Below are 129,465 nucleotides of genomic sequence, written 5' to 3'. Positions count from 1 at the left end.
ATCATGTGAAATGGGAATAAAGTATTTCCGAGAAAACGTATATCTAATCATGCGTGTCTCGAAGATGAAAATAAGCATACACAAAAGAACTGAAAGAAATGTTACCTAAGAATAGGTAGGTTATGAGTGTCATGCCTAATAGGTGTCTAAGTTCTGATGGGCAAACACATGCATGCTACAGCTAAAGGTATAAGTCTGTACAGGAAAGGAAATCTAAAATTAACAGTTAATCATGAATAGTAAATGAAATAAGGAATAAACAAAATGCCAGGCAAATAACAGAATAATGAAATAAAAACCTATGGCGTGCACATAGCGCCTATCTACAATGGGTCGAATACATAGCGCTTAATATAAAATCCTAACACGTCTCATCTAGAAAACAGTAAATGACAGATAGCAATTGTAATAATAAAAGCCTATGGCGTGCACATAGCACCTATCTACAATGGGGCGAATACATAGCGCCTAATCTAAAACAGTAAGTAACAGTAAGTAAAATCTTAACACATCTCATCTAGAAAACAGTAAGTAACAGATAGCAATTACAGTAAAAGCAATAAAGCGTTATAGTTAAGAAGGTAAATCTGCGCAATGAGCAAACATCAGTAGATGATAGTAAAGGATAATAATCAGTAACCTAATAAAGATAGAGAATTACAGCTAAGCATGTGAGAACTACAGCTAAGCAGGTAAGAGCTACAACTAAGCAAGTAGGTAAGCAAGGAAATGAACACACGCTATCATGATCCTATGCGAAAATCATCATCAATATGCAACACACAAACCCTAAAATACTATCAACAAAACCTAAGACTCTAATGCTTCAGCCCGAGTCTTTAGATGATCTGATATTTATCCAAAGAAGCCTACGTATCCCCGCCTCTACGAGAATCAAGGCAACATAGTTCTTCGTGCATATTCTAAGCTATGATGCTTAAGACATCTAGACCTCTATCCTAGACTCGACATAAAAGACCGGATTAGTTATTAAAATTTATTGTACGATTATTTAAATTCCAGTGGATTGTGGATTTTAGGACACCCTATATGCCCTAGCTAAATGCGGGTTAGCCCTAAGCTAATGTAGGTGGTTCCTACAACCTATGTGTAACTAGGTTGTGCGTCCTAAGGAAAACAATGGGATCACTAACACATCTTAGACCTAGTCATCAGTCGGCGATGTGAATCGCCAACTGACCGGACGGAGGCGTGGCAGACTCCTAACTCTAACACGAACACAAACAAAACACACAACAAATCAAAGATAAACTCATAACTCTAAAAAAATTTATCTAGGACAAACTCCAAACTCTAGAGGAAGATCTTTTTGAAAACAAGTTGTTTGAATAATTTTTGAAAGATTTACAAAGTCTATTTACAAAGTTTGGCTAGACTTGGGATAAAGATCCCAAGCTGCACTACGTACCTCGTGAAATAGGATCAAGCCAACATAGTTCGAAACGAACTCTCCTAATACTCTATAAAACTCAACACTTTAGATTTTTTTTTTAAAGGTTTTTGATATTTTCAAATGCTTTTGATGTGTTTTTATATTTTTGGTGATTAAAAGTGTGTTAACACCCTTTCGGCTAAAGGGGTTCCGATAGAAGAGCCTCTATACCCACCATATCACGGTAGGGTATTAAAGAGGAAAACAAGATCCTTAAAGCCTTGGGGGAAAGAAGACAAACGAGGGAACTAAAATTCCGATACGAGAAAAAGAATCTCAAAGAGATGACCAAAAGCTGACGAGGCTTAGCCAGTATCCAAAAGAGACGAGTTTTAACCTGCGAGGAAAAACCCTAAATGAACGAGAGATGAAAAACTTCTAACCCAAAGGGTAAACTTCTAAACAAAAGGGGACAGATAAAAACTCTACAAAAAAATCTACTAAACGATCAGTCACTTAGGAACGGTCCTAACTGGCTAAACACGCTAAGAGGAGAGAATCCCTTAACCTGCGAAAACTCTAAGGCAGGAAGGGAAGAGATTGGCTCAAGAAATGCTCCATCGTCGCCTTAAACCGACGATGCGCTCCCAAGATTGATGAAAATCTCAAAACTTGAAAAGGATCCCGAGGAACGTGCGAAGAATAACTCCGAAAGAGAAGAGAGGAATAAACCCCAAACCCTGTAGAAAATGATGAGATAGGAAAATGGACACGAAGGGCAAAGGGGTGGCTCAAGAAACATTCCGTCATCGCCAAACCCGACAAGATGTGCTCCCAAGATTGATGGAATCTTAAACTTCGAAAGTGATCCCGAGGGACATGCGAAGAATGATCCGAGAAAGGGAGAACCCCTAAACACTATAAGCAGAAATGACCCTGAAGAAGATGGAATCTCTGAACCTTCTAGAAAAAGGAGGAATCTCTAAACCTCATGAGAAATTCTAGTACGAGAAGGACGAGAAGGGTAAGGGGGTGCCAAGTAGTCCTTGCCCATCCCTAAAATTTCTCGCAAGCCGAAAAAGTGTAGTCGAATAAAACATGACTATGGTAATATCACTTCCCAAAGAAACAGACAAAAGGGATTCTCCTTATCATCTATGGGATTTAGGAATTTGGATTAGGGGCATAACCAGTCCCTTGAATTCCCAGACTTAATTGACATCCAGTTGTGCTGAGAAATTGAAGCAATAAATGGCAAAGCAATATAAAACCAGAGACTAGCAAGATGGGCATGATTTTCATTAAACTCATAATTTCATAAATGGTAGAGAAGGGTAGACGATTACTTGAGCTGAACTTGAACCAAGGTTAGGCGCAGTAGAAGGCCCAGCCAATCAGCCAGCAACATCTTCACCAACACATATGTATGAGTAGTGATAGGCACTTCCGGCTGATGGGCAACGACTCGTAAGCTTCGCATAGCAAAATGCTGAAAGGGCAGTTGCTACTCCAGCTATTAGGAAGGAAATGGTCAGAGCTGGTCCTGAATGCTCTCGAGCGACTGTTCCAACAAGCACATAAATTCCAGATCCAATACTCGTTCCAACACCAATTACAATAAGCTGAAGAACAGATAATTTCCTTGCCAATTGCTGAACCTCCTGCTTCCCTTGAACAGAATCAACTTGTTTTCTCCTTATCAAACTTCCAAAACTCCATGAAAGTCCACCACCCCTTCGAAGATCAACTACTTCCATAAACACAAATTCAGAGAATGAGTGAAGAAGAAAACCCAAAACTTCAAAAATCTTCCTACTTGCAAGCAAGCTACTCTGATCCCTTGACAGTAACAAAAATTAGACGAGGAAAAGATGCCAGGAATGAAACAGTGCCATCATGGTGTGCGTGATTTGCAGAGGAGGTGGCCGATGGGGGTTAAACGGGAGAGAGGAAAAGAGGGTTTAAGGTTTAGAGAAATTAAGGAAGGTCGGATGGTGGTTGATTGGTGGTGGTGGTGGAGGTTTTTCGAAATGGGTTTCAACGATCAAAATAAATTTAGAGAGGGGTTTTTGGAAATGGGTTTGTAGTGAAGGTGGTGGTTGTGATGAAAAAGGTGGTGGCTGCGACGGGAATGGGTTTTGGAGGTGGGTGTGGGAAGAAATGTGGGGTTGTAGAGATGAAAATGAAGATGGGTTTAAGAGGTTGGGATGGTCGGAGGTGGAAAGGGGGCAAAAACAGGGGATAGGGTTTGAGGGTTACAGATGGAATGTGTTTGTGATTTTAAATAACCGCAAGTTCACGGATCGTGTAAATAAGGGTCGAACTCAGGGAAGAGAAATCTAGTTGTCAATCCTATTCTTGTACCGATTAGAATACTAGCTATGATATAATGTTGCCTGGCAAAATCTCAGGATTTTCGTGGACTTGACCTCGGAGCCAACACTATATATAAGCGTATATTCTATTCAATCTAAGAATCAAATTCAACTAAGATATTTTTGATTTAAAATCCTAATTTAGGCAAAGTGTACCAAATTTTAATGATCTCTATTGACTACTTATCTAATTTAATTAGAAAATCAAATTCTAAGGGCTTAAGTAAATTGGAAAATTGCAAAAGTAATTTGGAATATTGTAAAAACCTTAATTCAATATAAAAGAGTACTTAGGGTTAGAATCCACCATGGGTTTGGATAAAATTGATTAATTAAAACAACTCTTGAATTGGGTTGAAAATTCGATTAACTAGTCAATAAGGAATAAGATCAAAATGATGTCATTCCTTATAAGTAATTAATCAAATCCAGTCTCCAATTTACATTAATTATATAGAACTTTATATTTGTTAATCAACAATCATTCATACGAAAGGGGAAAGCCAATGGCATAAATGATTGGGATTTTTCAAACACAAAATCCTACACAATTTTTCAATTGAGTAGATTGATTTAATTATAAATATTTCTCCTTCCCCATGGCTTCAACTAAACCCTAAGTAATTAGGATTTAGTTATTCATGAAGAAGGGAAGAAAAATAAAAATAAAAGAGATAGATGGGAGAAAGAGTGCCATATATAATTACTTGAAAATAAAACTAAAAGAAAAATAAACTCTCCACTAATTTGAATTGAAACAAAAATACATCAACTTGAACTTGAAAATAAATAACAAAAATAAAAAGAACTTATTCTTTTTCTCCTCCAATTTTTGGTTGAATCTTCCTCCTTCAAGCTTTAGTGTCACCTTGGATTGAACCGTGGATGATTGATCCTTGGTTGAGAGTAGAAAAGAAAAAGAACTTGAAAAAGAGCAAGAGACAACAAAAACAAACTCAGAGAGAGAGAGAGAGCTTGAGAGTGGTAAAGAGAATGTGTAGAGAATAATAGAGAACAAGCAAAAGCATAAAGAGAGCAAAAGTGTGTGGAGAAGAAAAAGAGAGAGCCTTCTTCACTCCAATATGTAGCTTTCTTCACCTTCTATTTTCATCTCCAAGGAAAGACACAATCTTGGCATCTTTTTGTATTTTTAGCAACCCCACCTGTCTTTGGTAATTTGGGAACTTCCACTATTTGTTTGTAATTCCACCAACTTCTTCTTTTCTTCTTTAAAATTTCACCAACTTTGACCTTTCTTTGGTAACTTTTTCACCACTTTTATTGACTTTTTCTCCTTCCTTATGTAGAAATGGGTGGGCTTTTGGCAACTTTCTTTTCTTCTTCATAGTGGGTCCCACTTATATTATATAGAATAGCAATACAAGCTAATTAGAAACTACTGTTTTTTTTCTTCAACCCAAAACGTGGAAGAATAAACATTCCAAATGCGGTAGTTTATTTTCCATAGCAGTTTTCTTCAAATCCCATGTGGGTCCCACTTTTGTTTTATATATATATATATATATATATATATATATATATAAAACACAAAGAAAGGGAGGCCAAATTCGGTGGTTTTAGCAAGATGCCAAAATATCAGTGAAGTTCTTGCTTTCTTCCTCTACTTTCGTGGGTCCCACTTTTGCATGTATGTATATGCATTATATATAAAATCAGAACATGCTATTTTCTAACAAAAGGGAAACGTGGCTGCTGTGACTCGCTTTTAAAGACTTTCCATCAAGAAAGCAATAATACTCATGACCTGCTAACCTTTCTAACATTTGATCAATAAAAGGCAAAGGAAAGTGATCCTTCCAAGTAGCGGCATTAAGCTTTCGGTAGTCAATACAAACCCGCCATCCCGTTTGAATGCGAGTTGGAATAAGCTCATTGGTGGCGGATTGTATAACCGTGACTCCTGACTTCTTAGGCACTACTTGGACGGGACTCACCCATTGGCTATCCGAGATGGGATAAATGATCCCATTATCTAACTATTTTAAAATCTCTTTTTGGATGGCTTCCTTCATCACAGGATTAGGCCTTCTTTGATGCTCCCTCGAAGGTTTGGCACCCTCAATGAGATGGATGTGATGTTGCACAATCGAAGGGCTAATTCCTTTGATGTCGGCCATTGTCCAACCTATGGCTTCCTTGTTATCTTTTAGCAATTTAATGAGTTCCTCCTCTTGAGGGGAGGTTAGGTCTGCAGCAATTATTACGGGCAAAGTACAATTATCACCCAAAAATACATAATGTAAATGAGAAGGCAAGAGCTTCAACTCCAACTGTGAGGCTTCTTCGATTGATGTCTTTGGAAGAGATGTTGCAAGTGGTCCAACGGGCTCCACGTTTTGAATGGCAAAAGCTTTAGAAAAGAAGTCATCTCCTCCATCATCTCCTAGTGCATCCAAGCATTCTTGGAATCCTGCATCAAAATCCATTTTAAAATTAGAAACAATATCGTCAGGAAAGGAATTCAGCATATTGATTTCTTCATGAAAATTTGGTTGCTTACCCTATCTAAAGACATTAAAATCAACCGATGTGTTTCCAAAAGATAATTTCATTAATCCATTTCTACAATTAATTAGAGCGTTGCTAGTGGCAAGGAACGGCCTACCAAGGATGATAGGAATTTGATCCTTGATATTAGCAACAGGCTCGGTATCTAACACAACAAAATCTACGGGAAATAAAAAATCACCTACTTTAACTAACACATCCTCAACCATCTATTTGGGTGTTTTAATTGATCTATCCGCCAATTGAAGAGTAATGGTGGTTGGTTTGAGGTCTCCTAATCCTAGTTGCTTAAATACAAAGAAAGACAAGAGATTTACACTTGCACCCAAATCTAAAAGAGCATGTTCAATATTTATGTTACCAATAGTGCAAGAAATAGTAGGACATCCTGGGTCCTTATACTTAGCCACCATTTGTTAAAATAAGATGGAACTTATATTTGCGGCCAAGAAAGCTTTCTTGGGCACATTAGTTGTGCGCTTTTGTGTGCACAAATCTTTCAACACTTTGGCATAAGTAGGAACCTGAGAAATCGCATCTAATAAAGGAATGTTAATTTGCACTTGTTTAAACACATTTAAAATTTTATCCATGGAATCCACCTTCTTATTATTAACAAGTCTCCTTGGAAAAGGAGCTTTAGGCACATACTCATTTTCAGGTGGAGAAACAGCATGCTCTTCACTTACCTGTTTGGGTTCTGCAATCGAGCATGGTGGAGGGGAGTCTTTTCTTACCTCTTTGGATGTATCTTGTATATCTATAGAAGGTTCAGATCTGACCTCCTCCTTGTGGTAATCTCTACCACTCCTTAAAGCATATACGGCATTACATTTATTGGAGGGCTCTTGCGGCGACAAAATTGGTAGAATGACATTCAATTGATTTGGCGGTACCTGTTGATTCACATTCATATTCACGTTCCTTGGATTAGGAACGGGTTGACTTGGCATCTTCCCCTTTTCCCTCTCATGCAATGCCATGGCAAGTTGGGAGATTTGCTTCTCCATGTTGTGTTGGCTTGTCATGAAAGTGCTAGTGAGAAGTTCTATGCTTTTTTCTAAGGAAGCTATGCGTGCCGACTCTCATTGTTTTTAAAAATCCGGCGGTTGCTAATTTGAAACATTATTAATCATGGGATTTTAAAAAGTAGGAGGGGAAGGGGATGGCCGAACAAAAGTGGGAGGGAAGGTGGGCCTAGGTTGGCTGAATTGGCCTTGGCCTTGGAAATTAGATGGCTCACTTTGACTCCATGAAAAGTTGGGATGATTTCTCCATCCGTGATTATAAGTGCTAGAATAAGGATTATTAGCATAAAGAGCACTCACATTCTCATTAGAATTACCAAATTTAGCAAGAGTTGGACACTCTTCCATGACATGGTCTGTGGCTTGACACCAATTACACATGGAAACACTATGTGCAATTTGATTGACTTGTGAAGGTCCTTTAACAACTATTGCTTCTAGCCTTTTGATTAAGCTATCAAGATGGGCCTCTTTTGCCACGGCACCCTCTATTAGAAATCCCTTACTTGAAGTGGCTCTCTCACCGTCTTGAGTGGATTCCCACTCTCTTGTTTTTTCTGCCAAATCAAGTAAGAAGTTCTATGCCGCGGCCTCATCCGTGAAAGATGTAAAACCGTTAGGACACATGGATTCAAGAAGTTGCTTTGTTTGGTAATATATGCCCTCATAAACAATTTGGCATAAGTGCCACAAATTAATTCCATGGTGAGGACACTCTTGGAGTAGGTCTTTGAACCTCTCCATAAACTTAGAAAATGACTCTAATGACTTTTGTTTGAATTGTAAAATATCGTTCCTAAGCTTATTAGTTTTATGTAATGGAAAAAACTTTTTTAGGAAAGCGACGGCGAACTCCTCCCAAGTGGTGTGGAGTTCGTTGGTAAGCCATAGAGCCACTTTTTGGCTCCATCCTTAAGTGAAAAAGTAATAAACCGCAACTTTACCGCATCATCGGTAAGTTGTTGCAACTTAATCAAAGCACATACATCTTCAAACTCATGCAAAAATAAATAAGCATCCTCCGAAAGGAGGCCATGAAAATGAGGAAGCAAAGAGATAAATTGCGATTTTAGCCCAAAATTATTGCCCTGTGCAATCAGCAATCTAATGCAAGAAGGTTGCGCGGTTCGGGCCGGATAGAAGCGATCGCGCAAACTCTTGGGCGGCTCTTGTTCTTCTGTCATGACTACGTGATTTGGATTTGGTGCAATGTCTTTCGCCGTCTCTAACCGGTTTGCTCTTTCTAGTTGATTGGCCGAGTTCCGCACCCAACCTGCACTCATAAACACAAGAAAACCAAGTAAGAGAGATGGATAGGCAAGAAACCAAAATTATAACTAAACTAAAAATAACTACTAATCTAACACTTCGAATAATTAAGATTCTAATACAACTCTCTTCCCCGGCAACGGCGCCAAAAACTTGTTTGTGATTTTAAATAACCGCAAGTGCACGGATCGTGTAAATACGGGTCGAACTCAGGGAAGAGAAATCTAGTTGTCAATCATATTCTTGTATCGATTAGAATATTAGCTATGATATAATGTTGCCTGGCAAAATCTCAGGATTTCCGTGGACTTGACCTTTTAGCCAACACTATATATAAGCGTATATTCTATTCAATCTAAGAATCAAATTCAACTAAGATCTTTTTTATTTAAAATCCTAATTTAGGCAAAGTGTACCAAATTTTAATGATCTCTATTGACTACTTATCTAATTTAATTAGAAAATCAAATTCTAAGGGCTTAAGTAAATTGGAAAATTGCAAAAGTAATTTGGAATATTGTAAAAACCTTAATTCAATATAAAAGAGTACTTAGGGTTAGAATCCACCATGGGTTTGGATAAAATTGATTAATTAAAACAACTCTTGAATTGGGTTGAAAATTCGATTAACTAGTCAATAAGGAATAAGATCAAAATGATGTCATTCCTTATAAGTAATTAATCAAATCCAGTCTCCAATTTACATTAATTATATAGAACTTTATATTTGTTAATCAACAATCATTCATACGAAAGGGAAAAGCCAATGGCATAAATGATTGGGATTTTTCAAACACAAAATCCTACACAATTTTTCAATTGAGTAGATTGATTTAATTATAAATATTTCTCCTTCCCCATGGCTTCAACTAAACCCTAAGTAATTAGGATTTAGTTATTCATGAAGAAGGGAAGAAAAATAAAAATAAAAGAGATAGATGGGAGAAAGAGTGCCATATATAATTACTTGAAAATAAAACTAAAAGAAAAATAAACTCTCCACTAATTTGAATTGAAACAAAAATACATTAACTTGAACTTGAAAATAAATAACAAAAATAAAAAGAACTTATTCTTTTTCTCCTCCAATCTTTGGTTGAATCTTCCTCCTTCAAGCTTTAGTGTCACCTTGGATTGAACGGTGGATGATTGATCATTGGTTGAGAGTAGAAAAGAAAAAGAACTTGAAAAAGAGCAAGAGAGAACAAAAACAAACTCAGAGAGAGAGAGAGAGAGAGCTTGAGAGTGGTAGAGAGAATGTGTAGAGAATAATAGAGAACAAGCAAAAGCATAAAGAGAGCAAAAGTGTGTGGAGAAGAAAAAGATAGAGCCTTCTTCACTCCAATATGTAGTTTTCTTCACCTTCTATTTTCATCTCCAAGGAAAGACACAATCTTGGCATCTTTTTGTATTTTTGGCAACCCCACTTGTCTTTGGTAATTTGGGAACTTCCACTATTTGTTTGTAATTCCACCAACTTCTTCTTTTCTTCTTTAAAATTTCACCAACTTTGACTTTTCTTTGGTAACTTTTTCACCACTTTTATTGACTTTTTCTCCTTCCTTATGTAGAAATGGGTGGGCTTTTGGGAACTTTCTTTTCTTCTTCATAGTGGGTCCCACTTATATTATATAGAATATCAATACAAGCTAATTAGAAACTACTGTTTTTTTTCTTCAACCCAAAACGTGGAAGAATAAATTTTCCAAATGCGGTAGTTTATTTTCCATAGCAGTTTTCTTCAAATCCCATGTGGGTCCCACTTTTGTTTAATATATATATAAAACACAAAGAAAGGTAGGCCAAATTCGGTGGTTTTAGCAAGATGCCAAAATATCAGTGAAGTTCTTGCTTTCTTCCTCTACTTTCGTGGGTCCCACTTTTGCATGTATGTATATGCATTATATATAAAATCAGAAAATGCTATTTTCTAACAAAAGGGAAACGTGGCTGCTGTGACTCGCTTTTGAAGACTTTTCCAAAATCCAAATGGGACCCACTTTTTTTTTATGAATTTAATTCCCAACCACCTGTAGATACCCCATTTTAACCGAACCCCAATTAGCCATGTTTGGTTGAAAATCCTATCAAATGAATGAGTTGAGACCCCAAATTTTATCCCATGGTACGTCAGGGTCCCACTAGGGTCCCTTTAAAATTTCATTAAAATTCGTTAATGTTTGCCTAGCGAACGAGTGTAGTAGGTAGCATAATGTAAAATAGTGTAGGAATAAGGGGAGTGTTTTATCTTGTTCAGGGGGTGATTCGGTCAATATATTTTACAGTAGATAGGTGTTCCCGGGTAACTAAAGGGGCGGGAATTTGAATTTATGGACCACCACATCTATCTGAGTCAAGGTCAAATATATATAAAGGGAGTTGTCCAAGCAAGTAAAGGGGGGTAAAAATTAAATGATTTTTCTATAAATAGGAGGTTTGGGTCTCATTTACAGGATTCTAATTTTTCGAGAGAGCTTTTAGAGAGAGAAGTTGTGAGAATCCTAGAGAGAGAAAACGGATCTTGCGATGAAACCCTAGCTGTTTTTCCTTTTTCTTCTCCGACTAGTTTTTTTGGCAAACTTGCCAGAGCTCTGGCCTCGCTCCTCTTGCTTTGTTTCACTTCAAATTTGTCTTCTTTTGATTTCTTCTCATTCTTTTTCATTAATCATAGCCTCAAGACCCTAACCCTAGCTTTCCATTTTTCTTATTATTCTTCATCTTCTCCGGCTATTTTCCGGTCGATTCTTGTTCTCCGGCGAGTGAAAAACTTCGGCCAATCCTTTTCTTCACTTGCTTTCTTTGCTATAATTTTGCAAGAAGCTTCGGATCTGTTGTTTCTTCACCTTGAACCCTAAATTTGAATTCTAGATCTTCTAGTCATCTTCTCATAACCTTGGATCTGGATTCTTTTTGTGATTGAAGCTTTGATTTCAGTTCTTTGATTCTTTAAAGAATAGCAAGTCAGATTCAAGCATTTCCGATCTGATTTGGTGATCGTTGGAAAGCTTTAGCAGTTTTTCATCCATCAGATTCTCTGTTAATCACTCAGATCTGTTTTGTTCAGAGTTGAGGAGAAGATTTTGCAGATCGAAGTAGAAGGAAGAGCAGAGGAGTCATTAGAGCAGATCAAATAGAGAAGAAGTGGAGCTAGAGATTATCTTTCAGGTAAGTGAACTAATTACTGAAAAATAATCTTATGCTTGTGAACATAATTATCTTGGTTGATTTAGATGAATTTCTGTTTATTATTTAACTTCCTTATGTCATTGCTATATGATCTACCTTGAGGTTCTCGTAGTAAATTAAATTCAGATTTTATTTTTTATTTCTTATTTTTTTAGATCTGATTTATTCTATAGTTAAATTTGTATGAGATTTTGGAGACAAAGCATAAGAATTTTTAAAATTTAGATCTGAATATCCTGTATTTTTAGTAAGTTTTAACATTTTTTAATTTAGATCTAGATTTAGCTTTTGAATTGATACTTAATGTTACTGCATTACTGCGAATGTTATGGTTTTTGGATGAGAACTTTAATGTTTTGGATGTTGAGACTAGGATCCAAATCTTGTTGAAGATCACTTCAATTTGTAGCTCATATTTCAGTGTAAGAGATTTAGATTAGATTTAATGCTCTGTTTGGCTCATCAATATGTATAGTTGACTTTATAAAAATTGAGATTTGAATATGAATGATGTTCAGTTTTTAAAAAAAAATATACTCTATCCTGTGAAAGATGAAAATGATTTTCAAGTAGATATGTCTGCTTTTTTTCTTGACTCTCTTGTTCGAATGTGTGGAATATGTCACTTGATTTTTGTGATCAGGTAAGTAATTACTTGTTTGTTGAATCCATGATCCTTCTTAAGAGTATTGAAATACATGAAAGAAAATGGGTAAATGCATTAATTATGCTTGATTGATTCGCATAATTCATCAAATATATGTAATTTCGAGTGTAAGTATTTTTCCTTGTTAGTTTCCTGTGTTTTAAAATATATATATATATACTTGACATTTCTTTGTGGTCATTATATGGTTTGGAGCTATATTTTTGAGTATATTGGTTAAAGAGGAATAATGAAGAATTGAACATTTTAAATATTTTAAACTTTGTCCAGCTCATGACCTGTTTATGCAAAGGTGTATTTTTTTTAGAGTATCCAAAACTCTCTGCATTTTCTTTTCTAAAAAAGTATCAATACATGTAAACTTGTATGTGCATATATATGAAAAGGGATAGAGGAAGAGGTTTAAGGTAGGATTATGTGCAACTTTAATGTAGATATCTGCTATCATAGTCCTCTTATAGCTTCAATTTTGGCATTATTCTTTTCACCGTGATATTGGCAACCCATATACCTTGATAATTTCAGCCTTTTCACCACCTTGATTTTGGCAGCCATTACCTTGATATTTGTATTTTTTTTGCTTTGTCATGTGTAGCAGCCCTCATTTTCCTTTTATATGTGTAGCTCTTATTTTGCTTTGCTTACGTGTCAGCTGAATTTTTTAACAAGGTGGTGGAATTATGCTCGAAATATTAGCTTTTTGCTATTAATGCTAGCATACTTCAATGGATACCATAGTCACTACTCATGTACTAGTCAAACAGTTGGGTCATTTTGAATTTTTAGGAGCTTGATCAATAGTGTCAGCATAAAAGCTTTTGAATGTATCAGCTGTTGGAAAGGAGCTTAAATAAATGAATAACTTTTTTATATTTCTAAAGTTGAATAGAATCTGTTTTATCCATTAGACCTTAGTGTCTGAAAAGTTATTGATAGGAGACATTATGTGCTAATGATAATTCTTCCTCCATATTAGCTCTTAATATCTTGAGAAGCTATTCTTCTCTTCAAAGAATCACTTTGAACAAAAGAATCCTTGCTTGATCTTGTATAAATAGTAGTAATAGTGAGATTTTTTCTCTGCCGACTAGAAACACTTTTCTAGTCCGTCGGCCCAAAAAACAGTAGGGGCCCACCTTGTTTGGGTGATGCAAACCATTCATTTGATTGGCCCTGACATAGATAGGGTGTGCATAAAAAATCAGCTCCATAGGACCATCCCAACCCTACAATTTGTGGAGCTTAAAATGGACGGCTCTAAACCTGCACAAATCTGTCCATTTTTTAGCTCCAAAAATAGAATGGTTAGGATTATCCAATGAAGATGATTTTTTAGGTACCCCCTATGTTGGGGATTCTCAAATGAATGCTTTGGATCATCCAAACAATGTGGGCACATGTGTTTTTAGCCGACGGACTAGAAAATGTTTTCTAGTCGGCCGACTAGAAACACTACGCCTATATATATATATATATATATATATATATATATATATATATATATATATATATATATCATTTGTTCAATGAAGTATCAAGGTTTCACGGTGTTTATATCATTGCTCATCATATGGCTGAGTCTATGGGTTCCATGTCAGTAGTTGGCTATGAATTGTATGCATCTTATATGATAAGCTATATGTGGATAACTGTGAGGTCTTGAGTCATTTGGAGCATATCTTTGATTTAGACTCTCAAGTTATATCAGGGGATTTTTAGAAAAGTATTTCTTCTTAGTTCACAGGGACTGAAATCAGCACAAACGTGCTTGGTGATTACACAAGCCCACCTTGTCGTTTGGTTCCTTAATTGATTTAGAGAAGCTTTGATTTATAATTCATAGCAGGTAACATGTTATCGTTTTTTTAATTTTATTTTACCTGATATGTAACAGAGTAATGTTTGGTGATTGCATTAATTGAATTAGCTCCGATCCTTAGAGATTTTTCATGGTCAATCTTTTGGTTGTGTTAACCATTGTAGAAACGAGATGAATTTTTGCTTAACTGTCCAATAGGATTGTGTCCTTGCTAATTTTTTTTTATGTCAGCACTACCATGTTAAAATACCTATCTTGAACCAACCCAGCTTACTTGTTGATTTCTCTATATCTGTTTTTATAATTTGAATAGAGTAAGCTTGGACTTATGGGCTGATTGATCATTTTCTGTGGTCTATCATGGTTAAGGAACCAGATGGGAATTTTTATTCATTTCGATCATTCAAATCAATGGTTGGAAATGCTTTGTGTAGCTAGAGATTTTATCATATGCTGTAAACTTTGTAAGGTTTTGTTCTTTCTGGTGTGGCATATACTATCTCTCTCTTGGACCTTTATCTTATCTTATGAGCATAAATCCAACCCATGATTTGGCACTTGTTATGGACATAAATCCAGCCCATAGCTTGGCACTGTTTTGGCATAAATCCAGCCCATGATTTGGCACCTGTTTTGACATAAATCCAGCCCATGGCTTGGCACTGTTTTGACATAAATCCAGCCCATGATTTGGCACCTGTTTTGACATAAATCCAGCCCATGGCTTGGCACTGTTTTGACATAAATCCAGCCCATGGCTTGGCACTGTTTTGGCATAAATCCAGCCCATGATTTGGCATTTGTTATGGACATAAATCCAGCCCATAGCTTGGCACTGTTTTGGCATAAATCCAGCCCATGATTTGGCACCTGTTTTGACATAAAATCTGTCCATGTTAAGTGAAACAGTTTTGTTACAGGTGTCATTGAACGGTACATTTTGTTTTGATTTGAGAAGCTTGGTGGCTTGTGTTTTTGTAGAAGATTTTTACTGTTTGGTTGTGGTTTGGAATTGTTCTCACATCTTTCCAAATATGTAAGCCCAATTGAAAAGAAAGAGACTCATTTATATTCCTACAATTGCATGTGCTGAAAATCAGTCGTTAAGAGTTAAAATTATTTGAATGGAAGTTTTCTTATTAGCCATAATGAGTAGTTAGGATATTCTTTGTATTTGGCTTGCTGAAAATAATCTACTTTGCCAAATATTATAAACATACATATTATGGGGTATTCTTCTATATGAAAACCAATTATTAAATTATAACAGTTCCATGTAAGAAAAGTATGGTTGATTATTTGTTCATAGATTTGGTCTTTCAGAGCATGTTCTTTGGAGATAATGCTGATAATATTGTAGCTTACCATATGAAATTGATTAACTTCGCTCCTGTGTAATTACTTGTAAATAATAACGGGTCATTCATGTTCGATATCATCAAATAGTCACTATAACAAGATGAAATTAAGTATTGGCATACATGGAGGTAGTGTTATTAAGATGAAGAGTTTAGTTTGCTTCATCTTTGATTTTGCAGATGTAGAGATATAAAATTTTCTTATAAATATTCTTCACAGATTGTAATTATGGTTGTCAAGGCTTTAAGTTAATGTTTGTATTTCATTAGGTCCTCCATTCATTGGGGCGATGAAGGCGTTAGCCCAAGCCCATCCTTAGGGGACTTGCTCAGTCCAAGTAGCATACCCCTCCTTTGTATATAGGAAACTTGCCCAGTCTCATCAGAACCCTTGTTTACGTCATTTGTGTCTCAGAGACAAGCCTTGTCTCATATAGAGAGTTTTTCCTTTAGGAGGCTTACCTAGCCTCATGTTAGAGTGGCCACCTCTTTTAGAGCGAGTCTTTGACTTGGTACTCCCTCCCTAGTGTTATTAGTTATGAGTTTTTCCATTAGAGACTAACTCAGTCATATAGAGCCTTCCCTGCTTGGGATCTTAGATTGTTTTCTCTGTTCTTGGGGCACTAACTTTCTTGTTGTGGATTGTCTCTTTGAGACGCTAGTTGCTTGTTCGGGGTTTCCCCTTTAGCTTTTGGGCTTTGCCCTAGTTTGTGGTTGTACTTGCGTGTTCCCTTTAAGAGTGAAAACATTGAAAGGTCCGAAACATTGGAAAAGCTTTAAAATCCAAAAACATTAGAAATTTGAAACTCAAAAACATTTGAAAACTTTAAAAAATATCAAAAATATTAAAACCGTTAAATCATTTGAAGTGTTAGGTTTTAGTTAGGAGAGTTCGTTTCGAACTACGTTGGCTTGATCCTCTTCCACGAGGTACGTAGTGCAGCTTGGGATACATATCCCAAGTCCAGCCAAACTTTGTAAATAAATCATTTAACCCTTTTAAAAATACCAAAAATCTTCCAAAACATTGTTTTCGAAAAAATCTTCCTCTAGAGTTAGGACTTTGTCTTAGAGAGAGAGTTTCAGAGTTAGGATTTTGTCTTTGATTTGTTGTCTGTTTGTTGTTTGCTTGGTTTAGAGTTAGGGGTTTGTCCTAGAGTTATAGGAGCGCCTCCGTCCGGTCAGTTGGCGATCCATATCGCTGATTGATGACTAGAATATGATACGTTAGTCCACCCTTTGTTTTCCTTAGAAAACACAGCCTAGTTACACATAGGTTGTAGGAACCACCTGCATTAGCTTAGGGCTAATCTGCATTTAGTTAGGGCATATAGGGTGTCCTAAAATCTATAATTCACTGAAATCTAAACGATCGTTCAAGAAACTTTAAGAACTAGTCCGGTCTTTTAGGTCGAGTATAGGATAGAGGTTTAGGTGTCTTAGGCATCCTAGCTTAGAATAAGCGTGAAGAACTACGTTGCTCTGATTCTCGTGGAGGCGGGGATACGTAGGCTTCTTTGGATGAATATCAGACCATCCGAGGACTCGGGCTAAATCGTTTAGAGTCTTAGGATTTGTTGTTTTGTTATGTTGTGTGTTTTGTTATGTTTTCTTACTTTCATGCGCAAACCTTATACCTTTAGCTGTAGCATGCATGTGTTTGCCCACCAGAACTTAGACACCAGTTAGGTATGTCACTCATAACTTAGATATTCTCAGGCGACACTTCTTTCATTTATTTTGTGCGTGATTACTATTTTATCTCCGATACATGCATGATTAGATAGACGTCTTCTCGGAGATATATGTTCCCATTTCACATGATTTTGTCTAAAGTTCTTTGAAATTAATAAAAATGGCATAAGAGACCAAGTGTTCGCACTCGGACGAATTGGGGGTGCTCTTCGGACCTTCTCCATTTGTAATCAGGCACGAACTCATTCAATTCTGGTTATCCATGGTATACAGAGCATATTTGTTTAAGGATCCATGGTCGTATACCATGGATGGCGACTCTGAGTTTGTTTAGGTACGTTTCGAATCCGGCCTTGTTACCGAATCGAGAGGTATCTCTTTTATATCGCCACTCGTGCTATGCTATGAGGGTGGCACTTGTTTCCAGAGTTCCTTGGTAGAGCTCTCCTTCACGCGTGGATGATCGAAGAGGCCGTTGGGGGCTCGTCCCCCACCTCTCTCCCGGATCGGGGTCCACACCACCTCTTCTAAAATTAGAGTTAGAATAAAAATCATAGCTCCTGCAATTCCTAATCCAAGTCTCAATGGGTCCCACTTGAGTGAATTCATTAATAAGGTTACTTAGATTTCCAACAGTTGGGGTTTATTTCCTATCCATGTTGGCCAAATGTCCCTTTTGAATGAAATTCCCAAAATTTTAAAACCTTAAACAATTGGTGGGCCCCACTAATGATATAGACCACCCTTCATGGATTTTACTACCTCCCTCTTCTCTTTCCAGAGTGATAAAAGCTCCTATTAGCCGACTCCCTCTAAATCGCTTCTATAGGTTGATCTAAACCATCCAATTGATGGGCCAAGAAATAAATGGGCGTGTCCTCCAAATCCTTTCCCTAAGATGATCCAGATCATCCAAGTGATGGGTTCTAATGTGAATAATTCGTGCTCCTCAAATTATCTCCGTAGGGTGATCTAAACCGCTCAATTGATGGGCCATGAATTAACGACGCTCCTAAATCATTCTCGTAGGATAATCCGAACTGTTCATATTATAGGTCACAATCTAAATGGACCATACCTTGTAAATTAATTCCATAGCTAATTTGAGCCATCCAAATTAATAGTCCATCATGTAACTTGATTGCAGCCCTTGAATTGTTTAAATTTTTAAAAGAGAATATACAGAGGCACAATAATCATCTTGTATAGAATTCGGCCACCATTGGAGATTGGTTATTTCTTTCAGTATTTGATCTCTTTGGCTTCAAATTTATCCATCTTCTCAATATAACCCTGAAACACAAAAAATACACAAAATACCTTAGTAGCACCGCTTTAATTATCAAATATGCATGCTTTAGTACCTACAATTCACACATAAATGTGCTCATCAGGGTGGTGGCTGATGTGGGTTTTGGGTTAGAAATGGTGGAAATGGAGAAGGGTTTAATGGAGATTGATTTTGGTGGGAGTGGTAGCTCGGTGGTGGTGGGGAGTGGAAATAGAAGATGATAATGGTCGTGGTGGGTCGGAGGCTAGCAAGGTCTTGCGGGAATCCATGGAGGCTTACCGGAGAAAATGGGTTTTGGCTGTGGATTTGATGGAGATGGTGGTTGCTAGGCGTGGAGAAGAAAATGGTGGCTAGCCACCAAAACCCTAATCCCTCCCTCTCCCTCTCTCTCTCTCTTTCTTTCTGTTTTGTAAAAAAAATGCCACCCCTCCCAAAACCCTAACCGATCGGGTTTATAAAAAAAAAGGAGTGATATTCGACCCCTTTTCTCCCCCGGACAGCCCCCTCCAATGCATTTCTCGCTGTTCTTTTTATACTAATAGGGGAGTCTAAGTAGAGGACAGGGCGAAAATTTTCTTTTCCTATATTCCTAGCTCACTGATTAGATCCAATGGCCACCAAAGATTGCTTGTGAATGAAGCAACATAAAATTGCCAAGAGTGCCCTCTTTTACGTGGGAAATGACGTATTTCACCCTCCCTTTCCGAACTTGCACCACGACACTGTCTTAGCTCGTTTGCTAGGCAAATGTGCACGGATCTTGACAAAATTTTACAGGGACTTTGGTGGGACCCTAAGCTAGCCTAGGGTGTAATTTGGGGTCCTAACACACTAATTTGAAAAAGTTGTGCACAAAAATATGGAGGTGCAGGGCACGGTCAAAATGGGGTGTCTACAGGCACATAGGGGTAGTTTTACCATTATAAAGAAGCAGAAAGCCGAAAAAAAAAACAAGGAAAATAATGTTAAAGTCAGAAAAGATTATTTGTTCGGTTCCACTCTCAAGGTTACCATATCCTTATTCTATAGGAATGATAGATGCAAGGGTGCCCTTGCATAAAGAGCCAGAAAAGGGTTCTTGATTGGATCCACGTCATTAAGTACAACCGATTTAAAAAGGTTACCGAAAATGATGCGGATCCATCTTTTCTGTCTCTTTATGCAAGGATGCCCTTGCATGTATCATTCCTCATTCTACCATATATATCATCGGTGGTAACAGTAGTCTTGCAGTTTTGCATAGTGTAGATAGATTTACAAACCGTTAATTTGACTATGGTGATTCTTGGGGGTAATATCTGTCAACCAATAAGAAGATGAAATGTGGCACTTGAAATCTCAAAAGCATTTAAGACAACTCTGGTTGTTTCATTGTGCTTTCGGAAGCCCTGGAAACAATAATGCTCTGCTTGGTTGCTCATTTTGGGGGGGATTGTAGGAGTTTCAAATGCTTGAGATCTTCCAAAGATCTCCCCGAAGCATGTTTGGTTGTCATTTAGACCTTTGATCGCTAGACAACTTCTAGACATTATTATTGCATTTTATCCTAGATGGTGCCTACGTGGCGGAGATGTTCCCCCCATAATTTTCTCCCATTTTTTCACCAAAATGGAGAAATTTGTGTGGGGAATTAGGAGAAGATTCTTGTCTTATTCTTTTTCTCTCTTTCTGTCTCTTCCCTTTCTGTCTCTTCCGTGATAACGACACTATACATCTTCTGCTATTTTTCTCGCACAATCAAACACTACTCACAAATCTTCCTCCTAATCTTCTCCCCATCTTCCATGCTTGTCTTTTTCTCTTTGACTTCTTCTTCTACTAATCTCCCATCCATCTACAAGCAACCAAACAGAGCATAAGGGCACGTTTGGCTACCATGAATTATTTTTTCATGATAAATGGGGGTCTCCAAATGGAGACGAGGGTGAAGTAGCTAAAATTCTAGAAACAAAAACCGGTAATTAGTCTCTTCGGCAATGAGAAGCGGCAAAAAATCAGGAGTTTTTTTTCCTGATTTTTAGCCCTTCTGACCACTTGAGACGCTAGTTTCCTATATTTTTGTTTCTTGACTATTAGCCACTTCTCCCACCCAATCCCTCTCTCACCACTTGGAGGTACCAATTTACCATTAAAAAAATTCCATGGTAGCCAAATGTGCCCTGAAAGTCATGAGCCACCTCAGGAGGATAAACTTGGAAAGTGTCATTCCATGAAACTCGCCCAAGTAGGCAAAACTCCGTAAAAGTAAAATGCTTGGGACTCTGGTCTGTAAAAGGTGGACAAACTTAGAGACGTGCTCCTTTTGACTCTCTCATATTCTAAAGCTCGTCCTCCTTTTTAGCTCTTGTCTTATCATAGCGCTCAACTCATATTTTTGCCATGTCTGAGTCAGGCATCAGATAGCTCTTCGGTGTCCAACTCTAGTCCTCTTTCGATTATCTTCTGTTCTGTGTTCATAGATCGCCTTTCCATAAGCCAACTCAGTGCGAGTCCTTGTGCCGAGAACCGGTCTAGATTTCAGCGCAACAATGATCCTTGGATAACTCTGTTTTTAGCCATGCTTTCTCTCCACAACCGGCGCTACCATACGAAGGATCCGTATAACATTAATGTCGTGTGGGTAGGGTTAGAAATCACATTATTGCCATGTGGGTAGGTTGGACAGGCTAACTCCCTGCTGGAGTCATGTCCCTATCTATTTATAGGCTTTGAATTTTGATAGCGACACAATTTTTGTAAATCCTTCATTTTTCATTTTTATAATTTAGTGACCTCTCTATGTTAATAGAAAATGACGTATCCTCTTTTAAGAATTCTTCCCTCAATGAGTTAATAACTTGTCTATATTAATACAAGTGTACTCAGCAAGGCTTCTCATTCTTAGGGTAGAAACATGGGAAAAGAGAGACCAAGAGTCTTCCTATACTCATTCCTACCCTCTCAAGTCACATGGCCTAATATATGTAGGTGAAGTGTTAAACATCATTCAATTATGAATTTTTTTTCCACAAAGCATATAAATGAATTAATGGTTTCTTTTATTAATGAACAAGTGGCATCCTAATGGAACCGAAGGACAGAAGAAAAGAATCGCAGTATCTGAGTTTTTACAAAACATCACCTAAGATGGATCCAATTAATTAATGTTTCATAAAATCTCCAATAATAATCACGTTCATATTTTTCCTTTTATAAATCTACAAGAGTTCCTTCAACAAAAGAATCCTAACTACTAAATAACTCCTAAAGATATTCTAAAAGCTAAAGGAAAAATTGCCAATGGGGGATATCAAAATACGAGAATTGCCAACGGGACACACTTTTGAAAAATTGTTAAAGAGGGTTGATAACCCTCTTTTGAGAGTTTGAGAACCCCGTTTAGAGGGTTGATAACCCCCTTTCAGAGACTTGATAACCACCATTTCGTCACTCTCTAAAAATTTTCCAAAAGTGTGTCCCCTGTTGGCAATTCTCGTATTTTGGCAATTTTTCCAAAGCTAAAAACTGATTGGTTGTGAGGGATAAAGACAAGATTTACAAAACAAAATCTTTGAAATGACTAAGTTCGGTGATACATCTTCTTGGCTAAATTAATGGCAGAGGAGTCTTGGATATAGGTGTAGATATAAAATGCGTCTGCATCACATCCACCTATAATATTGTCTCCCTATGGAGAAGATTTCTTGAGCACACCCAATTTAAGCAAGCACCCACCAAATGAAAGCTTTAGATGATCCAACTATGTGGGCCCTACTGCATTTGTTTAAAAATACCATCATGTACGTGCGGTCCCCAAATAATGAGAATTTATATGGTGGATGGCGTGCCGCCCCAAAAAACAGTGGGGCCCACTTTATTTGGGTGACCTAAACCGTTCATTTGTTGGGACATGACGTGTATAAGGCGTGCACAGAAAATCTTCTCCATAACCCTTTTCTCTGTGAAGGATTTTATACTGTGCCGCCCATTTTAAACCTCCACAAATCGGAGGGTTAGGATCATTCTATGGAGAAAATTTTCTAGGCACACTCCACATCTATATCCCGGCCCAACAAATGAATGGTTTGGATCGCCCAAAAAATGCGGGCCCACTGTTTTATTTGGCTGCCCGTGTATGCACGTCGGTCCTCCCTATAATATATTCCCCGTTGTTTCCCGACTAAGGCTAAAATCGTAAGTCAGACATAGAAATTCAAATAACATGAACAACATGAATAAAGGTCCCTTTCTATAAACACTAACAGTAACCAACCGTTTTTTAAAAATCTGTCAATCCTAGACTCTCCTTCGCAGGTAGATTTGTATTCCCTTCTCTCTTCCTCTCTACATTTCTTGAAAGTGTTTGTTTTCTTATCCTGAAACCCTAGATCTGTCTTGAGAATCTATTAATAATCGTTGAATTTGTAACCACATTTGCATTTTAACAGCTAAAAATCGCTTCTTCTATTAAATTCGTCCTCATTGACTCTTTTTTTTTTTTTTTTCCGCAACTTGCATTTAAATATTTGTAGAATGAGAATGCAATGAATATAGTTGAGTAGGAAACCTCGGATGTAGCTGTGGGAGCGTTGCCCAGTTTTCTTGTACGGTTATGTTTCTCTCTTTTTCTTTTTAGGGATAATTACATTTACACCCCCTCTAGTTTCTGACACATTCACTTCAACGCTATAGTTTAAAAAGTGACAAAGACATCCTCTCTAGTTTCGTTTTGTTTAAGGTTTGCCCCCTCAGCTGAAGGTTCGTCCATAGATTGAAGGGTTAGGAAGATCCGATAGAGCTGATTTTTTGGGCACACCCTATCTATGTCAGGACCCATCGAATGAACGCTTTGGATCATCCAAATAATGTGGGCCCATACCCGAATCCAAAGCGTTTGGTAGTGTTTGGATTCGGGTATGGGCCCACATTATTTGGATGGTCCAAAGCGTATTTGTGTTTTTCTAGTAATTGGGTTGTTTTCTTTCAAAAAAAAATAAAAATTGATTCATTCTTGATAACTGTCAATTTCTGTTGTTGAGACTTTGAGAGGCTAGATTTTTTTTTTCTTTTTTGTTCATTGTGTTTTGAATTACAACACTGGATAAGGAACTTTTACTTGGTCTTTGGAGGACAGGATGCGGCACAGCACTTGAACTTTAATCCATTCCTAGAGACCATTAACTGATGTAACTTTGATTTCTAAAGGCTATTGATTGGGATGCTATGCGGTAGATAGGATTCTTTTTTATTAATGTTAATAATGGAAAGAGACCATTATATTGCCATTCATGTTTTTTCAGATATTTGGGTTATTTTACTTCGTTTCATACCAAATTTTCCTCCTAATAGACTCCTTTGGTGGTATCAGGAAAAGTGCAAAGTAGGATTATAAAGGGGCTTCGTCATGGCTCCCGAGAAGGATACTTTTGACCTTTCAGGACCCACAGATCTTACCCATATTGATTGGTACGACATTTATTTCCATTTTTTATTAAATCAAATAACAAGCACATCCTTATTCTGGGAAATATACAATTCACAGATTATGCCAACTGCTATCTTCTTTATTTAGTCGGGGTTATCCTGTTTATTGCTGCGAGGAGAAGTTAGACACACACCCCCCCTCCCCCCCCTCTCTCCTCCTCCTCCTCCCTCTCTCTCTCTCTCTCTCTCTCTCTCAACCTATGTTTCTTGTTTAATGAAACTGCAATACACAGGATTTTTAGATATGATGAAACTTCATGGACATCAACAATCCACCATGCTCAGTTTCAACTTATTTTATGCAAGTTGAAAGTGAAATTATTGACAAGTTTGCAGGAAGTGTTTAAACTAAAGTTGATACAGAAATTAGTGATGATATAATGGGAACAGTTCCAGGGATTTTTGTGATATCATAAAGCTTCATCAGATTAGGGTAGAGGCTTATGCGCCGCTTTACCCTGGAAGGAAAATGAGCTTTGCTCCCCCTATTAGTAAGGGCGCTAGGCGCTCCCGTGACCTGAAAACTGCAGGTTCGAATCCTGTCCCCGCCCAATCACAGTCTAAAGTTTGCCGCTCTTCGAGTAAAGAAAGAGATTGAGAAGCACGTCTAAGAAAGTTGGCCTATCTTAACTTATGATATATACTAATTAATTACACCCTGGGGGAGGATCTCATAAGGATCCGCGGAGAGCCTTTCTGACGATTCGATCTTTCTTCTTCTATGATTCAAAATCCCCCTGAACAACCGAGTTCTCGGTCCGGGGAAAGAAAAGGCCCTATTAGTAAGGCAAAATGCTGGCTGGCACGGCAAGACTGAAGGAGGGGTTCTTTAGCCAACCACCCCCTAAATCCCCCTGCGAGGGGGACTTAATCCACTGCTTGAGGGGTGGTCTCCATAGATCACTTTAGTCCATCATATCTCGTCTTTCGTATTGGCGAAGCACGGATATCAGTTACTCAATTAGTGCGGTTAGTGCGTTTTTAGCGTATTAGTGCTGTTATAGTGGTACTGTTACTATAGCTCAATTAGTGCTATTATAGCGTTTCAACTTATTTAAGCAAGTTGAACATGTTAGATATCATTTACTAAAGCTTGTGTGGAGTGTTCAAAGTTGATACAGAAATAACTGAGACATAATTTCCTTTGGAATGTTTCTGTAATTGTTTCCTAGGAAAAAGAGTGCTTTCTTGTGTGGTCCATGTACCTTAAATGTCATCTCGATAGGTCTGATGTAATCTAGGGCTTTAATGATGAATCCTTGCAAGACCAACAGGATTCAAGCCAGTACTTCTATAAACCCTTCTATACGACACGGATCTCTCAAATCTCAGAGTGGCAAATCTGAAGCTACATGGTGATTTTCAATTTTCATACATCAAAAGCACACGACTAAAATAAAACAGAACGTATGTTGCAATGCTACTTGCTAGAGCATGATGCAACTTACTGGAGCTGCAAGATTAAAAACCCAAAACCTTTTTATTTTTAAAGGAGAAAGCTATTTTTTCTAAATAGTTTTCAAATGCGGTGGGAAAAACTCTATCTTCTTCTCCTCATATCACCTTTTTTATGTATGGAGTTCCATGACCAAAATCAATGCGCTCTAGTGTCTTCATTTCGTTAAACACACGCAGGATGAAAGATATTTAGAACTTTTAATGATTTTCAAGAAACATTGGGATCTTCTCTGAATATAGGACTTTCTCCTTTTCTGATTTTTTTAATGACTTCATTTCATTAAAAACATAGACCTAGGAAAAAACATTGGGATATTGGGCTTCTCATTTTCTGATGGTTGACTTTAATTCTCGAACGAAACAGCACAATAGTGGAAGCTCCTTTTCCAAGTGTAAGTTGATTTCAAACCGGTTGTAGATAATCCTGCTTGAGGTTGGCAGCTTGCATCAAGCAGAGGTCCTTTCTGTCCTCACATACACTCCAGGGCAAATACAGTTCCAATTTATCCAGAAATTTTTTAGATGTGAAAAACCACTTGAGAGGATACTGAATCATTCCCGCAACCCAACTATTCTCCTAGAAAAATAATAATCTTCTATTCATGTTTAACAGGAATATCCCAGCTCACCGGAGATCAGTTGCCGCTAGCTTGGTCCAGGGTGTGTACGTCTTAGAGCGTGATCGCCAAAAAAATCGCCTAGAGCATGAAGCTCTTGCACCTGCTTGGTGGGAATTTTTCCATTTCCAATTACTCCGTAAGCTTGTTGATGATGCCGATTTGTCCATCTTTGGTGCAATTTATGAATTAAAATCTCCAACTTCGGATCAAAATCACTCAGCAGCCCAAGCTCCACGATTTGTCATCGCTTTTCGTGGCACCATCATTAAGCTGGATTCCTTTTTACGGGACCTTAAACTGGACCTTCTTTTCATCCTGAACGCCTTTCATAAGACCTCCCGTTCTAAAATTGCAATGCAAGCAGTCAGAAACTTGGTTTCAGACGTCGGAAACTCAAATATTTGGTTAGCGGGCCATTCTCTAGGATCAGCCCTGGCAATGCACACTGGAAAGAACATGGCGATAGTTGGTGATTTTCTCAAAACATTTCTCTTCGACCCACCATTCGTTTCGGCCCCAATTGAAAGAATCAAAACTGAGAAATTGAAAAAGAGAATCCGAATTGCAAGTAGTTTGATCACGGCTGGGCTCACTGTTGCTATGAAAGGTCGACATGCGAGTCCTTCATCCGAGAATTCCTTTACCAAATTATCTGAGTGGAGTCCACATTTGTTCGTGAACCCAGCCGACATTATTTGCTCGAGGTATGTTGGCTATTTCAAGCACAGGGAAGAAATGGAGAAGATTGGATTAGGAGGGATTGAGAGACTGGCTACACAGAACTCTATCAGGGATCTGTTCTTGACTGCATTTGGAAGAGAATCTAAGCTATTACACCTTATTCCATCTGCGAAGCTCACCGTTAATCTGACACCTTCGCCATATTTAAGACGAGCTCATGGCATTCGCCATGGCATTCGCCAATGGTGGAGGCTGGATTTAAATCTCGAGTGCAAGCAGTACTATTATAAGTGAAGGCAACAGATCATTTATCTGCTATTTTTGTGTGGGGATGAAGGGAGGGCTTTTGTTTTTCTTCTTGTCAGCAATTGAAAAACCTATTATCATTTTTGTTGTTGTTTATATTTAATATGATTTCGATTTAGGGAGGTTGATATATTTACACTCCCTTCTATGATAGATATTCTCTTTCTTTTAAACTTCTTTGATTGGTTATGATCGCTCACTGGGAATTTGTAAATCCAAAAAAGGATTTTAAAAACGAGGGGATTGTGTATTTATCAAAATGACAGCTGATTTGGTGGGGGATTTGAGCTCTCTTCATTTTCTAGCGCACGTGTAATGATGGTGGTTACCCATTTTGCTGGCATCCCTCTTTTATATTTATACAGTATGCAAATTGTACTGGGGTAAAAGGTCAGCCGTATAATTTTATATCTAAAAAATGCATAATTGGTTCCTTTTATTTTTGGTACTGATATCAGCCCGTTTTGCCACGTCATTTTCCTTTCCTTTCCCACGGTATGAAACAACTGAACACAGCCTTAGGGTGTTTATGACGCTGGTCCCACATATAGGGTAAGTTCACTTGCTTCTTGTTGTCTCATTCATATACTCAGGAGGAAGCTTCCTGGGGGCGAGGTTTGAACTTCAGGTGGTGGGAAGGGCTTCATGATTCAGATCTTCTCACAGGGCAAAGAAATTGAAGGGGAATGGGAGTTGGATGCTGCAGAACCGCGTTAGTATACAGTGGCCCCTTACTAACTGGGGCTGCCCCTTCATGATCACATAATCGGCTATAGCCCTCAAAGCCAAATGGCCTTTCTTATGAATGTTTGAATGACAAATAAGATATAGTGTTTATAGGCGACGGGCCAGCCCTTTTTATGCGCCGCATTACCCTAGAAGGAAAATTAGCTGTGTTCCCCCTATTAGTAAGGGTGCTATGCGCTCTCGTGGTTCACGAGAAGGGAAAAAGACTCATCTTTTGTTGTATTAAAAGACTCGTCTTTTGGTAATGGCACTTGCACCAAGTTTTATAACTTTCTGTCTGGCAAGTAGAAAACTTGATGACCTCATACTGCAATAGTCAGGCGGGAGTCTCCTTGTCTGCATTTACCATTGGTGTCACTGCCACTACCACACCGGAGTTGATAGCTACTTTGAGAACAACAACGGATTACACTTAAATGACCGAAGAAAGTTTCGTGTGAACGTGCGTACGATATATACTTATATACAATATGTGCTTTGAACAACATTAATGTTCACAAATACGTACTTTGAACAACATTTCCTAAGAATTCACTCACTTATATCTATTGGATTTTTGTATTAAATATTAACATTAAGAGATTATAAATTACTTATGCTGGTTCCTGGTCTCAGCAATAACATGTAAGAGATCATATTTTGGGAGTTTGAAAGAGATTATATTAGAGGAGGAATGCTAAATGCACTTCGGTCATGTTCCACCAATGTAGGCTCCCTTTCATCCGATTTTTGTCATTTAGACATTTGACCACTAGACAACTTCTAGACATCATTATTGCATTTTATCCTAGATGGTGCCTACGTGGCGGAGATGTTCCCCCCATAATTTTCTCCCATTTTTTCATTAAAATGGAGAAATTTGTGTGGAGAATTAGGAGAAGATTCTTGTCTTATTCTTTCTCTCTCTTTTTGTCTCTTCCCTTTCTCTCTCTTCCATGATAACGACACTATACATCTTCTGCTATTTTTCTCGCACAATCAAACACTACTCACAAATCTTCCTCCTAATCTTCTCCCCATCTTCCATGCTTGTCTTTTTCTCTTTAACTTATTCTTCTACTAATCTCCCATCCATCTACAAGCAACCAAACAGAGCATAAGGGCCCGTTTGGCTGCCATGAATTATTTTTTCATGATAAATGGGGGTCTCCAAATGGAGACGAGGGTGAAGTAGCTAAAATTCAGGAAACAAAAACCGGTAATTAGTCTCTTCAGAAATGAGAAGCGGCAAAAAATCAGGAGTTTTTTTTCGTGATTTTTAGCCCTTCTGACCACTTGAGACGCTAGTTTCCTATATTTTTGTTTCTTGACTATTAGCCACTTCTCCCACCCAATCCCTCTCTCACCACTTGGAGGTACCAATTTACCATTAAAAAAATTCCATGGTAGCCAATTGTGCCTTGAAAGTCATGAGCCACCTCAGGAGGATAAACTTGGAAAGTGTCATTCCATGAAACTCACCCAAGTAGGCAAGACTCCGTAAAAGTAAAATGCTTGGGACTCTGGTCTGTAAAAGGTGGACAAACTGAGAGACCTGTTCCTTTTGACTCTCTCATATTCTAAAGCTCGTCCTCCTTTTTTTTTATTTTTTTTATTTTTTGATAGGTAAAGCTCTTGTCTTATCATAGCACTCAACTCATATTTTTGCCATGTCTGACTCAGGCATCGGATAGCCCCTCAGTGTCCAACTCTAGTCCTCTTTCAATTATCTTCTGTTCTGTGTTCATAGATTGCCTTTCCATAAGCCAACTCATTGCGAGTCCTTGTGCCGAGAACCGGTCTAGATTTCAGCAGCAACAATGATCGTTGGATAACTCTGTTTTTAGCCCTGCTTTCTCTCCACAACCGGCGCTACCATACGAAGGATCCGTATAACATTAATGTCGTGTGGGTAGGGTTAGAAATCACATTAATGCCATGTGCGTAGGTTGGACAGGCTAACTCCCTGTTGGAGTCATGTCCCTATCTATTTATAGGCTTTGAATTTTGATAGCGACACAATTTTTGTAAATCCTTCATTTTTCATTTTTATATTTTTTGATTTGAACTGATGTTTTCAATAGAGAAAGGGCGCTAATATCCCCCCCACGCCCCTCCTTGTAGGCTATTTTCCCCCCTTGACGGCTGGCTAACGTTAAACGTTAGGATATGTCACTTTCCCACTATTTGACCGGTCTCTCTCTCTCTCTCTCATCATTTGACCGGTCTATCTCTCTCTCTCTCCACTCACACAACAGGAACAGTTGGTGGGCCCAACAGAAACCGTTGGTGGAATGGTGGGCCCATCTTTACACAACGTAGGCCCCCCCATACCATTGTAGGATAATCCAAACCATCCATTTGATGGCCATAAACGTAAATAGGTTCCGTCCCAAAATATCATTTCCATATGCAGATCCTAGCCCTCCAATCTAAGTAGAAACTACATCTTATACAACCTCTATAGATTGTAGGGTTGTGATCATCCTATGGAAATGATTTTTGGGGCACAACCTATTTACATTGTGGCCCATCAAATGAATGGTTTGGATCATTCTATGGAGTTGGTCGTAAAGTAACATTAAGGCCCGTCCACAACATAGGACGATCCAAGCCGTCCATGGTTTGGATAATCCTATGGAGTTGGTAACATTAAGGCCCAATCGTAGGCCCCACCGATTTTTTTTCAAATTGAAGCGTGCCGTCCACAACATAGGATGATCCAAGCCGTCCATGGTTTGGATCCTCGTATGGTGTGGTTCGTACAGTAACATTAAGGCCCAATTTAGGCCCCACCCATATTTTTGAAAATGAAGTGTACCGTCCAGACCATAGGATGATCCAAGCCGTCCATTTGATGGGCCATAACGTAAATGGGTTGTGCCCCCCAAAAGGGTTGGCCCATCAAATGAATGGTTGAGATCATCATGTGGCCGTACAGTAACATTAAGGCCCAATCGTAGGTCCCACCGATATTTTTCAAATTGAAGCGTACCGTCCACAACATAGGATGATCCAAGCCGTCCATGGTTTGGATCATCCTATGGTGTGGTTCGTACCAATTTAGGCCCCACCCATATTTTTGAAAATGAAGTGTACCGTTCAGACCACCGTCCATTTGATGGGCCACAATGTAAATAGGTTGTGCCCAAAAAATCATTTCCGTAGGATGATCACAAACCTACAATCTATAGAGGTTGCATAAGATGTAGTTTCTATTTAGATTGGAGGGCTAGGATCCGCCTATGGAAAAATATTTTGGGACGCAACCTATTTATGTTTATGGCCCATCAAATGGACGGTTTGGATTATCCTATGGTGTGGTATGGGCGGGGCCTACGTTGTTCAAAGATGGGCCCACCATTCCACCAATGGTTTCTGTTGGGCCCACCAACTGTTCCTGTTGTGTGTGTGTGTGTGGAGAGAGAGAGAGAGAGAGAGAGAGAGAGGGCGGTCAAATGGTCGGAATACGTTAGCCGTCAAGGGGACCGGGGCGGGGGGGTTGGGATATCAGCGCCCTAGAGAAATGATGTTGTTGCCTTGTACATTTATCTAGCGCAACACCCATCTCTTTAATACGTATATTTTAATTAAGTAGAACATGTGATTTTTATAATTTAGTGACCTCTCTATGTTAATAGAAAATGACTTATCCTCTTTTAAGAATTCTTCCCTCAATGAGTTAATAACTTGTCTATATTAATACAAGTGTATTCAGCAAGGCTTCTTATTCTTAGGGTAGAAACATGGGAAAAGAGAGACCAGGAGTCTTCCTAAGGCTCCGTTCAGTTGCGTTACTTAAAAAAGTAGGAGATTTTAGAGACTTTCTTCCTTTCCAAACTTTTTCTGGAAATTCTTGCAATCGAAACATGAACTAAGCGATTCCACATAGCTTTAGAAAACTTGATTCCCAGTCGTTTACGCGTTGGATTTTAAGAAACGGGCCTCATGGATCAGGTTTGCTGAGCACAACCACGTGGGCACAGATAAAAAAGAATGGTTGGTGGTAGGACAGACCGGCAAGCGAGCACCTCCGACTTCTCGGGCTACCCGGGCTACGGCCCCCCGCGAAGGACGAAGTGAGCGGCTGGCCTCACAGGTGGAGGTCGGGGCGGCCGTGGAGCGAACTTCGCCCCACTCGGACCGTTCAGACCCTACCCCGACCCCAAGGGAGATGCGGGCCCTTTTTCAAGAAATGACTGCTGTAGTTGCGCAGTTCAGGAATGCGGCCCCCGCACTCCAGCAACACCCAGTCGAGGTTTCTCGACCCGTTCAGAGGGGAGAAAGCTCCCGCAGAGAACGCGCGTCTCCACCCCGGGACCAAACTCGTCACTCCACAAGAAGAGACCACCGCTCGCGGGACAGGAACGTGCGCCCTGAGCCTCGTCAGCATCACCGGTCACGATCTCCCTCCGTGCAGAAACGTGGCAGCAAGAGAGACCCTATGCACGGAGAGGGATCGCGGCACCGGCGAAGGAGTCCCCTCAGCCAGTCCGGATCCGCAAGGAGCCCATCAGCCATAAGGAGTAGACCTGTCCGTCTGGCCGAACAGAGGGATGATCCGATGTTACTGAGAATCCAGAAGATCGATAATAGAATCGAAGAGCTGGCTAGAGATCATGGCCGCCCTGCTTCAAGGATCTTCAGTAGCAATCCCCCTTTCACAGACAGGGTACTCGGTGCGGCAGTCCCCTTGGGCTTCAAGATGCCGCAGATCCCGCAGTACGATGGGACCACCGATCCCGTGGATCATCTGCAGACCTTCAGGACCACGATGCTTCTCCACGGGGCGTCGGACGGGTTCCTTTGCAGGGCACTCCCCACCACATTAACTGGGGCCGCGAGAGACTGGTACTCACGGCTGAAGCCCAAGTCTGTGGACAATTTCGACGACTTCGGGGACGACCTGGCCCGGCATTTCATGAGCAGCAGAAGACCTCGAAAGACAACGGCTTCACTGATGGCTCTGAGGCAGGAAGACGGCGAGGCCTTAAAAGCGTTCGTTGGCCGGTTCAACAGGGAGGCCCTGCAGGTACCCAACCTGGACCCCTCCGCGGCAACGAATGCTCTTCTGGCCGGAGCCCGGTCCACCGACTTCAGAAGAGCAGTCGCTCGACGCAATCCGCAGTCCTTGGCAGATCTGATGACCGGGGCGGAAGAGTACATCTCCGTCGAGGAGACTCTCGCTGCCCTGGATTCCGTCAGCAAGAGAAGACCAGAGGAGAAGAACCCCGCCAAGCAGCGTAGGGATGACAGACCCCAGAGGAAGGAGAGCAGCCCGTCCCGGAAGGAAAGGAGCTCCCCCCGGCCTCGAAAGGAGAGGAGCCCCCCGACGAGGGAGCGCTACACGCCGCTCACCGCATCTAGGGCTCAAATTTTGGCAGCCATTCGGAAAGAAGACTTCATCCGATGGCCGAAGAAGCAGACGCCAAAGGCGGGCACCCAAGATATGTCCAGGTATTGCCGGTTCCATAAGAGCCACGGCCACGACACCAATGCCTGCATTCATCTCAAGGAGGAGATCGAGCAGCTGATAAGCAGAGGGTACCTTGGGAGGTACTTAAAAAATAATGACAACAGAAGGGAGCGCCAGGACAACCCGAGGCCCAGAGACCGAAGCCCTCGAGACGCCCAACCCCTGGGCGACCGCATCCAGGCTCCTGCCCCGGCCGTTCTCCCTCCTCAGGTACCTCAACCTCAACTTCAACCTCATGGTGTTATTGGTACCATTTCAGGAGGGCCGACCGCGGGAGGGACCTCTTCATCGGCCCGCAGAACTTATGCCCGGCAGGTCAATGCCGTCCATGCCTGCAGCAAGAGGGCCGAGCCAGAAAATGAGATATCCTTTTCGGAGGCAGATCTTGACGGTCTGATCCTCCCGCACGATGATGCCCTGGTCGTCACAATGCTAGTGGCGAACTGGGAAATGAAGAAGATCCTGGTCGACAACGGGAGCTCCGCCGACATCCTCTACTATCACGCCTTCGAACAGATGATGATCGGAGCTGACCGTCTGAAGCCGGCCAACTCAGATCTGTTCGGGTTCTCAGGAGAAGTTGTTAAGGTCGAAGGGCAGATTGAGCTTCCAGTTCTTATCGGGGAGCCGCCCCGCCAGTCCTTCGCTATGGTGACCTTCCTGGTGGTGAAGGCCAAGTCGGCCTATAATGCCATTCTAGGACGCCCTGGCCAGAACCTCCTCCGAGCTATTCCCTCCGCTTATCATCAGAAGATGAAGTTCATTACGCCAGGCGGCGTAGGTGAAGTCAGAGGGGATCAACCCCAATCCAGACAATGCTATGCGGCAGCGCTGAGAGGGAAGAATGCGTCTGAGTCTCTTCCAATCGAGCTGTACGATCTGAGAGACGAAGCACAGGTCATGGTCAACGAGCCCGCAGAGGACCTCATCTCCATTCAATTGAACAGCGGTGACGAACAGAGGGTTGTCCAGATCGGCTCTGCCCTGCCAGAGGCCGCGCAGCAGGATCTCGCTCAGTTCCTCAGAGCCAATGCAGATGTCTTTGCCTGGACTCCTTCAGACATGCCCGGCATTGACCCGTCGATTAGCACCCACGAGCTCGGTGTCGATCAGACCTGCAAGCCCATAAAGCAGAAGCGGAGACACTTTGCACCAGAAAGGCGGAGAGCCATCAGAGAAGAGGTGGAGAGGCTTTTGAAGGCCGATTTCATCCGTGAGATCCAGTATCCGGACTGGCTCGCGAATGTGGTGATGGTGAAAAAGTCCAACGGGAAGTGGAGGACCTGTATAGACTTCACAGACCTGAACAAGGCCTGCCCAAAGGACAGCTACCCACTCCCAAAAATAGACCAGCTCATTGACGCTACAGCAGGTCACGAGCTGCTCAGTTTCATGGATGCTTTTTCAGGATACAATCAAATCAGAATGTACGAGTCAGACATCCCGAAGACATCATTCGTTACTGACCAGGGGACTTATTGCTATCGGGTGATGCCTTTCGGACTGAAGAATGCAGGAGCCACTTACCAGCGTCTCGTCAACAAGCTGTTCAGAAATCAGATCGGTCGGAACATGGAGGTCTACGTTGATGATATGCTAGTAAAGAGCAGAAGTGCTTCCAACCACGTCTCCGACCTCGAAGAGGCCTTCCAAGTCTTGAGGGAACACAACATGAAGCTTAATCCGACCAAGTGTACGTTTGGCGTCGGAGCAGGCAAATTCCTGGGCTTCATGGTACGCCAGAGAGGAATAGAGGCGAATCCGGAAAAGATCAAGGCAGTAATGGAGCTGACTCCTCCCAACACTATCAGAGAAGTACAGCGGCTGACCGGACTGGTGGCAGCCCTGGGGCGGTTTATTTCAAAATCCGCCGAGAGATGCCTCCCGTTCTTCAATGCGATCAAAGGTATAAAAACCGCGCCCTGGACTCCGGAATGTCAAGCAGCGTTCGAGGAGCTGAAGCAGTACTTATCCTCCCCCCCCTTGTTGTCCACGCCGGAGCCAGGAGAAGAGCTGATTCTGTACCTCTCAGCGGGACCCTTGGCAGTTGCAGCAGTACTGATCAAAGAAGAGTCTAACCAGCAAAAGCCGATCTATTATGTCAGCAAGGTCATCCACGATGCAGAGACCAGATATCAGCGAGTAGAGAAGCTCGTGTGCGCCCTCATTATGGCGGCCCGGAAGCTAAGGCCGTACTTTCAGGCGCACACAATCAAGGTCTTGACAGGGCAGCCTCTCAGACAGATCCTCCACCGGCCAGACACTTCGGGCCGACTTGTCAAGTGGGCCGTGGAGCTCAGTGAGTTTGATATCAAGTATCTACCCAGGCCGGCGATCAAAGCTCAGATTCTCGCTGACTTCATAGCCGAGTGCACAGTTCCGGACCCAGACCCCGGGCTGGTAGCAGTTCCATCTCCAGAAGCAGAGCTGGCTGTACCGGAGCCTCGAGTCGTTTCCAGAGCATCACCGCCCCCCGGGACTGAGTCCGTCATCGCGCACCCAGTTTTTGATGAAGAGCCGCTCTGGGAAGTTTATGTGGACGGGTCATCGAACAAGACAGGGTGTGGTGCAGGACTAGTTCTCACTGGACCAGAGGACTTCGTCCTGAACTACGCCCTGAGGTTTGGTTTCCGTGCGTCCAACAATGAAGCAGAATATGAAGCGCTCATAGCCGGGATGAATCTCGCTGTGCAGACCCGTGCTCAGAGGTTGAGGGCGTACTGCGATTCACAGCTGGTCGTCTGTCAGATCCAAGGAGTATACGAAGCCCGTGAAGAGCGAATGATCAAGTACTTGGGAAGGGTTCGCAGTCTGGCCGTTCATTTCAAGAGCTTTGAGGTCGTCAGAATCCCCCGAGCAGAGAATGTAAAGGCAGATGTGCTATCAAAGCTTGCAGCCTCAGGTTACACCGCCCTCAGAGAAATTCGCATGGAGTTTCTGAAGAGGTCCAGTATCGATGCCCAGTCCGTCGTGGTGATGCAGATTGACGATGAGCCGTGCTGGATGGATGAGATAATCAGGTATCTGCGCAGCGGAGAGCTCCCGGGAGATAGAAAGGAGGCCCGTAAGGTCACGCAGAGGGCAGCAAGGTTTTCACTGGATGGCGAGACTCTATACAAGAGGTCGTATACCCTCCCGTATCTGAAGTGTCTTCGCCCCAGTGATGCCTTGTTAGCCCTGCAGGAAACCCATGAAGGAATCTGCGGAGAGCACCTCGGGGGCAAGGCCCTCGCCATTAAAATCCTCCTGAGAGGTCTGTACTGGCCTACATTGAGGAAGGACGCGCTGAGCCTTGTGAAAAAGTGTGAGAAGTGCCAGAAGTTCTCTCCGACTGTCCACCAGCCACCCGTTCCGATGGCCCCGATCATCAGTCCTCTTCCCTTCGCAGTATGGGGAATGGATATTCTGGGCCCCTTTCCGCCGGCCTCGGGAGGCCGTGAGTTCGTCGTTGTCGCTATTGATTATTACACCAAATGGGTAGAAGCAGAGCCTCTGGCCAAGATCACAGAGCAGAATGTACAGAACTTCTTCTGGAAATCAGTGGTGTGCAGGTTCGGAATCCCCCGGGTCCTCATAACGGACAATGGCAAGCAGTTCGACTCGAGGAACTTCCGAAAGTTTTGTTCTGACCTGCACATAGAGCAGAGATTCACATCTGTGGCACATCCTCAGACGAATGGGCAAACAGAGGTGACGAACAGGACCCTCTTGCAGGGGATAAAGAAGAGACTGGATGGCAAGGCCGGGCGTTGGGCAGACGAACTGTATCATGTGCTCTGGGCGTATCGGACTACCCCGCGTACGGCCACAGGCGAGTCACCTTTCAATCTCTCATTCGGAACAGAAGCAGTGATCCCGGTTGACATCGGCGTCCCCTCCCCAAGGATCGTCCATTTCAGTGAGCAGCTCAACGGGGACGGACTCCGTGCCAACCTTGACTTGCTTGAAGAAGTCCGTGAGGAATCTCAGATCAGGTCGGCGGCCTATAAGCAGAAAGTATCTAGATATCATGACGTCAAGATCCGACCAAGAGAATTCCGTGCCGGCCACCTAGTCCTGAGGAAAGCCTCCGTTTCCCAGCCAAGAAGCGTGGGCAAGCTCTCTCCGACCTGGGAAGGACCGTACCGAATCAAAGAAGTCATCCGCCCAGGAAGCTATCGGTTAGAGTCCCTCGACGAACAGATGCTACCACACGCCTGGAATTCTAGAAATCTTCGGATCTACTATCAGTAATTTTGTTTGCCTTCATAGGCTTGTAAAGAACTGCTGTAAACATCCAAGTTCTGGAATGAATAAAATAAGTTTCCCGAACAAGTGTCCCTCTTTGAGTAACTTATGTAGACATCAGCATATAACAGTAGTGGTGCACTCCGGCTCATCCTAGTGGCTTGGAGATCAGTTCCAGCCAGGACGCCCGCAGTGGAAACCACCTTCAAATATTTCCTAAGTGTTTGAGTACCAAGCTTCCAGCTCGGTTCTCGCAGACTTAGGACGAGCAGTAGTGGTGCACTCCGGCTCATCCTAGTGGCTTGGAGATCAGTTCCAGCCAGGACGCCCGCAGTGGAAACCACCTTCAAATATTTCCTAAGTGTTTGAGTACCAAGCTTCCAGCTCGGTTCTCGCAGACTTAGGACGAGCAGCAGTGGTGCACTCCGGCTCATCCTAGTGGCTTGGAGATCAGTTCCAGCCAGGACGCCCGCAGTGGAAACCACCCTCAAATATTTCCTAAGTGTTTGAGTACCAAGCTTCCAGCTCGGTTCTCGCAGACTTAGGACGAGCAGTAGTGGTGCACTCCGGCTCATCCTAGTGGCTTGGAGATCAGTTCCAGCCAGGACGCCCGCAGTGGAAACCACCTTCAAATATTTCCTAAGTGTTTGAGTACCAAGCTTCCAGCTCGGTTCTCGCAGACTTAGGACGAGCAGCAGTGGTGCACTCCGGCTCATCTTAGTGGCTTGGAGATCAGTTCCAGCCAGGACGCCCGCAGTGGAAACCACCCTCAAATATTTCCTAAGTGTTTGAGTACCAAGCTTCCAGCTCGGTTCTCGCAGACTTAGGGCGAGCAGCAGTGGTGCACTCCGGCTCATCCTAGTGGCTTGGAGATCAGTTCCAGCCAGGACGCCCGCAGTGGAAACCACCCTCAAATATTTCCTAAGTGTTTGAGTAATGCGTATAAAAAATAAGAATGCTGTACAGACAGTTGAACAAAAATGTATTTGTATTCAGTATTCGTATTACAAAATTGCTCTCTTCGCCGAGCTGGCTTACAAAGAATGGGCATTACAAACTGTGCAAAAAAAAAAAAAAAACATATCACCAAAAAGAAAGAAGGTTGCTGCTCAGGCCTCCTCGTCTGCCACCACCTCGGTGACGACCTCTGTGGGAGCGAGGGCTGCAAGTTCACCGCCCTCCGCAGAGGAGACGGCGGCCACAGTCACCTCCGCATCTACCTCAATAGGCCGGGAGGAGTCCGGTTCGTCTTCCTCCTCATCTTCCTCCTCCTCCGCAGGTGCATACGGGACGGTTAGCCCGTCCAAGGAGATGCTGGGGTGATGTCTCTTCACCTGCTCGGAGCAGAGAAGGAAACCCGCCCTGTAAGCCTGGAGGCCTAAGTCGAAGTGCTGGGCGTCCTTCCTCTCCTCGGTTTCCTTCACGGCCTTCTCCACGGCCGCCTTCTCCTTCCTTCCGGCCCTCTCTGCCGAACTTAGGAGATCCTGCACGGCCTGGTTTTTGACCCTCTGCAGTTCGTCCTGTAAGCTGTTGAGTTCGGCCTCTTTGATCTGGACGGCTTCATTGAGCTCGCCGTTCTCCTTCTGGAGCTGGGCCTTTTCAGACTCGATCCTTGTGATCGTCTCAGAGAAGAGATATCGCTTCTTAGCCATATCCCTTGAGTAGACCTGGAGTTGATAGAGAGCGGAGCTGATTGCCGCTTCGCAGGTCTCCGGCACCTCTTTTTCGACTTCTAACCGGTCGCGTGGTAGGACGCCCTTGTACATCAACTCTGTGGCCACTCGGGTATCCCCCAGACCGGTGTCCGTTTTCTGTACGGCCCAGTTCGGGCGGAAGACGTTGTCGCCTCCAACTGATGCGGCGGCCGGAATACCCAGTACTGCCCCGCCGTGTTTTGGCCCTGTTGCCGCTCCGGACTTGGAGCTCTGACCCGTGGTATCTGCCCGGCTCGATAGGGCAAGCTTATGCGTCGCCCGGCTGCTTTTCAGAGGCTTAGCCAGTGCGACCATCGGCGGAGTCGACTCCGGCACCTTCCTCTTCTTGCCCTTTGTTTGGGGCTGCTCTTGCGATGGGGACGCGCCCGAGGTCTGCTTGATTCTGTCCAAAAGGGACATCTGCTTCACCATTTCTGCAAAAGAGAACGGAGCGCAGTCAGAAATATGAAAATTGAAGAACACTTCAGAAAAACAAAATGTTATCCTAAAAGATCTACGTACGTGCCGGCGTCGCACGACTGACCCCGAGTGCGACCAGCTCGGCCTCTTCTTCGAACTCTGAGCAGTGTATTGGACCTCGCTTGAGCTCTTCTTTGATCAGAGCGAAGGTCATATGGTCATAGTCCTCGAGGGCTGGTTTCTTACTAAGGCGGCGAGTGTCCGGCGTTCTCCATTGTATTGAGAACGGCCAGTGCGAGCCCGGCACGGTGTCCTTTACATAGAAGAACCTGTTCTTCCATGTGTGAATGGAAGAAGGTATCCCAGTGATCATTTTCATTTCAGGCCTCTGGCTAATGTAGATCCAGCCGCCGTCCTTATGCCTCTTCAGGTGCGCACACATCCTGAAGACGGGCACGGTGGGGTTCCTACGGAGCCGGACTTCAAGAAGGTACAAGAAGCCGATCAGCGTTCTCCAAGAGTTTGGGACGACCTGTGTAACTGCCAGCCCGTAATAATTCAGTACGTCCGCAAAAAAGGGGTGGAAGGGGAGCCTAAGCCCGGCCCGTAAGGCCTCTTCATATACGCAGAGGTCTGCGCTATCGTTGCTGGCCCGATCCCCTTCGACAGCCGCCCTCAGAATGTACCGGCTAGGAATACAGTATTTGTCCCTGACGATCTGAAGCCTGTTCGGCCACAGATGGTTCACCTCGTATAGGGCCCCGATGTTATACTGTGGGTTGGCTTCCATCTGTGCCTCCGCTATCACCTCGACCGGCATACGCGACGATTGAGGAACTGCCGCTTCGACGTCCTCATCATCGTCGCTGGTTTCTACCCGGTCCGGTCCGTCCCCACAGGCCGGGATTGTGTCTAAGTCCACAATCATTTCCTCACCGCTCTCCTCGTCTATTATGATCACTAGCTCTTCGCCCTCAACACCGGCCTCCACTATAGGTGAGGCCGGAACCGCCCTCTCCGACGCCCCGGACCCCGTGGTGGTACTGGTCGAACCGGACTCCTTTGAACTGGAGTCCGTCTCCGAACTAGTGCTAGACATAAAAAAGGAAGAAAAGAAAAGCTAAAAGCTAAAAAAAGATTACCGAACTGAAGTGTTGGACGAGGACCTCCGGGCTCACTGATCCGAAGCGGGCAGAAAACTTGAGTAGCCGAACAGAAGAGGAGGAGAGTAAAAGATGAAAAGTAAGAAATGAAGAGTAAACTTCAGTATTTATAGAGAAGCTGGGAAGAGCGGGAAAAATCCCGCCCCTTTCCGCCAGCCGGAGTGCGCCACGTTGCCTTCTGCATTAAATGCGCCGTCCGCATTAAATGCGCCGCCTGCATTAAATACAAGGCACATGTCCCAAAGCGCTAGAGGACAAAAGACCTGTCCGGCTGTCCGGACAAGATATGGCGCATTCAGAAGACAAAAGATCTGTCCGGCTGTCCGGACAGGATATGGCGCGTTCGCTAGACGACAAAAGCGCTAGAAGACAAAAGACCTGTCCGGCTGTCCGGACAGGATATGGCGCGTTCGCTAGACGACAAAAGCGCTAGAAGACAAAAGACCTGTCCGGCTGTCCGGACAGGATATGGCGCGTTCGCTAGACGACAAAAGCGCTAGAAGACAAAAGACCTGTCCGGCTGTCCGGACAGGATATGGCGCGTTCGCTAGACGACAAAAGCGCTAGAAGACAAAAGACCTGTCCGGCTGTCCGGACAGGATATGGCGCGTTCGCTAGACGACAAAAGCGCTAGAAGACAAAAGACCTGTCCGGCTGTCCGGACAGGATATGGCGCGTTCGCTAGACGACAAAGGCGCTAGAAGACATAAGACCTGTCCGACTGTCCGGACAGGATATGGCGCGTTCGCTAGACGACAAAAGCGCTAGCAGACAAAAGACCTGTCCGGCTGTCCGGACAGGATAATTCAGACGACAAAAGACCTGTCCAGCTGTCCGGACAGGATATGGCGCGTTCGCTGGACGACCAAAGCGCTAGGCGACAAAAGACCTGTCCGGCTGTCCGGACAGGATAATTCAGACGACAAAAGACCTGTCCGGCTGTCCGGACAGGATAATAAAGACGACAAAGACCTGTCCGGCTGTCCGGACAGGATATGGCGCGTTCGCTAGACGACAAACGCGCTAGACGACAAAGACCTGTCCGGCTGTCCGGACAGGATATGGCGCGTTCGCTAGACGACAAAAGCGCTAGCAGACAAAAGACCTGTCCGGCTGTCCGGACAGGATAATAAAGACGACAAAGACCTGTCCGGCTGTCCGGACAGGATATGGCGCGTTCGCTAGACGACAAACGCGCTAGACGACAAAGACCTGTCCGGCTGTCCGGACAGGATATGGCGCGTTCGCTAGACGACAAAAGCGCTAGCAGACAAAAGACCTGTCCGGCTGTCCGGACAGGATAATTCAGACGACAAAAGACCTGTCCGGCTGTCCGGACAGGATATGGCGCGTTCGCTAGACGACAAACGCGCTAGACGACAAAGACCTGTCCGGCTGTCCGGACAGGATATGGCGCGTTCGCTAGACGACAAAAGCGCTAGCAGACAAAAGACCTGTCCGGCTGTCCGGACAGGATAATAAAGACGACAAAGACCTGTCCGGCTGTCCGGACAGGATATGGCGCGTTCGCTAGACGACAAACGCGCTAGACGACAAAGACCTGTCCGGCTGTCCGGACAGGATATGGCGCGTTCGCTAGACGACAAAAGCGCTAGCAGACAAAAGACCTGTCCGGCTGTCCGGACAGGATAATTCATACGACAAAAGACCTGTCCGGCTGTCCGGACAGGATATTGCGCGTTCGCTAGACGACAAACGCGCTAGACGACAAAGACCTGTCCGGCTGTCCGGACAGGATATGGCGCGTTCGCTAGACGACAAAAGCGCTAGCAGACAAAAGACCTGTCCGGCTGTCCGGACAGGATAATAAAGACGACAAAGACCTGTCCGGCTGTCCGGACAGGATATGGCGCGTTCGCTAGACGACAAACGCGCTAGACGACAAAGACCTGTCCGGCTGTCCGGACAGGATATGGCGCGTTCGCTAGACGACAAAAGCGCTAGCAGACAAAAGACCTGTCTGGCTGTCCGGACAGGATAATTCAGACGACAAAAGACCTGTCCGGCTGTCCGGACAGGATATGGCGCGTTCGCTAGACGACAAACGCGCTAGACGACAAAAGACCTGTCCGGCTGTCCGGACAGGATATGACGCGTTCGCTAGACGACAAAAGCGCTAGGCGACAAAAAGCTTTACCAGCAAAGACCTGCCCGGCTGGCCGTTCACAGCCTTAGCCGAACAGGACCACATAACCTCCTGAACCAAGGACGTCCAGGAAGCCTGGCCGCCCAGACCTCTGGTCAAAAATTTAGCCGTGCTGGATAGCCGAATGCCTTCTGCCCGGCCGTACTCCTTCAGGCCAAACGCCAAGGCCAGGCCAGGGCGCCCGGAGTCTCCTGTCCGGCCACTATTTCTCCTAGCTGAGTCTGAGCCCGGCCTAAGCTGCCTGGAGGTCTTAAGGCCGGCCCGACGCTGTCTTTACCTTCTCTTTGCTTCTTCTAGCCACTTTCATGGCTTGAAGAACCAGGGGGCAACTGATAGGGTCCGGACTCAGCACTGAGGGAATCCGGACTCAGCACTGAGGGAATCCGGACTCAGCACTGAGGGGTCCGAACTCAGCATCCAATTAGCTTCTGGCACGTGGCCCTCACAAGGACCGTTGGAAGGCCAACACCTGTCTCCACTAGGTGTGGCACCTGGACCAATCAGGGACCTCCACCTGCCCTCCTTAGGTATGAAACCTGGTCCATACAGAGGCCACCATCTGGCTCAGAACTACCACCTGTCCTAGACAGGTGGCTCAGAATCACTATAAATAGCCTTCACTTGTGCTAAGGTGAGGGTCCTGAAAATCTGAGAACCAAAACTCTAAGCTTTTTGCTCTGACATTGCTCTGCACTCCTGCTCATACTGACTTGAGTGTCGAAGCGCCCGTCCGGAGTATCACTCCGGGTTGGTCCTCTGACCCATTTCTTTCTTGTCCGTACTCTTGTGCAGCACAGGACTCAACCAGCCCCTCAGTTGTGGCTCGTTAGCTCGGACCACCCAGCCCTACCATAACCTGTTACCGATTTTAGGCCTAACAGTTGGCAATGCAAGCTCTAACTCATCCTGTAAACAAAGATAAAGAGTTTGTACGGCATTTGCAAATGTTTTTCCTTGGAAAAATACTGCCTATACGGGGTCTGCACATGTTTTTTCTTGGAAAAGTAGGGGAATTTATTAGCCTAACAATAAACGGGTCATGGATCGTATACTAAGGGCATGTTTGGCTACCATGAATTTTTTTTCCCTAGAATTGTAGCTTACCCAATGGCAAGGGAAGGTGAGGGTTGATAACCCCCTCATTTCGTCACTCTCTAACAATTTCCCAAAAGTGTGTCCCCTGTTGGCAATTCTCGTATTTTGATGCCCTCCGTTGGCAAATTTTCTAAAGCTAAAAACTGATTGGTTGTGAGGGATAAAGACAAGATTTACAAAATAAAATCTTTGAAATGACTAAGTTCGGTGATACATCTTCTTGGCTAAATTAATGGCAGAGGAGTCTTGGATATAGGTGTAGATATAAAATGCGACTCTGCATCACATCCACCAATAATATTGTCTCCCTATGGAGAAGATTTCTTGAGCACACCCAATTTAAGCAAGCACCCACCAAATGAAAGCTTTAGATGATCCAACTATTTGGGCCCCACTGCATTTGTTTAAAAATACCATCATGTACGTGCGGTCCCCATATAATGAGAATTTATATGGTGGATGGCACCGCCCCAAAAAACAGTGGGGCCCACTTTATTTGGGTGATCTAAACCGTTCATTTGTTGGGACATGACGTGTATAAAGCGTGCACAGAAAATCTTCTCCATAACCCCTTTTCTCTGTAAAGGTTTTTATAATGTGCCGCCCATTTTAAACCTCCACAAATCGGAGGGTTAGGATCATTCTATGGAGAACATTTTCTAGGCACACTCCACATCTATATCCCGGCCCAACAAATGAATGGTTTGGATCGCCCAAATAATGCGGGCCCCACTGTTTTATTTGGCTGCCCGTGTATGCACGTCGGTCCTCCCTATAATATATTCCCCGTTGTTTCCCGACTAAGTCTATAATCGTAAGTCAGACATAGAAATTCAAATAACATGAACAACATGAATAACTATAAACACTAACAGCTAAAAATCGTTGAATTTGTAACCACATTTGCATTTTAACAGCTAAAAATCGCTTGTTCTATTAAATTCGTCCTCATTGAGTCTCTTTTTTTAATTTTTTTCCGCAACTTGCATTTAAATATTTGTAGAATGAGAATGCAGTGAGTATAGTTGAGTAGGAAACCTCGGATGTAGCTGTGGGAGCGTTGCCCTGTTTTCTTGTACGGTTATGTTTCTCTCTTTTTCTTTTTATTATTGATATTGATTTTGCCGTGTAAGGTCGAATTCATGAATGTGGTGTAGCGAAAAGCATGATTAATTTGCAGTGGACGTGTTTTTTAGGCATATTTGTGTTTTTCTAGAAATTCAAAAAAAATAAAAATTGATTCATTCTTGATAACTGTCAATTTCTGTTGTTGAGACTTTGAGAGGCTAGATTTTTTTTTTCTTTTTTGTTCATTGTGTTTTGAATTACAACACTGGATAAGGAACTTTTACTTGGTCTTTGGAGGACAGGATGCGGCACAGCACTTGAACTTTAATCCATTGGTATAGACCATTAACTGATGTAGCTTTGGTTGCGAAAGGCTATTGATTGGGATGCTATGATGTAGATAGGATTCTTTTTTATTAATGTTAATAATGGAAAGAGACCATTATATTGCCATTCTTGTTTTTCAGATATTTGGGTTATTTTACTTCGTTTCATACCAAATTTTCCTCCTAATAGACTCCTTTGGTGGTATCAGGAAAAGTGCAAAGTAGGATTATAAAGGGGCTTCGTCATGGCTTCCGAGAAGGATACTTTTGGCCTTTCAGGACCCACATATCTTACCCATATTGATTGGTACGACATTTACTTCCATTTTTTATTAAATCAAATAACAAGCACATCCTTATTCTGGGAAATATATGATCCAAGGTACAAATCCGTCTGTGGAGATGTGATGTGATCCAATCGTTGATCTTATTTTAGTTGTTATTTTGCTCATTGATACGAACCTCCGGGTTTGCACCAAGATCATGTCTTTTCTTGAAAATGTTTCCCACAATTCCAAATCCAAGGATTTCTTTCTTAGTTTGCTTGAGAGGCGGATGGTTCATGAAATGACTGCAAGATGTAAATGCATGGAAGTGCTGTAGCTTGTCTTACCCTCACATAATGATCCAATGTCATGCCCTTTGCTTCGTTCTAGTCGAAATTAAAGTCTCCAGCTACCTATGATGCAAGAACTACATGCATGTACGAGAAAGAAGGAGGAGATGTAGCCTCAATGAGTCTCCTTTCATCATGGAAATTCTATGGAGTTTGGTAAAAATGTTATATTCTTGTGATTTGCATACAAACTCGTACATTGTGCATCAAAGAAACTTCAAAGAACCATCACATATTTCTGATGTAATCTAGGGCTTTAATGATGAATCCTTGCAAGACCAACAGGATTCAAGCCAGTACTTCTATAAACCCTTCTATACGACACGGATCTCTCAAATCTCAGAGTGGCAAATCTGAAGCTACATGGTGATTTTCAATTTTCATACATCAAAAGCACACGACTAAAATAAAACAGAACGTATGTTGCAATGCTACTTGCTAGAGCATGATGCAACTTACTGGAGCTGCAAGATTAAAAACCCAAAACCTTTTTATTTTTAAAGGAGAAAGCTATTTTTTCTAAATAGTTTTCAAATGCGGTGGGAAAAACTCTATCAATGCGCTCTAGTGTCTTCATTTCGTTAAACACACGCAGGATGAAAGATATTTAGAACTTTTAATGATTTTCAAGAAACATTGGGATCTTCTCTGAATATAGGACTTTCTCCTTTTCTGATTTTTTTAATGACTTCATTTCATTAAAAACATAGACCTAGGAAAAAACATTGGGATATTGGGCTTCTCATTTTCTGATGGTTGACTTTAATTCTCGAACGAAACAGCACAATAGTGGAAGCTCCTTTTCCAAGTGTAAGTTGATTTCAAACCGGTTGTAGATAATCCTGCTTGAGCTTGGCAGCTTGCATCAAGCAGAGGTCCTTTCTGTCCTCACATACACTCCAGGGCAAATACAGTTCCAATTTATCCAGAAATTTTTTAGATGTGAAAAACCACTTGAGAGGATACTGAATCATTCCCGCAACCCAACTATTCTCCTAGAAAAATAATAATCTTCTATTCATGTTTAACAGGAATATCCCAGCTCACCGGAGATCAGTTGCCGCTAGCTTGGTCCAGGGTGTGTACGTCTTAGAGCGTGATCACCAACAAAATCGCCCAGAGCATGAAGCTCTTGCACCTGCTTGGTGGGAATTTTTCCATTTCCAATTACACCGTAAGCTTGTTGATGATGCCGATTTGTCCATCTTTGGTGCAATTTATGAATTAAAATCTCCAACTTCGGATCAAAATCACTCAGCAGCCCAACCTCCACGATTTGTCATCGCTTTTCGTGGCACCATCACTAAGCCGGATTCCATTTCACGGGACCTTAAACTGGACCTTCATTTAATCCGGAACGACCTTCATCAGACCTCCCGTTCTGAAATTGCAATGCAAGCAGTCAGAAACTTGGTTTCAGTCGTCGGATACTCAAATATTTGGTTAGCGGGCCATTCTCTAGGATCAGCCCTGGCAATGCACACTGGAAAGAACATGGCGATAGTTGGTGTTTTTCTCGAAGCATTTCTCTTCAACCCACCATTCGTTTCGGCCCCAATTGAAAGAATCAAAGATGAGAAATTGAAAAAGGGAATCCGAATTGCAAGTAGTTTGATCACGGCTGGGCTCACTGTTGCTATGAAAGGTCGACATGAGAGTCCTTCATCCGAGAATTCCTTTACCAAATTATCTGAGTGGATTCCACATTTGTTCGTGAACCCAGCCGACATTATTTGCTCGGAGTATGTTGGATATTTCAAGCACAGGGAAGAAATGGAGAAGATTGGAGCAGGACGGATTGAGAGACTGGCTACACAGAACTCTATCGGGGATCTGTTCTTGACTGCATTTGGAAAAGAATCTGAGCTATTACACCTTATTCCATCTGCGAATCTCACCGTTAATCTGACACCTTCGCCAGATTTTAAACGAGTTCATGGCATTCGCCAATGGTGGAGGCTGGATTTAAATCTCGAGTGCAAGCAGTACTATTATAAGTGAAGGCAACAGATCATTTATCTGCTATTTTTGTGTGGGGATGAAGGGAGGGCTTTTGTTTTTCTTCTTGTCAGCAATTGAAAAACCTATTATCATTTTTGTTGTTGTTTATATTTAATATCATTTCGATTTAGGGAGGTTGATATATTTACACTCCCTTCTATGATAGATATTCTCTTTCTTTTAAACTTCTTTGATGGGTTATGATCGCTCACTGGAATTTGTAAATCCAAAAAAGGATTTTAAAAACGAGGGGATTGTGTATTTATCAAAATGACAGCTGATTTGGTGGGGGATTTGAGCTCTCTTCATTTTCTAGCGCACGTGTAATGATGGTGGTTACCCATTTTGCTGGCATCCCTCTTTTATATTTATACAGTATGCAAATTGTACTGGGGTAAAAGGTCAGCCGTATAATTTTAAATCTAAAAAATGCATGATTGGTTCCTTTTATTTTTGGTACTGATATCAGCCCGTTTTGCCACGTCATTTTCCTTTCCTTTCCCACAGTATGAAACAACTGAACACACCCTTAGGGTGTTTATGACGCTGGTCCCACATATAGGGTAAGTTCACTTGCTTCTTGTTGTCTCGTTCATATACTCAGGAGGAAGCTTGCTGGGGGCGAGGTTTGAACTTCAGGTGGTGGGAAGGGCTTCATGATTCAGATCTTCTCACAGGGCAAAGAAATTGAAGAGGAATGGGAGTTGGATGCTGCAGAACCGCGTTAGTATACAGTGGCCCCTTACTCACTGGGGCTGCCCCTTCCTGATCACATAATCGGCTATAGCCCTCAAAGCCAAATGGCCTTTCTTATGAATGTTTGAATGACAAATAAGATAAAGTGTTTATAGGCGACGGGCCAGCCCTTTTTATGCGCCGCATTACCCTAGAAGGAAAATTAGCTGTGTTCCCCCTATTAGTAAGGGTGCTATGCGCTCTCGTGGTTCACGAGAAGGGAAGAAGACTCATCTTTTGTTGTATTAAAAGACTCGTCTTTTGGTAATGGCACTTGCACCAAGTTTTATAACTTTCTGTCTAGCAAGTAGAAAACTTGATGACCTCATACTGCAATAGTCATGCGGGAGTCTCCTTGTCTGCATTTACTATTGGTGTCACTGCCACTACCACACCAGAGTTGATAGCTACTGTGAGAACAACAACCGATTACACTTAAATGACCGAAGAAAGTTTCGTGTGAACGTGCGTACAATATATACTTATATACAGTATGTGCTTTGAACAACATTAATGTTCACAAATACGTACTTTGAACAACATTTCCTAAGAATTCACTCACTTATATCTATTGGATTTTTGTATTAAATATTAACATTAAGAGATTATAAATTACTTATGCTGGTTCCTGGTCTCAGCAATAACATGTAAGAGATCATATTTATGGAGTTTGAAAGAGATTATATTAGAGGAGGAATGCTAAATGCACTTCGGTCATGTTCCACCAATGGAGGCTCCCTTTCATCCGATTTTTGTCAGGGCACCCCTGAGTTTAGCAGTCCTCTTATTAGAAATAGAGACCCAACTGTATGTATATTCTTTTCGGATTAATCTTGTTATAAGTGTGCTCTCTTTGGTGAAATGCATTTCATCCTTGGAGCATAATCTCCTAGCTATTATGGGGGACAAATTCATAATAATTAAGTGGTCCTGCCTAATAAATTGTTCAAATGGCTCTAATAATATCGCCCTCAGAACTTCTCTATCCTCCTCTTTAAGAGCAACGTGAAAGTGGATCACCACCAGTAAGTTTTGGATACTTTTTCGAAAGCAGCTAGTAACCGATTCACTTTTCCTGTTATTATCTACTCATTAATCACCCATCACTTTGCGAGGGCACTCCTTTTCATCTTCAAGAAAACAATAACCTTGAAAGAGAGACCCTAGTCGCTATTTCCATTGCAGGGGAGGGAGAAATTTCTATCTCCATTTTGTTTTGAGAGAGAGAGAGAGAGTCTTTGTTGGGCTTTTCACGGATCCACAATCTCAAGGTGGGGCTCGTAAAATGAAATTTCCTATTTTTTCATATTATTTTGTGATGATCCACAATTACCTTTTGAAAGAAAAAGTAGTATAGTATCGAATTCCTAAGGAAAAAAAAATCTATTTTTGAGTCACTACAAAGAGGAACGAACAAAGGAGGACACTTGCACATTGACAAAACGTGTACATGATATAAATGATCAACCACCCAATTCTCCATCAACGACCCCACCCTAATGAACCCTTCATATTCCTCCATCAGCTTTGTGCGGGATCCTCTTTTTTCTTTTTATTTTAAATCAATATCCATTGGTATTAGGGTTGCAACGGGTTGATTTCGGGGAATTCGGGTTGAACTTTTACCTTAAAATCGAGTTGGATTTGGGTTGATTCCAATTCATTTTTTAGCAAAAGCTCAACCTGATCCAACCCAAGTTGCACCCCTAATTGGTGTACTTTTTTCGGTAGGTAAGCCTTTACCATTAAGCTAGAGGCTCAATCCCAAATTGGTATACTTCTCGTAACATAGACATTGATTTTACAAGTTACAGTCGTTTGGACAATCAAATGAAGGATTAAAGAATAAATGATATCGAAAAGGACATTAATAACATTAATAATAATGTGATTATAAACAGTTCTAGAATATGAAAATTTGTCAATTGTTTACGTCTATCGGTAATCTAATTTGACACTACTATTAAAGGGGCGAATGGGAGGAATTTTTGGGGGCAAATTTATCAGCTTCCTAAATCAATTTGTTAGATTGTGGATACACATTGCATGCCGACATATTGTATATTGCACCAAGAAAACAAATATTTAATTATTGCAACTTATCCATATATAAAAGAAACAGGGTGAATGAATGATTTTAATCGAGGTTTCAAGGTCAAAATATTGACCATATCGGGCCCTTTTGATACTGATATATTGGGAATATTCCTCAATATTGCTGATGTATAATAGTCATACAAATCATGCATTTTAAATTTCCACGGAAATCGACGCAAAACGATCAAAATGTTTCCATTTTCATCCCACTGAAATGAAACCAAAATGATCGAAATGCATAAACTAAAATCGTAAGTGTAATAATAGTATACTATATTAGAGGAATGATAGATGCAAGGGCCCTCTTTATGCAAGGGCTAAAGAAGGGCCCTTGAATAGATCCACGTCATTAAGTGCAACCGAATTCGGTTTCTCAGCCGACTTTAAAAATGATGTGGATCTATTCAATAGCCCTTCTTTGGCCCTTGCATAAAGAGAGCCCTTGCATCTATCATTCCTCACTATATTAATATGTATTACATAATTATATTTATATGAATTGTGTGTGAAATGGAAGGCATGTATTATATATAAATATTTATATGAATTACACGTGAAATTTGGCATGTACTAAATTATCAGACATGTTTAACTGTGAATGCGACTAGGTGTTCAATGTTTTTAGACCATTATGGATAGTCTGTGATGGTTTCTGAGTATTTACTTGTGCCTACACTACCATTTCCTTAAATTTCATCTTTAAATTCTATCATTTATATATTTCCATGATTATATAGAACTTCTACCAAAATTTCCAACAATCGAAATCAAAATGTTTCTGTTTCCATGGCGAGTGAAACTGAAATTTAAAACGTTCCACATGAGTCTCATCATAAATTAAGTCATATTAGCGCACCCTTTTAAAATGCATTATATCCATGTGTCTCACATGCCCTTTTTCTTGTTTTTAAAGAAAAAAGAAAGTTTATTCTTTCCCTTGTTCAGCTTTCTTGGAATGAAATGTATCAGTTTATTTACACCTTTACATTCTCTCAAGTGCACATTCTTCCATCAAGAAATCCAATGAGGCACTGTGAGGACAACTTCTTTATAGGAAGGACAGGGTTCATGCTCTCCTATCAGAACAAGTACTTGATACCCTGCCCATTTTATATAACGTCCTTCCTACAAAACCCTATAGAGTGTGAGACAGACAGAAAAGCATACGTCAATGAAGTACACTAGTTGTAGCCTCATTCTAATGTGAGTTCAAAGTCAAGATAAAAGGGGCCCACCTAGTTGCTCTTATTATTTGAAGGTAATACAGTGGTTGGGATGGCTATTTCTAAGCAGTTTCTTAGAAGTTTCTAACCCCCTTCTCCCCTTTCATCTATTCAAGGTTGGGCCCAAACATCGGATTTAGAAATTAATGCAAAAGCCATACGATAGGACTAACAGTCGTACGTTTTTATGGTAAAGCTTTCCCCACAACCCTTTCGTCTTGTTTTTCCATAAGTCAAGAATTGCCAGCAGAGAAGAGAATGACAAGCTCCATGCGGTCCCCCTCTCAGTGCTAAAAGACATCTTGCCTTTTAGTTGGACGCTGGGTTTTGTTAGTGTTATGCATTGTAATTTACTAACTAACAACATATATGACTCGTGAAGTTAGAAAAGTGGCTACTTTTTACATCCTTTTAGTGTATGTTTGGGTTTAATATGGAGTGATGATGTGCCCTCCCTTTTTAGCTAAGATGTAAGTGGCATCAAAATCAATTTACTTTTTCAAGTTTCCTTATGAGTTCTGTCTTTTCTAAAAAGCAAATGGCTGATTCATGTGCAACGGAGGGAGCTTTAGACCACTTGATAGTCATGATTCTCTAGAAAGATAATGCAAAAGGAAAAGTTTAATATAAAAGTGGAGTAGTGACATGAAATATGGTAGGCCATATATGATCATCGACAAGAGTGTGACTAGTCGTGAGGCACTGAGATTATGTTCCACGTTGCAATCATGGGTTGGAGGATGCATGATAAGAGCAATAATCCGGTGTGATCCATGCTGATTAGTGCAATCATTTCAGCTTACTCACCCAAATTTTTTTTAAATATATATATGGAATTTGCTAGGGACCATCGCAGAAGGCATTTTGCCGTTAGGCTGTTACATGTGAGAACTCCCTTTTTGTTGAATTAAGTTCTTCTACTAAATTTTGGTCTAGATCCGGTGCTTGGAGAAGTACAACGTTTTCCATTTTGGGATTTTAAGTTCTCTGGTTTTTGGGCTTGACTAAAAGTTGAAATTGGTGGTCTGAATCAATTTTGGCCGAAAGATATATACCTTCATTGTGCTGAAATCAAGATCTAAGATTCGAAAGTATGGTCTTTGACTGATAAAATTCAATGATTGGGGTCCTTATCTCCTTCCCATGCCAAGAAATAGGGGTGCAATTTGGGTCAGGTCGGGTTTAGCAGTTTAGCTTTTGCTAAATAATGAATAGGAATCAACCTCAACCCAACCCGATTTTATGGTGAGAGCTCAGGTCATGGATGCTTGGCTTAGGTCATGGACGATTGGCCAGGTGTGGAGGAGATTGGCCAATTGTATCTTAATTTAAGGTGTTTTAAGGTTCATATGAGTTTATGGATCCTACCAAACTTAAGTATTTTTTAAGGTTGTTGCACCTGAGAGCAACCGCCCATCCGCGAAATGCCTTCTGTGATGGACGCTAGCAAATCCCATTTTGGAAGATTACTTTTTTGGATGTGAGTTTTGAAGACCTTACGCATTTTAACAAGTAGTTTTCAAAATATTGCTATCTCTTATGGACTGGTACCTTTTTAGTTTTTCACCTCTTAACACATTTCAAACACATTTATATTTTCAGTCCTTGATTGGAGGCTACAAGTGTGTGGTCAGTCGAGGACAAAATGAAGTGTCTAAATGAGGACGAAATGAAAGATGATTGAATCAGGTTAACCACCTTCTCTATGACCCCCTCTTTCTTTCTGTTTTTTTTTTTAAATGGTGAAACTTTATTAGTTAGGAAAAGACATGATCAAGGAGATCATGGATAAGAACAGACCAAACTAAAGAAAGCAAAAAACAAACAACAGCTAAATCCTCAAGGTAGAAGAGAATAAAAAATCTCTAACTCTTCTCTAGCTACTACTTCACAAGCAAGATGATCCGCCTCTCCGTTCGCTCACCTTCTTACGTGATGAAATCGGACCAAATGACCATCGATCCGATCCAAGATCTCATCTATATACTCTGAAAATCTCCAAGCGTGGGGAGATCGGCTTAGAGGCTGTAGTCCCTTTTGGACTTGAAAAGGCCCACTTTGTGAAACTATTATCATCTCTAAGAATACCTCCAATGCCCGACGGCCCCAGGCTACCCAAACTTGAGCCATCACAATTTAACCTCAATTAGCCAGGATCAGGTGGGGTCCATCTCGGTGCAACTCTAACTTCAACTATGACCCTCTTGAGCTAGTTAATAAGGATTGTTTAAATTATCTTCAACATGTGGTTACATAGGGAGGTGGGTTGAATTTGCTAGGGGAAGAAGCATTGGCGGCTTTTGGGATCAACACGATGAATGTGGAGTTAATCTTAATCATACTACGCGTCTTTCCTTATAGGCCCTGTTTGGATTGCATCAATTTTTTGGAAAAGTTAGGAAAGAAAAAATATTTCTAAGTTTTTTCACTTTTTTTAACGCACGAAAAACATAACTTGAACAAACCTTATTTAATTTTTATTCAGAGGGACCTTCACGTTGCATCCTCGGCTATTAGATACCAAAAGCACATGAAGAAAGCTGCTCAGATGTCAGTGGATCTCTACTGGACTTTGAGTGGGCTTAATGAATAGGAAAAGGTTTTGCAATCTTCCTCTCTTTCGGAGTCATGTTACAAACTCATTTGCGGGGAGAATCTCTTTTCCCACCTTGTCCCATCTCAAAAAGGAACACGCCCAAGAATGGATGAGCAAAAGGATAGATTCTTCATTGGAAGAGATTAAAGCTAATTTATTTAACCAAGCCAAATAGAAGACTTCGTATTTGGGAAGAAAAGAGGTCATGTATATCATTTCCCTTTTTGGAAACCCCATAAATTGGGAACGAAGACAAGGAGTAATAATATGAAAAGCTCTTAAACATGAGAAGCGGACTAGAATTTAATCTTGACCCTCCCACCCAAATGATGTCCTAGACACTTATCTTTCATTAGATTAATAATATGAAAATCATTTTGTTTAAACATTTCTAGCCATTCAATCTCTAATTAGTACAATCTTTTATTGATGTCATCTCCGCAATAGTCCGACTCATTGGAGATTCTTCTATATCACCTTAATCTCATGTGGGTGTGTCCAAACTAGGAGAGCTTTCAACCCTAATGGGTAGGGCCAATAAGATTCCCAAATATAAGCAAACAATAGCTAGTGTTTCAAAAATAATAATAAGTCATTCTTCTATTGGAAAAATAAAGAAGTACTGAAAATTCGAGTGGCTAAGGTTGAAGCAACAGGTATGCTACACAAGCAAGGCAGCCAACCCTGAGGGGTTTATTCTAGATACAACTATCCAAGCAAGATGCTCAATCCCAAGAACAACTAATCTAAAGTTTATTAGCTCCCTGGATAATGAACATGGGCTTACTTTATCTTAGTGGAAGTATAAATGATTAAATAACACCAACTCTGAAAGCTTAAGCTTTTGGAGTAATTGGTTGTTTTACATAGTATCAGAGTTATTGCCTCGCCGGCTTCTGAGTTTAGAACACAACAACTCTTTGATATTAAAAATTCACGAGCACAACCTGACCAAAAGAAGGGCCACATGTACGATGTCTGCGAACTACTATCAACCCGGAAAATAGAAAGAAAGAAAGAGGGGTCGCACACGAGGGGGAGTGTTGAAGTATAAATGATTAACAACATCAAATCTGAAAGCTTAAGCTTCTGGAGTAATTACTCTGTTTCACTGTCATTGAATAGACTTCTTATCACCTTTGATCATGGATAAAATATTCACAAATCAAAATTGGTGAACAACACAGAAGATAATATCAGGATAAATTTGTTCAGGCAGGACCATCAATCACATGAACAGCTTAATTAGAGTTCAATAATCTGTTTTGGACTCAAAATCCAAAAATGATAGGGCCAATATGTTGAGACCTTGTGTGTTTAATTCACGTGCCAGTGTTTCAAGTACGTCACATGCTTGCAATTCGTGACGCGACATTTCAATAACTGAACACACGTAAGCACTTCCGATAGGTTCTGAAACTGTCGGTGGATTTTATAATTACGGAAAAGTCCCCCGTACTGTCCTTCACTTGAAACAAACGACAGAGACCTTTTAAAGGGTATAAAGGTCATAAAAAGTGAGAGTGGGAGAGGAAGGAAAGAGATAGGGCATAGGTAGTGGGAGCCAGGAGGTATCCATCTTATCTTTGCTTAAACATGATTGGCTGATAGAGGTCTTAGGTTTGTCCTTTCGGGCATCCAAATGTCCGCACACGGATTCCTCTTTCCCAATAAAGTTTTAATTATATTTGTAATTAAACAAATTAAAGGAATTTACTACAAATAAAGTTTTAATTAAATTTGTAACAAAAATCCCATATATTAATTAAATTAGAGGGTCATAAAAAGTGAGAGGGAAGGGAAGGGAAGAGATAGGGAGGAGGTTATCTTCCTCAGTCATCACACATATTTCTCTTTCCTAATAAAGCTTTGGGATTTGTTAGAGACCATTGCAGAAGGCATTTTGCTGGTGGTCAGTTGCATGTGAGAGCAGCCACACACAGGCTCATATTTTGTCTCATTCATTTAATTCACCTGAGGTAGCTAATCTCACATGCAACGGCCCATCCGCAAAACGCCTTCTGCGATGGTCCCTAGCAGATCCCAAAGTTTTAATCATATTCGTAACTAAATATATTCAATCAGAGTTCCAATTATCTAACCTAAAAGTAATATATTATCTACCGACCAGCAAAAAAAAAAAAAGTAATATTATCTCAATGCACCAACCATGTTAATGAACTTGGAAACAAATGGAACATTTTGTCATCTAACGTAAATACGTGTTTCTGACAGAATTCACTGCATAATAAAATTCGGGGCAGTGATAAATCGACTCCCCATATGTGTATCTCTCTCCTCGTTCTCTCTCTAACCTAGAGGAGAGAGAGAGAAAGACACATGGGGAGTCGATTTATCAATTTGGGGAGTCGATTTATCAGTCCCTTAAAATTCGGGAAATGATATCTGTACTCCCATAGTTTTCTACTTATCTAAGGCATTCCTTACTTTGTTAATCATTTTTTGGTTGAATGTTTTATCTCTCTCGGAAATGTAACACCACAAGTAGTTGACTGGAAAAGTATAAACCAGAGAGAGGATTACCGTTCTCAAGCATGAGAGTCCATAAAAAAATCTCACGCATCCCAAGATTCCGATCATTCAGAATTAGCTAGCATAAAAGCAGAAAGATAGCAGCGTAGTATGGAAATATGTCGATAGTTGAACAGTTTGGAATGGATGTGCGACTTTTATAACAATACGGCTTGGACATCGTACAATTATCATTATTTTAAGGCTACTGATACCGGCACTACCATGTTTTGACAATTATTAGCATCTCATAACTAAATTGTTTATTCATATTTAGTTTTTAATTGGCTAATGAGAGCTTTTTGGGAATTATAATAACTTTTGAAAGCTAATACGAGTTATGAAATTATCAAAACATGGTGGTGCCAATATCAGCTGCCTATTTTAAAGCTAAATATGAATAGACATGCAATTTTTGGGTAGATCAATTAGATAAGGAAAAATACTGATGTGAGTTATGCAATTATCAAAACATGGTGGTGCCAATATCAGCTGCCTATTTTAAAGCTAAATGTGAATAAACATGCAATTTTTGGGTAAGGAAAAATAGTGATGGGCCCCATCTTTTACAGGACTCAAATTTCTCATCTGTTTGGCCTCATTATGGATGGGTAAAACCATATATACTTCTGGTATAAGGTGATAAAGAGACAATAAAAGGAGGTAAAAGAAATCCACGCTCCCTGTTCTGATAATGACACTCCACATAATACAAAGCTCTTTTTCCATGAGCTCTTGGGAGAATCTTGAGAATAATTGGAACAGCTAGCCTCTTAAAGCAAAAGGGAAGTACAAAGTAAAGATTGGAGGACCCTTACCATTTACCAATCCCCATAAACAAATTCAACAACAATATCTTCAATACTACACCTACATTTTGTATGAATGGCCCATCGATCCTTAAACCCAAGAATGTACGGTTTGTCCATAGAAAACGTGGGCCCAGTTTTACTTGTATCCCCTTCTCTTATTTGCTAGGATAATATACGTATGGTCACCATATAATTCCTAAAATTAATTACGTTTAAAAATGTAGAAGGGCATTTTTGTCCATATATAATATTTTATTTGAAAGGGTAAAAGAGAAAAACGGGGGAAAACATGTCTCTCTCATTTGTTCAGTCGAATCCAGCTTGCTATTCGAATGCTCCAACACTCTCGAAATGGACTGCACAGCAACTGCCATCAATCTCCCATGCAACCATATAAATTCCTTTCTAAACCTTCCTACTTCCTCCCCACATTTTTCCATTTCCACCCCACCTACTTTCTTTCAAAGCCATGGGTTACGGCAGGCTCGGATCTCCCGCATCTTCAGCTTCGGTCCCCGAACCTACGCTCCCGAACCAAGCTAAGAATCAGCAGCAAAGCAAAAATCCAGCTCGAAAGCGCAAGCTCCTCCTCTACCTCTGCTTAGTTTCACTTATATTAATCATTGCTTCAGGGATCTCCGCAGTACTACTGGTCCGGTCCCGAGCCAGAGGATCGGTAGCCTCCGAAGCTACTCTAAAGAATCGCCCAACACAAGCCATATCCCGAACCTGTAGCCGAACCAGGTACCCGAGCCTGTGTATAGAGACTCTGGTGGAATTCCCCGGGGCTCTCGACGCAGGTGAGCGTGACCTGGTCCACATCTCAGTCAACATGACGTTGCACCGGGTGGGCCACGCGCGTTCCGATGCGTCCTCATTATCCAACGTGGCAATGGGGCCGGATGTCATGGCAGCATATCAGGACTGCCTTGAGCTTCTAGAAGACTCCATCGATCAGCTCTCCCAGTCGCTCCACTCCATCACCCCTACCGGTCCACCGGCAGGTGCCCTCGTGGGGTCACCGGATGACGTGCTGACGTGGCTGAGCGCTGCGCTGACTAATCAGGACACGTGTACTGAGGGGCTTGATGAGGTCAGAAATGGGTTTGTGAAGGAGGAGATGGGGAAGCATTTGAAGGACTTGCCTGAGCTGGTGAGCAATTCCCTCGCCATTTTTGCGGGGTCCGATGCTGACAAGGACTTGACCGGGATTCAGATTGAAAACCGGAGGAGGAGGCTGATGACCGCGGAAGAGGGTGGTTTTCCGGCCTGGGTGACGGGGAGAGAGAGGAAACTTTTGTTAATGAATGTGGGGGCGATCCAAGCAGATATTGTGGTGTCAAACGACGGGAACGGGACGTATAAGACGATTGAAGAGGCTATTAATGCTGCACCAGAGTGGAGTACTCGCCGTACGATTATCTACGTGAAGTCAGGACGGTAATTTAACAGACATAACTAAAAAGATGATTTTTCAAACGTTATTACAGTTCCCAAAAAAGATCTCAAAAGACCATTAAAACAGAAAAGACGAGCTGAGTCTGTGCAATTATAAAATCAGGATAGTGGCCCTATCAGGATAATGGGTCTCTAATTTCCGGTGATCTGAACATTTAGCTGGAAAGTGTAGATAGGGATTTGTTTTTATAGTTTTCGCCCTATAAATTTCCTTATTAAATATAGGGCGGATATCAGTTGGTTTTATTTATTTAACGAGAATGCTACGTGCTTATTCCTCTCCGAATCATAAGCGGGCCCACGCATGTGCAAAGATTCCATACTATTTTTTACGCCCCCCTTGGTCTGCTGATACTTAATACTCGAGAATTTTCCCCTATCGCACTAGTTTTAGAAGAAGTTTTTATACAATTTCAGGTACGAAGTTGGAGAGAATCTCAAGGTAGCGAGGAAGAAGACCAACCTGATGTTCATCGGAGACGGAAAGTGGAAGACAGTCATTTCCGCGGGTAGAAGTGTTGCCAACACATATACCACTTTCCGCACCGCTACTTTCGGTAAAAACACCAACTCTAATAACTCGGTTGCTTTGCTTTTTATGTTCACGGAAAAGTCCTCACCAAAGAAAGAAAGGGTACAATGTACAAAGTAACGACACCCCACTATACGGTTCGTAGAAAATCACAACAGTGGGCCCTAGTCATTATGTAGAAAATCACATCGATAGGACGTTTCTAGCCATCTGATTTTGAGATTGGCCACTTGTAACTAGGGGTGTAAACGAGCCGAGCCGAGCCGAGCCTGGTCGCTAGGCTCGGGCTCGAACCAGGCTCGGCTCGGCTAGGCTCGCGAGCCGCTCGCGAGCCTATCGAGCTTGGGTTATATTCTGGAATAGACGTATTAAATGGACGGTTTGGATTATCACAGTGGATTATCACGGTTTGGATTATCAGGTGCGAGATTCGCACATGCCAAGGTGGGTAGCAAAGGTTGCTAGCAACTGGAAAAAGTAAAATATGTGTTTTAAATGAAAAATTACCAAAAAAAGGTAGGAAATTATGACAATTACAAAAAAAAATACAACCAAATGGTAGGAAGTTATGACAATTACTGAAAAATATTATATATAAATATATGTGACTGTTTTTCTTAACGAGCCTTAACGAGTGGAGCCGAGCCGAGCCTGGCCTAATTCGGGCTCGGCTCGTTAAGCTTAACGAGCCTAGCAAGCCGGCTCGGCTCGGCTCGTTAAGGATTCGAGCCGAGCTCGAGCGAGCTTCCGATTCCGAGCCCGAGCCAAAATTGACACCCTTACTTGTATCGTATTTTTCCTTCAATAGTCCTTTTGAAGGCAACCACTCAGGCCCACTTTGGCCACATTCTGTGTACTATGTGGAGCGAATATGCACACGTTGTTGTATGTGCACTGGAAAATGTCCTTTACTATGTTGTCTACCGCGTCAAACTCAATCGCCTAACGAAAACAAAGATGAACAGGTGTATCTATCAAAACAGGACATCTTATATTACATACTATTTATTTATTTTTTGTAAGGTAAGTTGGGGTTTGTCGGGACCATACTGGTTAATTAGATAATTAGAAAGATGTTACCATCATAGATACAAGACACCATCCCTAACTCAAAATACATGCGAGAGGGAGATAAAAAAACTTGGGATAAACTACAACACAATACTAAACTTAAGATTTCAAACTACTCAATACTCTTGAGTTACAAGATAGCTTTTTACCATACTGTATTACATACTAATATGGCCGGTTTACCGTTCTCCATCCACAGCGGCCACAGGAGCAGGGTTCATCGCACGAGACATGACGTTCGAGAACTCGGCAGGCCCAGCGAAGCACCAGGCGGTGGCCCTCCGCGTGGGTGCAGACCGCGCCGTAATCTACCGGTGCAGCATTATTGGCTATCAAGACACCCTCTACGTCCACTCCCAACGACAATTCTATCGAGAATGCGACATATATGGTACCGTAGATTTCATATTCGGCAATGCCGCTGTAGTCATACAAAGTTGCAACCTCTACTCCCGGAAGCCCATGGCAATGCAAAAGAACACCATAACAGCCCAAAATCGTAAGGACCCCAACCAAAACACAGGCATTTCCATCCACAATTGCCGTGTGGTCCCCACCCCTGATCTTGAGGCGTCCAAATGGAGTTTCCCCACGTATCTGGGCCGCCCGTGGAAGATGTACTCCCGAACAGTGTACATGATGTCGTACATGGGTGATCACATAAACCCGGCCGGGTGGCTTGAGTGGAACGGAAATTTCGCACTTGACACATTGTACTATGGTGAGTATATGAATTATGGGCCGGGTGGGGCGGTCGGGCAGCGGGTCAAGTGGCCCGGGTACCGGGTCATCACATCTCAAGTAGAAGCGAGCAAGTTCACCGTGGCACAATTTATATATGGTACATCGTGGCTTCCGTCAACCGGAGTAGCATTTATCGCCGGTTTATCGGTTTGAGATGCATGTATAGTGGGGATGGTTGTAAGTAATTTCCATGCTGAGCCGATAAATCGGTGGAGTTGTTTTCTTTTTCTTTTTCCTTAAAAATATATATTTTCTGGTATGAATTTTTATTTTTATTCGTAAAAGGAAAGTAATTGTTGCCCGGCCCATAGGTTTTTCCTTTTGCTAAATGGACTTTATAATTCTAGTTATCTCCTTTTAAGATTATTTGTATAATTTTTATTTTACTTCTCTTGTATGTAATTTTCCCCGTGAAATGATATGTAATTTTCCCCGTGAAATGATTAAATTTTTATTGCTTTAAGCAAAACTAGTTGATGGAATTTGCAGGCGTAGATGGTATTGAAAGCCAGATATGGGTTGGGCATATGCAATCTAGTAAGGAATTTTAGATAGGGAGATGATATTTTCACCCTTTGCATTACGCATACGCTCCCCTTATAACGTGATTTGACGTGAGCAGTGGGCAACTTTAATGCTTTTTGGCGTCAAATCACGTTGTAAGGGGGGCGCATGCGTGATGCAGGGGGGTGAAATTATCATCGCTCTATAGTTGCTGTCAAATATTGTGCTGATTTTTTTGGCAAACTGAAGAAAATATGGGGAGAATAGGATATGTGTAATGTGTAATATATAGGGTGGAGGCACTTTGGAAACAAATGGAACTGGTACTCATAAATGGTTGCAAATCTGCAAACTAATAATGGGAGTATTATGGTAACAAATGGCTTAAGTCGCTCCAAGAAAAATAGGATTTCGCGAAGGAAATCTTTCTGTTGCTATTAATCCACCAATAAATCAGATTTTATGGGGATGATTATTGATCAACCATCGCGATAGATGCTCAAAAATGCATTTAATATATATATGTATTTTTAATTTTTTTAGTGACGGATATTTTCACAGTTAATTTCTTTGCTATCAATTAAGTCGTTTTTTCTGCCAACAGTTGCTGCCATATATTTTTTCTCAATGAATATTTTATTGTTAGTACTAAAATATGGTTCTAAATTTCATGAATTAGAAGAGAACTTGTTAGTTTTTCAAGATAAGTAATGAGCTATGAGCAGAAGCACTTGAGTTTCCTCTTTCTATTTGACTCAAAAACACCTTAAATTGCCAAAGTATCCTCAACATCATAGAATAAATCGATAACCATCCATCCATTTATGAAAGTGTTACAGGCATGCCCATGGTCGAGTTGGTTAATCCAGCCTCTAGCTCAGTGGTCAAGGCCTTTTTTCTTCCAATTTGGAGGTCTAAGGTTCAATCCCAACTTACCAACCCAAAAAATTATCTCGTAAATTATGGAAGGATTTACTAATTCTCTCTTCTTTTCTAACTGGCCTTTTGGTTGTACCAGATAAAGACACTCGTTTTGTATCTCAGTTTTGGAATAGCTTACATTCAGCAATGGGATCTTCTCTTAAATTCAGTACAACTTTCCATCCTCAGACAGATGGACAATCTGAAAGAACTATTCAAAATTTAGAAGATATGCTCAGAGCTTGTGTTATGGATTTGAAAGGATCTTGGGATGACCATCTTCCCTTGATTGAATTCTCCTACAATCATAGTTATCAGGATGTAGGTCAAAGAAGACTCTTAGGCCCGGATTGATCGCGTTAAAACCCTTTTATTTTCTTTTTTCAAAAAGGAAATTGTAAATTCAAATGGAATTTTTACGGGCCAATGCAAATAGTTCTCTAGTTTGACCGACAGTATGCATGCATAGACGTGCTAGAAGTCATGGTTTGAAATTTCGGTTTCGGCAAATATTTTGGTCCTAGTCGAAGCCGAAATTTCAGCCAAAATTTACTAACCTTGTCGGAATGAAATCTTTGCTCTGTATGGTTGCCAGGTTTTTTTTGGTTCCGGGAGTTATGTGGGAGAAAAAAATACCCTGGGAGATAGGTGGGAAAAAAAAAGTCCTGAAAGTATCCTGGTAAAATAAAAATCCCATGTTTGGTTATGTGGGAGAAAAAAATACCCTGGGAGATATGGTGGGAAAAAAAAACCTTTGTTTGGTTGCTTGAACTGTTGGGTAGAAAAAAATTCTTCTCAAGCTTATTTTTGGTTCCTGAGTTTATTGTTGTTCCTGGGGTTATCTTGGGATGGGATGAAAAGGCAATCATTACAAAAGTGGGATTAAAAAATTCACCCCACAAGTAATCATTACAAGAGTGGGATTAAAATAAACCTAGTGCTAAAAGGCAACCAAACATGGGATGGGACCAAAATTTAACTTACTCTCCCACAAAACTCCCAGGAACAACAAAAAAAAAACCGGCAACCAAACAAGGAGATGATTTTTTCACCCCCTGTAGGATTATCCGCCTCACTCTTAATGTGATTTGAGGTCAAAAAGCACTAAAGTCTGGCATAATTCCCTTAACTGTGGAGCGCATAATTTGCGGGGGTTTGAGAAAATCATCTCCCAATCTTTAAAATGGGATCTTTCAGCAGTTGCTAAAAAATTTTCAACTTATTTTCCCTCACTTGTAACTCTCTCTCTGAAAACCCTAGTTCCTTCTCTCGATGCCTTTCTTGCTGCGAGATCGAGGAATGCCTAACCCTAACCAGACAGAGGACGCGATCCATCTCTTCATGGATTTGCTGTCACACTATCTGAAATGAAAGGTGAGCCACTTTCCCTCTTTTAATTTGGCAGCTAGGGTTTCTGTGATGCATGTTTCGAGCACTTTTTAAGGCCTCGAAAACCCTATAAATCTATTGATCGTTCAAGAAACATATGATCTGCATTCCAAACAAGTTCTGTTTAATTTGCTCCGGAGAAATAATAATAAATTAATGATGATCGCAGATTTCTAGGGTTTTGATTCGTTTTCTTAGGTTTCGTCCAAGAGCCTTAGTGGATCTTAATTCTTTCAACTTTTCTTGAAATTACATATAGGTCCTCTCCATTGAACAAATTCCCTATACTCTCTAACAATCCTTATCCTTACTATACTAAAAGTGAAGAATCCTATATTTTTCGGCACGTTTTTTCCTGCTATTGCCTTATGCGTCCTGCATTAATTTCCGTCAAAGTCCCACGTATGTCCTTTTTAACTACTTCTTCGCCCTTGCACATGAGTTAAAAAAAGACGCTAGCGGTCTCCTTTGCTCGTAATTAAATTTTCTTTCTACTTTTTCCCGTAATTGTCATATTTTATTACACTCTTTCGGTTTTTTTTTTCGTAATTTTGCTACTTTGCTTCCATTTTTCCGTAATTTTTCATTTTAAACTTAGCACTGCATGATTCTTATTTATTGCTAGCCACCTTTGGACATATCGTGCTTCTGCCGATCTTTGCAGCAAAGGATGGGCGACAAGCAAACAAGTAACCTTGGCGAAGGTGGCTAGCAAATCTCTATACAAAAAAAAATAATATCTTCAAAAAAACGTCAAAATTCCGGTTGACCCGCGGATCAACCCGGCTAGCACGGGTCGGGTGCAGGTCCAAGCCCAATGACCCATAAAATTTTCCGGGTGATTTTGACCTGGTTTGTTTGACCAGTTTCCCCATGATTTAGAGGGAAATGATGTGATTATGAGAGTTTTTATATAGTGTAAGTCCTCATAGTGAGTATTTTTTTTTTGAAAAAGTACTGTATGGCTTACATCGTAGGATGATCCAAACCGTCCATTTCGTGGGCCACAATGTAAGTAGGTTGTGTGCCAAAATTCATTTCCATAGGATAATTACAACCCTCCAACTAATAAATGTTTCCTAAATATGCCGTTCCTCTATAGACTGCAGGGCTAGGATCATCGCATGGAAATGAGTTTTTTCGGAACACGCTATGTACAATGTGGCCCATCAATTGGACGGTTTGGATCATCCTATGGTGTAAGTTATACAATACTATTTATTTATTTTTTAATAGGGAGTGTAAGAAATATGTTTTTGGTTTGCAGGCTTTGTCACAAAATTCTTGTTAGAATATATAGGGTGTAAGCCCATGTAGTGAAGTATTTTTTAATAAGCCGGTAGGGGTTCCCGCAAAACCCCAACTTACATATCAAAAAAGAAAAAAATTGTACTGAATTTTTTATGCCCTACACCATAGGATGATCCAAACCGTCAATTTAATGGTCCAAACTGTCCATTTCCGGGTGATTTTGACCCGGCCCGTTTGACCCATTTCCCCATGATTTAGAGGGAAATGATGTGATTATGAGAGTTTTTATATAGTGTAAGTCCTGATAGTGAGTATTTTTTTTTGTAAAAGTACTGTATGGCTTACATCGTAGGATGATCCAAACCGTCCATTTCATGGGCCACAATGTAAGTAGGTTGTGTGCCAAAATTCATTTCCATAGGATAATTACAACCCTCCAACCAATAAATGTTTCCTAAATATTGGGGGATGGAGACTCTCCTAAAGTCATCCATGAGAAAAGTAATGGAGGCAGATGCACTACTAGTAGGAGGAAGCTTTCAAACTCTTTTCATGATCATGAACTGATTAACCTGCTGACCCCAACTAGTTTGGGACAAAGGCTTAGTTGAGTTGAGTTGAGTTGTTGAACTTATTAACCTGCCAATCAGTTCTATTCAATCTTCAACGGCTTTGAGAAATATGTCATCTCAAAGGATTGGGAGGATGAATTCTTGGAGGTCGGAATGATGCCTATCCATAGACTTGTTTTCGAACATTATGCTCCACCAGTTTCATAGAATTGAAACTTCAAGGGCAAATCAATCAGATTTTACTTTGCTTGGAGCGAAATCTATGAAATTGAGATTGAAATTAATAACATGTGGAAAGAGTGCAGCATTGATAGTTAAAAATTACACTTCATGAGCCAATTTAAACACTTGAAAGAATACTGGAAATCCTGGAATACGTATTCTTTTAATGCTCTTATAAATCGCATAGACGAGCTCTTCACCATATTTATGATTCCAAGGATTGGGAAGATAATTTCTTGGAGGTTGAAATGATAACTCGAAATGATTTAATTCAAGATCGTTGCAACAATTTCAAATGGATATTAACTGGGGTGTGCCCAACATTTATCCTCTATCGATAATAAGTATGGCAATGCCGACACCCATGCCGGTACCCACTCACAGATGGTCGGAGGACTAGCAATGCCAGCATTGCCAATACCATAGTTTCAGCTAGAGAAAAATCTGTAGAATATGTAATCGATCTGTGAAGCATCCGGCAGTGGCGGGGGTGGGGGGTGCTTTCAAAAGAAATCGAGAGAAAGGCAAGGGGAATTGGCAATGCCTCCCCTGCTGGTACCTCAATTTCGAGTGGCGAGAAACTTGTTGTTGGTGTCATCGAAGTAGAACCCTTCCAAATGGGTTCCTCGCTCTTTAAGCCGCCCACGAGCCAGCCCGACTTTGACCGAGATGGATGACGATCCATGGCCTGACACAGGCACTATCTCTCATAAGATTGGAGGATCCCCGATTTGTGCATCTCGGGTAAAGAATTGGACGCTCGGATGGAATCTCTAAGGTCCTGCTTGATTGGGAAAAGGAAGAACCCTAACGGAGCTTTAGAAGACTTTTGGTTTTGGGCAAAAAGCACTTGGAACATCCCATCGTTACAGTGCCCATGTATTCTGTCGGAAGACGAGCTCCTTTTTATGTTTCATTCTGAAATGCAGGCTCTCAAGGTTCTTTCTAATAGTTCTGAATCCCTGGCACCCTATTTGAGTTCGCTTACCCTGTGGAAAAAGGAATTCGTCCAAGGGGAGGACCTATGTGGGTCAACCTTTATGGCATCCCTTTATATGCTTGGGCAAAATCAACGGTGGAGGCTATTGGAAGTTTGCTTGGTAGAGTCCTTGAAACAAAATTGGAAGGAAATCATCAGCATTGTATGAGCTGTCTCGGTCAAAATTCTTGCTCCTCGACGGATTGTCTCAGGCACCTTTGCTGTAATTAGAATTCTAAACCATGCCTATCGGATTGGTATTGAAATCCCTGAGAAGAGAAGCCTGGGTGACCTATCCCTTTGGCCCGATGGGTGCCTTCCGGCCGTTTGGATTCCGCCCGATCGCGGGGCTGGATCGGGGCCCCGTAGACTTTCCCCCTGTGCTTTCAAAATTCAAATTCTAAGCTTTATGGCATCCCATGTATTCTGTCGGAAGACGAGCTCCTTTTTATGTTTCATTCTGAAATGCAGGCTCTCAAGGTTCTTTCTAATAGTTCCGAATCCCTGGCACCCTATCTGAGTTCGCTTACCCTGTGGAAAAAGGAATTCGTCCAAGGGGAGGAACCTATGTGGGTCAACCTTTATGGCATCCCTTTACATGCTTGGGCAAAATCAACGGTGGAGGCTATTGGAAGTTTGCTTGGTAGAGTCCTTGAAACAAAATTGGAAGGAAATCATCAGCATTGTATGAGCTGTCTCGGTCAAAATTCTTGCTCCTCGACGGATTGTCTCAGGCACCTTTGCTGTAATTAGAATTCTAAACCATGCCTATCGGATTGGTATTGAAATCCCTGAGAAGAGAAGCCTGGGTGACCTATCCCTTTGGCCCGATGGGTGCCTTCCGGCCGTTTGGATTCCGCCCGATCGCGGGGCTGGATCGGGGCCCCGTAGACTTTCCCCCTGTGCTTTCAAAATTCAAATTCTAAGCTTTATGGCATCCCATGTATTCTGTCGGAAGACGAGCTCCTTTTTATGTTTCATTCTGAAATGCAGGCTCTCAAGGTTCTTTCTAATAGTTCCGAATCCCTGGCACCCTATTTGAGTTCGCTTACCCTGTGGAAAAAGGAATTCGTCCAAGGGGAGGAACCTATGTGGGTCAACCTTTATGGCATCCCTTTACATGCTTGGGCAAAATCAACGGTGGAGGCTATTGGAAGTTTGCTTGGTAGAGTCCTTGAAATAAAATTGGAAGGAAATCATCAGCATTGTATGAGCTGTCTCGGTCAAAATTCTTGCTCCTCGACGGATTGTCTCAGGCACCTTTGCTGTAATTAGAATTCTAAACCATGCCTATCGGATTGGTATTGAAATCCCTGAGAAGCCTGGGTGACCTATCCCTTTGGCCCGATGGGTGCCTTCCGACCGTTTGGATTCCGCCCGATCGCGGGGTTGGATCGGGGCCCCGTAGACTTTCCCCCTGTGCTTTCAAAATTCAAATTCTAAAGTTGGCGTGGGCCAGCCTGGGCCTTGAATTTTGGGCTTCTAGGGTTGGCTTATAGACTTTTTAGGGTCTCCTGCTTTGATCTTTAGCTTTTGAGGGTAATGTTGTTTGTTTCCTTGTTTGGCGTGTTCTTTCCTCTTTCCTTATTTCGGGTTCCCGAGGAGGGGTTCTACTCCTTTTGCTTATTTTTTATTATTCTAGTTCCTTTTGGTGTTTAGCTTTCTGGGCTTCTAGGTTTTATACCTCTGTTCTGCTTCTTTGCAACCCTCCGGAGAATCCTCTTTTGTTGCTTGCTTCATGAGGCTCCACAAGGCGTTTCTCAGTTTTTGTGTCAGGTCTGGGTTCCGGTCTTTTAGACACGGAGAGTTGTCGTTGGTAGATCTGACGAGTTTTAGCATAGTGCATCAAACTATCAAATTTGGTTTTCTTCTCGGTACATCTGACAAGTTTTTGCATAGTGCATCAAACTATCTGTGGAGGCTGTATGGATTGGGGGATGGGGGTGAGGTTGTTCTAGAGGAGATTGGGGCATTGCCAATCTTTCATTTAGTGTATTTCACCCCCAATTCAAAGGAACCGGTGGGTAAATTACACCCTTTCACCCACACAACTCAGAGGTTTAGTGGGGATTGACTGGAGTCGCCACCTAGGATAGGGCATTTAGGCCTGGTCTCTCTACCTAAGGGCATGGTTACACGGGTGGAAGGGGTGTTCGAAAGAATGTAATTGAATTTTCTGATTTGTTGATGAAACCCAACCACTTTGCAGTATTGATGTAATTTCTTTGTTTACAATTTTAATTTCATTTTCGTTTTCAAATAAACAATAAAATGAGACTTTCTTCTTATTTTTTGGGAATTTTTATTCATCGAATTGAATTCGATGGTTAGGTAAATTATTTTCATTGAATGTGTAATAAGCTTATATCCTATTATTATTGCAATGGTGGCCTTGGTTCATTTTCATTGAATATGTTAGTTTGTCTCTATGTGGTTGGTTCACAAGCTTTTGATGTGGTATATCGATCTCTTGTGGGTGTTTCTTGAATCTTTAGCTAAATTTAAATTTGGAGATTTATTTTTTGGATGTCTAAGCATTGCAAGTTTTGATTTGTTTCAGCCTTGGAAAAAAAATATGATGACCTATCTGGCACAAAAAGGGTGGATAAAAGAATGTGGAATGTTTTTGTTACTGAAGAAATATTGCATCTTGATGTATTCTTAAAGAATGTTGTGTGTGTGTGTGTGTGTGTGTGTTTACTTTGAACCCTATGAACTATATGTGAGATTTATCTTCTACTCTTGATGATTCTCTAACGGACATGTCCTTTCTTGAGCATCTATCGATTTTTGTTGTTTATGACCTTGCTAGTTAAATATTTAGTTTTTGCCGACCCCAACTAGTTTGGGACAAAGGCTTTGTTGAGTTCAGTTGAGTTGAGATTGCAATGATCAATTATGTTCCCAAAAATGTCCAGCCATTGCATCTGTAGACGTCCTTATTGGGGTTCAATTTAGTCTTGCTTTTATTTTTCTCTCTTTCATGCATTTATTATTTTATGTTTCTCTAAATTTGAGTCGGTTTGTTCATTCTTTTTTTTTTTTTAACTTTATTTTGTGCGCGCGGATGTGACTGTTAGAACTTATTTTATATTTTTACTAGAATGCTATTGGAGAGCGAGTATGTTAGGATTCCAATTGATTTTCAATCTGAGGATGGGTGTTTTAAGGTGCTTCATGTGTGTAAGTGCATAATCTTGGCTTTACAAATACACACATTGTTTTTTTGCATATGGGTTTTGTTAGTCTGATACTGTGTATTGTTTTCTTTATGACCAGATTTTCAATCTTAAGGGTGAATGTTTCTGCGTGACCTTTAACTGAGCTCTAACATACTTTGGTGTGAGATTAAGCATTTTTTGTTTCTTTTTCTGTAGGTTTGAGCGGATCCTCAACATTAGATTCTAGAAGAACTTGATCTTGGATTTTGGTTCAGCAAGGCACTACATGGATTTAATGGAGGAGAATCTCGAACTGAAAGAGATACAGAAGCTCGAAGGTCACACCGATAGGGTTTGGGGACTCGCATGGAATCCAGCGACAAGATCTGCAGGGATTCCATCCATGTTGGCTTCTTGCAGCGGAGATAAGACTGAGGATATGGCAGCAGAATACTCCAGGAAGAAAATCAGATTCTTGGGAATGCAAGGCTGTTTTGGAAGAAACTCATGCTCGCACCGTTAGATCTTGTGCTTGGTCACCATCTGGAAAGCTATTGGCCACGGCAAGTTTCGATGCCACTGCCGCAATTTGGGAAATTGTTGGTGATGATTTTGAATGTGTTGCTTCGTTAGAGGGTCATGAAAATGAAATAAAAAGTGTCTCTTGGAATTCATCTGTGTCTCTACTTGCCACATGTGGTCGGGATAAATCAGTCTGGATATGGGAAGTACTGCCTGGTAATGAGTTTGAGTGTGTGTCGGTATTGCAAGGACATACACAAGATGTGAAAATGGTTCAATGGCACCCATTTTTGGACATATTAGTTTCTGTTAGCTATGATAACTCTGTTAAGATTTGGGGGGAAGATGGTGATAGTGATGATTGGCATTGCATTCAAACGTTAGGTGAATCTAGCAATGGACATTCATCCACAGTGTGGGCAGTATCATTCAATTCTGCGGGAGATAGAATGGTGACGTGTAGTGATGATCTTACTTTGAAGATATGGGAATCTGGCACCAATCCAACACCGACAAGTGGACATTGGAAGCATGTTTCCACTCTATCGGGTTATCATGATCAGACAATATTCTCCGTTCATTGGTCAAGGGAAGGTGTTATTGCTAGTGGTGCAGCAGATGATGCTATTTGTCTTTTCACTGAGAGCAAAGTTGATTTGGTGGGTGGACCATCTTACAGAATGTTGCTAAAGAAGGAAAAAGCCCATGACATGGGCGTAAATTCAGTGCAATGGAACTCCCAAGGAAACTGGGATTCTGGCTTCGGCAAGTGACGATGGGACTATAAAGATATGGCAACTGGTGAAGGTATCCCGATGATCCCATCCCGATGTATTTATGGAAATGTAGACTATGTTTTATATTCAGCTTTGCAAGCTCAGGCCATATACAACATTGATGAAAAAGAAGAGGCTAAATCAAACCTTCAAAAACGAAGTTGCTGGCCATTTGTCAAAAAAAAAAAAAAAGAGAACTTGATCTCGGAGTGTTATTTCTGTATTTTCAGTTGTAGCCTTGGAAATTTGGAACTCGTCCCTATTTACTTTCCTTTTATTTTGTATTTGCATTTTATTAAAATTTGAGTTGTTTTCTTATTTTTCTTGTTTTTTTGCTTAGTAGAGTTGATCACACAAGTCTAATTATGTTTTTTTCTTCTTCTATCAAAACATGATAAGAGACTTGAGTATTACTACTTTTCTCTAGCAAGTTTGAGCAACTTTTCAGTTTTACACTGTATCTCTGTTTTTTTTTATTGGTTTTTACTGTGGCTCCAATAGAAATTGATCACTCTATTTCTTCTATTTTTTCCCCACTTACATTGTTTTTTAAAAAATAACTAGAAATATTTCTTTTTTATTTATTTTGTATTTGAATCAGAGTTCCAAGTAGGATTTTTTTCACCATTGTTACTGAGTCTCTCTATTGATGTTATTATTGGACCTATACCCTCTCTCATTTTTCTGCAGGGAGGTGTGTGATACAAATTCATGAGGTTAGTGCCATCTTATTTAGGTTTGTAACGCGATTAGTTGTGTTAAACTATTTAAATTCTTTAATACTGTGTTTTTCATTTTTAATCTGGAATTTTCTTATGTAATTAGAAAAACTGAAATGATTGATGGAGAGGCAGTTTTAAAACTGTTTGCCTGTATGAGCCAAAAGACAGTTTTGCCCTTTTTATTTTTTATTTGTTTTCATTTTTCACGGAGAGGGTGATGGAGATTGTGGAATGGCACGGTGACAAGCAGCCGGGGGATGAGAAGAAGGAAAAGAATTGGCAAAAATAGCCTTAAAATTAGAAAATTGGCTAAAATCGGGTTGAGTTGGCAAAAAATCTGGTTGAATCGGCTTAAATTGAAAAGTCGGGTTGAACGGGTAAAAATCATGTGAATTGCTATAAAGCTTATTTTATTTGATTTAACTCCAGTTTTTTACTATTCAACCCAAAGTTTTCTCGTTTTTACCGGATTCTTACTGATTCGACCCGCTTTTTGGACCGTACGATTCCCCTCGTTGGTGAATACTTTCCAAACTTTTTAAAAAAAAAAATTAAATACTTTTCAAACCTCTCTGCAATTTTATGTAATTACATGGTAAAATGACCTTTTTACCCTTTTTATTAACCGCATTTTATTTTCATGATCTGCCTTATTTCCTTTTCTTAAACGTGCTAGAGCAGGCCATGAAGCGATAAATCAATCATCGTGAGATGCAAAGTTAGGAAGGGAAATGTATGTGTGTGCTCCAAAGGCCTCCCTTTCCTTTCTACTCAACCTTGACTAGTTTTTTTGTTTCTCCCATTCCTCCAAACCCACAACATGAATCTTTTAGGATACCTATTTAAATGTACCCAGAACAACCTTGTCTCATATACTATGGCATGCAGGTATAACTGCCTAACGATCTAGATATTTGCATAAAGAACTATTTCTATTGAGTTACCAAGCCCCACCGAAATCTATTTCATTTCAGTATTCGAAACACTACCGGGAACGTAGTGTCGATTACAACCAAGGGTTAAAATTTTGGTTTCGGTACCGGTTTCGGACCCTCAAATTTTGAAATTTCGACCGAAATTAATTTCGGTTGAAACAAATGACCGTTTCGGATTTTGGTGGTTTCGGTGTCGGTCTCCACCGAAATGAACGTTTCGGTTTCGGATTCGGATTTCGGTCCGAATTTAAAACCACGATTACAACACATTTGTCTCCTTGGTAGTTGTCCCTAGGCCCTTTTTGGATTGCAAGAAAAACATTTTTGACAGTTATTCTTCACAAGATTTTTCTTTTCGCATTTTATAGAAAATGATATAATTATCATAAATAGAAGGGTCCCTCTTAAGTAAAAAATGAATAGGATTGGTTCAAGTTATACTTCTTTATATGTAAAAGCAAAGTACTTCATTTAAGAAAATTCCTGCAAACTATGCCTAAGTTTCGTCAGTTATACTTCTTTAAAAGTACGTCATTTAAGAAATATTTTTCCTTTCGAAACTTTTCCATAAAATTCCTGCAGCAAACTGTGCCTAAGTTCCATCTTTATTCTTGATTCTGTATCATAGTAAAAGTTCTTTGAACAAGATATAAAGGAGATCGTCCTTGTTACTTGGAAGTATATGACCTATTCAAGAAAGCTTAGTATTGCTACCAAAAAGAAAAGGGGAGTGATAAGTCGACTCCCCAAATTCATAAATCGACTCCCCATGTGATAGACACATGGGGAGTCGATTTATCGAGAGAGAAAGACACATGGGGAGTCGATTTATCAATTTGGGGAGTCGATTTATCACTGCCCAAAAGAAAATCAAGCCTAGTACTCTTTGACTTTGGGTGAATTATATGCTATTCAAGCAAGCCTTTTATTGCTACAAAAAAGAAAATCAAGCCTAGTGTTCTTTGACTTTGGGTGAATTATATGAGCTATTCAAGCAAGCCTTGTATTGCTACAAAAAGGAAAGCAAGCCTAGTGCTGTTAGGGTGAGTTATATGAGCTATTCAAGCAATCTTTGTATTGTTGCCAAAAAGAAAAGCAAGCTCTGTAGTATTAAGGTAATGGAAATTATTTCGTATCTATATCTATGTAACAAGATGGGAAGCTCTCTGCTTTCTCCTCTCTCTTCTAATCTACAGTCAAGTCCCCCCCAAAAATCTCTAAATTCCCCTCTTCCCCACAACCCTACATAAGCAATCCATTAATCACAATGCAATCACTCTTAGTTTTATAATTTTTTGATTTTTTTTTTTTTTCAAAACAGTTGAACAACATCCAATCATAAAATAAGAATATTGCTAAGGCCCTGTTTGTTTTGGATTTTAAGAATTTTGACATTGAGTTCAAAACTGATTATTGGAGTCAAAACTGCCTTCAATTTGAGTCTTATAATCAGTTATGGACTCAAAATCGATTATCAAAATCCAAAACAAACAGGTCCTAGACAGTATTTTAAATACGATGGGACACCGTTAGTGCATTTCCTACTAGGTCTTATTAAAACTCTCTCCGTTAATCAGTAGGATACTCTCTGTTCTGCCCAAATTTTATTGCATTAAAGAAAAAGTTATTAGCCCCTGCATTGATGCAGATATGTTGGTTGTGTCATTATTTTGATACGACTAATTTTATTTATTTAAATTCGAGAATACTTCCGTAGGACATTACCAATTTTGTAAACCTGTAATACAATGAGACATGGGGTCCGTCTTTTTTATTTATTAATTTATTATGGGTAAGCTGGGGTTTTCATGGGGACCTACCGTGTTTGTTTGATAAAGGGGAAGATGATACAATAAAAGGCATGAAAGCCAAACTAACTCGGAATGAGACAGAGAGGGAGAACCAAAGCTCAGCACATATGAGCGACGAACAATAGCCTAAGAGATCTAAATGCTCACTACTTGTGAGTTACATAATCACCTGAGTTGGTAGGGGTATGCGGGGCTCTTTTTGAGCGTCTTGGCCATTGCTTCTTGGGGACTTCCTGCCAAGATTTAGCTGTTTCCTCAAGTTCTGGATTCACTTCTTCACTCTTCTTGCTCGACCGAAATCAGGTGGACTAGATTACATTCATCCGCCCAAGATACTTTCTTTTTCCGAGCTTCTTTGTGACGTTTTGTGTTTGTTGGATCATCTTCCTTTTCTAAGGAGGATTACAAGAGGAGGATATTGGGTATATAATATAACCCATGTATGTTCTAATATAAGCCCAATAAGATAATGGACCGGTGTAGTGGGCCTATTTGGGCTAGAGCCCACTAACCTATTAAAACCCTAGTGTATCTAATATATATAGGGACTGGAGGCAACAAACTTGGTATTCCAAATTAGATACCTTGGGTGTAATGCTTCAAGCAACCTCTTGCTTGGCCTAATTCCTCTAACAATCTTGAAGCAGTATTATCAAACCCTAATTTTTTATAATCGTCCATCTCTCTCCCACATACAAACGAATTTTTTTTTGGCGTGGAGTTATTCCCACAAAGAAACAGATTTGGTTGTGGGTTTGTCTCTCTCTCGTATGGTGCCATCATCATCATCCGAGCAATCACAGACGCATGGGAGTGGATTGTTATTCATCGTGGGTATTATCTCCATCGTGAGTATTTTGGTGCAATCATATATAAGTTACCATCTGCATGACACTCTTTCAACGCAGAGATGTATAGAAAGAAGCTGCAAGTGGGACTGGATGCTCTCAAACGATTCATTCGAATTGAAGATGAGAATAGAGCTAGGAATCACTTGGAGATGGTTAGACAGCAACAGTCAGCTGCTAACTCGGTGATATATCCCAAGAACTTTTCTAATAAATTCACGTCAACTAAGAGTGATATCCCCAAGTTGGAAGCCAAAAAGACTGTCTTTAAGAAAAAGAAGGGCAAGTGCTACGACTGTGGGAGATATGGTCACTTTGCTGCAGATTGTAGGCAACCTAAGATGGTTAAATCTAACACACCATATAAGGAAGCTACTATGTTGGTAGATAAAGCCGAGCCTAAAAGTTTCACTGCCATGTTGGGAAAAGATAAGGCCAGCACTTTCTCAGATTGGTGGTCGGATACAGAAGCCATTTGTCATGCTTACAACTCAAAGAAATTTTTCACTGGTGTTATCGAAGTAAAGGAGACTGGTACAGTGGCTAGTGGAGCAGACATGGAGGTCACTCACACTGGTACTGCGAACTTGGCCCTTTCTTCAGGTAAACAACTAACTTTATAAGATGTTAAAGTAGTTACTATTATTTTGGTATATCCACTTCATTTATATGTGGTAGAGTACCCAAGAATTTTGGTGAGGACTTTGTGACCTACCCTTTGGAGAATGATCCATCATCCTATCATGAAGTGATGAGATCTAGGGACTATTTGTTATGGGCAGAAGCCATTCATGATGAAATGAGCTCTCTGTTAGAAAATCTAACTTGACAGCTAGTCGATTTGCCAAAAAGGCTAAGACTATGGGCTGTAAGTAGATATTTGTATGTGCTTATACAAAATTTTGTTATGGTCTTAATCAAACACCTCAATTGTGATATCAAAAATTTGACAAAGCAGTAAAGACCTTTGAGTTTTCTGATCAATTACTCTGATAAATGCTTTTACTATCATTTTGTGTCAAATAAGGTCATGATTATTTGCTTGTATGTAGATGTTGATTCTTGTTTTCAATCTTTCTCTGTGGTGATTAATGTGAAACTAACATTGGGTAAAGAATTCGACATGAAAAGACCTGGGTGTTGTTAACACCATTCTTGGTATGAAAGTACGTTTTTGAAAGGCAAGGAATCACTCTTGCCTAGCCCATTATATGACAAATTACTTTCCTTTTGAGGATGCAGTGAGTGCAAACCGATCAAGACACCATTTTAATTATACCAAGAAGCTAATCTCTAAGGAAGAGACAATGTGAATCAGTTAGATTATTCTAAACTGATTGGTAGTCTCATGTATGATTTGTGTTGCACTAGGCCAGACATAGCCTTTATAGTTGGCATGTTGAGTCGTTTTACTAGCAATCCTGGCCATGAGCATAGAAATGCCCTTATGAGGCTGATGAGATACCTTTCGTGTACTCAAGAGTATGCTCATAACTATGGTGACCATCCACTTATCGTGGAAGAATATTCTGATGCATCATGAGGATCAGAATTAGGGGACAGCAACTCTACTGCTGTTGTGTGGAAGTCGAATTGGAACTTTATGCTCTAGCTTCAGTTGCAAATGAAAGCAGATGAGATAAAGATTGTGATTATGATTATGGACATTCCACTGACCCAGTTAAGTATTAGTTCCTTATGTGTCTTCTGTGGTAATCAAGCTACAACAATGGTTGTGAAGAACTCACTCTTGAATGGTAAGAGGAGACACCTTAGGCTGAAAAATGCCATATGCTGAATTATCTCAAGAACATGGGATTATCACTTTGATTGATACGAAATCGAAGGATAATAGGCTGAAGGTCTCGCAAAGGGACTGAACAAAGATCGAATATTCAAAATTGTGGTGGAGATGGGGTTAAAATCTGTATAGATAGGACTTAACCTACATCCATGTTATTTTGAATCTTCGAATCTCCCTTTTTGGCCAAGATAGGCACTTGATATGTTTCGATAATGTTTACAGTTGTTGTGTGTCATTCCACATTTGATGACATGTCCTTTTTGGGAAAGGTTGTACATTCCAAACTTGATGATACATCTTAACTCAAATATGGATAAGATGACTGTAACATTTCAAAAAGAAACATGAAATGGTTCTTTGCAAAAAAAAACTATTTGGTCTTGTTCTTTATTGAAACTTGACAAGTAGGAATGGTTCTTTGCAAAAGAAGCTATTTAGGTCTTGTTTTTTATTGAAACTTGACAATGATGCCTATGGTGAGAGTAATACTGATACTTTTTCAGCCATTTAAGAAATTGTACTATGTTCTTATGGTAGAACTAGATACTTTCGTGAATTATGGGATTGTACTAAGTTCTTCTTAAGGTAGAACTAGATACTTTCATGTGTAATTCATGTTTTACACAACTGATTGGATTCACTTTCATGAAATTCATATTTGGTAATTCACAGGGATTGGCAAAAAAGGAGGAGCTTGTCTTGATTTGGACTTTGATGAAGATGACTTACTTGATGAGTAAATCTTCTAAAGTCATAAAGACTATGCTTACATTTCAGTATGCATAGAGTTTACATTTTTGTGGAACTTTATTTTGGATCTCGATGAGAATCATACCTCATGAATGAATTCATCTAAGATCAGTGAGGTTCACTTATATGTGAAACTACCTTTTGGTTGAGTTTAGCTTGTTGTATATCTAAAACTCTTGGTTTGTCATAAAATGATTCATGTTTTCATTTGGATTACAGATCTTTTATGATATAGACTAGGGGTGTTCATTCGGTTTAAACCGAACCGAAATCACCGAAAATAACCAAACCGAATTATTTCGGTTACTGAAAAAAGATAACCGAAACCGAACCGAATTATTTGATAACCGAACTTGAACCGAAACCGAAAAATGAATTCGGTTGTTCAGTTAGTTCGGTTTTAACCGGATTATATGAGTGTAAAATTCTGGATTTTAAAATAGAAGTAGATGTGAGGAAAATAGGTTGCAGATGACTGATTTGGGTGAGAATACAGATTATATAGACTCACTGGAAATAGGGGTGTCATCTTTGTGGTGGTTTCTCTCCACCGGTGCCTTTATGGACAATGGTTTGGACTCACCGGCAGGACTTCCGGCATCCTCGGGTCAGGTGGGAGGTGTGCGAATAGTGGCACCTTCATTGGGTTTTCATAAGCAAAACAACCATACCTAACCCTCCCTTCTTGGTTTTTCGAAAGGAAGAAGACAGTGGGAGATTAGATAAGAAGAGGGAAAAGTTATGATGGGTTTGCAGAGAGCATTTAATATCTCCCTGTCATACCTATTCTAAGTAGTCTTTTCTCTTTCTTGAAAATAGCAAAAGGTTTAATATCATTCCTTTATGTCATTTCCCTTGTGTTGGGAGGAGTACACCCCTAAAAGACCAACTAGATAACATTATAATATTATATTATTATATTATTTTAGGGGTGAAAGCGAAAGGCCAAACAACCCAAACCAATGAGCTTTGGTACTACTTATACACTATGTTAGGTTTGTTCGGTTAACCGAATTAATTTGCACTAAAAACAGAACTAGAAACCGATATCCGAAATTTCTATGATCTCATAACCGAAACCGAACCGTTTTATATATATTAACCGAACTGAAATAACCGACCGAATTCGGTTCGGTCGGTTTAAACCGATTAATGAACACCCCTAATATAGACCATATGGTGATGTGGATGATTCAATATTTTGTTTTGAACATTACACTATCTATCTATTGGATTGTGCTATATGTAGAACATAGGAGGAGATTGTTGAGTATATAATACAACCCATGTATGTTCTAATATAAGCCCAATAAGATAATGGACCGGTGCAGTGGGCCTATTTGGGCTAGAGCCCACTAACCTATTAAAACCCTAGTGTATCTAATATATATAGGGGCTGGACAAACTTGGTATTCCAAATTAGATACCTTGGGTGTAATGCTTCAAGCAACCTCTTGCTTGACCTAATTCCTCTAACAGAGGAGACCTCTTCAGGGTCGGAGTAGTCCTTTATGAGGAGGTCCATCTTTGATTGGTTTGAGCAATCTAGGTTCTATGTTGGATTTCCATTCGCCAAAAACTCACACCAATCGACTGATCTCATCTTATTAAATTTATTTTTGGTTCATGAATATTGTATAGGGACGGTAAAAGATGCATGTATGGGCAAATTTACTGAACCTTTGGAAAAAAATCCAAGGTTTTATAGGCAAATCCACAGAAAGGCATTTCGCTGCTGGCTGTTGCATGTGAGAGCGGCCACCTTAGAGGAATTAAATAAGACAAAATCTGCTGAAAAGTGAGCCACTGTGATGGTCTAGCAAATCCCATGAGAGAATTAAAAATCCGACTTGTAATTTTGGTTTCCTCGGAAACTAAAGTTCCTATTTATCTGGTTTAAGTTTCCAATGGGCATATCTTTATCCCTTTTCTTTAACTCTTTTGCAATAGTGCTCATGGTTCTCCCTGAGTTTTAAAAAGCTCGGTTTCCAGGTCTATGTGTTCTTCTACCTCAGCGAGTTGCTACTTCTCTTGTAAAAAGCTAAATGTGAAACAGAGGAACAAAACAATAGAAAAAAAAAAAAACAATAAAAAAGTTTCCAGGGAATTTAATTTAATTTTTCATAATTTTTTCCTAGAACGAAACGCCCCATAAAAATGGGCATAAACATGTTTTACTTGCATTTCCCACTTAGCAATAAGCATAAAATTTGTTTTGCACCACCCATTCCATTTTTCAACGAAAGAAAGAAACAGGGAGTTTGCCAAACATGGGAAAACTTATTTTTCATGGAAATGTTTTCCCCTTCATACAAAAAGTGTGTGCATGGAGACACAGATGGCGTGGTGGCATTGTCTACAGTACAGGCAGAATGGTAGGAAAAACAGAGAAGGGAAGAAACAAGAAATGAGGCGTGGAGTCCATGCAGGTGGGAATTTTGAAAATTGGAATATCCTTCTCGTTTCTGTCCATCACCAAACAAATACACAAACGGACACCTTCTAATGCTCCTTTTTTTCTCCCCACCAATATTTTTGTCTTCTTCTATTTCACTAAATGCACACGCTTCATCCAATTTTTCAGTCTCATATTTCCAGTTTTTGCTCACGCCCTTCCTCCAACAAATGCCAATAAATTTTACCTGACTCTTTTGCCCATCTTCCCAAATTAAAACTACATGAAAGGAAAACTCACAAAACTTGCCCACTATACATGCCTACTATTTACTCAAATAGATTTGCTAGAGTCAATCGCAAAAGGCATTTTGCGGAATGTCTGTTGCATGAGAGAGCAGCCAACTCATGAATAATGATAAAATGTGTTGGAATGGAGGCTCCATCGAACCCGGGTTTTGTGAGGGCACCCTTCAATTTAGCATTCCCCACATATGGGAAATGATATATTTGCGCCCCCCCCTTTTCTTCCTTGGGCCATCCACTTGTAGTATAAGCATTTTTTTTCAGCTAAATTATTGCAGCATTTGGATGAAAATGCCCTTAATCTTATATAATTTGGACCTTTATTTTGCATTAAGACCCCGCAATTAAATATACGAAGTGGGTTTTTTTTTCCTAACTTGTTCAAGGTGCTTTTTATTTTAATCGACAAAAACGGACAAGGTGCAAGCAACTACACAATTTTCCTAACAGTTTCATAAAATCTAAGTAAAATTCAAAAGAAAGGACAATACTGTCATGTGACGTGACTATCTCCCTACGGAAACCCGCTTAGATAATTTATCTATGGGAAATGATACCAGCACAACTAAGTTTTAATAATTGCACTAACCCATCTTGTCTTTTATTATTTAATGAGCTGTCAAAGATTATCTGGGTTCCCAAATAGCTCTCACAAGTCATTTAGAAAAGAAAAGACAAGCTGAGTTTGTGCAATTATTAAAACTTGATATTGCTTGAAAGAACATTTAATGCCTTTGACTTGTACATCGGTGCTATTATAAATGCATTAAATGCACTTTCAACAAGGTTTTAAATTTCGGGTGAGGATAGAAATTTTGATTTTGGCCGAAATTTTGGAAATTTCTAAAATTTCAGCGAAATTTTTTGATAAAATGTTAAATTTTTTATTCCTTTACGTAATGTCGGCCCAAAAAAACAACACTTCGACCATCTTTACTGAATTTCGGCCGAAATTTGGGATTTAGGCTAAACTTTTGGTTTCAGTGAGTCCTGAAATTACCCCGAAACCGAAATTTAAAACGTTGCTTTCAACCAATGGGGCTCCCTTTCACCTTATTTATGGAAAGGCAACCTTTACTTTAGAGTTTAGACTTCCTGGGTCCTATGAAAAGTAAGATATCATAAAGGGTGTTTTAGTAATTGTTTGAAATTGGAAGGGTTATTTGTCTTTGATGAGTTTCTTATTTATCTGCGTGTCCTTCCTCTTCCCCACTACTAAAATTTCTCTACCCTCTGCCTCTGCCTACCTATTCTCATTTATAGCTTTGCTCATTTAGCCCCCCTCTCTCTCTGTCCTCTCTCTCTTTCTCTCTCTGAAGAGAAAAATGGCTATGAAAACTCCCCTTACAATTCAACCCCAGAAACTCCCTTTAGGGTTTCCCACAGCTTCGAATCCCCGCTCTTCAAGGGTTTTCATGGCATCTACGCTTAGCTCCAGTTCCAAGTGGGTTCCTCTTTTTTTCCATTTTAAGCCTAAGAATAGAAATTTCTGATTACATATAAGATAGATCTTCTCTCTTTTTTGCCATTTCTAATGCTATTTTCTGATGCGCGTTGTTTTTTTCATTTTTTTTTCACTTTTATTCGTTGAAAATTAGGTTTATTTTGTGGGGGTTTTGTGATCGTCTCCCGTTCTTTTCTTTTTAATGATGTTTCGTTATTTGGGATGTTGTTTTTCTGTTTCAATTTGTTGAGAATTGATCTAAATTTTATGTTGGATGTTGGGTTATGATAGAGCATTGTAGGTTATGTTTGATCTTTTTATCTTTTTTGGATTTCATTGATTTTTATGTGATGTTTTGTTTTCTTTTTCTGGGGATTGTGTTTTTATTTAGAGAATGATTGATGTCTTTGGTTTTTATCTTATTTTTCTTAAATTCGTTAAGTTGGGTTAGGTTTTGTCTGGTTTTCCCTTTTTTATTGTGTGGAATGTATGTAGACATTGATTTATTTGGAGGACCATGGATCATGGATGCATGCATGGATTCTTGAATTTTTTTTTTGGGGTCTTTCTTCTTCTTTGTTTAGGAATTGGATTTAGTTTTTTTTTTTTTTTTTTCAGCCTTTTGTTCTTGAACGTCATAGATTAAGTTTTTCTTTTTTTCTTTTTTTTTGGGTGGGGGGAACAATTTAGGAAGATTTCTCTTTGTATGGAATATGATTGATACTTTTGGTTTAAATTTGTTGAGGTTTGTTTGTGAACATGTGTTGATCCAATTAGCTGTTCATTTTTTAATTCTTAGATTTAGATGATGCATGTGTTTTCCCCCTTCTTCATTGGAATGCATGTGGAAAAAATTTTCTAGGGAAAAATTGCCCGTCATTTTTTTCCTGCAATGGTTAGATTTTGTCATTTTCTTCTGCAACGCATGGCTGTCTTTTTATTTGGAGGACCATTGTTGTACTCTTTCGATTTGGTTAGACTCCATTGGTCGTTTCTCATTGGACATGGTTCAATTCAATTTGTTTATTTTTCTTTTATTTGATTTTTATATGCTTTTCTTTAATTTAATATTATTTTACATTTTAAATTTTTGGTGTGGAGTGTAGGTGGGTTTCTTTTTCTTTGAAGGACTGTGTATTTAGGTTTGTGAATTTCAACTTATTTTAATGTTTAATTTTTTTCCCCAATTTGTTAAGAATTTGTGGGTTAGCTTTCATGGGCCTTTTCTATTCCTGACCGTTGACTGATTTGTTAGCTGGTTTTTTATCGGATTTTTTTAAAATTGTTTTTTATGGGATTTAGTTTTAGGTGTGACTTTTCCTTTATCCTAATTGTTGCTTTTCCAGAGGATAATTGATGGTTTGGATAGAGGAATTTGGTTTTGGGGAACCTTGATGTGCTATTTTTTCCATTTTGTTTTGTTGATTTATTTGTTTTTCTGTAGTTCTTTTATTAGTTTTGTCTTTTTTATGACTTTGGGTGATTAGATCAATTTCAGAATGAACATAGGTCCACTGTATTTGTTGACTTCTTGTTGAATGTTTATGTTCTATTAAAAAAAATCAGTTGGGCTTTCTTTTTCCTTCATTTGTTTAAGTATCAGCAAGTTGCTCTGGTGTGGTCTTCTTTATTGGTTTATACCTTTGAATTTCATTTTCTTGAGGAACGGGTCATCATTTAAATAAAACCTGTTTTATTATTCATGGTTTTTCTCTGCTACTCTGCTTTGCTATGTTTGTTGAACCAATCTCCAGATATAATTCAGTTTTTTTGGTGATCAATCTTTGAATTCATTTTCAGGTCACTGTCTTGACAACTGCCTGAGATCTTCTCCTGTTTGATTGATATCTTAATTTTATTGCACTTCAGATTATGTTTAGTTAGTAATCTGTTTGCGATTTCCAATTTCTGGTGTTTCCAATTCTGTTTCCCTCCACTGAATTTTTCCTGTTATTATATGTATGGATGTAAAATGTATACACATCAAACTGGTTGAAGATAATTCAAAAAGATTTCTCGGATGCATGGGTTGTAACTGTAATGGAGATGTTTTTTTTAATAGTCTTGAATTTCTACACTTTAAGTGTTGGATTCTTCTCTGAATCATGGGCTGTACTGGGGATCTAATTTTGTTTAATGTTCTTGAATTTCTCTATAAGTGCAAAATTCTTGACCATGGCTTTCAACGTTCTTTCTGGGATGTGTTTGGCTTTAGGTGTTTTTCATGCCATAGATACTTTTCATTCTGTTTAATCTCTAGTACAATCGTGGGGACAGAATTGTTCATCTGCCAATTGTATATATGGAGATGGAATCTGACCTCTACTGTGCAGGTGAGATATGTATGTCAGCATCTGACATGAGGTGCATTGGAAACGCGTTGGACTTTAGGTGTCCGACATAGCAACCATGACAAACAATTTTCACGTAAATATTAAGATATTTTCTGTTTAAGTAGAAATAGTTTAAAATTACTTGTAATAAATACCAAAAAAATAAATAGACATACCCACAATGGTTCTGCCCAAAAAGCCATTTCATCATGTGCCCCACCTGTATCTCAGACTTATGGAGTTACATATTGTCTAGACGGATACATTTCACATTTTCAACTGCCCAATAGATGATATGGGGGATATATTGTATGCATCCCCAATTTGTATTTATTTGTTGTGATTCATATGGTTTGATACATGATTATTGTATGCTTTGTGCTATTGCGCATGTTTGAGGCAGCAAAACATGATGAGGTGGGGAATTTTAAAACCCATTTTCTCTCGTTTTTCTTTAATTCCAAATGTTACTGAAGGATCCTAGAGCACTTTTGGGGAATTTTTTCTCAAATTTTGATGGAAAAAAACTCCTCAGTCCTATTGACAAATTGAAGTATTGGACCATTATTTTGGGGCATTTTATGTTTTCAGCTTTTGCAGTTTATAATTTATACATTATACATAATACGTATATATTGTAGTTTGTACTTTTAAGTTTGTGTTTTATATTTTGATGAATAATGTAACCATACACATCCTCAACTCCACATTATGAGTACTTATTCATATTGAATTATTGATGTGTCAATTTTCACGAGTATAAATTCATAGAAGTAGAACTATAGTAGTTTCTTGAGATGTGAATGATTTATGGTATTCAACAGGTTATCAGGAAGTCAAGACCTGTAGAATCATAGAAGTATTATATATAAAAGAAATGATAGAAGTATTAGATATAAAATATATATTATTTTCAGATATGTAAATTCATAGAAGTATTAAATATAAAAAAAATGAAATGTGTTAGTAAAACCTATAGAATAGCTTCGTTATCAATACCATAGCAAATTACCATCCATCTTTCCCATAGATCATAAGCGGAAATAAATTTAAATTGAGGAAGGGCTTTTCCCACAATATCATCATCGCTACTGATTTCAAAATGTGATAGTAGAAGGAGATTCGCTAAATGTGAGTAGAAGGAGATTCGCTAAATGAGGTCCGCTGGCTTAATGGAACCCAGAAACCGCCTTGGAGATTTGACGATCTATTTGATGAGATTACCGATTGGTTGAAGGATTCTCAAGTTGAGTTCAAGCATGTGCGCCGTTCTGCGAACTCAATAGCGGATCGTCATGCTAAAGATGGAGTTTCTAAGGAGTCGTTATTCCTTTATGATTCTCTCACTCCATGATTTATTGTGATCCTATGTATCTATCACCTTGCTTTTGTTTGTTCTTTTCTTTCTTCTTTGTACGACCATCTCGGTCCTTCCCCTTTGTTCTTTTCTTGAATAAAATTTCGCTGCCATTTTTTTAAACAAATAACTTCGTTATCAGTTACACCGATTGTTAACTGCTTGTTTCTGATCTTTTGGATTTTTTTCTTGGCGTATCAATCATATCAGCTTTACATACCGGATTTTGGTGTGTCCAGTATCCTTCCAATACCCAAGACAAACTACTATGGTCCTTATCACATAAAATCATATCTAAATTTTATCTTTGATCCGTACATTATTATCTGTTCTGAGTGTTCTATGCTGATACAGTCATATAACTATTAGTTGTTAACAATGCATTATTATCTTTTCTCGGTGTTCTATGCTGATATAGTTATATAACTATTAGTTGTTAAAATTTTAAGAGATAGAGAAATGTATTTAGTTATATGGAAGCTGTATTGATATTATATGAATATTACCAAAAAAAAAAACAATGTAATCAAGATTATTCCCGTAGGACCATGCTGATGTGTGTATTTATACAACAATTTTTTAAGGATATGGAGCCTTGTTACATATGGGTACATACACATACGAGTGTACTATTAGACTATTAGCTAGTCCTCCTCCTAATACTGATGATTACAAGATGAAATTGGTCTCAACATCGTCGTTTTGCCCCGGCGATGTATATTCACTTGGCTAATAACTGAGAGTCACTGTTAGATTGATGCATTCCATGTAACTCACACACCAACTTTAAACATGTTTTAGACATGACAGACTCAAGAACTCTGAGCAGTAAGGAAATGATATATTCACCCCTGTTTCCTACTTGGGACATCCACCTCTAATGTAAAAGAGTAGTCATAATTAAGAATGAGGTACGATTTTGTTTTATTCTGAATAACAAATTTTATCAGGATAGAAGTAATTACATAAAAATATTGTGGAACAGAAAAAGTGAGTATATTATAGTGAGTTAGTTTACCAGCCTGATACTCAGTAGTCAAAACTTGTTAGCGTGAATATTTGTTTGGAATTGGATCTATTGGTATATTTGCTCTTTAATTTTTTCTAGCCTAATTTTGTTTCCAGCAATGCATTGAATATTGTTTTGGGAAGACTGGAAAAGAATTAAAAATGTATAAATATCAATATAAAAAAAACCATAAAACGAGAAAAGAGATTGATCATGTCTTGTATTTATCACTGATTACAGTAGCTTTTTTTTTTCCCCAAATTTAAATACTTTATTATTGTTACTTTTGAAGCAACCTGTAACTGCCAGTGGCTTATAATGTTTCTAAAATTTTCAAACATTAGCTGCTGAGAATGATTTGCTGTGGTTTATTTAGGGAAGCTGTGAATCTCAAGAAGCCCTTCAGCCCTCCTCGTGAGGTACATGTTAAGGTCACACATTCTATGCCGCCACAGAAAATCGAAATCTTTAATTCCTTGCAAGATTGGGCAGACGAGAACATCTTGGTGCACCTGAAGCCCGTCGAGGAGTGTTGGCAACCACAGGATTTCCTTCCTGACTCTTCATCGGAGGGCTTTTTTGAACAAATTAAGGAGATAAAAGAGCGGGCGAAGGAGATCCCTGATGATTATTTTGTCTGCTTGGTTGGGGATATGGTCACAGAGGAGGCTCTTCCAACTTACCAAACGATGCTCAACACCCTTGATGGGGTCCGTGATGAAACGGGTGCAAGCCCTACGCCCTGGGCTTTCTGGACGAGAGCGTGGACTGCCGAAGAAAACAGGCATGGGGACCTTCTGAACAAATACCTCTTCTTGTCTGGGAGAGTCAACATGAGACAAATCGAGAAGACAATTCAGTATCTGATCGGATCTGGAATGGTAAAATCCTCACCACGCACTTTAGTTACTGCTTGATTTTCTTCTATCTCCCAGACGCTTTCTAGAAACAAAACAAAGTATCGGCGATTCATCAGGTTGGTTGGTAAAATTTCAAGGCATCTTTTGATGAAAAAACTGTAAGAATTCTAACTGTGACTTCTTATTCTTCCAACCAAAAACTGTAAGAATTAATTGTGACTTCTTATTCTTCCAACCTCAATTTATAGCTTGCTACACATTGCATTATGAACTGTACTCCCTGTTGGTATTTATAATTTCTTAAGGCAATTTTCTTTTTTTTTTGCTGTAGGATCCCCGGACAGAAAACAACCCCTATCTTGGGTTCGTCTACACTTCCTTTCAGGAGAGGGCGACTTTTATCTCCCATGGGAACACAGCCAGGCATGCCAAGGAATACGGGGACATAAAATTAGCACAGATCTGTGGAACCATAGCCTCGGATGAGAAGCGGCACGAGACTGCATACACAAAAATTGTGGAGAAGCTGTTCGAGATTGATCCCAATGACACGATGCTCGCATTTTATGACATGATGAAGAAGAAGATCGCGATGCCTGCCCATCTTATGTATGACGGACGAGATGACAATCTCTTCGAGCACTTCTCTTCTGTTGCTCAGAGGTTGGGGGTCTATACAGCCAAGGACTATGCCGACATACTCGAGTTCTTGGTTAGGAGGTGGAAAATTGAGAAAATAACTGGACTCTCGGCCGAGGGACAGGAGGCCCAAGATTACCTCTGTAGGTTGGCACCGAGAATCAGGAGGTTGGAAGAGAGGGCTCAGGGGAGGGCTAAGGAAGCACCCATCATGCCTTTCAGCTGGATTTTTGACAGGAAAGTACAGCTGTGAGAGAGGTGAGTTTCTCTTGGCAAGCATCTCAAATCGTAATATTTTTCTACTTGTATCAGTTGCTCTATCTGGGGTTTCAAAATTTTCCATTTATTTCTATGTTATTTTTTCTTACTGTACTTGGGAGGTTGAGGTGTTTTGAGTGTTGTCAGAGTTTGTAGATACTCTTGGTTCATGATATAAACAGATGGGCAGATAAGGAGGGAGTTGGCATATTGGAATGGGTACTTATTTACGTCTCTGTTGCTTTTTACTACTACTATGTTTTCATCATTCGAAAAGATTTTTCTCCTAATAGGCAGCAAAAGCTACTAAAGGAAAAGACTTCTAAGACAGGATTCTGGCATGATAGAAACAAAAACTAAAATGAAGTAAATGTGAAGCAAAATAATGTTTATGGTTGTTGCTTTAATCAATTTGGCTTGCATGTATATATTTATAGCCTCCTTTGTGGCATTCAGTGCGTAATTATCTCACCTCTAACATGGAAGCTCCTAGTTTATGTTAGTGTGAATTAGGGTCCGTTTTCCTTATGTTGCCATTTTCCTTCTTAAGCAACAACAACCAAATGACAACTGGAAAGTAATATTTATTCTTACTTTTACCCTGTTTTATTATTATTACTACTAATAATTCAGGAACATCCAAATGGGCCCTTATGGGAGCTCTGGGAAATTCCGTAGTAGGGAGGGTACTTCAGTTGTGCTCTTTTTTATGAGCTTTTTGGAGAGGTGATAGTGAAACGACTCCCCTAAAGAGGCTAAAGGAGAGAATCTGACATTTTGGGGACAGCCACTGAGAATATTATAAAATAGGAAGGGGTGTATGGTACTAAAACAAAGGGGTTGTAACTATCATCTCCCAAGATGAAAAGATAATAAATATGATGCAACAAAACTTATAAAATGTTGGGAAAAAATACACTTAGAACCCCCTGTGGTTTTTGACACATTCAACTTAAACCCTAGTTTTTAAAAAGTTACAAATAGACCCCCTGTGGTTTCAATTTGTGTAAGGTAGACCCCCTCAGTTGATGGTTCGTCCATATATTGAAGGGTTAGGATGATCCTATGGAGCTGATTTCTTGGGCACACTCTATTTATGTCAGGGCCCATCAAATGAACGCTTTGGATCATCCAAATAATGTGGGCCCACTATGTTTTTGGTAGTGTGGGTCCGCATCCAAACAATACGAAAAACACAGTAGGCCCACATTGTTTGGATGATCCAAAGCATTCATTTGATGGGCCCTGACATAGATAGGATGTGCCCCAAAAATCAGCTCCGTAGGATTATCCTAACCCTTCAATCTGCGGACGAACCATCAACTGAGGGGTGGTCTACCTTTCACAAATTGAAACCACAGGGGGTCTATTTGTAACTTTTTAAACATTAGGGGTTAAGTTGAATGTGTCAGAAACTCTGCCATGGAGTGACATTTGCACTCCTAAAGTAGAAGGTGGAGCTGGCTTGAGATCCCTCTCAGATATAAACAGAGCATTCCAAATCAAGCATGTATGGAATATAACCCAGAACAGAAACACTCCCTGGAATCACTGGTTCAATGCAAAATATATTAGAAATCGGAATTTTTGGCTTATCAAGATGCCCCGCAACCCATCTTGGGCTGTCCGGAGTATCCTAAAAGCTCGTGAAGATGCTAGGCCCCATTTCTGCTATGCTATGGGTGATGGTGCTAGCATAAACTTCTGGTTTCAACCTTGGGTCCCGTCTGGTGTCATTATTTCTCAACCTTCCAAGGGCCCCTTTTTCAATGTTATTCCGAGCAATTTCTCTGTTAAGGATGTAATTGAGTCTGGAAAATAGGACTCCATTCAATCAGAATCATGCCTCAGAGAGCTGAAACAAATCACTTCTGATGCTATTTTCTCTCAAACCTCCTCTGATCGTCCAATTTGGAAACCAACAAATGATGGTATCTTCACTGTAAACTCAGCCTGGAATACCATCAGATCCCAAAAAGCCAAAGTCGATTGGTCTTCTTCTATATGGTTCCCTGGTAACATACCGCGTCATAGTTTCATCGCTTGGCAAGCAATTAAAAACAAATTATGCACAAGAGATCGCCTTCCCTTCCTGAATGGCCAAGACGATCTTAGATGTCCTCTTTGTCACGCCGAACCTGAAACCAGAGATCACCTGTTCTTCTCTTGCTCCTACTCCGCCTGGATTTGGAGATCGGTGCTTTGGAGAATCTCCAAGAGGAAAAAACAGAAGAAAAGTTTAGGCGAAGAAGAATTATGGCTTTGATCCTCCTTCCCAGGTAAAGGCCAACCTGCAATCTCTATTAAAATTCTCTTTGCTTCCTCTATCTATCACATTTGGTGCGAGAGGAACGCTAGAATCCATAATGAAAAAAGTTCTCACAAGCAGGACCTCCTCAAGCGAATTCTCTCGACCTCTCGCACAAAAATACTGTTCCTTAGGCTTTCAGACTCACCCTCCGAGGCCAGTTCCAAAATTGCGGCAAACTTCTCGCTCCCCGTTTTCCAGCAACCCAAAACCTCAAAATTCTGTCTATGGATCCCCCCTGACCTCAGCCACCATAAACTAAATACTGATGCATCCCTCATGGACAACTCTGGATCTGTTGGGGGCCTTATTAGAAACCATCTCAGCTGTCCCATTGGCCTATTCTTGGAAATCGTCCCCCGTGAAGCTATTCATCACCTGGAGATCGAAGCCATCCTTCACGGTTTAAATCTAGCAGAGAATCTCAGCATCCGCAACTTATGGATTGAATCTGACTCAATCCATGCCGTCAAAGTGATCGAAGGCACCCGAGCTTGCCCTTGGAGGAAATTCCAAACTCTAACCATGATCCACAGTAAGCTCAGAAATCTAAACTCTTGGAAAATTTCCCATATTTGGGGAGAAGGAAATGCAGCAGCAGACATTCTTTCTCAACAGGATTATTTTTGTAAGGGTGATAATCTCCCCCCTAATTTTCTGTCCCCCTCCCTTGTAGAGGTCTTGTCCTCGGACTATTTGGGGTCCCTCTATGAAAGATTGTAATATGCTTTTTTCTCAATATATCTGGTAGGGGTCTGCCTAACCCCAGCTTACCCATCAAAAAAAAAAAAAAAACCACAGGGGGTCTAAGTGTATTTTTCCCTAAAATGTTTGAGTGATAAACTGATGACAATATAATTAAATAATTCCTTGGTGAATTAGAGAAAATATGAAAAAAGTAAATCTAACTATTTATTTAGTAGCTAAATCCATTGCTACTGTAGTACTGTTACTATCTATCAAACTGGAAGAAAAGAAATGAAAATGGCAAACAGAGGTCTATGGTAAAGAACTTATAAAGGCAAGGAGGGGTAAAACTGTAAAAGTAGTCTATTTTTATTATTTTATTTTCTACTTTTTGCCTTCTAATGCAAGTCTTCCCACTTTTATATTTCTTACCTTGTATCCACTTTTGGTGTGCCTTTTAAAACTCCATTTAAAACTTTTATGAGAAATAAAACTCTGTTTTTTTTTTGTAGGCAAACGTCTTAAACACGTTTTTTTTTTTGGCAAACTTTTCAATTTTACCCTACCATATTTTGTAAATGACAAAATTCTAAACTCATTTTCTTGTGTTTTTATTTTTTTACTACATTTATCTAACCAATGCCGTATTAAACTCGAATTTTTTAGGTCCATTTTTTTGCCGAATCACGTTTTGCTAACTATGTGCTGAACGCACATTATTTTCTCCTATATTTAAGAGGCATGCACACAGGATCGTAATGTTCATTTTGTTGGGTTTTTTGCTGAAGAAAACCCACTTAAATTACGAAGCAAATGAATATGTGGATAAAAGAAACAAAACCAATAGAGAGCAATCACACAAGAGAACACAAAAGATTTACGTGTCCGGGGCGAATCTGAGGAAATATCCACTAATCAAAATAAGTAATACGTCTTTCTCTCAAGTTTTCACCCGAAACTTGAGCCAATACAAGAAATAAGAGAGATAAAGGGTTACTTTGTTGCGAACAACAAAACCCACTTTCTCACCAAAAAATACCCACTTCGATCTTCAAGTCGAAGAAACTCAAATCCTCACAAAGTTTCAGTGCAACGAGATGATCCAACGGCGTGGTGAAAATCTCCAAGAAGAAACGCTCCAAAAGAGCCCTAGGTTTTGATCCCCAAATCAAAACCCTACACACACAAAGAAAACCCTTATTTCTTTCTTTTTCTTCTTCTTCTTCTCTCTCTTTCTTTCTTCTATATTCTCTTCTCACGTTTTTGTATTCACGCACACACTCACTCACACCTCTCACGGCTTTTGCCTTTTCCAAATCGGAAACAAGATTCCTTTTTCCTAGGAAACATGGCTTTCCTATTTCAATATGAATCGGTGTGGGGTGTGGGGCCTACATGGGCTGGACCCACAACACATTTAACATGCTTGGCCATTGGCTAAAAATTATTAAAGGAATCAAGTATTTAGTAGCCTTTTGCACTTTAAATGTGGAACATTAAATAGGATTTTAGTATTTCCTTTTATCATCCCCGTGCAATTCAAGTTGTTGAAAGTTCAAATTTTAGTATTTTCTTTCTATATTTTTGTCAAAGACTCCATCACATTTATATTCTTATTGTCCCGTACAATTATAGTATTGGCTATTTTCAAGAATAGGAGTAAAGGCTACCCATAGAAATGGGCACTGCCATGTTTTAATAATTGCACAAACTTAGTTTGCTTTTCTTTTTTAATTGGTTTCTAAGAGCTCTTTGGGAACTCTAATAACCTTTGGCAGGTGTTTAAAGAAGAAAAGACAAGTTGAGTTTGTTTAATTATTAAAATATGGTAGTGCCAACGTCAGTAGCCTTTTATAAAGGATTTGCTAGGGGCCATCGGAGAAGGCATTTCGTGGGCCGGCTGTTTCATGAGAGAGCGGACATGTAGGCTCACTTGTCACCATATTTTGTCTAACTCATTTAATTCATCTGAGGTGGCTGCACTCTCATGCCACAACCGGCCCGCAAAATGCCTTCTGGAATGGTCCTCGGCAAATTCCCCTTTTATAATATAAGAATTAAGAGAGTTTATGGTAGTATTTTCCAAAAATCATTTTCATAGGATGATCCTAGCCCTCTGAAATCATTTTCATAGGCCATACTACATAACTAAACAACGAAGAGATGAATACTAATAGAAAAAAAGAAGATGTGTGAATCCTCATATTTATATGTACTGAATTAAAGGTCAAGAAATGCTGCTGCTACCGTAGAGTCATAGACTCACATCTTACAAGAAGTCAATTGAAAACCACTTCCTTTTTCACTTTCACACAACAAAAGCAATCCCACTCACAAAAAAAGAGAGAGGCTCCTCTCACTTTAACAGCTTAAACCCTTTCTCTTTCCCTGAAAAAAGCATATTTCTGTTATTTTTTCAATTTTACCCTCGTTGCAGTCTCACTCTTTTTACTCTTTTTACTCAAGCAAAAAGGTGTATCCAGAACTAGAATTAGGGACTCACACCCATGCTTGTTTGTCTGGTGCAAATGAGGAAGAAAACAGTAGAAAACGACAAATTTGACGAAGTTGAATAACCAAAATTTGTGGTGGCAATATCAACCTTTTTATCTGCAAGCGGCAAAGATTCGCTACTCAGTGATGAGTGATGACAAAGGTTCTTCTCCCTGGCGCTTTAAAATACGCAGAAGGGTGTTGGCACTTAAACAACGCCGCGTTTTGCGCACCTTTATTAGCAAATTGTAATCAAATGATGGAACTTTGGTGGGCCCTTGTCATAAAATACCAGGCCATACAGTTCAGAGGTACTCAAAAGCATATTTATTTTTTTAAATTTTTTTTACCCTCGTTGCAGTCTAATCCCCGTATCACTCGTTTTTACTCGAGTAACAAAGAGATGTTAAAGTATAAAAGATAAATAACGCCTTTCTCCAATAGCTTAAGCTTTCAGAGAAGTTGGTAAGTTAACATGGTATCAGAGCTAAAGGTCTCGAATTCAAACCTCCTGGATAACAAAAATTCACATGCGATGGTCGGCCCGAAGTGAGAACACATGTGACACGTGTTTGCCAAGTGGGCCACACGTGCGGGGAGTGTTAAAGTATAAAAGATAAATAACGCCTTTCTCCGGTAGCTTAAGCTTTCGGAGAAGTTGGTAAGTTAACAAAAGAAATTTACTCCTCATAGAAACACCGTGCTTGTTGGGGAAAAAAAGTAGAAAACGAGAAATTTGACGAAGTTGAATGACCAAAATTTGTGGCTGGCAGTACAGTTCATAAAAAACAAGGCCACCACAGTTCAAAGGTACTCAAAAGTCCATGGTAATGACGAATTTGAATTACTGGTGGGCCCTGCTCATAAATACAAAGGCCACTACAGTTCAAAGTTACTCAAAAGTCCATGGTAATATCGTACTTTACAGGTAAGCGCCGATTAAGCCCCGACACACTCACAGTGTAAAATATAGTAGGACCAACTGGAAAGAAGGAAAGCCAAACACCTTCTTTCGAGTCTCTTCTACTTCTGCGCTTAATCGAAGGCTATTGATATTGCCACTGCAAGGTTTAATAATTGCACAAACTCATCTTGTCTTTTCCTTTTTTAATCGGACTCAGAGCATTTCTGGAGCAGTAATAATAACCTTTGGCAGCTGTGTAAATAAAAAAAGACAATCTGAAATTGTGCAATTATAAAAACATGGTAGCTCCAGTATCATTAGCCTAAATCAGAAAAAAAAAAAACTAAGGAAAACTAAACACAGCATCAAAATCGCATCAGTCTTCCTCATCTAATTATTTTATACATTAAACACCACCCAATTGAAAATGTTAAAAAAAAAAAAACAAGGAAGAGTAAAACACAAGAAAGAATGTTTACATTACAATAACCCAGATCTTTCTCAGCAGTGAAACTCCAAGACGGAGCCGTCCGTGACGGAAATCGCGACCCGGCATTCGGCGGTAGACTCCACGTGATGTGTGAAAAAATGCAAAACCCTAACCCTACCTTCCATCCTCAATGTGGACTCGATCTCAAGGCTCGGCCCCACGTGAATTCCGCCGGAGCCGTACGCCGGACGGTACAACCCCGTCGCCGGAGCCTGCGTGGGGGAGAACGGGAAAGAGTCGACGGAGAACGTCGCCGACATGTACTGGGTCCGGCCGGAGTCGATTTTTCCGGCGGGTATGAACATGAAACCGATCGGATTTTGTGAGTAGATGAGTTGGAGAGTACTGTCGTAGTGAGAGAAGGCTTCACGGTTAGGGTTTCGAACGGAGACGTATTGGGAGAAGGTGAAGGTAACGGTTCCGTTAGTGACGGAGAAGGAAGGGAGTTGGATGGAGTTAACGGAGATATTGGGGTCTTTGGGTTTGAAGACGGAAAAATAGACGATTAAGATGACGATAACGACGAAGATTAGGAAAATTGTGGCTACAATGCAGGATGCTAGATTGGTTCTTCCACCCCCTCGCCCTCGACCTATTGGGGGTGGAGGATTTTGAGATTTATTCATGCTTCTGCTGGTTGTGTGGGTTTTTCTCTGAAAGAGAGGGGGGTGTTCAATTTTTGTTGTACGTGACCTTTATAAAATGTCGGGGGGAGAAGAAAAAAAGTTGAGAATTGGTAGACATGTGAGTGTCACATGATTTTAAGAGTAAATGTGAGACTTTTCTTTCTGCTTTAAAACGGTGGTGGAGCCCACCTTTGTCGAAGATCCAACCCGTTCATTTGGATCATGCCAACGTAAATATGTGGGCCCGCAAAAATATCTCCAATGGATGATCTTAACCCCTCAATCTGTGGCTTCTGTTGGGGGCCAATTGAATACCGACCGTATGATGGCACGGGGTCGTTGGACCTCGAATTGACTTGAGTGTCCGAAAATTTCTTACCATGGTTTAAAATTTCGGTTTCGGTAACTGTTTCGGACCCCACCGAAAACCGAAATTTGGTAATTTGGTTTGAAATTCCGAAATGTTGGACCGAAATTCCGAAATTTTGTAACACTTTTTTTTTTAAAAAAAATAATGGCATTTCAACGAAATTTCGGACCGAAATCCGAAATTTTGGTAAATGACGAAAAATGAAATTTCAAAAAATTTCAGTTTCAGTCCGAACCAAAATTTTGGATTTCGGTCGAAAATTAAAACCATGATTCTAACTTCGGGCACATTAACCCCTGTCTGCGAGAGCAGGCCATTCCTAAGATCATCCCATCAACTACCTTTATGCCCGAGTTTGATAGGAAGGGACCCATTCGTGCACTCAACCAGATTTGAACAGCAACAGATTGGCGCCTGTTTGACTCCTCACCTGAAGTAGGAGCTAAGCACTTTTGAGTGAAGACTCAAGCTCCATGACTACAAGAAGGGATACCCGAAATATGGCGACGATCCAAAATTCGGGCACGGTCCCAAATACTCACCAAGGGTCACCCTAAGCAAGCCTTGTACCTACTCCCACAATTGTATATGTACATACTTCCTTATCTAACTAGCACATTGCTTATTTTTTGGTAGAATTCACACATTTTTTTCTTCTCATAATTAGACATCATTCACTTAGTCATGGTCACAATGCCTCTTACAACTCAGTTAGTCAAAATTACATCTTAGGATCTTTATCTCTTCTTATTGACCTTACAATTGCACTTGCAGTCGAAAAATGCAGTCTAAAAATTTAATTTCAATACTAACATGATCTTTGCTCAGTTTGTTATGGCCTTGCGTCCATGGTCTTTGCCCATGTTGCTACTCCATGAAATATTTTTATATATGCCCATGGGCTTTAGACATTGGCAAGGATGCAAGGTTCCCTCACAAGCCAACATTTGTGCTGCCACGCCCATGTGCACATGGTCTTCCCTCTGCCGATCACTTACATCATAGGTGTTGCATGTGGGGGCAGAGGCCAAGGAAGATCTGCTCTCCGAACCCATAACATGCACACACGTACACACAATGACATCAACATACACAACATAGACGTATAGCAATGTCCCCTCAGACTACTGCCACTTCGGAAATTGCCCCCCTAACAACAATTGAAATACCTCTACTCGTTACAAGTATCTACTGACCAAAATAAACCCAACTATCAAAAATCTTATAGAAGAATAATGCACATGCTATTTGGTATGGACACTCCAGTAGTTTCAAGCCTGGAACTTTCATCAGGGGCTGTTTGTAATGATCAAGGAGTTGCTTTAGTGCTAAATCAATTTTTTAAGGTCGTATATTTTACCATACAAAAATAATGGGCAGTGATAAATCGACCCCCTAGTACCTTAAATCGACCCCATCCATATCTCTCTCTCTCTCCAGCCCCATATGGGGTCGATTTAAGATATATGGGGGATGATTTATCACTGCCCAAAATAAAATAAAATAAACACAATTTTGAGCCCAATAATTAGTTTTGGACTAGGAATCGATTCTCGAAATCTAAAACGAACGGCCCTAAATATTTGCTATTACTATTAAGAGTTTGCTAGCATCCATTGCAGAAGGCATTTCACGGATGGTCTATTGCATCTAACAGCAGCCACAGAGGCTCACTTTTCAGCAGATTTTGTCTTCATTCATGAGGTGCCTGCTGTTAGATGCAACAAACCATCCGCGAAATGCCTTCTGCAATCGACGCTAGCAAATCCCTACTTATAAATTACATTTTTATCATCAATTTAAGATTTTAAAAGCTAAAAGAACTAACTTCAACCATGCCATCATCTCTCTCTCTCTCTCTCAAGGTCAACCCTTAAGATGGAGCTGAAACATCATTCAGCCAGTAAGACACTAAAATTGGATTGAGGTAGCCTAGTGAGACTAATTTCCATAATCATAACTGAAGGCTATTCAAAAAATGCATCATCCCTCCATAATAGCATTCAATTGAAAACTTCCAGGCCTTAAATTGCTAATCGAAGGAGGAAATTTGACTCTTTAGTTAATAATCGTTGCGAACACAATTTGGACCAAATTACTATCCAACCAAATTGCTACTGATGAAGCATGGCATTTAGGTTTTGACAAATGGTAGATCCTATCCAAGATGCGTCCCTGAAGTGTGTATGGCAGATTTTACCTCCAGCAAACTCTATTTGTAAACTGAAATTCAGAGATATTAGACAGCAACTTTATTAAAGGTCACCACCAGAACTTCAATAGGAAATGGGCTGAAAACTCCAAATTTGATGGCAGTAGTCTTTCACAAGAATTTATTAAATATCGAACATGCAGCTTGCAACAGTAAGGTTGCTCCATTGTGACCTGGTGGTCACGGGTTCAAGTCACGGAAACAGCCTCTTTGCAAAGCAGGAGTAAGGCTGCATGCATTTAGCCCTTCCCAGACCCTGCAATGGCAGGAGCCTCGTGCACTGTGCCGCCCTTTATTGAACATTCAGCTTGCTCACAGTCTAAGATGAACCAGTTCTTTACAGAAATTATCATTGAAACCTTAATAAAAGAAGGCAACTCAGTTAATTTTATTTCCTAAGCACTCGATTTTAGGAGAAAAAACGGTTTTAAATTAAAGAGCTGGAAAACACCTCCAAGTAGAGGAGCTCTGAACCTTACACTACAGGCCTATGAACTACTTTTAAAGGAGTATGGTTCAGTGCAAAGCCTACAAGGTCCTCACTCAAGGACATTCCTGAACCGAGTTCTTTAACAAATATGTTGATCGATCCAAGGGTTCACAACAATCTAAACACCATTAGGCAATGTCTTGTGGCCACAATCTGTTACTTTCCTTAGGATTTAACAATCAATAGATTAAAGAACCAGTGAAAATGTTCAGACCTTGCCTTCAACAAGGTGAGAAATGAAGATCAGAAGGAAATAAGATTGCACATCAAGCTTCCAATTCATTTCTTCTATAGAATGAAAATCATAGCGAGGTTTCCTCCAAAACGGGAAACTTTCTTCCAAAACTTCTAATTCCAAGCTTTCTATGTTTCAAATTACAATTGTAAGACCTAAAATGACAAATGAGAAGGAAAGGGGCTTGATAAGGTGCCCATACGTGGAAAAGACAAACCTACCCTTACCTAAGGCAAAAAATACCACGAAAAGACATGAACACTAATGAAATACCCAAACTACCCTACATCATCAGCACTAACAATTACATATAAAACCTACGTTAACGAGCGAACGTAGGCTGATGTAAAGATTCCAATGAGATGATCGTACATCTGAGCAAAACCTAAGTGAAATTGAGAGGCACCAGATTTACCCTTATATTGGGAAGCAGCGGTGGGAATGAAGAGACTAGATCGGAGAACAAATATTTGGTTCATCTTGGGAAGCAGTCGTGTTTCATTGACAAAATCATCAAGAGCGCTGTTGCCATGAAGCAGTGGTGTTTCATGGACGTTTTACAACGGCAAATCGATCCCATGCAGATGATGAGGATCTCAACCGGGAAGAGATCATTCAAGAATACTTTGGACCTCAAATGGCGAAAGTCACCAAAGATAACCAGGGGGAGGAGGAAAAGGCGGTTCCAAGCACTGATTCTAAGTCTGGAAAGTCTACCACAGATTTAGCCTCACATTATCAGATTTGAACCTACAGCAGATTTCCCTTTTACCTTTCCCCGGCTCTCGTCTGAGTCCGAGTTTCACGCAACAAACTCCCTTTTCCCCTACTTTCATAATATAACAAACATTCCCCTATTCAGGCACGCTGCCCCTGTTTAATGGTTCAGTGAAAAACAGAGCTCAACCTGTTAAACAGACATCATTTCCTTGCAATTACAAGAAGAAAACCACAAGTAAATAGTCGAATTTGCCATAGGTTTCACCAAAAAACTAGAATTTAACAAAGCTTGATCAAACTCAATCAAAACCCATGTCATTAATATAAAAGCAGTTGCCTCTCCCAATCAAAGATTATACATATTATTATAGATAATATTATATAGGCTTCAATCCACAAATTTAAAAAGCAAGAGTCTTGAGCTGCTTCTGTTCAACCTTCTCAAGACATTTGCAAAACAATTGAAAGAACATTAAAGTAAGAGCTTCAGTCCCATGTCCAAGAACCTCTCACCTCTTGTGGGGTGTGTTTGTTGCACAAGTCTCTTTGTATGAACAAAATAGAAAGGGGGGCAGTTCAGCAGTCATCCACAAACATACATCTTCGGCTCCGGTCTATCCACCAGTACACCTATATATACATACGTACATAGATACATATATATATATATATATATATATGGATATATATTTAGAAACTCCTCACCTCTATATGGTAAGTTCATCAAGGCGACAATCCATGATCTGAGAAACGGATTCAAGGAATGCAGATTCGCTCATGCCAGGAAGCACGGCTCCCTCAGCTTCGTGAACTATCTCTTCAATCACAGATTCCTTCTTGAGAGTTTCCCTGCACATGATGCTTCCAATGGTAAAAGGAGTGAGCCCTTTTTCCACGCCCTTCTTCAGAAGCATGGTTGAGATGCGTAGTGTGCGAGAACATTCTAGCGGTAACTCCCAGCCGTGAAACTTTAAGAGGGCGATATCTTGCTCTGCATCCAGCGATTTGATGTAGTCAATAGTTTCAGGGCTGTAAGCCTGGCGAGCTTGGGGCCAATAGAGCCAGTCAAAGGTGCAATCTTCAAACTACAGGGGGGGGAAGGCAAAGGAGATAAGAACATATTCACAGCATGCAAATTTTGGATCGAAAACCTACTAAAATATAAAGTTAAATAAGATGTAGTTCGGTGATTACTGTGAAGGGCCTGTAAGTTGCAAAATTAGTATGAACTCAACAGATTGCACAAATTTATATAATTTGTAGGCGAATTCAAAAAAATGATATGGAACCACACCAAATCCCAAAGGCAAAAAGAAGAATGAAAAAAAATGCAGGCTCGGTGACTTGTAAGCACAGTTTCGGTCCCATGATGTTAAAAATCCCACTGCTAATAATCAAAATTCAAACCACATACGAAAAGGTAAGTGATTGAACTGAAATCTCCTCTTGCAAAAAGCATATATGAATAGTACAATTCAGTGAAACAAGGAATTGTATGTAGTTTTAATTGTTTTTCTTTGCAAAGATCAATGAAATAATTTAGCTAAAAGAAATTATATCAAGAAGCAGAGATTACCCTGTACACAACATAACTACATAAGTCTATTTACACCCTCTCCATCTAAGCTATTGCCTATCGGCTATATCACTAACCTCTCTAAAAGAATGCCTAGTGCAACTCGGGTCGATTTTTCAGAATTCAGGTTGAGCTTTTACCTTAAAATCGGATCGGGTTCGGGTTGATTCCAATTCATTTTTTAGCAAAAGCTCAACCCGACACGACCCAAGTTGCACCCCTATAATAAATCCTTACAAATTGTTTACTATCCGTCCCGAAGTTTCTCTGGTATTATCCACAATCCTTTGAAGATGCTTCCAAAGTATTGACAATCAAATGGGAGAAGACATATCCATTTTTTATTGGGTGCCCACAACTATTAGAATATCCTTCCACCCACTGTTCCTCAAACATTTACCATTGATTTCTCATATTGTTTACTATAGAATACCCCCGGAGAGGGGATCTCACTTCCTTTAAACAGTAATATGGATTTATACCAAATCCCGCGGCATGTGGTGCAATGTAAGGCAGTTACTTTACACCAAATCTCCATCCAGTTAAAAGAAGTCCCAAAAATTATTTTCTCAAGAAGACGAAGGCAACAGCTCTCATTTTCGAAAAGGATATAAACTGGCAAAATATTCCTGAAGGCCAGCCAAAACAAACAAATAAATAAATGTGCTCATACACAGAACATTGATTCCCACCACATTGGGTCCACAGATAAATTCAGCGCAACCTTCAAATAGATAGTTCAAGTGAAGGAACTCCAATAGAAATGCAGGACATATCTCGCACTAGTTAAAAGTTTCAAGAAAGTAATGACCACAAGGCACATCTCTAAATGGCTACAAGACGTAGCTATCACAAAAAAGGGACTATGCAGACCTCAGAGCTCTTGGATGAAAGTAAATCATGGAATACCTAAAACAAAAATGCCCATACCATCATTGTAATCTAAAATAGAAAACCACATAAAAGAGAAAGAGAGGCAGGCTGCCTTTCAGTAATAAAGCCTAACAAGATTCAAGAACTCTAATTGGATAAATAATACTCTGGAAGGGAGAACCTTCAAGAAATCATCTCAATACTAAAAAAACTGTAACAGTTGCAACATCAACCAGAGAATTTATTTATTTATTTTTATTTTTTTCTGAATGGTAAATCAACCAGAGAATATTAGAATTAAACCCACCGCATTCCATGCAAATAACTGAAATAAAATTCGCATTCATAGCAAATTGAATTTGTATAGGGTTATTAAAAAGACCAAATACTTGTCAAGCAGAAAAAGAACGGCAAACTTACATTCTCAGGCAAGCAGTATCCGTGATCGATTGGAACCAGCGTGATTTGACTCTCATTCCCCTCCTTAGAAACCAAGATATTCCCAGCATGCCGATCTGCATTTGCCAACCTAATATCCAACACGGAGATCTTGTGAACCTCCTCCACTGGAAAAGCCCGAGGACCCATATCCTCGCAACTCCCATAATTCTTAACAAACATCTGCAGGGAGCCAATCTTGGCATTTTTCGCCGAGTACTTATAACCTTCAGGATAATTAAACCCTTCATGCAGGCACCTTATTAGAACCGTAGGAGGAACACCAGCGAAACCAAATTCATCACTCGAATATGATCTACGCCCACTTTTTGGATGATCCAAAAGGTAAGCAGCAACTTCCCTGAACGCACCTTCTCCAACCCTCGTACCCCTCTTCAACCCTTCACCATCTGATGTCAAGGGAAGCCCCCGAGGGTTATTCACAGCCATTGGCTCCTCATCGATTGGCTTAAAAACAGCAACATATTTATGACCTGATAAGTCCGGCATAAAATAAGCTCCACCAGAGCCCTCAGCAGATCTGACTGGGGGATTCCCCTTGTCCAATCCAGCAAATGTGGAATTGATCAGATCCTTGAGAACAATTGGTAATTCAATTTTTTGATTAACAATTACGGGTTCCAACCAAAAGTACCTATCCGGTGGCTTCCTTGCGACAAGGTGAAGCCCATCCAATTTCTTCTTTTGTTTTTCCACTTCTTCATCTTCGACCCCACTCTCATTCAAATCAGATGCCACAATTGACAATTCAAAATCTTTCTGGACAGGTTTAGCCCTAACTTTTGCAGATTTCTGAACCACGAGGTGGATCACATCGTAATTATTCTTACAGATATCATCAATGAGCCTCTGGTCGTCAAGCTTCTGTCCATTACAGATCAGCTCTTGATCCTTAACGTCGACAAACCCTTTTCCCTTCTTAGCAATCTGATGTTTGATGTACGCTACATTTCTACACCTTTCCACATGGAATTCGAGTTCTTTCCCACAGGTCATCTTAACGGTGATGACCTGGAGATCCGACAACCTAAGGACTAAATGCAGAACATTCCCATCGGTGACACCATAGTCCTTCATGAGACAATCATTCCGAGCAAGTTCTCGGCCACCAAAAACCAGTTTTGGCTTCTTTAGAACAAACCCTTTACAGGTCTGGATCCTTAGCTTCACAGAAGCAATGGAATCGGAATCCATAATCCGCATAGGACTTACAGAACCCCCGACCGTGAGATAAATCATGATCGGCTGGATCGAACAATGAGCGGGACGACCACGGAAAAGAACAGGGGAAAGGATTTCGTCTTCGCGAATGGGACTAAGAGTAACACCAGCTGACGACATTTTTTACCTAGAAATTCAAGACTCTGCTTCTCTGAATCTAAAGAAGAAGCCTTACCCTAAAACTCATAAACAATTTCGAACAATTCTACCTGAAGACGCCATTATAGACGATGGATTGCGAATCAAGATGGAAATTGCCCTGACTCTAAAGACCACACAAACAAACAAAAACAACCTTTACAAAAACAAAACAAAAAAACTAGCAAATCCTAAACGCCCAACCCATGAAATTTGACCCTTGCCCTAGAAATCAAGAACAAACCCTAATCAAAAGCGATCAAGGAAATGCCCTCAAAATCTAATAGCACATTTCCCAAGATTTCCAAGAACAGAAGCCCTACGACATAAGCTTAAAACCCTAGGAACAGAATCCAGGAATCAAAACCCTAAAAATGCACAAATCAACGAAATTCCATGACACTAGGGTTTCCTCTCCCCAGATTTTATCACAAACAGAACTCACAAGAATCACAACTCACAAAAAGAAAGCGAAAATCAAAGGCTCTGCAATTAGGGTTTCCAAAAATTAGGGTTTTGGAAATAAAAAGGGCTTTTTTTTTATCATTAACGAGATCTAAATTCAAAAGGTGGGTTTGTTTGTTTGGAGGAAGAAAGAAAATGGATTCTTACCGTGGGAAAGAATCGAATGGGAGTGAGGGCAGAGCGAAAGCTTAAATCCACGAAGACAAATATAGAAAAGATGGCGAGAAATTGAAGCGTTCGTTTTTCTTCAGTTGGGTATCGACGGGAAAAAAAATAATATTCCAAAGGGTCAATTTTTTTCGCCAGCTTTTTCTGACGGGACTTAAAAACAACGGTGGAGGGGACTTGGACGTGTCGTAGCCTTCGCCTTCTTATAGGGTTGGACCAGGACTGACGGAATACACCACTTAACGCCGTTATAAAAATAAAGCTACAGGCAAGAAACTGGGATTTCGAATTCTCTAATATACCCTTTCGTTTGGGAACAGTACATTTTATTTTCCTCTGTGTGAATACTTAATAAAACTAGGCTACTGATATCGGCACTAACATGTTTTGATAATTACACTAGCCATCCTATCTTTTATTATTTAAGCAGCTTGTCGAAGGTTATTATTGTTCTCAAATAGTAAATTTTCAAACATGGTAGCGCCAATATCAATAGCTTAAATTATTCTCTGAATATAGTCACCCTTTCAAAAAAATCCAATAGCTTAAATCTAATATAGGATTTTTTTCTTCTTCTTGAAAATTGAAATCTAATATAGGATTTACTACACATTTTCAACTCAACTCGACTAAGCCTTTGTCCCAAACTAGTTGGGGTTACTAGTACACATTTTCATGGAAAGTTATTTCACAGCTCACTTTTGCAGGAGAGAAAAGCGACACCTGCTCGCTTTTTGCTCCTTACATAGATTTGCTAGGCAATTTCGTGGAAAGTCCCTTCGAAAGTGCCTGGCAAATTCCCTCCATGTTTCGGGAAAATGATATTTCCACCCTTTTCTTTTTCAGCATTTCTAACTGTTCTTGTTGGTCTTTTCTAAAGAATGGTTGCATTATCAGCTCCTTTTGTTTGTCTTTTTTTTTTTTAAGTGAATTTATTTTCAAAAAAAAAAAAAAAAAAAGGCGCCAAAGAGCTGAGAAAATGGGTGAAAATATCATTTCCATTACATTAAATTAGAGGATAGCGTAATAATGCTGATTGCAAGGACACATCCCACTTGATTTATTTCAAAGATTGGGAGTGCCCTACAAAATGTGAGAAAAATCTAAAAGCTCCTTTCCCAGCTCTCACCCTCTAGAAGCAATGCCTCAAACTCCAGCTTACCTATAGAAAAGAAAAAAGAAAAAAATTTACACTTTACGAAAGGGAAGTGATATATTTGACCCCAATTCTTCCCTCGGCCACCCCCTCTAGTGTATTTATGAGGTGGCCCAATGAAGTAAAAGGGGCAAATATATCATCTCCCTTTGTTAAATTCCTCTCAAGTTGATGATTCATGTTTATGTATCAATATCTTGACACTTTTCTTAGCAAAATCAACATTTTTAATCTTACATCCTAAACACACGCGTATTTTTGTAGGGGTGCAACTCGGGTCGGGTTGGGTCGGGTTGAGGGCAACCCTAACCCAACCCAAGACAGCATTCCCTCAACCCTAACCTGACCCAACCTGAGCCTCGGGTTGAGGATGGTCAACCCTAACCCAACCCACCTCCAAATCGGGTCGGGTTGGGTCCTAGGTGAGTCGGGTTCATCTATGGCCAAATGGAAAAATACAAGAAAGAAAAACATAATTCCGAGAAAATAATGATAAAATTAGAGGACGAAGGTCGGGTCGGGTTGCCGAGGCCTCAACCCTAACCCAACCCGAAATTAAATCGGGTTGGCTTTTCCCAACCCAACCCGAGAAAATACCAACAAACCCGAGCTAAAATCGGGTTGAACCCGTCAGGTTCGAGTTGAGCCAGACCCAAGTAGCACTCCTAATTTTTTGTTTCTAATTGGGATACAAAATAACATATATTTTTATGCATGTTCTTTCATTGCACACACACAAAATACATATACAACAAAAGAGAACAATTCATTTTTTTGTTATTTCAAAACAAAGGGGTGTAGTTATCATCTCCCAGCGAAGAAGAGCTATAGACTTGTAGAAGAGCATTTTGGTCTTTTCCCAAATGAAAGTGCAGTCAATAATACTTTAGCGTCTCGATTAGTATTTTAGCGTAGTTAATAAGACAACGGCCGTTAAGATTAACGGGAAATGATGTCACCGCTAACCCGGAAAACTTTGTACTATTCGTGATTTCTGGCCTTGACTCTTGAATTCCCAAAATCCGAACGTGGCCTCCAAGCTGACATTGCTCTCTCATATTTACTTTCCCAAAGACAGTAAAAAATTTCAGAAGTAGTTATAGAAAGAAACGGTCCACGCGCTTACTCTACGGTTAAGTTCCTTTCATCTCGCTTTTTCCTTTTTTTTTATCTGCCCCAACTGGTAAATGAGGGCAAGGGAGATGAAAGATGTTTTACCATTTCTCACTCTCTCATTACTATTCTTAAACGCCTCTTAAAAATGTTAATCAAATAAATGTGTGTGTTCAGTGTATAAAAAATATCAGAGTTTTTATACCATCTGCTCCATTATGATCCAAAAAACATCTCCATAGGATGATCCAAACCCTCCAATCTGTAGAGGTTTTTATAATGAGCCATCCGTCTACAGATTGGAGGGTTATGATCGTCATGTGGAAATCATTTTCAGGGGTAGGGTCCAATCAGATGTAGGCCGTAGTATATGTTTTAAAATTTACGTGCAAACTCCATATAAGCTCAGCCAACAAAATATACATTCATTTATCATTAAACTGTTATTTAGCTTGGCAATAAAAATGAATTCATAGAACATGACCCTTCACTGAATCCGGTGTTGTATATCATCAGGTGATTAAGCCTCTGGCTTAAGAACAAAAGGGCAGCACTGAGGCCATGGTTCAGTACCCAAGCTTACTTAAAAAAACAAAAATGTAGGGCTTTTATAGAGTGCCTAACACACAGTACAGAGCTCACTGCCCGAGGGTATGAAGTGTCGACAAAGAATCCCTTCATTATTACTTTTATTATACAGAAGAAAATATGTACAAAGTATTCATGCAAAAAAATTATGCCTTTGTTACTGAGTTTGACGTGTAAATTCTAAAAACAGAGAATTTAGTCGCTCCAAGTAATTCCTCTTCCATCCGTTTCACGCGTATGTTCTAAAAACAGACAAGTAGAAGCGTTGAACAACACTCTCCTAATTGAACTAGGCTCTAGAATCATCCAATTATAGTTGGACCGACCAGTGGCGGAGCCAGGATTTATGCATAAGGGGGGCAAGCTTATACAGGCTTATACATAAGGGGGGCAGGCCTTCAAATTTTAAAGGGAGCTGGGCCCAATTGAGTTGGGCCTACTAAGGATTTGGCCCAACTCAACAGGGGCAACTGCCCCCCTTAAGCTACATGTAGCTCCGCCCCTGGGACCAACTGCAACGGACTTATACTTGTAGTTGCCCACCAATTCTTAGCGCTACAAGAAATATTTTGTTCTCATGTGTAGAATATTTACATATATCTGAGCCACATTTTAATGTCGTATTCAATAATATATAGAATCCTTAAATATAGTAGTGTTTTATAAGGTATTTAATGGATTTAAAGAAATTTACATTTAGAAGGTAATTAATTGCTGTAGAGAGTTTTTATATATGTGAGATATATCAAATCACTATATTGAAACTAACATTTATAAGGTACTTAGGGTGTGTTTGGCGTACCGTTTGAAGTAGCGTTTAAAATGCCGTTTTGTAAAACCGCGTTTTGCCAAACGGTATTTTCATGTTTGGTTGGCCAGATCCAAACGGTGTTTTAAACGGCAAACGGAGGTATTGTGTGTTTGGTTGCAAATGGCCCAAAACGGAGTTTTAGTGGTAAAATGACCAAAAAGGGCATTGTTTGGTTGGCCTCAATGTAACTCAACTACTCTCTTATTAGGCCCAATATTAAAAGGTCATTAGGATCTCATTCAAACACTATTAAAATTAAACATCATTGCAAAAAAAAATGGCTATACCTTTGGGGTTCTTCTCCTTCTTCTTCTTAACGGCCGGATTTGCCGGATTTGACGGACGAGTAGAGGCGCTGAGGCAATGAGGCGTGAGCAAGGTTTTAAATTTCGGTTTCAATACCGGTTTCAGACCCACTAAAATCAAAATTCGCTCGAAATCAACGACTAATAAAAAATAACTTTGATGGTTATCCCTAAAATTTAGAAATCCCTGAAATTTCGGTAATTTTGATCGAAATTTCGGGATAATTATAAAATAAATGAAAAATAAAAAAAATGGGTCAAAATCCCTAAAATTTCACAAGAAATTTCGACCGAAATAATAACATGTTTCGGGTATGAGCCAATTTCGTTTCGGTCTCCACCGCGGACCGAAATTTCGAATTTCGGTCGAAATTTAAAACCATGGGAAGGTTTGCAACTTTGCAAAGCAGATGAAGAAAGTAAGAAACTAGGGTTTCTTTTAATTCTTTTGTCTTTAAAAAATCAAAATTAAGAGATCATATAATGATATCAGCAGCCCCTTGTTTTGAATTAAATATTAATAATTTAACAAATTTATGTCATCAAGAATGATATTTACACCCCAACTTTTTTGGTATTTGACGTAACACATAAAATCGCACGCGTATTCGTAAAAATGGATTTTGGGGAGGACAAACACATAAAAATCACAGCCCAAAAACTCCGTTCAAAACGGTGTTTCAAACGGTGGCTGTGCACCCAAACAACTCCCAAACGGCCGTTTGGCCCCGAAACGGTGTTTCAAACGCCAAACGGTGTTTTAAACGGTACGTCAACCACGCGCACTTAAATGCTATTAAAAGGTAATGAATCAACGAGCAGAGCGATGGAGTAAAATAGGAGTGGGTGAAACATCATGCCATGACTCATTATGTGATATTTTCAGATGTGTGATTCCTTATGTTTGGCTTTTTACCGAGAGTAACGTTATTTTTAAGGAAAGCAACCAAAAGAGTTGGAAATGCAGTTATTTTTAGAAATAAAGGACAAACAAAAAGGGTGGAAATATCATTTCTTATTATTTTATGACAATTTTCATTGCGAAACGAATCATATCAGTGCTTGCACTTCTCTTGTTCACCTATTAAGAAATTAATTAAGATGCCATTTGAGGCCAATTGGGTTACATAATTACAGAGTTTTTATATACTGTGCGCGCCTGAAGTTCAGTATTAGTTAAAAGGAACAGTGGGGGTCGACTTTATAGGATGATCCAAACCGTTCATTTGTCGGGCTACAACGTAAATTGGCAATACCCTGTAGATCATCTCCATAGAATAGAGGATCGGATGGTTAGGATCATCCTATGGGAATGATCTCCGGGATATAGCCTATTAACGGATCGGAGGGTTACGATCATCCTAAGAGCCTATTAACATAGCGGGCATACAAATGAACGGTTTGGATCATCCTAAGAAGTGAGACCTACTGTTCTTTTTGAAAAATATTGGACTTCATGTGCGCACATGATACAAAATATCTCCATAATTACATATCCCTAAGCACACTCCGCAACCATCGGATTCGTCGATGGCTATGTGCCACTGCTTGCTACAACAATTGAGATTATTTATTCTTTAATTGAAGTTAGTGGCTAATCCTTAGATCAATTGAGAGTTTCAATATTAATCCTGCAAAGATTAATAAAACTAAAAGTATTAAACAAATACTTATCACGTATTAAAAAGATATTTGATTAATTGTGTCCCCACGATTTGAGTTTCCTCCACCGTTCTAGTGGGCCCCGTGTATGGGAGAAAGGTCTTCTAGAAGTATGAGCATGAATAGAATGAATGATAGCCCATGTGTGGAATAATTGAACATTTTTTTAAGTTGGATATATAGGCGAATGCTTTTCCACAGAGGTCATGGCCCCACGTGCTGGATCCAATCCCCAAAATGATAATGAAAAATAAATAAATAAAAACAATAATGATAGACAAAGAAAAGGTCCCATGTGATTATTGTTCCTAATCTTTACTAATAAAAAGAAGATTTGTGAAAGAGCAGTGATAAATTCACCCCCTCGAAAGAAGAATACACCCCTGTAGGATAATTTGCACTCCTTTCACACTAAAAAGAGTTAAAGTCTGCCACATATTCTCCTTTACATGGGTGCGAATTATCCTAAGGGGGTGCCAATTTATCATTGCCCAAGATAAATTATTTTTCATAACTAATGAAGGGAAGATGCTTGAGCATTGAATAAGCGCCCCGCTATACAAAGAGGGCCCCACCTCTGATTGATCAGGACCGTCCATCTCAAAGGCCCCCATAATAAGAGTGGTTTTTGGCCACTAGTGATCCAGCTTATGGTCTGTAAGATGGACGGTCCAGATCAGCCAAAAGGCTAACAGTCTTACACTGTCCCCTCATCTCCAAAAAACAAAGGTCACATAAACTAGCTCCTTTTGCACTGTACTATTTCAACTAAAGCATAGACTATGTATCGTATATAATAAGGTTCTTGTCTTACGTGAGACTTTTAAATGGCTCCACGTGAGAAGTACAACAGTGTGGCAGTGCTCCGGTATGTGTAACGTCTACGTGGCATTTTCTAATTGGTGAGGACACGTGCGTGGTTGGAGAAAATGAAACGGTCTACAAATATTTTGAAAGCCAACGTTTAAAAAATTTCAAAATAAAGTTATCTAAGAAACATCTCTGCTGATTTTATATGTATACTTTTAAAAGTAAAAGTTTTGGTGGACCCAGAACGTTCAAAAAGTTGTCGGAACCCGGGAGACTCAACCCTGGTTCGTCCCGAGTCAAGAAAAATGACACGGGAGCCTCGCTGAAACAAGTGGATCCCACCTTTGATTGATCTGAACCGTCAACTTAATAGGCATTGTATTGGATCTCACATGGCCCAAGAATCAGACCAATAGTCCAATGTATTTTTTGGGTCACAGGAGAATAAAGACGAGGGCTATCAAATGAACGGTTTGGATCAGTCAAAGGTTGGACGAACTATCGGCAGTTAGGGTGCCACATTATATTACAATGTTGTCGCCCCAATGAAGCATTCTACAATCCTGTTGTAAGAACCCATCATGTCTATTTGCAAGGTTTGAAAGTATACCAATTAGAATATTCTGATCGTGGAGGGATATGTAATTTTAGGACTTCATCATAAGGATGACCCATCAGATGAACGGTTAGGATCACATACAGGTGTCCCACATTACCAAATAATAGTAAGAGACCAAGAAAAGGAGAAAAAGTATCATACCCTAAGAAAAGGAGATGTAGATTAGGGGTGCAACTTGGGTCGGGCTCAACTCCAACCCAACAGGTTCAACCCGATTTTGGCGTGGTTTGGTTTGGCATTTCTTCTGGTTGAGAAAAAGCCAACCCATAATTTCAAGTTGGATCAGGGTTGAGGCATTGGGCAACCCGACCAGACTCTAATCCGACCTTATTCCTCTAATTTTTTTGTGATTTTCAATATCTTAAGGTTATATTTCTTTTTGTATTTTTTCTGTTTTAGCCAAAGGCTAACCCGACTCAACCTCACCGAAGGGGTTGCGTTAAGGTTGAGAGAATTAGAGGCGGGTTGAATTAGGAGGCTCGGGTCTGGTTAGGTTAGGGTTGGAGGAATGCTCTCTCGAATTAATCTAGGTTTGCCTCAACCTGACCCAACTCAGTCCGAGTTGCACCCCTAATGTAGACGCAGAAAACACCAAGATACATTTGAAAGTTTTCAGAAATTTAGAACACCAAGGGCCTGTTTGTATACCTCCCATTTTGTATTTGGATTTGGAGTTGAGTTTTGAATACAAAATAAATAGATCCGGCAGCTCATGTAGAGGGAGACAGAGAGGGAAGGGAGTGTTTCCTAGTGGAGGGGACAGGTTGAGGAGCAAAGAGGGTGAAGGAAACTGCCAGATATGTGGATTTCCAATTACTTATTTCCACAGCTTATTTGGAAATCTGATTTTTTTTCACCGTCAATGGCTGAATTGGAAATTCAAGGATTTGATCCTGATCCAAATGTCAACGCAAAAAGCGCTGCAAATGTTGAGAATTCCAAATCAAAATCTTCTCGGCATCCAAACGGGGCCTAATTGCAACAGAAAAGAAAAAAAAAAGGGACTGATATCCCCTCCCCCACCCCCCCACCCCAACCTCTGATGGATAAATTCCCCCCCTTTAACATTATCCGTTAAGTTTTAAAGGCAAAGAAAAACGTTAAAGTGGGTGAATTTATCCTCAAGCAGTGAATCATTCTCACACAAACCGTTAGGGGGGTTTGATTTTATCCGTTTAGGGGGGACGGGGGTATATCATTTCCCTTAAAAACAACTTTGGAGCAAAAAATACCTAAGATCAAGATCTGAATGGAAAGCCATCCTCCTCTACTTCCGTTTAACCTTATTACTCAAATGAATAACAAGCATCTGGAAAATGATGTGCCTCCCCCTTATACACTTATACATGAATTTACTGATAAATACATAAAAAAAGAGGAAAAAAAAAAAACTCTCCCGAGACACCATCCTAGAAGAAAATGGGAACAAACCCAAAGTAAACGGTAACCAAAGTCTCATTCAAAAGGAAAAAACAAGGTAACCAAAGTCTATTCCTCTATAAGTTTCTCTCAATGAACTCCCAAATTCTCTCTTCCATATAAATCCGGTCCTTAAGTTGGCGGGGCATGTGACGCTCATCGGGAAAAACTAGAAGCTCATAAGGCTTGCCTTCCTTAACAAGCTCATTCACAAGCCTCGCTGTGTGCCGAAAATGCACATTCTCATCGATCATGCCATGGACAAGAAGCAATTTCCCTTTGAACTTGGGCACATGGTACATAACAGAACCATACTCGTAACCCTCTTTATTTTCATAAGGCAAACCCATGTACTTTTCGGTGTAAAATGTGTCATACCCATCCCAGGCGGTCACCGGAGCACCGGAAACTGCACACCGGAAAGTGTCAGGAAACCTGGCTAAGGCCATGGCAGAGAGGTAACCACCATAGCTCCAACCATATAAGCCGATCCGGCCAGCTTTTGCATGGCCTTGCTTTATAAGCCATTCGGCACCAGTGAGCTGATCTTCTGCATCTATAAGGCCAATGTTGTACTTGAGAGCACTTTCAAACTTCAGTCCTCGTCGTGCCGTTCCTCTGTTATCTAGCTGCAAATAAGAAAGACATGTAAAAATTGTGATTGTGTGTGCAACTAAATTTCCCAAAATTATGTTAAATAAAGAAGACTTCCAGAATTCAAAAGTAAAGAGAGAATGCGAATGAGTTTAAAACGAAGCAAGCAAGAGAAAACAAGGAGTATATCTAATAATTGATTCTCCATTGACTTTTGTTTGAAAGGCATGAAATTTAACAGCATGTCCATCCCATGCTAACATCAAGATTTCTCTACTGATTTTGTTGTCCGTAGGTATGGTGGGGATTGAACCTACGACTGCTAGGCTGAAGAACAAAGCATTGACCATTGAGCTAACAAAGCATTGACCATTGAGCCTCTAGCTCAATGGTCAAGGCTCCACTGATTTGTCTTAACTAATCCCAGATAATCATATAGAGGGGCCAAAATCAGAATCAAACAAAAGTGTGTTGCAACCAATGATTTGTGGACACGGACACGAGTGTCGCGTGTTGACACGGGCACCAAGTGTCAGACACAGCGAAGTCCCAAAATATAGAAACATGAACACACATAAAATAGAAAGTACATATGATCATGATTTGTGGAAATGGATTCGTGTGCCAAGTTTCAACAAGGATATGAGGTATCTAACATGGAAACCCCAAAAAATCTAGAATTAGTGTCACACTCATACACAAACATATAAAGTTACTGACACTTCTAGCAATACACTTAAAAGTGTCTAAAGGAGTGTCGACACATGTGGACATGGGTGTCGTGTCGGGCGCGACACGACATGTGTCAGCAATATATTCAAAGTGTCGGCCAAATCATAGGTTGCAACAATTTGGTAAAAAGAACTAATACCCTATTTTTAAGTATACTCATTACAAGAATCCAACTTGACATTGACTGGAAGTATCTTCCACGTATTGAATTGGAGCTATAAGTGCAACTACTGAGAAATTCCTCTACTAATCAAGCTAAGCAATGTGTAACCATGCTCGACGTTGAGGTTTTCTAGATCATTCAAAGAAAAAAAATGGCTGAAGGCCAAGCAGGAGGCTGGGAAACATATGTGGGCTCTGAAGCCAATTTTGGATGTATTGTATTATTTGATATGAGAAATCTACAGGTCCTAAATTCAAGATGATGGAATGGGAACGAGTATAATGTGGTTACAAGATGTGGCCATGGGACCTCTAGGTCTTGGAACAAGAACTTGCAATGAAAGCCAGTCGTGCCAAGAGATTCATCCACATTGTAAGGTGGTGTGCTGTTGTTGCATGTGAGTCCTATATTTAATTGACTGGCATGCATATGATGGGACATTCTAATTGCCAGTGAGGTAGAAGATAGTAACTGATGGTTAGGTTGTGAAGTTCAGTTCTCCCAATGTTTATTGGCCAACCAATATTTTGTCAGTCCCTTAATTTTTCCAAAGAAAACAGGGTTTCAAAGAAACTGCCATCAGGCACAGGCAGCCGGAAAAAAAAAAACTAAAAAACTAGAAGGGGTTCAAAGGATCCTACAGTATCTCAAGGGAACACCTGATAAAGTAGTCTTGTATGATAAGAGTGGGTCATTTGATTATAGAGGGATAGTGCAGAATTCCATGAAAGAACAAAACATAAAGAGGTCAATTGTCACTTTGTGAGAGAACGGTAGCGAGAGTACAACATCATTACAGATTCGTATGACGGATTAAAGGATTAGCTTGCGACATTCTCACCGTAACTTTTTCCTAGAAACCATCTTCAAAGGATTTTTGGCAACTTGGACATGTTCAACATTGACAGCATAATACGCGTGGGAGTTTTGAAAGTATTAGTGAGTGTGATTTATTTAGTTTTCATCATGTAACTAGTGTCAGGAAATGTTTTCCACTTCGTATTTCATCACTTGAGTAAATAAAATAGGACATGCCCTGCGATGGGACATAACCCTCATTCTCTCTCTCTCTCTCATCCGCCATTTCTTCCTATTTCAATCAACTACAAAAAGGGCAGTTTTCTAGCCCACCTTATCGTGTACCTGGAATCACCTTCAATTCTAAGGTTTCAGACTCGTTCTTCCTTGAAGATACCAAGACCCACCAATAGTGTCAACAGTTTGACTTTGCTCGTGTCTGTTCTACCTGCAGGGCCAAAATATGCCTTATAATTACCCCCTCCGAATTCCTAGGACAGCAGGGCCGCAGTGATAATTACACCATCTCAAGCTTCCGCCAAAGTTCGGCTATGGAGTATTAGGAGGAGGGAAGATCCATCCGTGAGCCTAAGAACTTCGCTTGTTTGGAAACCCAAAAAGGCTCCTTGGAACTAACCCACGAAAGTAAAGAGATTTAATATCCATAATGGTTCTTCCAATGGATCTCTTGTTACCTTTAAAATCTTGTCATCTATTTGCTCCCAAATATGCCAAATAATGGCAAATGGAGCCACCCTCCAAAGAAAGGAACCTTTCAGATTGAGACCCTTGACCTTCCAACTTTCCATGTTTCTAGTAATGATGCTTGGAATGCTCAACAGGCATCAAAGCAAGATAAGATCCCACCCAACACTCTATAAGAAACTGAGCAATGGAATTTGTAAGTAGAGACTTGTCCTCAAAGGAGATACGTGAATAACTTTGGCTGTGAAGTGTATGACGCTACAGACCAATGTTGCAAGGCACCAGGGGTGCAACTTGGGCGGGCTCAACCCGAACCCGTCGGGTTCAACCCGGGAAAAAGTCGGGTTGGGTTGAGTTCGGGTCGGGTTCGGGTTGAGGGCTTGGACAACCCGACCCGAGTTCAACCCAACATTTTTAATATTTTTTAGATTTTATAAGCTTAAAATCTCGGGTTGGGTTGGGTTGAACTCGGGTTGGCAAAAAGGGTTCCTCAGGTCGGGTCGGGTTGAACCTCATCGGGTTGGAACTCGGGTCGGGTTCGGGTTGAGGCCAACTCGAACCCGACCCGCCCGAGTTGCACCCCTACAAGGCACTACAAAGAAGATACATGACAACTGTCTCTATTATTGAGCTCTTAGATACAAATCAGAGATGTGAGAGTAACTTCGGCTGTGAAATGTAGGGCGCTACAGACCAATGTTTCTAGGAATATTAGAGGAACTGGTATGGACATTCGCTATGCTACAGACCAATGTTTCTAGGAATATTAGAGGAACTGGTATGGACATTCGCTATGCTACAGACCAATGTTTCCCTAAATGAAGATTACCTGCATAAAGAACCTGGTATGTGGTACGTAAATTCCCAGGAATTTGAAAATTAGGTTATTGGTATGTTACAGTTAGAGTAAATCCAAAAACCAGTACAGAGAGTGGATGACGTCCATCCTAGTCTAGAAGGATACAGCTCAATTCAAAACTAGACTGTCAAGCGGAAACCTTTTTCGTAAATTTAATTATTCCTTAATTAGTAAGCATCCTAAGGCTTTAATTATACTTTCAGACAATTAAGATAAGTAACCACTATGCAATAGCTCAAATTCAGCCTCGATAAATTAGTACAACTGGATATATAAGCTTGAAAATTTTTTGTTGGAATTTACTTAGTGAGGTTAAGTGGAATAACTGATTCTTTCAGATAAAAGAAAAAATATAAAATATAAAAAAGTTAATCGGAATATTACTAATTTGCAAGTACTAACTAACATATGTGGATGAATTTAGTTAACCGCAAGTTAGATTATGAGAAATTCTACCAATGTACCACGACAGTTTTGTCATAAAATTTCATAAAATATTGAAAAGCAAGGCTCCAAAACCTCGACTCGGACTTTGACACAGACTAGGACCTCAATAAGCAAAACCCAAAATTGATTGTGTGGCTAATGGCCACAGTTGGCTTGAGGTATCTCAAATGTTCAGTTAATGTCAACACCTAAAAGTATCGTGTTCAAATTGATGGACCGAGTTTATAGAATGTTCTAAGCAAAGTTAATTTATGGATAGGCTCATCCCGCCTTTCAGGTAACTCGAGTCCAATTCACTGGATCAGTTTTATGTTTATGTTATCAACAACATAATTTGAAATCCACACACCTTATTCAGTTTATTCATGAAATAAATCTAGGTCGGAGACAATATTCTGGAAACTTGAACTCACGAAACTAAGATCTGTTCAATAAATTATCCCTATCGAAATGTTTGACAGGAGAAGCATATTTTGTCAAGCAACACACACAAATGGGGTAATCTACTAAATAAACAATCCAAGAAGAAACGCAGGGCAGAATATAAACCTTAAAAACCCAACAGTGGCATGCAGACACACAATCATTAAGGTGCACAATAAGCAGATACCGACCTTCCATACTAAGATGCCCTTGCCCCGTAAATACTGAGCTCTCATGTCGACTGTATTAATCCATGAGTCACAGACAATTTGGACAGACGGGCCACCATAGACACTGATTAAGGTTTTGTATGGTGGAGGTCCGAACTTTTTTTCATCAGGTTTGTATAGAGCCCCAAATAAAATAGTGCCGTCAATTGCACGTATCTGAACAATCTCTGGCGGCAACAGCTGAAGGCCTTTGAGTCTTGGAACAGAAGGTGGCTCTTCATATAGAGGCATTATTAAGCTTCCATCATGCAATGAACAAAGAAATACCCTTGGTGGAGTGCTGAGAGAGTCATGAACATCAATGAACCTTTGCATTTGATGATCAAGAACAACAGCATGTCTTCCCTTGCCATGAGTCAACCTCTTTGGTGCCTGTAAGGGAAGGCAACTATCAGGGAATAGATTGGTGCAGTACAAGTTAGATTCCAAAGGCCCATCAATAGTACCAGTGAAATAGACGAGCCCTGCATTCTCATTCACACCTGCAATTTGTTCAACCATCCAATCACCCTCTGTGATAGGTCCCAAGCAAGCTCCATTCTTGTCGTGAAGATAAAGATGTCTAAAGCCTGTTTTGTCACTAGCCCAGATAAATCCTCCAGAAAATTCATTGACTCCTTTGTCAAGAGGTGTAAAGCAGTCATGCAAATTAACCCATACATCCTGTTTTTCAGTCCATATTTCTTCCTTTTGACCCGTATTGATATCAAACTTTAGAATCTTTAGTTTGGAATGAGACCTGTTCAGAACCTGAGCTGTGAGAACGTTTTCAGGCATCCAATTGACTCTGGCCAAATATTCTTCATCATTGTTATTTTCACCTTGTTTCCCACAGAGAAGGTCCATCCAAGTAATTGGCCCCCCACTAGAAGAAACCACACCAATCTGAACTTTAACATTTGATGTTCCAGCAAAGGGATAAGCATGGTCTTCTTGTGCATCAGAACCAACAGAACTTTTACCTTGATGCATGATTCTAAAGAGAGGTATGTCAGATGCATCAACTTGTGTAAATGCAATGTATTTGCTATCCGGTGACCACCAAAATCCTGTCTTCCGATCCATCTCCTCCTATTGTCAGCAATATTAAGCAGATGAGATGATATTTCAGTGATCATAACTGATAATCCTGATTTGAGAGAGAGAGAGAGAGAGAGAGAGAGAGAGAGAGAGAGAGAGAGAGAGAGAGAGAGAGTCTCACCTGTGCTATATATTCAGCAAGACCATGAGTCTGGGAAAAAAAACCAACCCGTCAGATTTAGCTTCATTGAGATCAAAAAAATTTCTTGATATGAAGGCCAGATATATTATACAAAGTTACATGCATAACTAGTTTGTGTGAAGGTATGCTAGTTCTAATTTCTAAAAAAAAAAAAACAGCATGAGCTTCCAAATAGATTTTTTTTTTTTTGAATAGATATCTATTTCCCATCTCAATCACTGCAAAAAAACAAGAAAAAGAAAAGAAAACGAAGACAACTTGGCTGCACAAGTTATTATTAGTGTACTTTTGATACAATCACACAGTAGCAACCGTACAAAAGAATGTGATCTGATCTAGACCTTGATGTTTGCTCTGGGGTTTCAGCTATCTACTAGCTAATGAACGCCCAGCTGCTTTTCACTCTCAATATTTTGATGATAGTCTTATTCTCAAAAGCATTTCCATGGTAGATTAGAGTTTTTTTTAAATGACGGTAGATTAGAGTTTTGGGGTTCTAATGTTCTTCTGTCATAGAGATTGCAATTCAAACAGAACTTTTGGGTGTTCCTACATGGTCTACGTCAAATCTAAGAAAAGCTTTATAGCATAATTATCAATGGAATGTCTTTAAGACTCTCCTACTTAGTGTGTCACCCCCACTTTGTGATCTCGAGACTCATAGAGGCTTTGGTGTCTTATACTATTTGTTGCCACTCCCTCTCCCTGTTCTTGTAAGTAACACCTTCTAGTAGCTACCAACCACAATTAGGACCTTGGGATACTTAGAATCCATTTTTGTTTTTCATGTGGGGTTTCAAAATGGCAAATAGCTTGGCACACGAGCAGGAAGAGTTACCAAATCTACTTTTCAAACTGCTTCACAAAACCTACTATGAATAGCCTAATTAGCAAACCTATATTCTTTTAGAAGTGTTTACCAAAACTAACTTCGGAGAGATTTTTGCGAGCTTGTGTAACTTTTGGATGATTCTGTCCTGCTCCAGCAACCAGTTCTATAAAGACACTTGAAAGCATTTATATTCTAGCTGTTAATATAGCCATTATGGTCTCTGAACAATGACTCAGCCAGCCCAATCTCACTGCTGGGACTTTACAATTGAAAGAAATTTCAACTTCATGGTAGCTTGGGACTTTCCAAAATAGCTTGCTTCTTCATATCAACTTCGAGTGGGCTATCATACCGCTTCCCATTTCTATTGGAAAGGTGTTATCATGTTTATAAAATTGAAAATGTGAGTTTAAAATTTGATAAGGTTGAGGTTTGGTTTCACATTTTATATCTTTAAAAGTTGTAAATTGTCATCTTCTTTCAACACAAGGGCATTTACCGGTAAAAACGTACTTCATTTGGTATCTTTAGATAGCATACCCAAGATTTGAAAGTTGAAACAACAATAAATTGGAGTAAAAAGAGAAAAGAAAAGGTCAATACCATGTGAAAAGTAGAGAAGTATAGCTCACCATTGCATTTCCACTGGCACCAGATGTGATTTGTTCTGGTTCACCGTGTGACAAATTCAAAACATGCAACTCATCATCTCTTACATACGCAAGCATACTTCCATCTGGAGAGAGATGAGGATCAATAATTGGTGAGCACGGTGTGCTTGGTAGCTTATGTTCTGGTTTGGAACAAGAAACATCCTGGAAAAATATCTGTTGATTGAAAGAAAAATCATTTCATTTCAAAGTTTAAGGTATTGGTGATAAAAATTAAGAATATCAAAGGATTAAACCTATGACCACACCATCATTTCAGAAAACCATCCAGAAAAGCTAATCAATCAACTGAAGTAGGATAACAGCAGTAGATTTCGAAACACATAGAGGACTAGCATTGCTGATGTAGAAATTTGCAAATCAAAACATATTCCAAGAGAAGATGATAGAAAACTAGAAGTCAAAAGTCAACCTTATTCCTTCAACATAAATATCACAGATTTTGTGAATATTTGAGAACAAAACTTCAAAGAGAATCAGAAACGACTGTTACTTGAAGATAAATGAAAATGCTATCTTAAGTAATCAGTGCCAGAAATTCACTGACTAAACAACTGACTACAATTTAAATTCAATATTCAAGTGCAAGTGCAAAGAGGATCCAATAGCGTAAAGAGATGGGACAGCGTACAATTCTACAGCAACTTCGAACTGTTACAGAAACCTTTTTTTTAACGGTAAATAAATTCATATGTGGTATGCATAACTGTCACAGAAACTTATTAGACTACCATGACTTCCTAAGACACGCAACAAATAACTAGGACACCCTTCCCAAGGCAAAATTCAAAAAATCCAAATTTTCTAAGCAACCCAAATGATCTAACTTACAAATGCTACAACATGATAAAAATTACCTGTACACATCCACCTTGACAAGAAGCCCAATACAAACAATGTATAAGAAACCAAATGCCCATCACTAAATCACTAATACACGCTCAAACCCAAAAAAAAAAGGTAAATTTTTAAAGCAATGAGCAATTATGAAAAATGAAATTCAATCAATAAAAAAGAAATGAAAAAAGAAATACCACATCAGTTGCAATCTGTGGATTCAAGCATTTTCCTTATTCAGTCATTTTCAGTTTCACTAACCTAGCTGTTTGTATTAAGAATCATTTACCTAGGAGGTTCCAAGCATTGAAAGTTATAATGCCAGTGACTATGTGCTTATGGGAAGAGAAGAATCCACTAAGTAAACTACTAAAGATCTAAGTTAGACATTTCGGGAGAATACATACAGCAATACCAACTATGACAGTTTATGTGTCTGATACGTCAAAACCCATTACGATTCTTAATTCTAACAAAAAAAGGGTTTTAATATCCATCGACCATCATAGTGTTGGACACACAGGTAGAGCACATACAAGAGTAAAACTAATACAAACAATATCTGAGATCAGAGAACGAACCCCAGTGGGTAAAGGCACCATGATCTTGCGCTCCTTTGTACATGACTTCACCCATTCATATCGGGTCACGCCCAATCCACGCTCCCTCAATCTCTCCCTCCTTAGCTTCTCTTCTGGAGATAGATTAGTCTCATCAAGGCCACCATCAGGAGGACTGAAAAGAAGTTCATGCTTCTGCGTCCCGAGATCAAAACCAAAAACCTTGCGATTGAGCGTGCAATCAGGACTAAACAGATAGGAAATCAAATTGTCATCAGGACTAAAGCTGATCGACGAAGGAGCAACATAACCAGGCAACGGATTCTGAACGATGTCTCTGACGGGAAATAAAAAACAATCGTTGGGAGATTGAGGGAGAGTACTATCAGTGAGAGGCATTTCCGAGGGGGAAGATGGATCACGTTTCAATTTCCTCCTCTTCCCGCAATCTTGCATTACAGAAACACGAGGAAAAAAAGAAAAAAAAACCCAAAACCTAACACCTGGAGCAAAATCTTAAGACCAAAACTGGAAACAAGAGCGGCCAAAAATCAGAGAAAAATCAAAATAGTAAAGACATGGCGGCATAAAAACCTAAATCTAACGCTCCGGAGCAAAATCTAATACTAAAACTAAGAAAATTGGGAACAAGAAAGGCCAGAAATAGGAGAAAACTCGAAATCGTAAAGGCCACAACTCAAACCCTAGAATTTCGAACGGGAAAATAAAAGGAAAAAAAAATTCACCGACAACATAAAACAGAGAGGAGAAAAATACTCGAACCTAACACAGATCTCGATTCGATTCACCACCGAAGAAAAGAAGAATAATCAAACCTTTCAAAAGTAGAAGAAGAAGAAGAATCGAAGAAGCTGTTCTACGAATCAGAACAAAACTCGATTTTGATCATAAAACTAAGTTTTGTTCTACGAATAAAAGAGCTCGATTTGATGGAAGAGGAATGAAAAAGAGTAATTGATTTGAGTCTCTGCAACTGAAATCTCGTTGACTTACGATCGATAGGTCAGGATAAGATCTAGGTTTGGAGATGAGAGGTTTTTGAGGGCTGAAAATACGAATAGAAATTGTTTGGGAATTGGCTTTTTCATTTTATGTGAAAAAAACTTGAATATTCTGTAAATCCATCTGGGGTCTGTGAGGGCGCTACTTTTGTCCGTACGGGCCTTTTGCTTCTTTACACGTTACATGGCTATTGACTATTGACTATTGATATTCGAACTACCGATGTTTTGATAATTACACAAACGCAACTTGTCTTTTCATCTTTAATTGGCTGCTGAGAGAGCTTTTTGGGAATTGTAATACCTTTTGAGTGACAAATGGTATAATATTAAAAGACAGGGTGAGTTTGTGTAATTATCATAACATGGTAGTGCAAATATCAGCTCCCTCTTAATTGCACTAACTCTCCTTGTGTTTTATTATTTAATTGGTTCAACAGCTTTTTTGAGAATTGGAATAGTGGATTTAACCCTAAATAAATGCATAGCCCAAAATCAGGCGGCTGAGATTAAAAACCCTATTTTTTAGTTAGACTAATCCCAACCGTTCACAGGAAAGTGGATGGGCTGATTTTGGATGACTCGGTTACAGTGGATGTGAACCAGCTTCATTGTACTTACTTTTGACATCTAGTTAGTTAATAAAAGACAAGACAAGTTAGTGTTATTATCAAAACATAATAGTAGTGCCTATACATAATCAGAGATTTTATATGGTTTGTGGCTGTAAAGTATGCCCATCAGTTGCATTCCTAGACGGGTGATTCTAGCAATCTAAACTTTTGCATTTTCCAAGAAATGATCGTGTTTCTAATCCTATTTTCACTTCCCTGCCCGAGGGCATTTCCGTCACTTAATAAATATATCCCGCCACCTTAAGAATGTTAATTCTTTTGTATTTGGAGATGGAGCTCAATCGTCTTCTTCTACCTCTCATTCTCTCCACCATTTTTCTCTTTCAAGGATTTCAACCCTCTCTTCAACAAGAATGCAAGAACTGCTCCAAAGAGAAGACCCCAAAATCCTCAAATTCCACCTCGAAACCTCCTCTGGTTCCAGCCTTCTTCGTATTGGGAGATTCTTCCGTTGATTGTGGCACCAACAATTACCTCGGAACCTTCGCACGTGCAGATCTTTTGCCCTACGGGAGGGATTTCGATACGCATAGACCCACTGGAAGGTTCTGCAATGGAAGGATCCCTGTAGATTATCTGGGTATACGTTGAATCTCTTCATTCTCATTCTTTTTTCTCGTTTGATGATATCTCAAGAAGTTTGGTAATCTTATGTCATTCCTGATGTGACATTTTCTTGTACTGATTTCATTTGATCTTTGATTTTCGTAGGCAGTCATCAGTAACCTAATGTAATTGATCTTGTTCTTTTTTCGTACAAGAATTATAGTTCTGTTTATGGTTATTCTGTGATTTTTTCTACCGAATTTAGAGATTTAAATCTCTTGTTAGGCATCAGAAATTTGTAGTTTGAAAATTTTCGTATGTGCGAAACTTTTACTCAATTTTACATATTTGATCTACTTTTCAAGAATTTTTATTTCTCCTTCCTGATTTAATGATATTTTTTTTCCACTTTAATATATCCAACAAGAAGAGAAGAAAATCGTTTAACATTGCATATTTAATTTCCCCACTTTTTTTGGTCACATGTTATATACTTAACCAATACACTAAAGCCCTAGGATTGATGGAACACATTAGGCTAAACCCTTTAAACCTGCCCCATACCAGGCTAGGTCTCACCTAGTCCAATACCTAGGGGGTGCCCCACTTAGGACTATAACATTTCACCACACTCCCACATCAACTATGGCCCTTTTTACAGGTAGCCCATTCCACATGTCACCCCTTCCACAACGGCCCACTCTATATACAGTAAGTTCACTCTTAGTCCTCTCCACAGGTTACTCCTTATGTGACTCGAACACCTGACATGGTTGTCTGCTTTGATACCAAATGGTACCTAGCCAACTCGCCCAAAGCCCCAGAATAAAATGCATTTGGCTAATCCCTTTAATCCTGTCCCATAACTAGGCAGAGACCCACTTAGGATCGTAACATCACAATTTTTTCCTCTCTATTAATCCAAGAAGAGAAAGTAACCATTTTGATCAAGAGGTTAGGACCTCCAATGGTCGTTGGGCGTGCAATTTTCATCTTCTCCATATTCCTGTACATGTAGTGCACCTAATTTGGGCTAGTCATCTGTTGAGGCTCCCATTGTAGGCAGGCCATAATTCATTAGAGTAGAGAATGTTATTCTGTTTCCCATTCTCTTTTATATTGCAATATTAATCTTTTTTTTACTTAATTTTCACAGCATTACGCATGGGACTTCCATTCGTGCCCGCATTCCTCGGACAGAGTGGAAGCGTCGAAGACATGATTCATGGAGTGAATTACGCTTCAGCCGGTGCTGGAATTCTCTTCTCCAGCGGATCAGATCTGGTATAAAACAATGCACCTATTAAACCAAAAAAAAGTAGCATAGGATTTATGAAAGGAAGTGATACTTAGCACCCCTATAGGGTGTGTAACATTACATTCTAGATGTGCGAGTGTCACTAGCATCTGCCTATTGATAAATGGATATCTTGCTAAACAAAAGAGCAAAATTTTGTTGGTAGAAGGCAGATGCTACCATTGCCTGTCATCTCCTCCAGGACTGAAAATTTTGACACCCCTTTTCAGGGACAACACATTTCATTGACACAGCAAATTCAGCAAGCTACAGACACCTTCCAGCAGATTACATTAGATTTAGGAGAAGAGGCAACAACTGAAATGATCTCAAAATCAGTCTTCTATCTCTCGATCGGAAGCAATGATTTTATACACTACTATCTGCGTAACGTATCGAGGGTGCAATCTCTGTACCAGCCATGGGGATTCAACCAGATGTTAGCCTCAATAGTAAAGCAGGAATTAAAGGTGAAGTACTAAACTCAAAGCATTTTGAATACTAGTGTAATGATCATGAATCATGCTGAATTAGGAAAAATGATCTGAAGCATCTATGTCAGATATCCAGTATGCATCGAATGAATTTCCTATCTTGGTTAATTACAATTAATCAGTATCAGATTATCAGCTGACGGTGTGTTTATTAGAGTCTATCAGTGAACCGAACATCTGGTAAATCAGATGATACTTGGCATCCAATATGTATCGCCAATATTTTGAAATTGAAACATTAATTACTAATAAGAGAAGTGTTTCTCAAATGACAAGGATCATAATACCTGAATCCTGAATCATGAATCTCAAACGTTAATTTTTGTTAGAGTATTAGGGTTTAAGCAAGGATGCTTAAAGCATTACACCCAAGGTATCTAGTTTGGAATACCAAGTTTGTTGCCTCCAGCCCCTATATATAGAGATACACTAGGGTTATGAGAGGTTAATGGGCTCCAGCCCAAATGGGCCCACTACACCTAGTCCATTACCTATTGGGCTTATATTAGAACATACATGGGTTATATTATATATACCCAACAATTTTCACCTTGAAGGTGATTAGATCTCAGTGCTCACCTTCAGGAGAATGTTTTTGAGCAGTTATTTCACTCCTATGCAATTCATCTAGTATAAATCTTAATTTGGACTTGGAACCATGAACTTCAGTGCCTAATTGCACTATTCGATTGGTTGCACGAATAGCAAGTCTTGTTTTGTCCCAGTGACTTTCTGACTTGTAATTGAACCCGTTCTTAGTGAATCTGTTGAACAAAACCATTTTCCTGGATTCGAGTATGAAGCTTTTAGAATTGAACTTACCTTTTCCTTTTCTGGAAACTTCCCTACTTTGTTACTTCCTGCGACTTTTCCTTATGGAGCTTCTACCTGAAAAAATCATCTGCTTTCTGTGACATTGATGGTTATGCAGAACTTGTACAATGCTAATGTCCGGAAAGTGATAGTCATGGGCCTGGCTCCCCTTGGCTGTGCTCCTCACTACCTATGGCATTACCACAGCAAGCATGGGGAGTGTGTTGATGAGATAAACAACATGATAATTGAATTCAACTTCGCCATGCGATATATGGTTGCTGATCTTAATCGGGAGCTCTCAGATGCCCAGGTCACCTTCTGCGATGTGTTTGAAGGTTCCATGGATATAATGAGAAACCACCAGCGTTACGGTGAGATAAACATGTTTATCTTTGTCATTATCAGAAGTTCTATAGATTTATCTACTGCTCATTAACTAAATATTACAACTCCCATGCAGGTTTTGAGACAATAACTGACGCTTGCTGTGGGTTGGGTTATTATAAAGGCTGGATTTTCTGCTTATCACCAGAAATGGCTTGCAATAATGCCTCCACCCATGTCTGGTGGGATCAGTTTCATCCCACAGCTGCAGTGAATGCCATTCTTGCGGATAATGTATGGTCTGGTCTGCATACCAACATGTGCTATCCCATGAACCTAAAGGACATGATACCCTAGGTAAATAAACCAATGAAGGAACTTTACAGGAACACTTGTCCTTATATAAGGAACACTTGTCCTTATATAAAATTGCTCTGCTTCTCCAATTTTCTTGTTTCACCTCCTACAATTCATCATGATAACATAGAAATGCAAGTAATGGCCCTGCAAAATGAAATATCACAGACTATGTTACCAGAGAAAGTTACAGTTAAGGCACATCACCATCATGAGTATGGCTTATTTGTTTGTAATGAAGTACCGTTCAAGGGCACATCAACCATTTTGAAGTATCCTAGTAAATGGCAACATGAAGA

At 40.1% G+C, this 129,465-nt stretch overlaps 8 protein-coding genes and 1 non-coding gene across 13 annotated transcripts; 6 read left to right on the top strand and 3 right to left on the bottom strand.

Annotated features, from left to right (window-relative positions):
- Positions 1-8,022: 8,022 nt before the first annotated feature.
- LOC143862770 (small nucleolar RNA R71) lies at positions 8,023-8,129 on the top strand. The gene has a single exon (XR_013240480.1). It is a non-coding gene; the product is annotated as a small nucleolar RNA R71 (small nucleolar RNA).
- A 2,942-nt stretch (positions 8,130-11,071) lies between these two features.
- LOC143860411 (GDSL esterase/lipase At4g10955-like) lies at positions 11,072-49,180 on the top strand. Of its 4 annotated transcripts, XM_077371024.1 has the most exons (4): positions 11,072-11,759; positions 45,710-45,807; positions 47,148-48,119; positions 48,722-49,180. In XM_077371024.1, the coding sequence occupies exons 2-3, from the start codon at positions 45,746-45,748 to the stop codon at positions 48,115-48,117; spliced, it is 1,032 nt and encodes a 343-aa protein (XP_077227139.1). In that variant the 5' UTR covers positions 11,072-11,759; positions 45,710-45,745; the 3' UTR covers positions 48,118-48,119; positions 48,722-49,180. The 4 variants fall into 4 exon arrangements, with proteins under 4 accessions (XP_077227139.1, XP_077227136.1, XP_077227137.1 ...); XM_077371021.1 differs by lacking the exons at positions 45,710-45,807; positions 47,148-48,119; positions 48,722-49,180 and adding exons at positions 23,958-24,055; positions 26,145-27,220; XM_077371022.1 differs by lacking the exons at positions 11,072-11,759; positions 45,710-45,807 and adding an exon at positions 45,879-46,272.
- A 9,338-nt stretch (positions 49,181-58,518) lies between these two features.
- LOC143860495 (putative pectinesterase/pectinesterase inhibitor 61) lies at positions 58,519-62,399 on the top strand. The gene is made up of 3 exons (XM_077371172.1): positions 58,519-59,552; positions 59,988-60,127; positions 61,373-62,399. The coding sequence occupies exons 1-3, from the start codon at positions 58,582-58,584 to the stop codon at positions 62,068-62,070; spliced, it is 1,809 nt and encodes a 602-aa protein (XP_077227287.1). The 5' UTR covers positions 58,519-58,581; the 3' UTR covers positions 62,071-62,399.
- A 1,985-nt stretch (positions 62,400-64,384) lies between these two features.
- On the top strand, positions 64,385-72,583 carry LOC143861737 (protein CIA1-like). Its single transcript, XM_077372630.1, is given in 4 exon segments — positions 64,385-64,716; positions 71,133-71,348; positions 71,350-72,175; positions 72,177-72,583. Coding segments are annotated over 3 exon segments (1,053 nt in total). The 5' UTR covers positions 64,385-64,716; positions 71,133-71,202; the 3' UTR covers positions 72,258-72,583.
- A 10,404-nt stretch (positions 72,584-82,987) lies between these two features.
- On the top strand, positions 82,988-89,894 carry LOC143860458 (stearoyl-[acyl-carrier-protein] 9-desaturase, chloroplastic-like). Its single transcript, XM_077371124.1, has 3 exons — positions 82,988-83,228; positions 88,304-88,808; positions 89,119-89,894. Exons 1-3 carry the CDS (start codon positions 83,110-83,112, stop codon positions 89,677-89,679), a joined length of 1,185 nt encoding a protein of 394 aa, XP_077227239.1. The 5' UTR covers positions 82,988-83,109; the 3' UTR covers positions 89,680-89,894.
- Positions 89,895-96,438: 6,544 nt separating this feature from the next.
- On the bottom strand, positions 96,439-97,262 carry LOC143861962 (uncharacterized). The gene has a single exon (XM_077372943.1). It carries the CDS (start codon positions 97,190-97,192, stop codon positions 96,578-96,580), a length of 615 nt encoding a protein of 204 aa, XP_077229058.1. The 5' UTR covers positions 97,193-97,262; the 3' UTR covers positions 96,439-96,577.
- Positions 97,263-101,512: 4,250 nt separating this feature from the next.
- LOC143860340 (phosphatidylinositol 4-kinase gamma 4-like) lies at positions 101,513-106,301 on the bottom strand. The gene is made up of 2 exons (XM_077370926.1): positions 104,089-106,301; positions 101,513-102,304 (listed from the first exon to the last, which is right to left on the bottom strand). Exons 1-2 carry the CDS (start codon positions 105,466-105,468, stop codon positions 101,927-101,929), a joined length of 1,758 nt encoding a protein of 585 aa, XP_077227041.1. The 5' UTR covers positions 105,469-106,301; the 3' UTR covers positions 101,513-101,926.
- An 8,128-nt stretch (positions 106,302-114,429) lies between these two features.
- Positions 114,430-124,825, bottom strand: LOC143860573 (prolyl oligopeptidase family protein). 2 transcript variants are annotated; one of them, XM_077371279.1, is made up of 5 exons: positions 123,697-124,825; positions 122,240-122,434; positions 120,755-120,784; positions 119,515-120,624; positions 114,430-115,231 (listed from the first exon to the last, which is right to left on the bottom strand). In XM_077371279.1, exons 1-5 carry the CDS (start codon positions 124,129-124,131, stop codon positions 114,680-114,682), a joined length of 2,322 nt encoding a protein of 773 aa, XP_077227394.1. In that variant the 5' UTR covers positions 124,132-124,825; the 3' UTR covers positions 114,430-114,679. The 2 variants fall into 2 exon arrangements, with proteins under 2 accessions (XP_077227394.1, XP_077227395.1); XM_077371280.1 differs by having other exon boundaries at positions 122,240-122,343; positions 123,697-123,885.
- Positions 124,826-125,602: 777 nt separating this feature from the next.
- On the top strand, positions 125,603-129,166 carry LOC143860251 (GDSL esterase/lipase At5g08460-like). The gene is made up of 5 exons (XM_077370819.1): positions 125,603-125,912; positions 127,035-127,162; positions 127,406-127,645; positions 128,601-128,856; positions 128,946-129,166. Exons 1-5 carry the CDS (start codon positions 125,603-125,605, stop codon positions 129,164-129,166), a joined length of 1,155 nt encoding a protein of 384 aa, XP_077226934.1.
- Positions 129,167-129,465: the final 299 nt, after the last annotated feature.

Source organism: Tasmannia lanceolata, unplaced genomic scaffold, assembly GCF_043159265.1.
Source record: "Tasmannia lanceolata isolate RefF3 unplaced genomic scaffold, GAP_Taslan_0.1 ptg000037l, whole genome shotgun sequence".
In the NCBI taxonomy this organism is placed as follows: Eukaryota; Viridiplantae; Streptophyta; class Magnoliopsida; order Canellales; family Winteraceae; genus Tasmannia; species Tasmannia lanceolata.
Note: the sequence above shows the minus strand (reverse complement) of the source record. Positions and strands in the feature narration are given on the sequence as shown.

Excerpts from the sequence above, each read along its gene's own strand:
- LOC143860251 (XM_077370819.1), top strand. The coding sequence starts at position 125,603 with ATGGAGCTCAATCGTCTTCTTCTACCTCTCATTCTCTCCACCATTTTT. Across the intron at positions 125,913-127,034 it reads GATCCCTGTAGATTATCTGG|CATTACGCATGGGACTTCCA; the intron begins GTATACGTTGAA and ends TAATTTTCACAG. Across the intron at positions 127,163-127,405 it reads TCTCCAGCGGATCAGATCTG|GGACAACACATTTCATTGAC; the intron begins GTATAAAACAAT and ends ACCCCTTTTCAG.
- LOC143861962 (XM_077372943.1), bottom strand. The coding sequence starts at position 97,192 with ATGAATAAATCTCAAAATCCTCCACCCCCAATAGGTCGAGGGCGAGGG.
- LOC143860573 (XM_077371279.1), bottom strand. The coding sequence starts at position 124,131 with ATGCAAGATTGCGGGAAGAGGAGGAAATTGAAACGTGATCCATCTTCC. Across the intron at positions 120,625-120,754 it reads TTGCTGAATATATAGCACAG|GAGGAGATGGATCGGAAGAC; the intron begins GTGAGACTCTCT and ends TGCTGACAATAG. Across the intron at positions 115,232-119,514 it reads AGGGCATCTTAGTATGGAAG|CTAGATAACAGAGGAACGGC; the intron begins GTCGGTATCTGC and ends TCTTATTTGCAG.
- LOC143860340 (XM_077370926.1), bottom strand. The coding sequence starts at position 105,468 with ATGTCGTCAGCTGGTGTTACTCTTAGTCCCATTCGCGAAGACGAAATC. Across the intron at positions 102,305-104,088 it reads GATACTGCTTGCCTGAGAAT|TTTGAAGATTGCACCTTTGA; the intron begins GTAAGTTTGCCG and ends CCCCCCCTGTAG.
- LOC143860411 (XM_077371020.1), top strand. The coding sequence starts at position 46,376 with ATGATGAATCCTTGCAAGACCAACAGGATTCAAGCCAGTACTTCTATA. Across the intron at positions 46,483-47,147 it reads GGCAAATCTGAAGCTACATG|GAATATCCCAGCTCACCGGA; the intron begins GTGATTTTCAAT and ends CATGTTTAACAG.
- LOC143860495 (XM_077371172.1), top strand. The coding sequence starts at position 58,582 with ATGGGTTACGGCAGGCTCGGATCTCCCGCATCTTCAGCTTCGGTCCCC. Across the intron at positions 59,553-59,987 it reads ATCTACGTGAAGTCAGGACG|GTACGAAGTTGGAGAGAATC; the intron begins GTAATTTAACAG and ends ATACAATTTCAG. Across the intron at positions 60,128-61,372 it reads TTTCCGCACCGCTACTTTCG|CGGCCACAGGAGCAGGGTTC; the intron begins GTAAAAACACCA and ends CTCCATCCACAG.
- LOC143860458 (XM_077371124.1), top strand. The coding sequence starts at position 83,110 with ATGGCTATGAAAACTCCCCTTACAATTCAACCCCAGAAACTCCCTTTA. Across the intron at positions 83,229-88,303 it reads ACGCTTAGCTCCAGTTCCAA|GGAAGCTGTGAATCTCAAGA; the intron begins GTGGGTTCCTCT and ends TGGTTTATTTAG. Across the intron at positions 88,809-89,118 it reads ATCTGATCGGATCTGGAATG|GATCCCCGGACAGAAAACAA; the intron begins GTAAAATCCTCA and ends TTTTTGCTGTAG.